The sequence below is a fragment of the Leiobunum rupestre genome, chromosome 4 (genome assembly GCF_980474605.1).
Source record: "Leiobunum rupestre chromosome 4, qqLeiRupe1.1.hap1, whole genome shotgun sequence".
Taxonomy (NCBI): domain Eukaryota; kingdom Metazoa; phylum Arthropoda; class Arachnida; order Opiliones; family Sclerosomatidae; genus Leiobunum; species Leiobunum rupestre.
Window position 1 is genome coordinate 60,739,770 of NC_143387.1, and position 101,428 is coordinate 60,841,197.

Here is a 101,428-nt window from a genome sequence, read left to right on the forward strand (position 1 = left end):
ATTCGTCTGCTTTCCCATTCAAGTTTGCTATATGGTATGACCTTGAATGCGCCTTAAATGCAGACGAACTTTCTCCACAAAAGCTGCGAGGATGGTACCAAGGACAGTAGATACAGGGACGAGAAAGCAGGAAAAAAAATTCGATATTAAACGTCTTCATATTCACGGGGAGTTAGATGTAAACAAACCGTGGCCATTGTTAAGACGTGGTTCACCATGGACAGTTTTATTATAGTTAGTTTTTACCATTTTGATGTTAAATTAAAAATAAAACTACTAGCGTAAATAAAAAAATGCCCATTTGTTTTGAACACTTAAGCCTCGTCAAGAACCGCTAAAATTAGGTGACCGCCATTTTTTTGTTTACAACTAACTCTCCTTGCGTTTAGGTCGTTTTAGCTGATATATTCCAACAGAGGCCGCCAATACACTTTCTCGTCCCTGTATCTACTGTCCTTGATGGTACCAGGGGTTAATGCTATGCTGAAATATTCTTAGTAACTTCAATACATTGTTGATAGTATTTAATTAATTTTTTAAATGTATATCCACTTTTAGATTATTATTGTCATTATTCTGGATACAAAACAGAAACAGGTCTGGTTGTTTCTAAATAAGACTTGGTCTCAGGTTGAGCAAAATTGATTCGGAGGGTATTTTTTCGAAACAGTCTTCAACAATTAAATTTATTTCCTAGACGATAAATTAATCGCATTTTTTAATGAAAACCAGTTAAAATGAGTAATATAATACACGCAGGCTGCAATAAAATTTAATAAATCAATTTATAATTTTGGCTTCCAGCTTGGTCTAAGGACGCTATTTTATTTTTGGTACTACTTTTTTTCCTTCAAAATACGTCATAATACTAAGAACCAATGGAAAGCGCCCACGGTTTCTGGACTGTCGCAGAATGATCTATCATCAAAATGGGTTCAATGAGAAATGGAATACATTCCCCGAAGGTATTTATTATGAACTTCTGGTATTATGCATATTTTGTAACGTGGAAAACTTTAATCTATAAAAAAATAAATAAAGATGGTTTTCTATTCGTTAATTATTCCATCAGCTTCAAAACCTCTCCGACGAAACGCTCGCGTGCGTTTATAACTGGCGCGAACACCAACCCGGTGTGACACCGCTAATAATGAAAAGCGGCCGCGACGGGGATCGTGCGCAATCTTTGAAATATAATTCGCCCCCCCCCCGCCTTTATCAAACTAATTCAACTTTGGTTATATATCTCCTTCGAGAATCTTTATCGAGTATAGGATAGGGGACGGGGGGGGGGGGTGAACCTAATAAAAATCCGCGAGACTGTATACAAGAAAGGGAGGAGCCAGGGAAGGGGAAAGGTTGCGCGAGGGGGGAAGAGCGAGTGGCAGCCATCCCCCATACCCTTTCGCGACGACGTCACAATGACGTCAAACGGTCCCCGCTTCCAGTTCGCAACCGCACCGTGCGGGTAATCGATAGAGAATGTAAACTCAGGGGTTTCCAGCCTCTCTGGTATTCTCGCAGCGACGCCCGACCGAAGGAACGACAGAAAGGAACGCACGGAGAGAGAAGGTAGCGATCAAGCCAGTCAGCCGCTCACGAGCGGACCAGACACCAGCGATAGACTCCAATCCGCCAACGGCACGAATATGCTTAGTTTCATAATAAACTTATATCTCGACTAGTCAACCCTATCACTATAGTTAATTGAACCCGTAAATTAAAAGCTCTTTGTTTTCACTCAACGAACGACTCGTTAGGTAGATCGTACGCGGTATCACCGCCAGCAGCTTAGGCCAAGTCTCTCTCTTTCCCGGCGCCACGACATGCTCGTCCGACTCCTGCGATGGGAAATCCCGTTACTCCTCTGCTTCTTATGGCTTCGAATCTCCAGCCAGAACAGCCCCGCGGAAGTCTTCACCAATTCCTTCTACGTGCGGCTCAACGCCGATCACGGAAAACAAGTAGCCGACCAGGTCGCCAACAGGAACGGCTTCGTCAATCTGGGGCCCGTAAGTATTTCTACTTTCAAATCGAACTCTCCACTTTTTTCTAATTCTTCACTATGACGCGCTCCTAACTCTGCATTTCGCAGTCACGTTGAACCGCTATGTTATTCGAAGATTTATCGCGCGGGTGGGTGGGTCGGGAGAGGGAGGGTTTGATAATTTTGAACAGCCTATACGCGGTTTTCGCGTGTTTGCTCGTGATTAGAATATTAGCGGAGGGAACGAAACTGCTCGCTGTTGAATTTTGATTGCTCTTTTTCCCGTTTGTTCGTGCAGAGAGAGGCACTGATCATAAATCCTGATGGTACTTTGAAATTGGGTTTTTAAATTTAATGCTCTGATTAGACCCCGCATATGATGGTTGTCCTTTACATTGATTACGAACTAGATCCTTTTTCTCTACGCGTAAAAGTTTATTATTGCTCCGCTTAAAAATGGTTCGAAATGGCAAAGTCTATCAATAAAATGAAAGTTTATTCTCTCTTTTCCTCTGACGAAACTATTCCTTGTTTATGTTGGGCGTAAAATTTCAAACAATTTTCGACATAACGAAGTGGAAACGTCATCTTAGATTTATTAAAATTTAAAATTAAACACTTGTAGCATTAGGTACAGGTGAAAAGTTTCCATTATTTCAACAAGCACTATATAAACAGTAACTTGCGAGTCCTGGGTGTCGGAGAAATTACTTCTCGGCGATTTCCTCGAAGATGTTTTATTTAAAATTGTTCTTGAATTTAACAAAATATTTTTTAATAGCAGTACTATTTTAAATGCGATAAAAGACACCACTTTTATTTAAATGAGAAGTTAATATCTTACTAGCTTGTAAAAATGCACCGCGTAATCTTTGAGGCTCGGGGCAGATTTCAATGGTCGCAAATTTGCGTGTATTACTCCGTCTATGTAAAATGGTAAGATTGTACTTCCTATTAATATTTTGTCATTTATAAATCATATTTTATTCTGTTATAGTTTTAATAGTGGTTTATCGACCATTTTTTATTCCTGTAATATAGCTTTAATAAGTTAGTATACATCATTAGCAATATTTTTCTTACAAAACGTGTATTGAAAAATCAGCGGGAACCCGCGAAGGACCATGTTTCAAACTAATAATATTACCAATTCCGGGAGAGGAATATTTATAAAGTAAGAGGTTAATCACAACCTTCTGCTTAAACATATATAGAGTAATTTCCATGACGTCACCGTTGAATTTATCCTTGGCAAATAAAAGTTGGAAAATAACCCTTATATAAATTATTGATCAATACGGGGCGTTTTATAAGGACTTTTAATATATTGGAAAGCGAGAAATTAGAGGACTATAAAACTCTAAAATGAGACTCTTCCAATCTCTGGGGTACACGTTTTCCCGCTTATGTCAGGCACGCAATCTCGGTCATTCTCAGTAGCGGACATTAAAAGCCTTTTAGTAAGTAAGCGAAGGCGGGGGCTTTTAAGGCCCCGACCGTAAAGTGCAGCTACAACCGCATAGTGCCCTCCCCCCGAATTAAACTAATTCGAAAACTGGCAGTTTCCTCTTTGCTCGAAATTGCCGCTTTCAACGTTGAAAATCCCGGCAGCACAGTTTCCACGAAACTCTTAACACTTTTAAGAGCGCGGACTATTTTGGGACTTGGAATGATTCGCTAGACTTACTCCAAAATTGTTACTAAGTGCAAAAATGTGCAAAAAAAGCTTGACCAAAATAAAGCACGCGAGATAAAATATTCCCCATTTGTCGAACTTTTTAATTATGTTATTTGAGACCATTACGGGGTACTTTGTCATCGAGTAAAATATTTAGGATCGGAAGATTGAATTGTTGCCACGGAAGAAACAAGTTCTCCAAGAAGGCGATAATATTATTTCGTGCCCATATTCCATTTAAGCAGGTATAATAAAATCACGAATTTAGTTATTAACCTTAAATTTAAGTGAAATATTACTTCTTGGCCATATACGGCTTCGATAAGTAAGTGCCACCCTTATTTATTACTTCTGGCCATACACGGCTTCGATGAAATATAATCCCCCCTCCCTCCTCTCACGGCTTCGATAAGTAAGTGTCACACTTATTTATATATAATAATATAAAAACCAACCATATATGACCAATATTTGCAGTTTTTGCGTTAAAGCTGAGTGAAGTGAGGGGATCGGAAATTAGGATAAATCCTTTACACTTTACAGGAAAAATAAGATTTTAGAAATGCTGAAATCTCAAAAATTTATAAATAATTAAAAAAAAAACATAAATCCAGGCGAAGTTCATAATTTAAAATCTCCAAATCAGTTTCGAATTTTCTGAAACCATCTCCAGACTCACAATTCACAAAATTACGCCCAACTTCTTTCTCGTAGTGAAGTGTTTTAACGCGATCTTCCATAGGTTTTAGCAAAACTTGTTAGTTGTTTGTTTAACTATTTAAAATAAATAAATAAACCGATTTTACTATTTCTTGAATCTAATTTGGAAGCACTGCCTTCTGACGTTCCCATTTAAACCTTTAGTTGTCAGTTGATTTCACATGACTATCTCTTCAATTGAATTTGGAAGCACGGCCTTCTGACGTTCCCGTTTAAGCCTTTAGCTTGTTTCACTCAACCTCACTATCTAATAACTCTGTATCAAAAACACCCAAAATAAGCATAGACCGGGGCCGTTTATTCAGGGCTACGGGATTTTTGGCAAACCTCATACGTTTCGTATATCTCGGCAGTATTATGATAGTAGGCCATGTAACAATTATATCTAACCTACCTGGAGGTCACCGCAAAACAACCAGATGACGCCTTGATTTCGTGTTATCCGGCTTGTAACGGAAGAAAGCCCGATCACTAGATGACACGTTAACAAAAACGAACAATTTTTCCGGGAGAAGGGTCTGATGTCAGTCCGCAAGCGACAATGGCGGCCGCCATATTGACGCGTTCCGAGTGAAAGGCATATCGCGTTTCTTGCCAATTATCGCGGCGCGAAGAAAATTACTTTTGGGGAAACACGAGCTATCCAGAGAGTACGAGTCTGCATGGCGAAATATTATTCTCAAGGGGTTAAGACGCTTATTGACGCGGTGGTGGACGCTGAACTTGTTAAAATCCCGCGAAGTAACGGCAAAAAGAAAACGGCGAAGCAAAGAGAGTAAATAGACTCGTTAATTAGATTTTAGTTTCGGCGAATCTCCTCCCGGTTTTGGTAAAATGCGGCAATTTCTGTCTCGCGGCAAGCAAACGGAACACATTTATTTGTTCTCTTTCGTGCCTGCAATTAAATAGTTTGTTCGACAATTCCCCCCGATTTTCGTATTTCGAGACTCATTTCATTAATTTGTAAAGACGTTAAAAGGCGCAACCCCTCCATTGGAATTCCGCATTTTGGGGGAACTATGGAAATGACACGCCGATGGACGGATTACGCAAACGGAATCCAACAAAGAGAAATCGACTCGACGGAAAATAAAAGCCTGCTAACCACGATTATAATACATACCTTCGAGTTCGGAAATTTCGTGCTGTATCGCTTAATCGGATCTTTCGCGCAAATTTATATCATGCGAAAGACTACTCTCTACCATTAATCTATAATTATAGCATACATTTTAAAATTCAATTCCATTTTAAAAATATAATTATATTATATCCCGAAAATGTGAAGGTTAATTGAACTAATTACTTATATATCCGCGATGCGTAGTGACGTAGTATTGACGACTTACTCGAAAAGTCAAGTACCTCTAGCGAGAAAAATAACTAACTTATTTACGCCTCGGCATTGAAACGATGAGCACCTCTAGCGAGAAAAATAAGTAACTTACGCATCGGCACTTTAACGATGACTCGATGAGCCCCTCTAGCGAGAAAAATAAGGAACTTATTTACGCCTCGGCATTGAAATGATGAGCACATCTAGCGAGAAAAATAAGTAACTTACGCATCGGCACTTTAATGATGAGCCCCTCTAGCGAGAAAAATAAGGAACTTATTTAGGCCTCGGCATTGAAATGATGAGCACATCTAGCGAGAAAAATAAGCAACTTACGCATCGGCACTTAAACGATTAGCCCCTCTAGCGATAAAAATAAGGAACTTATTTACGCCTCGGCATTGAAATGATGAGCACCTCTAGCGAGAAAAATAAGCAACTTACGCATCGGCACTTAAACGATGAGCCCCTCTAGCGAGAAAAATAAGGAACTTATTTACGCCTCGGCATTGAAATGATGAGCACCTCTAGCGAGAAAAATAAGTAACTTACGCATCGGCACTTTAATGATGAGCCCCTCTAGCGAGAAAAATAAGGAACTTATTTACGCCTCGGCATTGAAACGATGAGCACCTCTAGCGAGAAAAATAAGTAACTTACGCATCGGCACTTTAACGATGACTCGATGAGCCCCTCTAGCGAGAAAAATAAGGAACTTATTTACGCCTTGGCATTGAAATGATGAGCACCTCTAGCGAGAAAAATAAGCAACTTACGCATCGGCACTTAAACGATGAGCCCCTCTAGCGAGAAAAATAAGGAACTTATTTACGCCTCGGCATTGAAATGATGAGCACCTCTAGCGAGAAAAATAAGTAACTTACGCATCGGCACTTAAACGATGAGCCCCTCTAGCGAGAAAAATAAGGAACTTATTTACGCCTCGGCATTGAAATGATGAGCACATCCAGCGAGAAAAATAAGCAACTTACGCATCGGCACTTTAACGATGAGCCCCTCTAGCGAGAAAAATAAACAACTTACGCTTCGCCACTGAAACGTATCAACGGTTCCCAACCTTATGTTGTTTCTTTTCCGTGGTTTTTAAAAATAGGCCTATTTTCTGGGTGTTTTGCTTTATTTATGTTAGGTTAAGGTAAGGGTTACTTCATATGGTTTATTTTTAGCTTAAAAAAATCAGGGTTGGCACAATTTTACCAAGGGTGGAAAATAACTAGATTTTTCCGCGGTTTTTCCCACATATTGTTTTCCTGTTAAAAACCGTGTGGTAAATCGTACTTCCATGGTTTTTTCCACCTCTAGTGGCAAAATTCAATAAAAAATAAATAATAAAAGCAGTATATTCTTCTATTCTATTCACTCTTCTTCTGGCCTTTTTTCATCTCTCCTATTCGCAATGACCAAATTAGTCACTTAATAGATATATCAATGATTAATTTAGCATGAAAAGAGTTTTTTCCGGTTTTTTCCATTTTTTCCGGTTTTTACCAGTTTTCCCCACATGTCCCGCCAAAAACCTGTTTTTGCCAACCCTGAAAAAAATACTTTGGTATGTGCTCTGACCAATGAAAATTTATAATGGGAACCTTTGCTAGTATTGCTACGTTAAGTCACCTGGCACCTTGTACTTACACACTAGGGGCGAACATTTCGAATTTTGCGTACGGGATTTTGAACCTCAAAGTTATTTCAAAAATTGAAAATGGATTTTCAGATTTCAGAGTAAGATTTTCTCGTGTATTCCTAGTTTTATAGGCTGATTTCGAAGTTTTGGAAATAATTTTGGTCCTGATCTCGTTATTTTCAAGTTGATTTAAATTTTTTTATGAATGTCACTCCCCTAGAAATAAACACACCGAAGATTGGGAACTTTAACACTTATGTGAAACGTAATAAAACATTTAAGTCACAAGCAACCATCGTCAGTTATTGGTACCTGGCCGCCAACGATTTGAAATTCATGTATGATTTACTTTGGAAGTATATTTTCAGGTTGAGGTAAAGGTAATGACTTAGAAATGACCGTGTTATAAATTAAACGCTCTTCCATCAGCCTTAGTATATTAGGGAGGCATTATCTGTTCAAAAGACAATTTAAGAAAACCAAAATTAGTCCTGTGTTTGAGAGATCTCCATGGATTCAAATGAAATGAAAAAGGGTTTTGTTTGTACTTCCGTAGCACTGGTGCTATACCACCACTTGTGAGTTGCTTCCAAAATCTGACAATCTAAGAGAACGTGCTAATTCAGCGAAATAACGTCAAATAGTAGTTGATTTTGGACCAGCTTGGTGTCGCTGCATTCGATATCCTACTGCTTAGCGATGCGATGGTTGAACGGAATACGTAAAGCGCTTATTGACTAGATCTGAAGCGGCTAACGAACAGAAGCAAGCCTTAGATACTTGGAGTTTAGTCTCATAGAATGTTGAAACAAACTGAGTTCCACATTGAGCTTTCTAAACTAACCCTCTGCCTGGAATTTTGTATCTTGAAAATTTTAATTTCTAGTTCAAAAGAATTAATTTATCATTTTTCGTTCAAAAGATATCAATTCCAATTTCTAGAACAAAAGATAGCAATTCCAATTTCTAGAACAAAAGATAGCAATTCCAATTTCTAGAACAAAAGATAGCAATTCCAATTTCTAGAACAAAAGATAGCAATTCCAATTTCTAGAACAAAAGATAGCAATTCCAATTTCTAGAACAAAAGATAGCAATTCCAATTTCTAGAACAAAAGATAGCAATTCCAATTTCTAGAACAAAAGATAGCAATTCCAATTTCTAGAACAAAAGATAGCAATTCCAATTTCTAGAACAAAAGATAGCAATTCCAATTTCTAGAACAAAAGATAGCAATTCCAATTTCTAGAACAAAAGATAGCAATTCTAAATTTTCTTTCAAAAGATATAAATTATAATTTTTCATTCAAAAGATATCAATTCGAATTCCTTAAGCCGTTATCGATTGTAATATCTATATTGTATAATTTAGCAAAAACTGAAAAAAGGATTCCACGAATTCCAATTCGTTGACGAATAACCGACCCCGCCGCATCCATTTTTCCCATCATAAATCAACAAAAATACCCCTCAAACCTTGAAAATAAGATAAAAATGTACAGTGTAACATTTCCTATAAATATGAAATAACATTGATCAATTTGGTGGACGTCAAGATTGAGTAAAGCCATCCTCGTTTCCTTCAAAAACAGAAATAACAAAATAATGTTTTCACGATCAGCGCATACGCTGTAGAGATAAGAAGGTTCTGGCCTCGTTTGGGGGACCTACAGCCCATCATCTATAGCCCGTGCAGAAGGATGAAAACTTTTGTTATTTCTCATCTCGCGCGGCACGTACAGAAATATCAAAGTTATCGCAATTTATTCCATAAGCAGGAAATGATTCAAATCGACATCAACAATACTAGAAGTATATGTAACCTAGGAGCAACAAACACAGCACCCTACACAAGAAGAACGCAACCTGTCAAAAGTCGTGCATTTTATTGTGTACACTTTTCATTGGTTAGACGCTTTAGCGCCTGCTGCCTTCGGAAGGGGAAATTCGGAAATTGTCTTCCCTCCGCCAGTAAAACCTTCAGTAAAGGCTCGTCCAATGAAATTTGTACACAACCCTGCGTTAGCGTGTTTAAAGGCTAGCTGCGTTCTCCTTGTGTTTGTTGCTCCTAGGTGTAACATAATTACTCAAAAGTATGCCACTAGCTCTATTTCTTCACTAACGGTTTGTTTCACAGATATTGCGTCATCCGTACCCTACGTAATATTTGACGTCATCGAATCTCAAATGCCGATTATGCCGTCGCGCAATTAGCTCTACGTCTGATAAACCGACGGCCATTAAACGAACCGGTTTGAACAACCAAGGCTTAGGAGCTAAAATGAACTACAATATACTGTCAAGTGCTGTTATTGCAATTAATATGCAAATTAATGAAGTTTTCGGAGACTTAGGTTCTAAAATAAATTTGCATTGTCAAATAAAAGAAGCAGATTTATTGGAAAAAGTAGTTGAAATTCAGGTTGAGCTTTTCTGGGGCATCTACAAGGTTGGAGTCTTTGCAGATTCTTTTGAGCCTAGGCCTAACTCTTCTAGGCTTGATATGGGTTTTGATAACGATGGTGGAATATCCCACTTCGACGACTTGTTCCATTTTCGGAAAGCGATCACTGAACCGACCCGTATTGGTCATTTTCCCTAACCTTTTCTTTTTCTAAACTACTCATTATTTAACTTCATCCGCACAAACCGAGCGAGTTTATAAATTTCAATAAAGCTACATTGGGCTGACTAAAATTCCGACACCAAAGATTCCTTCTCAATTTAGAGGTTTTCCATTGGCTGAAATAAATATGTTAGTAGCCAATAGTGTGACTCCCAAAATTACTAGGATGAATAAAAAGGTTAAAATCTAACGTAGTCCACCTTTTTACTGGTTCGTGGTGAAACAAACCGCTAGTGAAGATTATTGAATGGAATAAAGGTACAGTGGCATACTTATGAGTAATTATGTTACGTGGCATGCAGGGCTGGCCACCACCCTCCTACGCATTGTAACCCTGCCACCTGAATTATTGGCTTCAAAAGTCGCTTGATGACTTAGGCCTAAGGTGGTGCCTTGGGTACTAGCCTAGCTGATTATTATAATTATTATTATTATTATTATGCTAGAAGTATATAGTTTATCATTTACGTTAGAAGTACGCATCTAGGCCCCAAACCGCGGCATCCCTCCTTAAATCAACCGCGTGTATTACTCCGCCTCACAATGTGAACTGTAAAAAAATATACTATCTAGGGATATTTAGTTATTTATAAAACTATATTTTACCGCGTAATTGAATATTAGAATTGCTTCCGAAAACGAATTTTGGGAAAATAATCCGGATCCGGCAAAGGTATACGTTTCCAAAAGAGAATCCTATTTGCAGTATAGAGAGACTGATACTTGTCTCGTAAGACATACATTATAAACTGATGATAATACTTATCTTCAAATGCGAAGCCTCTTTCGAGAGAGCTTTACTGTACTATTATAATAGTTTAAAAGTTTCCTTTTGACCGTGAGATATAAAAACCTTTTCTTTTCTCGCATCCGATAAGGAAATCGATTTCGCTCTACTCGAAACTCATCCCCCTCTTTCGCCTGCCCCCTCTCACGGGAGACAAAAGTATTCAAATTTTATGTTAATGACCATGTTTTATTCCTCCTATTTCCACTTCAGTCCCAACTTTTTCCCAGATACATTTTTTCCATAGTAACGAGAAAACTAACTATAGAAAGTTTTCGACTTTTTCCACCGAGGGAACTGTATGGGTTTTTTCGGGCTGTTATCGAATTGTGTATACTCTATATTATCCGATTACCTTTGGCTACCTCCCAAAAACCTACGGCTCATTTCGAGGTACGCTTTTGGCTGAAAGATGGCAGTGTTGTACCTGATAAATATACCAAAAATGTTGTTATTTCTACTTAGGGAAAATTGCCTAGTTGAGTCGATTTTTAGCGTTGCTAACAATCGAAGAGTAAGCTCCTTCTTCCCGAAAAAGATACATTGGTTCCCTAAAACCAGGAACTCTATTATTCCTAATTCACCAATCCCTTCTCGTAATGGGGCTAAATTATACTTAGATGCCGACGGATAGCCCATGTTATTTCTCATCGCAATTTATTCCATAAGAAGGAAATGGTTCAAATCGATATCAACAATACTAGAAGCATATGTAACCTAATTACTAGCTCTATTTCTTCACTAACGGTTTGTTTCACAGATATTGCGTCATCCGTACCCTACGTAATATTTGACGTCATCGAATTTCAAATGCCGATTATACCGCCACGCATTTAGCTCTACGTCTGATAAACCGACGGCCATTAAACGAACCGGTTTGAACAACCAAGGCTTAGGAGCTAAAATGAACTACAATATACTGTCAAGTGCTGTTATTGCAATTAATATGCAAATTAATGAAGTTTTCGGAGACTCAGGTTCAATATGATCAAACATAATATACCCTTGATACCCTCAGGGCTGTAGCTAGGCAGGGGCGGGCGGGGCAGACGGATTGGGCGCCACTGGCGTAAGGGTCTAGGGGCACCAAAATATAATTTTTCTATAAGCGATTTAAGCCTATTGGGGGGTGCTAAATTTTCACTCAGCCCGGGCGTAATTTTTGCTAGCTACGGTCCTGGATACCCTAGATTCGAAATAAAAGCTTCGCGGGTAGTCAATAGCGTTTACCCACTTCCTGCTGGAACTCCGAAAACATTAGATAAGACTACGGCCAACTTTGATGACGCGCTGTTCACGCAACAGCGATTCATCAAAGTTGGCCGTGATAGAACTAATACAGCGACCGATGGAGAACGATTTTTCGGAGGTCACGTGCCGGAAGTGCGTAAACGCTTCGTTACAAAACTGCCAATCGGAAAGCTCTCAGAATTCGAATCAAGGATACGGAGCTCTATATTATCTTGGCTTTGATCATTATCCCTAAATATAAACAAATACATACTTGTATAATTGACTGTATTTTTAGACATATGATCAAAGCTGGTAATAACTTTCTAAATTTTCTAATTATATTTTTGAAAATAATGTACATGCCTAGAGCTTAGGAATTTATCAATCCCATTTCAAAAAGATCCCCTGAAAAAAAAGGATTAATAGTAATGAGGTTAAATCCGTTCTAAAAAACGAGTAGGGATAAAGTTATCTTTATTTTCCACAGCCTACAGCAGTCCCTTTTGAAAATATAGACATTCGAAATAGCTTTCACGATCTGATATCAACAAAACAATTATGGCTGCGTTCAACAACTACCGTAAAATAATCCGATACTTCTGATGCGTTACCGTTCGATTGCTTATCGTGACGTAAATGGTTGTTGAACGCAAAAACGCTCAAAACTGGTTTAAAATGAATCAATCAAAATGGCGGCAAGCAGAAATCTTCTACGCGCGTGTGACCTTCATGATACCTATCAGAAAAACCTGCTCGTAGAACAGGTTTAGGGCTCGGGGATTGGTAAACCTTTATCCATAAATAAAATTTTCCAGTTTTTTCCGATAAATTATTATTTGAATAAAGCTGTTCTTCGTATTATTCGATTAATTTTATCCGAATAAATTAACCACTTCATATTTTGATTAATTTTATCACCGTTTATTTATCGTTTAATACTTTTGTTTATCTAAGGAATTCTAAACTCGTAATTAAAATTATTTATGTCAATCTTTTTTTTACAGTTAATTTTTCAACCAAATGAAAACTAATGTGTAAACTTATTTTATTTCGTAAATTTAATTAACTGTTTTATGATTTTCGGTCAAGTTCTTTATTTAGATAATATAGCTATTTTTCGATAAAGAGAAACGGCAATCGTACACAAATTATATAAATTAGCTATTGTCGGAAAAAAGGACTTTTGAACTTTTGTTTCTTATAACCTTTCGAAAATCCGAAATTCGAACAATTTAACTACATTTGTCAAACGCTAGAATTATTTAGTTTTTGGCAGTTAACTGCGCGTTACGATGGCGGAAGCTTCGGTACAAGATATAGATAGAGCTACCGAGGAAGTAGGCCCCAACCTGGTTTCTTCAACCGGTACAAGTACCACCTGGTTTCTTCAATCGGTACAAGTACCACCTGGTTTCTTCAATCGGTACAAGTACCACCTGGTTTCTTCAACCGGTACAAGTACCACCTGGTTTCTTCAACCGGTACAAGTACCACCTGGTTTCTTCAACCGGTACAAGTACCACCTGGTTTCTTCAACCGGTACAAGTACCACCTGGTTTCTTCAACCGGTACAAGTACCACCTGGTTTCTTCAACCGGTACAAGTACCACCTGGTTTCTTCAACCGGTACAAGTACCACTTGGTTTCTTCAACCGGTACAAGTACCACCTGGTTTCTTCAACCGGTTCAAGTACCACCTGGTTTCTTCAACCGTTACAAGTACCACCTGGTTTCTTCAACCGTTACAAGTACCACCTGGTTTCTTCAACCGGTACAAGTACCACCTGGTTTCTTCAACCGGTACAAGTACCACCTGGTTTCTTCAATCGGTACAAGTACCACTTGGTTTCTTCAACCGGTACAAGTACCACTTGGTTTCTTCAACCGGTACAAGTACCACCTGGTTTCTTCAACCGGTTCAAGTACCACTTGGTTTCTTCAACCGGTACAAGTACCACCTGGTTTCTTCAACCGTTACAAGTACCACCTGGTTTCTTCAACCGGTACAAGTACCACCTGGTTTCTTCAACCGTTACAAGTACCACCTGGTTTCTTCAATCGGTACAAAGTACCACCTGGTTTCTTCAATCGGTACAAGTACGGATGCCCACCCTCTCGGGACATTTATCTTTGACTCCAGGCACTAGGCTATGATAGGGCCTCTAATTTTCTGGTCTGCAGATCTTCAAGACCAGTTCAGCCACTTTAGCGCGACACCTGCTTTATTAATTTGGTGGGTGTTCAGTATTTAAAACTTTAGAAAGTTCTAATGTCTCCAAAGACTTTGTTTTCATAACCCAATATTTAAGGGGAATGTGTCAAAGTACTTACATCTTATTTCATTTCTAGCCTTTCTTATTGGAATTTAAGTCTATGTTTGAGCCGAAGAATATTGAATTTAGATCTAGCATTATTACCCGACTTAAACGATATATTTGAAATATATTTAGTCGAGTAATACAGAATTTGGAAAATTACATATGTTTTGTTGTTCGTTTAAAATAGCATTCTTTCTATTTGATTTGAAAAATATTTTTGATTAATTAATGACGGTAAAATTGTTCAAAAAGACGATGTTTACTTTTCTCTAAAATATTTTCAATTTCTTTCTATTACGAACCTATAATCTGTTTGGTTATTTCTAAATATTAAATAACAGTTACAAAATTTAATAGCTAAAGCTCTTCGTCGTTTTTCGGGTAAAATATATTTTCGAAAACATAGGCAATGATAAACTTATTATGTTTAAAAAACCAGTTATGTTTATATACATAAAAACGTAATCAGCTAAACAATATGAAATTTATTTGAACTAAAATGTCATCGGAGAAACGTGCGAGAGATTTATTCGGAAAATTATCTGTAAATTGTACGATTATTTATAGTTCACTGAATTTTTCGATCGAAATGATCAGAAAACCCCGAGCCCTAAACAGGTTAATTTGATAGCTTACCGATACCCATCGTACCATCACAACCGGATGCAGCAAATATCGGTCAACAACTGTTACTTTTTTTCTGATACATAATCTGGAAGGAATCAGAAGGTTGTTGAACTCAGCTTAGGTTTACACGTAATCCTTGTGGATCAAGCATTACTGCACCGCATTCGACGATATAACACCATTAGTGATTCTATGAGAATGCCTCCTATACAGCGTTTTGAAATTGAATTTTTGCTGACAAAGATAAATATCAATAAAATGTATCTCGATTCTAAGAGTAGAATTCACTGACACCAGAGGATCATCATGGAATTTCTGCGAATTATTTTTGCCAATGCATTTGTAATGTTTTTTGTCAGACTCTAAAATTAAGTTAGCCTCTATTGGACAAAATTGATATAAAGTGCATAGACACGCGCAATTTCAGTTACTTGGTACCTCGATATATAGTTATAATTAAGTAAAAAATTTCATTTAAAACGGTTAATCAATAATCTGCTATAATGATGTTAAAGGTCGTTCCCGACATGGTGCGTTGGGTTAGAGAATATCTAATTATTATTATAATCGTAAGTCTATGACATTGTTCGATAAGTGCTTCCAAACAATTCTCAGATAACAGATGCGTTTCTGAACCAAGGAAATAATTAATATAGCTGAGATATCAGATTATCAATCTTAACGCTCAGATATTATCAGATGCGTTTATATTGGTCAAAATACAAACCAGATAGTTTAAGCCAAAAACATATCTTATTTTTTTGTAAATCGACAGAGCGGAAGGTTCCCAGTTTTCAGATACCTCACAGTTATCGATTTTTATTTATCGATTAAATACCTTTAAACATTAATAACTGTTTATTTTAATTGGCATCTGAAAATATTATATATCTACAGTCTACTAAGTACTAAACGTGTAGGTCAGATAACTGTTGAGAAAACTGAATCTGTTGATATGAATGGTATCGGATCAATTTAGATCGGCTACTTGCAAAAATGTATAAAATATATACTTTTTGAGTAATTTTTACTATTATATTTAAAATTTCCAAATTTTAGTCGATGATAATAATACGATAGCTTCGCTTCAATAACTGTAAATTACAATTTATTGATATTTAATTTTGTCACCAAAAGTTGATTTGAAAACACCGAGCAACACGACAAGTTAACGCCCAGAAAATAATGGATTTCAACCTTCACGTCGAGCTATCGGAGTTTTTAGATGTCAGGGAACGTATAACTTTGCTCTGTACTCTTGGCTCCGCGCCAAAAACGAGGCATCAAAATCCTCCCCGAAGGACGAAAATGGCTAATCCTGACAAAGTAGAACAAGAAGAAATAAAAATGTAACTAAAAAAAAGAGAAGGCGCGGAAAAAGATTGGGGAGCCCTTTGCTGGGAATAACACGGGTGTCTTAAGATATTCCTTTCGCTCTGATGCCCTTCTTCCGTGGATCTGTCATCCGGGCAGCCTCGGGATCTGTCCTAATGGAACGCGGACCAAAGACAGAGCCGTAAGGAACCAGAGTTTCCATTTCGAGTCTAGACGCGATTCCTCGAAATATTCGGCGTCCTGGGAAAAGGGAAAAAGTACGCGACTGTCATTTAAAATGCGAATTTTTACGCCCCCCTTCTCCCCCCTCTGTCCTTCGTAGTCGCAACTTACACATAAGAAATTGTTGGCGTCGACATTTTACATTTATTCGAGAGCGTCGACGCAAAATTAGAATATATCCTAATAAGCGCTTAAATAAAACATCCTTCAAGGAAATCGCTAAGAAGTAATATTTCCGAGAGCCAGGACCTGCAAGTTACTGTTTATATAGTGCTTGTGCCTGTAAATAGAACGTCGTGTTTTTTCCAAGCCTTAATCCGTCAAAAAAAGCTACCTGGTTAAAAGGAAACACTTACTACGTACCGTACAGGTGAAAAGTTTCATTATTTGAACAAGCACTATATAAACAGTGACTTGCAGGTCCTGGCTCTCGGAAATATTACTTCTTGGCGATTTCCTTGAAGAGGTTTTATTGAAGCATCTATTTTCGCATCTTTATTTGTGCATCCGGCTTTAGCATAAAGATCGCGAGCGAATTTGCGCGTGCATTCGTCGTTTCAAAAACCAAGTTCGAGCACGAGCAAGCGAAGAGTGTGCGGTAATTAGGATTTTTTCTAATTTCATGTCGCTAGCTTAGCTTCTCATGTGTGCAGCCAGCTTGGTCTAACGGGGATTTTTTGCGTGAACGCTCACAGCTGCGACGGTTTTGCCAAGTGAAACCAGCATTAACGGAAATCTTAAGAGATGGCGCCATAGATATAGGAAACGTATATAAAGGTCTAGATAAAATATTTCAAAGGGAGTGAATACGGAGGTGACAGCAAGCAGAAACGCGTAATTTCTGCAGGCTATCCTTATAAGACGCTATCTATCGGTAAGAAAGCTCGTGCTATCGTCGCGAGAGCCATTGTCTCCTGCTTAAAAATTATACTAAAAGTCACCAACAGATGGTGTTTAAAGACTACGGGCTGCGTAAAGGTCAAGCACTTAGTACTAAAATGCTAAGAGAGCTCGCGCTCTTGGTCACGTGCCTTCCTCGGTGTCTGCTAGGTGTCAATTCCGTATTTTATGTTAGGCTTAGACGCCCCGAAATTTATCTAGACCTTTATATACATTTCTTATATCTATGGATGGCGCTCACCATCATGGGGTTTTCTCCTTAGTGAGAACCTGCCCTTAATAGCTTAATTTCCAATAGCGTGCGTCATAATGTATTTTTCAAAGTTGAGATTAACGCCGATACACATAAGGGCTGGTTTTCACCAGGGCAAAAATGCCACGACGGCCAGAAAATAACCGTTAGGTCTAATACAATAGTTTTTGCGTCGACGATCGCCATCGTAGCTTTTTTTGCCCTAGTGCAGACCAGTGTGAACACAGTTTATTATCTTGGCGCTCGGCATCGCGGCGTTTTTCCCCTTTTGTAAACTAGCCCTTATTTTTGGCACCATTTTAAGCCCAACCGTCATGGACGAAATTAAGAGTACCTCGATGAATCACATTCGATTGTTTTATCAGAGCCTTCCTGTGGATGGGGGCGCCACTGGTACAACCGTTTGGTTTGAGGTACAACACCTAGTGACTTCACAGAGATAAGAGCACTACGGTTCATTAACTTTGTAATGATATTTTCGGCAACAGTGCAACACGGTTGTTTCGATTATTAGAGATGTTAAGCAATCGATGTTTCGAACGTCAAATCCTTCCACTGTGTTTGGTAGACTTGTTGTCAAGGTATCGTGGCAATACTGTAAAAGCGTCCTTAAGTTTCAAAGTACTTTGCTTAAATTCTCTAATGAGAGAGAGCGTGCTGAAAAATCTCCCACACAAGTCGTGTAGCTTGTTATTCTTTTGGAGGCGCCCTGGTTCAGCGGGAGGGCAGGGGAGGGGTGACTAGGGGAAGACTTACTTTTTGATTATGCCTCTTTGATTAGAAAAGGCAAACTTTCTGGAGTCCGAAACTTTCCCAAGGTTAGATAGAGCGCAACCTCTAGCGTTGACGGGCTTTTCAATTCCCTCGTTTGTTTGTTCTTAGCTAGTTTTATTATGGACAAACAACGAAATATATTTTTCCCGCGTTTCCCTTTAACCGTGTACTATTTTGAGAGAGAACAACAGAGTGGTCATAGCTCGTTAAGTGAGGCTTCGGCCGACGTCTAGTGTGTAAATAAACGGTTGTTTATAAACGCGACTGTACGCGTTCCCAGCGGTGAGTCGCGCATTTACGACGCGATAGTACTTTTCTCAAAGCTAGTTTCGGGAAATAAACAATAAATAGAATCTATTCTTCTACCAGGAGACTATTTCGGGCAAAGTTTGATCGCCCTTATAGCTGAAACGTCTACGGATGAAGTTGGCCTGTGTTGTATCATAAAACCCTCCTCTGTCGGGAATCGGCGTAACATAGCCAAAGATTAATGGCCAAGTTTTGCAGACGATAAAAAAATATACTTTGTATCGACTTTGGTTCCCAGGGTATTCTCTTTGTCTAAAATACTCATTGGTTAAAGCTAGTGGCTGTAGGAACGTGGATAGAATCGCTAATATCAAAATCGATTTATTTAAAAAGCTAACATCCAGCCTTGATCGAAACCCTAGCTGCCTTATATCCTTTTGATAACTCAATGAAAAACGTTAATGGATCAGTGTTCGTTGTACTGGTTTTTCTTTTTGATCTATGGAGCCTCCTCTGTCGCGCAATTCGAACCTGTATGGACAGAAATCGATAACCGTACTTGGAATGACCATCTACCCGTATCCTCTGAGTTAATAGACAGTTTCAGCGCCTCACTAAAATGTACGAAAGGGAATCTCAGAGTCAAACGGCCTTACAGTCGTCCCGATTTTGGGACTGAAACGCTAGAATTAAAATCACGAACGACTTTTACTTTGTATATTTCCTATAGACACTTGATTTGTACAACCAAATTTATCGAAACTTCCATGCGTTCCCATTTCGTGGGTGATAAAACTGTTTATTTTGTCAGGGAATTTAAATTACGTAAAACTACGTGACGTTGAATTTTTAACTTTTGAATGGCTGTTAAAAGATTTTCGATTTCGTCCAGCCGGGGCGACTGCCGACAATAAAATGGATTATGTTAGCTCGGAAGATGATCACAACATAAAATGGATTTAAGAAACAAAATGAATCATGTTAGCTCGGAAGGTGATCACAACCTAAAATGGATTTAAGAAATCTAATGGATCATGTTAGCTCGGAAGGTGATCACAACCTAAAATGGATTTAAGAAACCCAATGGATCATGTTAGCTCGGAAAGGGATCACAACTTAAAATGGATTTAAGAAACCTAATGGATCATGTTAGCTCGGAAGGTGATCACAACCTAAAATGGATTTAAGAAATCTAATGGATCATGTTAGCTCGGAAGGTGATCACAACCTAAAATGGATTTAAGAAACCCAATGGATCATGTTAGCTCGGAAAGGGATCACAACTTAAAATGGATTTAAGAAACCTAATGGATCATGTTAGCTCGGAAAGGGATCACAACTTAAAATGGATTTAAGAAACCTAATGGATCATGTTAGCTCGGAAAGGGATCACAACTTAAAATGGATTTAAGAAACCTAATGGATCATGTTAGCTCGGAAAGGGATCACAACTTAAAATGGATTTAAGAAACCTAATGGATCATGTTAGCTCGGAAAGGGATCACAACTTAAAATGGATTTAAGAAACCTAATGGATCATGTTAGCTCGGAAAGGGATCACAACTTAAAATGGATTTAAGAAACCTAATGGATCATGTTAGCTCGGAAAGGGATCACAACTTAAAATGGATTTAAGAAACCTAATGGATCATGTTAGCTCGGAAAGGGATCACAACTTAAAATGGATTTAAGAAACCCAATGGATCATGTTAGCTCGGAAAGGGATCACAACTTAAAATGGATTTAAGAAACCTAATGGATCATGTTAGCTCGGAAAGGGATCACAACTTAAAATGGATTTAAGAAACCTAATGGATCATGTTAGCTCGGAAAGGGATCACAACTTAAAATGGATTTAAGAAACCTAATGGATCATGTTAGCTCGGAAAGGGATCACAACTTAAAATGGATTTAAGAAACCTAATGGATCATGTTAGCTCGGAAAGGGATCACAACTTAAAATGGATTTAAGAAACCTAATGGATCATGTTAGCTCGGAAAGGGATCACAACTTAAAATGGATTTAAGAAACCCAATGGATCATGTTAGCTCGGAAGGTGATCACAACCTAAAATGGATTTAAGAAACCCAATGGATCATGTTAACTCGGAAGGTGATCATGGCATAAAATGGATTTAAGAAACCATAATTCGTTTTCTCGCCGAAGAAAAGAGATAATGGAGTACTTAAGCCAAGGCTTAAGACTATCGTTCTCAAATCGGACGCAAAAACGAGCCCTACCCACAAAGTTCCGCCACGATAGCATCGAAAGTAAAACCAAGTACCAATTCCAAGTAGCGTTATTAATTCTTGGTATAGACAATAACAGCAAAATGTGAACGTTGTTTAATATATGAATAGTGTTTGTATTTTAGTTTTATTAAACAAAAAGTAAAATAAGCGTAAGTTTCGTCATTTTATTATACACCATAGAAACTTCTTTAGCCTGATCAGAATCTGTTGCCTGAATTTAATGTATATTAATAAGTACTACTAATAACTCAGTATATTCGTCATTGAAAAATCTTCTGATAACACTCGCTACGACTTGTTTTTCGCTTAACTATAGTAATATAATATACTCCCTTTAAGAAAAGGTAATTTTTTCCAATATGTGCAAACACTGCTTTATGTTGAAGTAGATTTAATTGGAAAGTAATTTTGTCATAGCCAAAATAAAAAATAGAAACCTACGCGTATTAGGAAATCTCGTTAAAATCTGATTTAGCAATTGATTTCCATTGGATTGCACACATTAGAAAACTTTTGATATAACCAGAAGTTTATAATAATCCCCCTTGGGAAGAAATTATTCCGCCTATGCTAGAAACGTGTAATATGGTTCTTTCGGTATTGACTTAAGAAATCACTGACCTTAAAAACGCGGATCCTAGAATTGATTACGCGCTGAAAAAAAAACCAGAAAACACGAGACCCTAACTCAAAATTTTAAATTTTAGTAAAAATAGATTTAAATATTAAGAAAAAGTATTGAACGATGATTTTTTTTAAAATGATAAAAATCGATAAATTTGAAAATATAGCGGCACAATTTTAAATATTTTTTGTAAAAATACATAGGTTGAAATGTTTTTTTCGAACAACTAAAAAAAAAGCAAATTTGCGTAAGTCGAGTTACCTAGTTTCGGAACTAATGTATCGATTTGTCATTTCATTATATTTAATCGTTTTCCGATATTTTCAAACGTACACGTCCGCCAGAGAGAGAGTGAAAATCAAAAGAACGAAACAAGTAAAACGTATAGTTATACTTTTTCCCTTTCCGAAAGGATTTTTTTATAAACTTCTGTTAATACTTTATATTTAATTTTTTTTTATATCTGTGGGTAGAAATCTCATAGGAGGTACAAATTATATATGAAATATCTATCTCATTAAATATTCCCAAAAGGATTCAACCCTGAAATCCAGTTCAATTTAAAGGTCAAAAGGTCATTCATACCCTTACAATACCAATGCCGCGGGTAAAGACGGCGGTAACGTCAACAAGGAAAAGTCTTTTAATATAATTTAACTTCTCAGCCTCGTAAATGTGGATAAACTCTTAGTACGTGTGTATCGGACATTTTAGCCATATCGCGTCCTTCGTAATTATTTCACCAAATTTAATTACTTGTCGATAGAAGCCGCTACTGTCTGTCTCGTATTATATTCTAGAGTGAGAGTGAGCGAGGACCAATGAGAACGCGACCCAATTAAGAAGTAGCTTAATGAAGGCTTCTGCAAAAATAAACGCTATTGGATTTTCAATTAATGCGTCGTCGCGACCAGCCGCCACTAGGGGGAGCCCTTCTTTCTTTCGAGTCATTTTTTTCCCACTGTCCATTCGGTATCTGTATAGAGATTGCTATCCGGGGTGAGAAGGGAGGGCCAGACGAGTAGACGAAGCCGGAGAAGATTGCGTGTAGAGGGCGTTAATTAACTACGCTGTATACTCCAAACTCATTGGCGAAATAAGCTTTCATCCTTCAGCGCCATCTACGGAGATACAAGTATTCCTCGAGTCTTTTGAAATTCCTCAACGCGTCCGTATTTGCTGCATTGGGCGTTCCGAAATTGAGCCTCGAGGGGTTTCCAATTCGTATACACGACGCGCGTTCTCTCTACGCGACTCTAGCATCCAATCGCCTCCTCGATCCCCCGTTTGTCCGTACCACGAGACTTCGTAACGTTTAGGCGCCGGGAACTGGAAGGTTTGAAAGGACAAGTTTTCGGAGTGGAATGGAACGTCTGGCTGATCATCCGAATTGTATTGAGACTTTTTGAAAGACGAGAATGTAGGTTTCGCGGTTCCCAAAAGTGAATTAATCATTTTTAATGTTATTACATTTCTATAGAGGAATTTTCGTTATTAAATTTAATAGAATCAGGAACGTATAACCGGAAGATACAAGGGTACTTAGACTTTAAAAGTTAATTGAATAATGTTAAGGGCTTAGGGGCAAATTATAAGATCTTCCGATTTTATCTTAGTACCAAAGGCATCTTACCTTAGCCCCAAGTTATCTAGCGATGTTTAATGCCTTTAAATCAGAAAATAATGATTTACCTTTCTATACACGAAATCAATGTTACCTGAGACAGCTAAAGCAGTCAGCATTAAATATTTATAAACATCCATTTTTTAAGGGGGAAGACTACAGTGGCCATTGTCTACTTTCGCGCTATTTCAAGCTGAACTCTTTTAATTTTGTATTTAATATTAATATTTAAGTGTAGAACAGCCTCTTGTTTAGTGACTAAAATAATTTTGATAAATTTAAATTTAAAAGTAATTAAGTTATAACGTTTTAATTCAGACCCCCGGAGCTAAACAAGTTGGGCAAGTGCCCAAACTACCCTTTAGTTAGGAACTTATATCTCGTTAACTATTACTATTAGAATTCTCAAAATTATTTTAAGCACTAGAGGAAGTTTCAGCCTAATAAGAAAAATATAATTCAATTGTGTAATTGTTAAAACAGAAACGTTCAGCTAGAACGAAAAAGAGGCTTTTACTGTATTCTTAACCCTTAAACGCGCAATTTTCAAATAGGTGCACCCACAGATAATCTCGCAACATACAGACTTTGCACTCAAGCTCGCGATGATGGTGGTTTAGGTACGTTAAATTAAATTTTTAAGTAGGAAAATATTTTAAAGAAAATACTAATTATTTTACAAGCCCTTTCAAGCTTTTACTTCGTGTTAGTGGCAGACAATAAATTTCACCGAACTCAAATCTAATAATATTTATCATAGATCACTTTATTTAGCGGACTATATTTTCGGCGGAGGCAGAAAAATCCCCGCCTTTGGTAGTGGTCGAAGGTAACATTGACTTCGAGTATAATATTCGCTTTCTGAATTTTCTTTGCTATTACAATTGCAGTCTTCATTTTAATGATCGAAATTGCAGATATCGTTATTAATAACTTTCCGCCCGAACAAAATTAATGATAACATTTCATAGCCATTATTTCAGAACAGATGGACAAATTATTTTCGTCGGCTGTTCTCATTGAAAAATATGTGGATGACGTTATATCAGAAGCTTATAATATATTTTCTGACGAGTGAAGCATCCATCTTTGCCGTTAAAAAGAAACATGTATCCTTGCATGTTCGTAAGTAAATAAATTACACAGTGTAATGATATTACTTTTAATAAACCATATTTTATCTATGTAATAGTTTTATATTTAGAAAACCATATGATGTATTTGGTGTTTGCATTATTTTTTCTTTCGAAACATATTTGAAAAATTCAGTGGGAAGGTAAATGCCAGGTTGGTTTATATCTACAAAGGTTAGAGTTTACGGGCTTTGTGGTTGTTTACTACTGGTACGAGAAATAAAAAAAATCGCGAACTTAGTGATTTTGGCTCCACCTACAATTAATTTGTCAAAACAATGGACAATTACATTGACTTTATTATTTATAACCGAAGCTTTTGAAACGCCTTGCCTTATAAATTTTAACAAATTTCTCCTTCAAAAAATAAAATATGCAACTAAATTTTTAAAAAGCTTTAGTAATTATCCTTTTAAAACAAACGTTAGGCGTGCTCATGTATTTCAACGTGGGGAATCACTACCTGTTCTACACTTACCCTGGACTATAATCTTTTTAGCTACAACAACCTTGGTAAATTTTTCAAAAGAATCACTTATAGCTGTATAGATAAAATTTATGGTACGATATATTGAGGTTACATTAAGGTAAGATTTATGGTACGTTATATTGAGGTTACAATAAGGTAATATTTATGGTACGTTATATTGAGGTTACATTAAATATTAAATAATTAGAAAAAAATTCAATCCCTTACATACTCTTGATTATATAATGTTGGGCAAATCTCATTAGTATTGAAAGCTACCTGATCGCGAAATCGGCAAAATCTTTCTAAATTTAATGATTAAAAATGGTCAGTTGGTAGACGAATTCGGTGACATTAATCCTCGCATATACTTTCTAAATCCGTTTACCCGAAAAAAACAAATTCCTACAGTAAAGAAATTTTTATTCCAAAGAAAGAAAAAATTGCGAAACTTTCTAAAATCAATTAATATTTTGGGCAAACAAGCGGTAAATCCTTTACGCGGATACGGGTACCCACGCCTCGCGGAGGGATATCTCCCCGGGCAGGTAAACACTGGGGTAAACATCTCGAAATATTCCAATCTAAAGGTCTTTCCGCTTGTGCCCGTGTCTCCCACGTCCGCCTTTTCCACCAAATAGCGTTCTCCTTAGAGTTTGTTTTGCCCGTAGAACAACTTTGAAATTGAAAAGAGTTGGCCATTCGCTCGTTCGGGTCCAATTCCATTTCTATGGCGTGCCTTCCATCTAGGAGCAACAAACACAGCACTCCACACAAGGAGAACGCAGCTAGCCTTTAAACACGCTAAGGCAGTGTAGCGTACAAATTTCATTGGACGAGCCTTTACGCTGAACGTTTTACGGAAAGGGGAAAGACAATTTCCGAATTTTCCCGTTCCGACGGCAGCAGGCGCTACAGCGTCTAACCAATGAAAATTGTACGCGAGAAAATGCACGACTTTTGCCGGGTTGCGTTCTTTTTGTGTGGGGTGCTGTGTTTGTGGCTCCTAGCTTCCATAGAAACCGCCTCAGCGAGAGGGAGTAAAGAATGCGAAGACTACATAATATTTACGATCAAATGATTGGCCGAAATTTAGATGTTACGGACATTGTAGCAATTTGTTTCTCCCGAAATACGGGGAATTTTATTCGCTTGAATCATATTTACCTTCGCGGGTTCCCGTTTCATTCTCAAAATTCATTTTGGAAGAAAATAATTTATTGGACGAAATACATCGCAGTGTGTTTTTCTAAAGGAATTATGGTTTATATATCAGTTATTTTTTTCCGTAGTATAATTTTTACATTTTACTGAGGGAGTAGTCATTTAAGTAATCATATGTACAAATTGAAAGTAATCTCCGGTTAATCGCAAAAGAAAATCACTGGAAATCACTGAGAAATCGCAAAAGAAATCACTGGAAATCACAGAGAAATTGTAAGAAATCAATGGAAATCATAAAGAAATTTTAAGAAATCAAAGGGAATCACAGAGAAATTGTAAAAATCAATGGAAATCACAGATACATTTTAAGAAATCAATGGAAATCACAGATAAATTGTAAGAAATCAATGGAAATCACAGCTAAATTTTAAGAAATCAAAGGACATCACAGAGAAATTGTAAAAATCAATGGAAATCACAGATAAATTTTAAGAAATCAATGGAAATCACAGAGACATTGTAAGAAATCAATGTGAATCGCAGCTAAATTTTAAGAAATCAAAGGAAATCACAGATAAATTGTAAGAAATCAAAGAAAATCATAGAGAAATTGTAAAAATCAGTGGAAATCACAGTGAAATTGTAAGAAATCAATTGAAATCCTTAGAAAACTAGTAAAATCACCGAATGTTTTTCGCCTCGCATTTTAACTAGAATCGGAGAATTACACGTGGTTTTGAGTCGGGTTAATCTCATTTTGAATCGGATCGAACTCATGTTGAGTTGGGTAGGGCTCATTTTTAATCGGATTGAACTCATGTTGAGTCGGATCGGGCTCATTTTGAATCGGGTTGGGCTCATTTTTAATCGGATCCAGCTCATTTAGAATTATTTTTATTTTATTAAAAGTTGAGCTCATTTAGAATCATTTTTGTTTTATTCAAAATAGTCGGGCCTTATGGGGTCGAGGTCATTTTGAATCGGGTTCAACTGACCATACCGACCCGAACCGAGCCGATAAGATATTTTCTAATAAAAAGTAAAAAGTTTTAACTTATATAAAAGCATTTTCCACCTAACCTTTGACCGATAGTCATTCAAGGTCGACAGACTCTAATGTGGTCGTGACTCAAACTTCGCTTCCTTTCGTTTTATTATTGACTTTCGTCCTTTGACGTCAGACTTGTCCCGTGTTTAGATTTCGAAACTTTCGGTTGAAGCTTTGCGCGTTGAATCTCGGAGTTTTGGATTCTATCAAGGCTTAGACCCTTTTCTCCCGAAGGATAGTGGTTTTATTTCAGATGGGACTGAGTACGGGATTTTTATCAAAATAGTTGAACCGTTGAGTCCTTAAATCTCCGGTTCGCCGAAAAATTTACGCCCATTGGAAAAAATGCGATTGGTCAAAAATTCTCTAAGAACAAAAAGTAATGTTTAAAGCAGTGGTTCTCAACCTTTGTAACTTACAAGGAGACGACTCGTTGTGTAACACACCGATTTTATTCAAACTCACGGAATTGGCATACCTTCATGTACCTTGTAAAACTCTAAAGCGATATGTCTCCATAGGCAACCGTTTTGCCATGAGAACCAAAAATGTTTTTGACAACACAAAATGGAAATTTTCCCATTGAAAATAACATGGGAATATTTTTGGTTGCCATGGCAAAACGGTTGTCTATGGAGACATTCCCCCTTAGGGTTTTTCAAGTAACACGAAGGTCTACCAAACACCCGAGTTTGAACGAAATCGGTGTGTTACACCTCGGGTCGTCTCCTTGTTAGTGGAACCCCATTTCAGTTTCAAATTTATCGTGGAACCCACGCGTGAGAAAAGGTTCGGTATTTATTTTTTTTTCTGCCGAAACTAATTCTATCATAACACAGCTCAATATATTGTGGAGCTCCTGGAGTTTTAAATGGAACCCCATTTGAGAATCACTGGCTTAAAGGAAAAGACAAACGATATGAATTAGTTTTTAGTAACCTAATTTAATCTATCCTATCTTAAAAATAACAGGTCCTTAATCTAACCTACTCTAAACCTTAATATAACCTACTCTAAACCTTAATATAACCTAACCTTAATATAATGTGCCCTTAATATAATCTAACCTAAATCTAACCTACCAAAAATCTACCTAACCTAAATTTAACCTATACACTATATTTAATCTAACCTTAATATAACCTAACCTTAATGTAACGTGACCTAAATCTAACCTACTCTAAACCTTAATATAACCTAACCTTATTATAACCTAACCTTAATATAATGTGCCCTTAATATAATCTAACCTAAATCTAACCTACCAAAAATCTACCTAACCTAAATTTAACCTATACACTATATTTAATCTAACCTTAATATAACCTAACCTTAATGTAAAGTGACCAAAATCTAACCTACCCTAAATCTAACCTACCCTAAATCTAACCTGACCTAAATCTAACTTACCCTAAATATAACCTACTATAAATCTACCTACCCTAAATTTAATCTAACCTTAATATAACTTACCTTAAATATAACGTACCATAAATCTTACCTTAATGTAACCTCAATATAACGTACCATAAATCTTACCTTAATGTAACCCCAATATAACGTACCATAAATCTTACCTTAATGTAACCTCAATATAACGTACCATAAATCTTACCTTAATGTAACCTTAATCTTACCTTAATCTTACCTTAATCTAACCTAACCTATAAATAAATTAACCCCAAAAGAACAAATAAACCTAGAACTCATAAATTAATTCTCGAATTATCGCACGGAGAACTTTACCCGATGACGCTATCCTCATCCAATAGTTCTTTTTATAAACTAACGTGGACTTCTTGTTAAAATGTTGCTCTTACGTCACAGTCTCTTACTTTCACAAGCCTACTAGCGCGCGCTACAGTCGCGAGGAATATAGGTTTTTTTAGCGCGCGTGAAAATCGCTCGTGCGCAAAATATACTAATAAAGCCGTGTCTTGTGACGTAAGAGCAACATTTTAACAAGTTGGGCAAGACCACTTTTTATTTTATAAAATCAACTATTGGGAACCGTTGCTAGCATATCTCTTTCATGGCCTAGACGGAATCTTATCTAATACGAGAGATTATGTACTTCAGTCTGTACATTGAAGCTATACGAGTCAAATATTTCATTCCCAAATGACATTTACATTCTAATACCCAAGCTATTATATATATATATATATATATATATATATATATATATATATATATATATATATATATCGAAACAAGATGGGGGCTGTTCACAAATTACGTAACGTGGTAGGGGGGGGGGGGGTTGGCAAGCGTTACGAATTGTTACGTGGGGGGGGGGGTTCACTAAAATGTTACGTAACACATCTTATTTTTAATATCGTAAAATAAAATTTTCTCCATTTTCAGAAACAGTCACAATTATTAAAAACATTTGTATTTTCATTGGTTTACTCACGTTTAAAAGAATTTCATACCCATTGGTATAAAGTGTTGCGTAAAAATACAGTTGTAATTTCAAATGATAATTACACACAATAAAATTTAGTACCTGATCTTATTGTACTTTATTACCAGCATATTAGTTGTTACGTACTATATTAATTTAAGGGGGGGGGGTTCGATATTTGTTACGTAATTTAAGAAGAGGGGTCTTTCCATTTGTTACTCTTTGTTACGAGGGGGAGGGGGGAGTCCAAAAAGTGGTTTTTCTGCGTTACGTAATTTGTGAACAGCCCCATGGTGCAGCAAAAAGAAGGGATTTCATTATTTTAGAAATAGGTTAAATTATGTTGTTCTAGCATATATATATATATATATATATATATATATATATATATATATATATATATATTTCGTTCTTTGATAATAATAACGACTACAGGCCATTCCAGGGGCATATTCTATTAAGAAAAATATTCTTCCCCGCAATACCGGTCTCGAATTCTGCCGGGACTTCGGACCGGGATGAGAAAAACTGCATCGTCGCTATTGCGGAAGAAACATTACCGCGATAAAGATTACAAATAATACGAGCGGCCAGAAAATACTGACTCTGTTCCACTAGCAATCTCGCGATGCTATATTGCAAGGCCGGGGGGGGGGGGGGGGGGGGCTGCCCCTGCGGCTCCTAAGTGTTATTGCTCGCCTAACTGTTCCTAATGGAAAACTCTCATTTTCTTCCTCTCCCGTGTCCTCCCTTTCCATCACGGATGTGTAACAAATAAGATCACGCTCCCAATTTCACTGGCTCCAGCCCTCCTATTTTCTGAGACAATGTTTAGCTTCGTTAATACTTTGCCATCCCGGGGGAAAACGTGGTTCACGTTTTACCCGGTTATTTTTCAAAAGATAGTTCGTTATAATTAAATCTTTGCCACTTTTAATTACCTTTATACGTAAGATAATATTGGCTGGTTTTTTATTGGCGGAGCGATGGGGAGTTACTAGATCTAGGGTACCACGTTATCTGACGTATAGTTTTAGTCGGGATATTTTATGGTGACAACAATTGGGTGTATAGGAATTATCGCCAGAGAAGGATGCGGCAATTGGAGAATGTGTCCTACAGTCATAAAGATAGCTTGAAATTGACTTTTCGCTACCCTAGACTTTGGACAATGTGTCCTTTAGTCATAAAGCTAGTTGGATACACTAAATATTTTAGAATGTGTCTTTTAGCTGTATTAGATTTTGGAGAATGTGCATTTTGGAAATTAAGTTTTTTAGCTACACTACATTTTGGAAATTGTGACTTTTAGCTACACTAAATTTTGGAAAATGTGTTTTTTAGCTTCAATAAATTTTGGAAAATGTGTCTTTTAGCTACACTTAATTTTGGAAAATGTGTCTTTTAGCTACACTAAATTTTGGAAAATGTGTCTTTTAGCTACACTAAATTTTGGAAAATGTGTCTTTTCGCTACCCTAGATTTTGGAGAATGTGTCCTTTAGTCATAAAGCTAGTTGGATACACTAAATATTTTAGAATGTGTCTTTTAGCTGTATTAGATTTTGGAGAATGTGCAATTTAGATACACTACATTTTGGAAATTGTGTCTTTTAGCTACACTACATTTTGGATAATGTGTCTTTTAGCTACACTAAATTTTTAGAATGTGTCTTTTAGCTACACTAAATTTTTAGAATGTGTCTTTTAGCTACACTAAATTTTTAGAATGTGTCTTTTAGTTGCACTATATTTTGGAGAATTTGTCTTTTAGCTACTCTAATTTTTTTAGAATGTGTCTTTTAGCTACACTACATTTCGGAAATTGTGTCTTTTAGCTACTCTACATTTTGGATAATGTGTCTTTTATTAACACTTTATTTTGGAGAATCTGTTTTTCATAGAGACCACTATTTGGAGAATGAACCTTTTGGGTGAAAGATATATCGTCGAAAACCGCATTAAGTTGTTCATTTATGTGTGCGTCCTTTCGATGAATAAAGCATTAGGGTAGAAATCAACTATACCCTACATATGGTATTCACCGTAAAATAGTCATAATGTTTCCGACGATGTTCTGTATATAGATGTTTGGATCTAATGCGCTTTAATTTAAATCATATTTACCAATTGCATAATTCATTTTGCTAGTCAAAATATCTCTTTGTGTTATGTTTACAGTTCAGGTCAATAACCTTGTTATAACAAAACATACACAGTTAGTGTTGCGAGTGCAATTAAATTTTGCGAACGCTCAATTTCAAAAGGTTGGCTAATGTTTATGTTATTCCGTGATTATTCTGCTAAAATTTCTCGATTTCACTAATTGATAAAATAAATTGTGAAACGATTTTTCAGATCATCCAGCAACTTATACGGATTCCACTAAAAAGTAATATCACAAGTAAAATAATAGACATAAGTATGAGACGCTTTTTTCTAACAAATTGTAATCCGGAAGTTTAGTAGTCTTTGAGGTTTTTTCTATTGGTGCGGCAAAGTCATCCGATAACTGATGACGGTAATTAATTAATTACGTGTTTTAGGCGAAAAAAAGTACCTTAAGAAATGAACCAATCTGATAATCAATTTAGTGTTCTAATTTATAAATGAATAATTATTTGGCCAAATTGAACGTTATTTTCCATATTTTTGCCCACGCTTTGCTGCTGTAACCGGCGTAGAATAGTTTCACGAAGTCCTACTTGGTGGCGCTATTCCGAATATTATTACCGTTATTATGAATAATTAACTAAGAAATAAATTTAATCTAGCTTGCTAATTTTTCTAATTACGTTATTTATGGTACTATTGCCGTCCATTCGTAATTCTACGTTGTGAGAAGGTCTAGACGATCGAGTAGAATCTTCTTAATGCGTAACTGAATTTGAAGTATGGTCGATTTACCTTAATATTATCTTAATTAACATCAAAGTTGAAATCAAGTTTTCCACACTTTTGAAAGAAAAAGGTTTTTATTTATAATAATGGACTAATTAACGTGAAAGGATGTACAATAGGCCAAAAAGCAAGAGCCTTCTCCACCTAACGGCGTCTTGTCGCGTCGGAAATCCGGTGCCTCAGTAAAAAGGGGGGAGAAGTGGGAGGGTACCAACTAAAATATGAAACGGCAAGACGACCGTTAATTAATCCACGTTTGTGTTGTAAAAATGAATGCTAACGCAACCGGAGGATGGGTATTTGCGAGATCTCAAAGCAACCAGCGTCGACTCGCAAAGTTTCGAATAGGCGATAAGAAAGAACAATTTATCAGACACCGTCTGTAAGAAGCAAATATTCCGAACCCCTCCGGGCTCAAAGAGAGAGAGAGAGAGAGAGAGAGAGAGAAGCGTACTTATCGACATTTCTGCAGAACGCGCTAATTGGCAAGAGAGTTATTAAGCAAATTGGATTGGCACAAAGCCATATCGGTCATCGGCCAAAGCGGAGAGAAGATTACGGATGAAAGAGCGCCCTAATTTACACTAGTGGAAATAATTGCCAACTAATGAAAATTCCCGAGGATTAAACATTATCTTATATTCTCCTAAAATCAGGTTCCCCTCCTCCTTCGCGGAGGATAAGGCTGACTCAAATTATCCCTTTAATAAGATTCGAACTTGAAAATCGAAAAGAGACTTTTATCAGATTAAAAATTAATCCAACTTAATAAAAATGTCATTTTTTTTCTCTTTCTAATTACGAACGGAAAATTAGTTTAAAATGGGACGAGTGAATGCGAAACGAAAATGCATATCTTTAAAGTGTTGGTTGCACGAAAAATCGATAGTAATAAAACGAATAAATGCGGGCTTGTTTTGAAGCCCAGGACGTTCTCTTTCCAAAAATGTCATTGTCGAAACAAATTTCCAAGCCTAAGGGTATTAACTTTGAGTCCGAAACTGACCTTTTTCGCTCCTCAAAATCCTGAAATTTTCGGCGAATTTCTCTTCTCCGTAGCACGAGCAATTTGGGGCAAATCAAAGCTGTAGTTTTATTCCTAAAATAGAGAGATTCTGTTTACTTGTAGAAGTTTTCAAACCAGAGGTTTTTAATCATAATATTAGGCTTATTATCGAAATAAAAAAAAAAATTTACGCGCTCGCTACGGTTTCATATCGTTTTTCTACTACTTAGGCTTGATGTGTATGCCTATTTCAATTACTACTGCGTAGGACTTTTTCCTGGGTGTTAAATCAACCTGCTTTTAATCCCAGATGTAAAGAAATGTATTACAGACAATTAGCCAATGATACGCTTCGCATTTTCTGACGTCATGGGTGCCGAGAAAGTCTGCAAATTCGCCGAAAAACTCGATTTCCACCATTTCGACTTCTTTTTATAATAATTCAAAGACCACTTAACCGATTTTGATGAAATTTTCTGTACTTGCTATAAAATATTTGTTCTTTCTAATGAATCATTAATTAGCCAACCAACACTTTAAGATGATAATTCGGTTTAAATAATTCAATTAGACCGTCCATTCGCTCTGTATCAATTAATATTTATTTTCCCACTCTAGCTTGAAAAACTCTCAGGATTATTTAATTTTGCATTCAATTAGCATAAGTATTAAAAATAAAAATAATTTCCAAATACATGTACAAAATATATATCCAAGCCTCGAGAGTGGACTTATTGCGAATGTAGTTTGTGGTAGTGCTCGGCAGTCGATTAATTTTTATCGATGAATAAAATAAGCTCGGCTATATTTAAATAATATTTATTTCAATAACCAATATTTGAATAAAAATTGTAAAATTTTTAAATAATCGAAAGTGAATAAGCCTATTATTTAAATAAAACAAACAATTATTTAAATAAATACCACTTTTATTCAAATAAATGCTTGGTTCCGTAAAAAAACATAATTAAATAAGTTAAAATGATATTCTTTTTACCAACGTTTTTTAAATAAATCGGAAAATTCCGAACACTAGTTTGTGGTCTGGTCGTAGTCCAGAACTAACCAGGCAGGGAGAAAACATCTGAAAGTATTTTACTCATCCGAAATGAGCTCACCATCACCTGAAGCAGTAGTGGATTACCAAGACCATTTGAGTAAATGCGTTCGGAGAGACGTTCTGTGGAAACGTACAGCTTCAAACTAGGATTCTTTGTCTTCCCAAATCTTTTGAGCCACCGCCAACGAGTTAGTAGACGAGCTGTAGGTGCTTATTCCACAATGCTCATGAAGCAATTAAAGGTGCTGGTTCCACTAGGAAACTAACTTTTTCAGTGGAACGTAGTCGAATAGTCAGTCGCTTTGTTTATTTGGTAGGAAGACCAAGCAAGCTACTCTACATTGATGGCCACCTTCGACTGGTGTTCAGGGTTAAGTTAATTAACAGGCATTTCGACTTATAGCGCCATCTCAAAGAAAATGGTTAACACACGTTACAGTAGAATTTTATAATATTAATATTAATCTTAATTTTCTTATGGCATTGGATTTTTGCCCACAACAATTTTGTATTTAAAAATCTGAGTTATAATAATAAACTGAACTGAATATTAGGAATTTCTAAATTGGCAAACCTCTTCCAAATTAAGGGTTTACTGCCTTAAAATCCCTTCCATATTAAGTGTTTACTTCCTTAAGATCACTTCTAGATTAAGTGTTTATTGCCTTAAAATCACTTCCAGATTAAATGTTTACTGCCTTAAAATCCCTTCCAGATTAAATGTTTACTGCCTTAAAATCCCTTCCATATTAAGTATTTACTGCCTTAAAATAACTTCCATATTAAGTGTTTTCTGCCTTCAAATCCCTTCTATATTAAGTGTTTATTGCCTTAAAATAACTTCCAGATTAAGTGTTTACTGCCTTAAAATCTCTTCCAGATTAAGTGTTTATTGCCTTAAAATAACTTCCAGATTAAGTGTTTACTGCCTTAAGATCACTTCTAGATTAAGTGTTTATTGCCTTAAAATAACTTCCAGATTAAGTGTTTATTACCTTAAAATAAATCCCAGATTAAGTGTTTACTGCCTCAAAATCACTACAATAATTTCCTCGTATACGAACATTTCGCGTAAAACAGACGGTTGTCCTAAGAGACCAATTTGTCCCGTAGGATTTGTTAGGCGGATTAAAGTAGGGCCTACACTTGGAATGACGTGTTAGATTAAAGCAAAAAAAAGCAACCGGATTAGGTGCCCACATCCTACACGATCAAATCAGATTCAATAAAAACCATTCGACACCCACGCAGCGTCCATCAATCCGAGCAGCTGGTGAAAATCCAAAGTTCCAAACGGCGAAATATACAAAGTGACGGATGAATATAGGCTATAAACCGGCGGCGATAAAATGACGGAAATGGCTAGGTTTTAATGGTTCAACATCCTCCAAGTATAACGACGTCCCCACCACCATTCCCCTTCGAATTTCCTATCAACATCGTCGGCGCTGTACGCTTCCTCAAAACCGTCACGTCCAGGCTGGCCGCCGCTGCTAGGGAGCTACGAAATCTTGGCAAGACGTTTCCAAACGATAGCGTCTTGGATACTTAAAACCCTCGTCACCAGGGGGCCGCTAGTGAGCAACGGACGTTATATAAAATTGCATTTGCTATCTCCCTCCCTCCTACGGGAGGCGTGCGAGCCAAATATATTTCAAGTGGCCAGCAATTACCGAAGGCGCCTTAGTCGTATACTTTTCCTGGCGCGTGCCCGATCGTCCCAACGCGGACAGTGTTCATTTTGTATTCTCCTCCGAGCTTTTCCGTAGGAGGGTTTCTCTAAAAGTGAACGCTACCGGAGGCACTCTTTTCGTATTACTACGGAAGGCTGGCGTCCGGTGTTACCAGATGAAGCGTTGGTTTTTGGGGCAAGCGTGTAATGACGTCAAGAGAATGCTCCTTTTATATATTTATTCGCTTTTTTTTTTGGTCTTGGCCGTCTTGACCGTTTTGGGAGTGCATGGGTGGGGCTGCGCTTCTGGGATGACCCAAATATAAAGACTTGGAGGCTTCCTCCGGCGTGCATTAAAGATGGATAAGAATTTATGGAGCGCGGGGCGAGTTGATAAAGTGAGCGTTGCGGGCTGATACAGCCGGAGCGTATTGTTCAAAAGCAAAGGCTTACTGAGATGAATTACGTTAACTGGGCGGAACTCGCTTTGTCGACGATGTACGATCGTTTGGTCGGGGTCAAAAGGTTATTCAACCTTCTATACGATTTGTTTAAGTAACGCCTTATTGCGCTGTGTATTATAGACTCTTTTCAGGTGTTGCGTAGTTAAGACAACGGCGGTGTTTTGAGTACTATTATTTATACACGGATTCTTGTAAAATTTAGTTTCTTTTAATTTACAATGAAAGGCTTATCAGCAACAATTTGTATTTCGTATGAGGTTAACCACAATCATTTTTAATATAGCTCAAAGATAATGGTTGTATAAGATTTAAATACTAACACCATGAAATTGTTTCACACATGTATATTCGATTATACCATTAGAAATTTGGTTTTTAATTATACGTTAACAGCCAACCACGGTGTTTTACGTTCCAATTTAATATTTATGGGTGAAATAAAATCATGATAAAACTAAAAGTATGTAAAAATCGTTTAAAGATGAAAAGGTTCTTTTTACCTTAATAACAATTACACTCTTTTGGAACAGAGCGACTTCTGGTGGTGTTCAACAGCATTTTACTATGAATAAGCAAATCAATGCTAATAGGACCGTCAAATTTAATGAGAAAAAAACGCAGTGCTTCGACAGAATATGCCTTCTATACGGTTATTCAATGTATAAAACAATTTATTAGTGATATTGCTTAGATACAATTTACATGTTACATACATTTTACGAGGCTATGTAGTAGTTAATAATATACCAATTTTATCTATTATCTAGCCATTTAAAATAAAATTCTAAATCTAGGTTCTTCAGTTAAAGGGGAACGGTCAAGCATTAACCAGTTAGGTAGTCCTATAGCCCGTTAAAAACTAAAATTTATGGCGAAAACCGCGTCAAAAAATATTGAGTGGTTAATTTTTAATAAAATAAAGAAATTTCGGGAAATCGAAAAGCGCGCGTCCGCCGCGACACCTGGTGAGAAGTCAGTGAGACAGAAAAACAACGTAAAAGCGCGCGCTGGTGAAGACGCGAAAAATGTTTTGCACGCGCGGCGCTTTCCAGTTATAAGAGACCTAAGCCTAAATTGAGCGATTTCAAAAGTTACGCTAGTTGGCAAATCGCTCATACGGGGTTAGGGGCGCTGGCGGCAGCCCCTAAGATGGCGGCGAAAATTGAAACCCAAACACCTGGCGTTATTTTCCGTTTCAAAATTTGGGCCAAAAGCTATTTTTTCAAGACAAAAAAAGGTACGTGTTAGTATATTGAACGTCTTGTTAATCTTTTGATACGGAAATACGGCCATATTTGGAAAAGCTTGGCCGTTCCCCTTTAATATTAACCGCGTTTCGTCAAAACTATCAGGTTCTGAAATATTTGGTGAACTCGATCCGTGTATTCTAATTTCCATCTCCTTGGTAACTTGAAACTTTCTAAAACTAGCGGTCCTAGCGAAGAGCGTTTAAACGAAAACGACTTGGACCTTGAGCTTGCTTTCTTTACCTTTTAATAAACTTTTTTAAAAGATTATTTTAAAAAGCCTATTCGAGATAACGCTACTTCGAAACAAAACCTCCGTCATTGAATATACAAAGAGACTGGAACGTACGTGCATTTTCAATCGCTTGATGGATTTCCACGTAAAAGAAGTCACCAAATTTATTCTAGCCGCCTGTTTAAATTCCTTCTTTTGAAAAGATTGATTATTATTTTTTATAAGACCACATTTTGTGAAACTAACCTTATGGAAATTTCCTTTTGGCTAACTAATCTCGGTCCTATTAAATCTTCGAGATAGGATGTCGACCCGTTCACTGAAAAATCGGCCTCATTATTATGAACTTTCAGTCCCACTTTGTTTTGACTAAAGACAGATCAGTTGGCCAAGGCGTAATTTCAATTAGTCGCTACGCTTTGACGTAGGTCTTATATAAAGTTCTTTCTAGAAATCAGCCTCTTAATGTATTATTCATATTCTAATCCCCACGAAGCGAGACTTTAAAGAATTTCCAAATCCTTTCGGAACTGGACCTTAAAACTCACGATCCCTCGACAAAGCTCGAGGCTCTTTTAAGATAAAACGTCTCATGCCACGCCTCCCCACCTTCGTTAAAAATAAACGGATTTTAAACAAATAAAAAGTTTAGTTTAAGTTTTTTTCTATCTAAAAACCTTTAATGAAGTCAACTTTAGCCTCTGTTTCCAAGATTCCCGGAGACAATCTCCGCCTATACGAAGAGAGATATCCCGCGATCCTACCAGACTGCATTCCCTTCTTACACAGGGAAAGGCGGAGGGGCGTGGTTTTTCTTCCGGAATTCATAACAAGAACAGCGTGCTGTTGAAAACATAACAACAGTAAACAATAAACAAAAATTTAGTAATTTAGGAAATATTTTTGCGCTGAAGAAATTATTTATGATATAATTTAACACAAAATCTATTAGACGTGGCTTGAGTTAAACACCTTGAAAAAATACCGAAACCATAGTTGATTTTTAATGTGTCTAATTTACATTGTTCTTAATAAATATAATGGTTTTTATAGTAATTTTATTAATTTATCATGACTTTTAACTCCATAAAAATTATTTTAATTAAAAGGAAATATATAGTTAAAAAAACTAAGTCAAAGAATCCGTAGAAGACGTTTTTAATACCTAATAGGCTAATAATACAGAAATTTAATACTGATCATAACTCCCAAATAGAGCTTCGCTGTCCAAAAATACGTCTGGGGGGGATTATTAAATTTCCATATAATAAGAAGGTTGGTTAGCCATGGGTGACGTTTGTTGTCGACCTTATAGAAGACGAGGATAAAAAAAATCTTCAATGTCCCAGAGTCCCCTGGAGAAATCTTCGTTGGACGTCTCAGTGGCTCCCCCTGGTGTCTCTGGAATGACCAGGGGGATTTTCATTTCATCCTAAATTGAAAGGGATTTGGGGGACTCCAGCCTTAAATTCGATCTTTGCTACGATTCTACTCTCTTTATTTTTACAACAATTGAATTTGAGGAGAGAAAAAAAAGGAGTATTTTTACCCGTCTCTCTCGCTCTCTTTTCTATTGTTTCAGCGCTGGATTTGAGCCTTTATTTCGAGCCCCCGGAGCGACGGCCACGATTGTTTATCGCCAACCCTAAATCCCGGAGATCTCCGAATTTAAATCACCAGCCGAGGCCTGCATCTGAAGGGAACGAAATGTCCTCCGCTAAAAATACCCTTTTTATTCGAGTTGATTTATATTTTAATAAAAAAAGAATTTTTTTTTCGCCATCCGGGTTTTCAAAGACAGGAGTCGCGAGCAAAAGGGACCATACTTAAGCCCTTCATGTTATAAGCTGACAGCCTTTGAAAGACGGGAAAGATATTTTTTAAGAAAGTTGGTTTTTTTTAAAATAAAATCAGATTATTTTATATTAAAACGTATGGTTACGACTTACGATATTTAATTTTGAAAAGTTTGGAGTTAGTATCGTTTCTAGGAGGAAATTAAAAATATCGCGGCCAATTTGCCGTATTTTATACATTAATAATTAATTAATTAGCCCAATAGGGACACCTATAACCTAGGTTAAAGTTATAATCAAAATAATTTGGTATCGGCTATAAAATGTATAGTTTCAAATATCTTGAACCTTTCCTGTCAATGTTAATTCAATGTTTTGAACGTTTAATAAAAACGCTAACTCGATGCTTTGAACGTTTGGATAACTCGATTTTATTAACGTTTAGATAACTTTATTTTTTAACATTTAGACAACTATATTTTTTGAACATTTAGATAACTCTATTTTTTAACGTTTAGACAACTATATTTTTTAACGTTTATTTAAATCTATTTTTTTAACGTTTATTTAAATCTATTTTTTAACATTTAGATAAATATATTTTTTAACGTTTAGATAACTCTATTTCTTTAATGTTTAGATAACTCTATTTTTTAACGTTTATTTAACTCTATTTCTTTAACGTTTAAGTAGCTATATTTCTTTAACGTTTAAGTAGCTATATTTCTTTAACGTTTAGATAATTTTTTTAACGTTTATTTAACTCTATTTTTTTAACGTTTAGATAACTTTTTTTAACGTTTAGATATCTATATTTTTTAATGTTTAGAAAACTCTATTTGGTATTGTTTTGTTTTAACACTATTGTTGAACGTTAAGATACCTATATTTTTTAACGTTTAGATAACTAATTTTTGAATGTTTAGTTAACTCTATTTATTAACGTTTAGATAATTATATTTTTTTGAATGTTTAGATAACTAAATTTTTGAACGTTTAGATAACTCTATTTTTGAACGTTTAGATAACTATATTTTTTAATGTTTAGATTTTTCTATTTTTTAATGTTTAGGTAGCACTATTTTTAACGATAAGATAACTGTATTTTTTACCGTTGGTAAAACTCTATTGTATTAAAGTTTAGATAACTGTATTTTTGACCGTTTAGATAACTCGATATTTTGAACCCTTCGAAAATCGTTTTTAATAATCCCTAACAAAAAGCAACTCGGCTTTTTGAATATTTTATAAAATCCAAGTTTCTTTTATAACATTTATAAAACTATAACAAAATCTGAGAAGAAATATCGTTCTTAAAAGGCCACACCGTCTTTTGAATTTTACTACTTTCCCGCGCGAGCTCAGGAAATAGGGTTGGAAAAATCCCAGCTTATGATTGGCCGGATCCTCTCTTTAAAGGGGAACGGCCAAGCTTTTCCAAATATGGCCTTATTTCCGTATCAAAAGATTAACAAGACGTTCAATATACTAACACGTACTTTTTTTGTCTTGAAAAAATAGCTTTTGGCCCAAAAAGTTGAAACGAAAAATAACGCCAGGTGTTTGGGTTTGAATTTTCGCCGCCATCTTAGGGGCTGCCGCCAGCGCCCCTAACCCCGTATGAGCCATTTGCGAACTATCCTAACTTTTAAAATCGCGCAATTTAGGCTTAGGTCTCTTATAACTGGAACGCGCCGCGCGTGCAAAACATATTTTTCGCGTCTTCACCAGCGCGCGCCTTTACGTTGTTTTTCTGTCTCACCGACTTCTCACCAGGTGTCGCGGCGGACGCGCGCTTTTCGATTTCCCGAAATTTCTTTATTTTATTAAAAATTAACCACTCAATATTTTTTGATGCGGTTTTCGCCATCAATTTTAGTTTTTAATGGGCTATAGGGTTATCTAACTGGTTAAAGCTTGACCGTTCCCCTTTAAGCGTAGGAGTGCCATATATTTTCGTTAGATATTAGATACTCGTAGACCGAGCTACCGTCATAAAAAAGAATGGGCGGGCAAATTATCCGGATAACTGTAGAGTTTAGATCCATTAAACCATTTATTACCTCTAAAGTAGGGCAATTCCAAGCCGTAAATAGTCGGCACTATATATAAAAAGGGCCATCATTCCCAGTTAAGGACATTATTAAAGATGACAACTCGCAATCTCTTCCTCTATAACACTCCGCGGCCCGACCTACAGCTTCTCATATTCGACACAGATAATATTAAAAAAAAATCCCCAGGGGGCGTGGACGTGGATACACTTGTAGTATAGGTCGGGGGGGGGGGATACCAGGTTCCCTCAACGAGAAATATAAAGCCTTTAAGATATAAAACATCAAAACTTATCTCGACGGTTGACGGCCTTGATTTTTATTTACGATTTCGGATATAGAGCGCTAGGTGGCGCGTTCTGTTGCCTTTCTTCTTTTTTAGGCTTGGCTGAACGTAAATACCTTGTCGAAGTGATATCTCGGGGTTTTGCGTGCCAAATCCGCTCCCTGGCTGAAGGTTAAAGCTCTACGTCGGGGATTTTTACGCGTTAAGCGTACATTTACATTAAGGGCGTGGTGTAATGATGAGAATCACGGCAGATGTTACTACGCGAGTATAAAGGTCGTTAATTTTGCCCGGATTAAGAATGGATTTATAATTATGGTTATTTTTCACTCTTTTTTATTCGTTTTTTCCCATAGACTTCGAATGCGGACAATATAGCGCCATCTGTTGAAATGTTTTAAAATTAAATCTGAATTAATAGCAGACAGTTATTGTATATATATTATTTTAATTGAGCAGATGACTCTCTTAAATTTAATTTCACGTTTTTAGTCTTGGGCTGCGTTCAGTAACTCACAACGAAGTAGTGTTGTAAGTTGGAAAATGACCTTGGCCTTTTTTCCGGAAAATTTTCCGTATTTTTCCGCAAAAAATTAAAAAAGTTTTCATTCCATGATTAGTCTAATATATTGTTTGCAAATTGAAATAAAGCGGCATTTCGCCTCATTTTTTCGAATCTAAAAGTAAAACTAAACCTCTAGACTAGTTTAAACTGATTAACAATGTAACACTATTAATGTTTTGTAGTATTTTTACTCTTATTAGACATTTTTATCGATAAAAAGTTAAAAACATTAAAAACCCTTAAAAAGTAATTAATTTATGTTTCAATTTTTTATTTTTCCGATGTGCGGAAAATTTTCAGCATTTTATTTTCCCGGAAAATTAACAACACTACAACGAAGTATCTGAAAAATTATTTTCGTTGAGACCGTTGCTAACGATTTTTACGCTTGTTGTAAATTTTGTAAAATATCGTCTGTTACGTCGTCTGCTGCTAGCTTTACTCCGTTTTGCGACGTCACGTGACCGTTGAGCAACGAAAAAGCTTCCTCTTACACCGATGACTTCGTTGTTCAACGGACGGGCAACGTGACGTCAAAACCGGAAGTCAAAAAACGAGTTCAGTAAAAAACCTCTGACCGTTGAGGTAAGCGCTGAGCCGACTATTGATAACTGTTTCGGGTCGTCCGTGATTTCAAGAAGTGCCCCAGCCATCAAATACAAATTTTGCCTCTAGAAGTACTATATTCCCAACTCAATGGTCCCAACACAATCATTATCTCTAAGTAGAAATAAATATATTTTTGGTTCAACATTATGGATCAATTTCAAACTATAATATAATTTTTTTTTATAATATTATTATTTTAATTACCTTTTTTGAGTACAAAAAGAACTCAAAACAAAACACATGAATTCACGGCAACGAGAAAAGACAATCTTCGAGAAAAGTACCAGGAGGAAAAGTGTTCATCACCGAAGCCGATTGCGATTCTTTGGATCAAATATAATTTAACACTGTTTTGTTATTTTTTGATGCAAACTCTAGACCACGTTGTAGGAAATTTTGTCAAATCACTGAAAACCAAAGTTTAAAACTCATTAAACGGAAACTTATGAAAATATATTATTTTTCTTTGGAGTTACTCGCTTCATTATTACAAAAACGCAACAAAATAAAATGTCTATTTTTTGTCTACTAACGCCTGTAGAACGGTTCAGCTTGCACTACCCCGGGGGTCAGGGAGAAGTAAATTTATGGGGTTTCAGACATTAGCGCCATCTCAAAGTAGCGCCGGTAAAAGAGTATAAGAGCTCTTTCTAGCGTTCTTTAATTTCATCGATTTTGTGTAAAAATGGGTTGTCTAATAACTCTGCGTGCCTTCTTAAAATTATGCCGACCTAAAATTAATTAAAAAAATAAAATGATAACGTATATTCTAGTACTCAAGAATATTTATTTAAAACCCCCACTAGTTTCGGCTAAGTCATCATTCCTTCATCAGATATCTACGCGCCATTTACATAGAATACAATTATTCCTATTTATTTAGAAATTAAAAAGTATACACTTGTTCATATAATTACTTAATAATTTTAAAATTACAAATAATTTTTATAACTACGTAATCGTAATAATTTTTGTAATTACGTAATAATTTTTATAACTACGTAATCGTAATAATTTTATAACTACGTAATCGTAATAATTTTATAACTACGTAATCGTAATAATTTTTGTAATTACGTAATAATTATTATAGCTACGCAATAATTTTTATAATAACGCAATAATTTTTATAATAACGTGTTGATTTTTATAATAACGTGTTGATTTTTATAATAACGTAATGATTTTTATAATAACGTAATGATTTTTATAATGACGTAATAATATTTTTAATAACGTATTGATTTTTATAATAACGTAATGATTTTTATAATATCGTAATAATTTTTGTAATTACGTAATAATTATTATAGCTACGCAATAATTTTTATAGCTACGCAATAATTTTTATAATAACGCAATAATTTTTATAATAACGTAATGATTTTTATAATAACGTAATGATTTTTATAATAACGTAATGATTTTTATAATGACGTAATAATATTTATAATAACGTATTGATTTTTATAATAACGTAATGATTTTTATAATTACGTAATAGCTTACGTCATAGTTAAAATTGCCCATATTTTCAACTTTAAAGCAATTACTAAATGTAAAAAGTATGACCCAATAACGTAAAGTTCAGTTACAATAATACGTTTATAGAATGCCATTAGGATAAAGGCTGACGTATTCACGACCTACAGGGATTAGAATACAAAACACTCGCCAGTATTTAAGATGTATAAATAACTTTGATCTTCGGAGAAACAAAGCGTAGCGTGACGACGAAGGAGTGTTGCCATGACAACGAATATCACGTTAAGCCCTCGCAAATGGGGTTCCCGGATACAACTGTCAGAATGCTAAAACCTTCGAATAATTTATTTAAAAACTCAGAGATATTTCAGCGGGAACAAGCTTTTCACCATCGAATGTAAATTTTTGAAACCCTAAAAGGATATCCCAATTTATTATTTAAATTTCGAAAACACCCTTATATAAGATATTCCTTATATTTTGGTGGGTGAAATTGATTCTGGCTTATTTTATATTTATTCCACCTGACACCAATTCCCCGGAAAAATCCCAGCTCAAACAGACTCGAAGGCGTATATTAGTCACACTGTGTTACTGCGGGGTACAATAAATTAATGACTATTTCCCGTCTCATTTTCAAAGAGGAACATTAGTCACTGCACCTCCTTTTCGTAATTCCCCCAGAGCCGAAGCCCAAAGCTCGCAAATTGACAATTTAGCTTTGACTATGATAGTTCTAATAGTAAGGAAATTCTCGCTTTACCCCTAAACATGGACGCGCCCAGAATGATTTCGCGTGAAAGTGTGAATAAGGGTTTTTCTCTCGGGATGAAATCTTGCTGTAAAGGCTGGGCGTGCGCGTTAAGGAACCGTCGCGAACGTCTCCCTGTAGCCGGGGTGTATTCTCTTATAAATTATCGGTAAAGCCCGAAGCTTTAATGAATGAATGACGTAAAGCGGAAAATGAACTAAATTGGCGCTGGAAAAAATAAGATTAAGCGATACTTGTCTATGTCCAAAGGAACTACGTCGTTATACTGATTTGAGATATCTATAAATAAATACTTATATATCCGACAAACGTTTTAAATAATTCACACGTAAAACCGTAAGTCAATAATACATAAGTAAGGCAGTTGCTATTCTTTACAAAACAATTTAATGAAAGCTACTCACAACAAAGACGGGCTTTATTGCCATTTTGTTCCCACGCCTCCCTAGAGGGTATTTTTTTTCCTATCAATGGTAAAATTAATACTGTACGTTGTCCAATTATATTTCTAATGGTAAAACTAGTACTCTACGTTATTTAATAATAATTAGCTATAGGCTAATACCCAAGGTACCACCTTATAGAAGCGAGTCATTTACCGACTTTTGTTGCCATTAATTCAGGTGGCCGGGTTACAATGCGTAGGAGGGTGGTGGAAAACCCTCATACCAACAGCTTACTTACTTACTATTACCGTTAACCTGAACAAGTATTTATGGAAAGGGGAACCTGAAGAAATCGGGGGAAGTCCCCTTTAAACAGTGGGGAGAGAACCTGCAAACTCAATGAGGAAGGAGTAGCTCCTAGTTTTCACCCAGTGTCACAATCTGGGATCGAACCCGGCTCCTCTTGCAGCGTGGCGAAAGGGCGGACCAGATGTTAAAACTAACACTGTTCGCTGTCCCATAGTATTTCCAATTCGCCTATTGCCTATATTTATACTTCCAAATTCGCCTATTGCCTATATTTATACTTCCAAATTAACCTATTGCCTATATTTATACTCCCAAATTAGCCTATTGCCTAAATTTATACTTCAAAATTCGCCTATTGCCTATATTTATACTTCCAAATTAGCCTATTGCCTATATTTATACTTCCAAATTCGCCTATTGCCTATATTTATACTTCCAAATTAGCCTATTGCCTATATTTATACTTCCAAATTAGCCTATTGCCTAAATTTATACTTCAAAATTCGCCTATTGCCTAAATTTACACTTCTAAATTCGCCTATTGACTAAGCTTATTTATTCCAGCACCGATTACCTTAGTTTTCTAAGCCCTTTGGCGGGGGAGGGGCGGAGTTTCACCCGTGCTTTCGAAAGATTAGCCCGCTCATTAATTTTAGCGATAAATTTGGGATTAGAGTGTCGGGGCCTTAAGATCTTCTTCGTACGAAATATATTTTCTACGAAATAAGACTGGAAGTGAAAAAATCTTTCTACGTTCTAAGAATAGCTTTGAAGGTTAGCCTAAATCTGTATCGCGTAAAATTAAGTTTATCTTAAAGGAATACTTCTTAACTTGCCCCCCCCCCACCTACCCCTCCTTAGTGGTAGGAAAAGCCAACGAGGGAAAAAGACCAAATGCGTCCCCCGTCAAAATTAATTGGGAACTGTATGCCTCAGCGAAATCCGAGGAGTCACAAGCGATTATACAAACTTGCTTAGGTACGAAATTCTTTATAAATACGAAAACAGTTTTTTTTAATGAAAAAGTATGTATAATACGTACCGAACAGTGAGTCAAAAGTATAGCAGCAACTTCATTTTAATTATGTCAGAAACTGCGGATGACAGGAAAATTGGATTTTCTTCCTAAAACATTTTCTATTTTTAGTAGAGATTTTCCATTTTATCGATAGATTTTTTTTAACAAACTTACGAAGTTGGGCGTTTTTATGTTACTCTTCTTTCCAAATTATAAAGATATTTTAAGTGGTTTTTTAGCGTTAACTTTAAATAATTAATATGTAGGTTGCTATATAGTGAAAATTGACAATCGATAAAGCTTAGTTTACCACTTATCGAAAAATTGACAATTATCAAATGGTAATTTACAATTTATCGAAAAACTTGTCAATCGATAAAGTGTAGTTTACAATTTATCGAAAAAATTGACAATCGATAGTGTATTTTAAATATAGAAAATATTGACAATCGATAGTGTATTTTAAATATTGACAAAATTGACAATCGATAGTGTATTTTAAATATAGAAAATATTGACAATCGATAGTGTATTTTAAATATTGACAAAATTGACAATCGATAGCGTATTTTAAATATTGACAAAATTGACAATCAATAGTGTATTTTAAATATTGACAAAATTGACAATCGATAGCGTATTTTAAATATTGAAAAGTCTTACAATCGATAGTATTTAGTTGACAAAATCAAAAGCAACTGAAAATCAATTACATGTAGTTTGCAATATCGAAAAATCTAACATTCAATAATAGTTAATATACAATACCCAAAAAAATTAAGTAAAAATATCGAAAAAACTGGCAATCAATAATATTTAATATACAGTATCCAAAAAAACTAACGATATTATGCAATATCAAAAAAATACACGATAATATTTAGTTTCAAATATCGCAAAAAAAAAAACAGAAAGTAGATAATATGAAGTTTACAATATCGAAAATTCAACGTTTTATCTTTGAACCGGCCGCTACAAAACAGTTTAATGACCTTTTTGGAATGTAAAAAAATTTGTAATTATCTATTTTAGATCATTTTAACCAAATTTCTCTCGGGGATTACGAAACCCTCGCCAGGGTACTTTTCAGTGACGGCTTAAAAAAATTCCGTCGGGAGAACTTTGTATCTCTACAGCGTTAACAGAACGAAAGAGGACTCTTTACTGAGTTCGAGTTTTATCCATGCCTCTAAATCATCAACCGCTGACTAAAGTTCCTTCACCAGACCATGGGGAAAGCTCTTTCTCGGTAAAGGGAAAACTCGTTTCTCTAAAACTAAACGAAACCTCCCCCGCTGCGGATAAATGACTTCCTTCAACCGTCGGAGAGATTGGGAGGCTTCGCCATCATCGCAGATTGCCCACTGTTTCCCAGAAAGCGACTCCTGGCGAGTAGAGTCGGCGAAAGTGCCGTTTTTAACACATCGCTGGGCTTTCTTATCGAAAATATAAAACGTACGTTTTTTCTCTCTCGGCTGAAAAATATAAATAACCAAACCTTAAAGATAAAACTAAACTTTTTTTCAAAGTAGTGAAGCATCAAATGAACAGAATTTGTATCTTAAAATATTGAAAATATACAGGGTGTTTCAAAATGCTGTGCAAAAATTAGAAGGAGTTGTAGGGGATGAGTTGAGAAGTATGCCTGTTTTTTCCCCATTTTCCTTCGATGAGTTAAAAGAGCGCCAGAGAGCTTCAAAGTGTGGCCTAATAGCCCCTGGAAGTAGCCTGCTACAAGCGCAAAACCATGCAGCAGGGAAATTCGAACATTAAGGTTTGGGTTCGTGTGATAGGTAAAAAAGGACTTTGTAAACAAATCGAGGTAACCAGCGTAAAAAAGTAAATTTGAACAGTATTTAAAGTCCCTGCTGCTTGGTTTTGGGCTTGTTGCAGCCTACTACCAGGGGCTATTAGGCCACACTTTGAAGCTCTCTGGCCCTCTTTTAACTCATCGTAGGAAAATCGGAAAAAAACAGGCATACTTCTCAACTCACCCCTACAACTCATTAAAATATTTGCATAACCTTTTGAAATACACTGTATAGATACTGGTTGTTTGTTAAATAACCGTGACATTGAAACTATACGATAAATTGTGTTGATAACGTAGGTTAAATTGTATATATTCAAATTTTTAACTCGAACTATCGGTAAAGCTTAATTAAAAATTTAAAATGAAAATATCTTAAAATAGTGGAAAATAAGACTTTTGAAGTTGTCGTTTATTAAATTGGGGAAGTGTAATGTCAATACGGCAGCGACGAATACACTGTACGCGATTTCAGTACATAGAAAAATGCATTTATCCAGTCATTGTTTCTACTAGCTTTGGTAGGTGAAATCGTGTTCAAGGACAAGCCAACTACCAGGGAGGCCAGGCTTGCTGTACCCAGCCCTCGACATTCTCAGACTAAAAGTGGGGGAATTAAAACGTTAATCTATTTACGTCATTAGGATTAACACATACACGGGTTAAGCCAGTGACGTCAATGCCATTGCGCGCGGCCACCATACAGGGGAAGCGAATGCCTCTGATAAATATCGCGTAATTATAACAACCCTTTGGGGGAGGGAATAAATTTATTAGTTTTATATAGCATCGCCTTAATAAGTAAAGGAGGAAAAACAAAACCTGATAGGGTGGTTAAAAAAAGGCCCGCTAGAGGGCGAAACCCCCGACTGGGCGCTACAGAGTCCCGTTCATTGGATCGCTGTTTATTCGAAACCCACGGGATAATAGCTTATTTCCAAAGGCATCTACTTCTAAGACGAGGTCGGAACTAGTTTACCGTACGGTGAAAGGCGATACACGAGGGTAAAGCCTACGTTATTCGGCTTTAGAATTAGATTGCCAATTGAGACTGGTCTCGTAGGCTGACCACCCGCGGGCGCCTATATGACAGAATCCTTTAGAATTAAGATTATTTCCCGCGGCACCCCCTGGCGGACTCCCTACGGACTAAAATGAAGGCACCCGATAAAAAGGAAACGTCTCTCAAGCATTCTCCTGACAGGGTTTTTAGACGTGCCCGGATTGAGATGCAATCCGATATACAGCGATATTATTGATTAAGCGTCCCGTTTTCCGTATAAACTGCCTTACATTTACGTTTCAGAAACGCATTATCGACCATTTTTGACTTTTTGAGTTTGAATGCTCCTTTTACTAATTTTAGGTTTCTGATTCTAAATTTGAAGTCCGTTTTTTCTATCTGATCTAGTTTTCGAGATGTGAAAATGCAAAAACGCAAAAACGCATTTAAATCGAAATTTTTGGAAAATTCTCCGCATTCCCAGGGTAACTTAGTATTATTATACCACATAATGCGTTTCTGCCAAGAGTTTTAACCAAATATAAACGTACAAAACGCATTATGTCAAATTATTATGAGATTTACTTAATTTTGGCGATAGTCGTTGTCATATTTAGATTACGGACTAAATAAACCCCTAACAACTAGTTTTCAGTTACCTAAATACTTTAGTACGGTTATTTTTCATAAGAATGAAAAAAAATCGATTTATAAATGTTGAAAGATATTTTAGGATCCATGGAAACTAATAATTTAAAAAAAATTGAACGGAGGAAACAAATGGATGTAAAACTTGTTTTATTTCAAAACTAAGGATACAAAATTAATCAATTAATTGATTGGTCTTTCTTACGGGATACAATAAATTCCTGTATCCCGTAAGAAAGACCAATCAATGATTGTGTCGCTTTGCTAACTATATCTACCCTGTTTGGTATATATATGTATTATTATTAATTTTGTTTCCTTAGTTTTGACAAAGACCCTCGGGTCGAAAGCTCAAGCTGTGAATGAGTTAGTTTTAATTTTTAATGGTTTAAAAATTTGTTAAAAATTGAAATAAAACAAGTTTTACATCCAAGTGTTTCCTCCGTTCAAAAAATTTTTAAATCGATTTATCTCGAAATGCCATTTTTTTGAGGTAATGCGTTTCTGAAGCGTAGGGCAGTAACGTCGCGGAGAGTTTTTACCCTATTTGGAAAAGTCCTGGATCAACTTTATAATTTGGATTTTTGGTCGTGTTTTTGTCGTCAACTCCAACGATATAAATATTGGATAAGACCAGATTGAATTACGAGCGCAGCGAGCGCTTGGCTTTTTCGACACATTTATTTTCGATATTATCGGGGCCTTTTGGGAATGACTCTAAATTGACAGAGCATCACTGGTTAGAAAATCGATTTTGGGTAAATACGGAAACGTGCCTAATAAAATTTGAATTCAAGTTTCACCGAATGATACTTGACGTACAGCGAGCGAAGTATTTTGGCGTTGAAATTTTCAACATAGTTTTTGAACAAGACGGGAAACTTGAAATTTGCTATTAATTTGCGGATTTCCCGTGAAGATTTGGTGTAGTAATAACTGCGGTAGTTTTAATCACTCGACCTTAATATAGATGCATCGCGGATTCAACTATATTCTAGTAATTTTAAATATTATTAAGTCAAATATAATTATAAGTAATAATCAGTTAGACGAGGAAACTATATAGGTATACACTTGGAATGTCTAAGGAAGATTTTTACGGCCGGGTCTTAAAGCGGGAAATCTCGCGGGAAAACTCACGAGAAAAACTCTCGCGCCTCGCTACCCTCATTCGACGAAAACTCGTCAATAAGCCTAGTCATGATTATTATATTATTAATACCTGAAATTAGGTATCAGTACACTTCTTTCGCGAAGAACATTATAATTACTTAAAAATATTAAGTACGATAACAAATTGACGGATTTTGAAATGACGTTTTAGCGCGCGACACTACAGGTACATGTCTTGGGCACACAGCCTTCTTTGCGTGCTTTTTTGACCATAACATGTAAAGGTATATTCACGCGCAAAATGAATTTTAAAAGCCGTCAATTGAGCTTTTTAAATCCATTGTTTTATAAGCCAATTTTTTTGCGCGGGAAGATCGTCTATTTGTTACCATGACGACGCATTCTTTTCGCGTCAAACCTCTAGCCAATGAATTTGAAATGTCGTGTTACGTCTTACACTTGACGTAGTAAGCCCCGCCTTTTCTCGACGCGCTTTCGTATCACCGTCCCAATGGAACCTTAGACAATCCAAGGGTATACCTCTATAGTTTCCTGGTTAGACTAATAACCAAGGCACCACCACACCAAGGACGGCCACGTGCATTTTACGAAGAGGGGGTATAAGGAGGTTAACTATTTACCTTTAGCTCTGTAAAGGGACGACGGCGGCCACCAATGAATATGCTCGTTAGAAAATTACGAATTACGTATCTTTCATTATTTCTCGAACAATATGCAAATCAACGATAAACACAGAACGTTAGAAAACAAATAATATTGTATGTACGTACACATGATTCTGATTAACCTTAAACAAGTTTCAGCTCTATTCTATGGAAGTTGTAGAATAATATTCGTATTATTTCTTTAATTATGAAAAATAAACGTTTTTAAAAAGTTATTAATTAATTAGTAAATTATAGTACTTTAAATTCTTATTAAAAATATATAATTTTTGTAATTTAAATTAACAATTAATATTAACAGTAGTTAACACTCTCCGCCATAGATGGCGCTATAATACAATTTTAAACTATCCAATCAGGGAAGAGAATTTTGTATTTTAAATCTCGACAAAACCGTTCTCCACTAAAAACTGAAAACTTTCAACCAATCGTTGAAAATCAAATTTATGACGTCATGTTGCTATCAGAGCGCCATCTACTAACAAATAACGCCATCACCACGTTACCTCGTATGAATTTTACCCCTTTAAAGTCGTCTTTGCCCGTTAAAAATTGAAAATCGGTCTATTCGGAATTTATTCCACAGAAGTAAGCCATACGGTACAAATCGAATCCATCTTCCTTTAGGCATAAGCTCCTGTCACGTAACTTGAATCATAACATCCAATTAGCATAGACTAATTAAAAATCGCACCTCAGATAAAATATTTAATCTAATCTTAGAAGTATATAATGTATATCTTACGAGAGAAGAATTCATCTACCTATCGAGCGAATGGTATTCGGTGGAAACATGTACCCGAGCACTGCGAGCAGGCTCCGCTTAATTTATTAAAATACGTTTCTGAAAACCAAATAGAGCGGAACGAAGACCGTCATCTACTGGTTTTTACACTAAGGGATTTGTTTACACAAGTACTAAAATCACGTACAGTGTAGCTGCCGCCAAATCTTAAGTAACTCATCAACAATTAGGTCTAGAAGTGTCAATGATTTGTCGATCAGCAGAAAATATCAGATCCAATATTCATTTTGGCGCTAGGGGGCCCACAAGTTGGTCATTTGCCCATTTTAGTGATTTTTGGCGATTTTAAACTTTAATTCTACATACTTTTTTTACTTTACGACTGACTTGGTTTAAAATTATATTTTTAGTTAGTGCTGATCATTTTGGAACTACGATTATACTGTTTCATTGGGAAATTTTCATTTTAAGTGATATTTCTGGCCAATTCGCGGGACCCCACAACCCGTGCCATCTAACTCATTCGCGTTTCGCTACCTTATTTCCAAAACCAGGTAACTTGAAAAATTCGGTTTGTCTAAAAATCAGTTCAAATTAACGCGTTCGCGTTTCGCTACCTTATTTCCAAAACCAGGTAACTCGAAAAATTCATTTTCGATAAAATTCCTCTTGGGTTTATTAAGTTAATGTACAAGATGATTGAAAATTGGTTCAAATTTAAATTAAAAATATATTTAATACATCGGGGGGATTGTGTGTACTTAAATGTCCGTGTCATCTTGTTATTACTATCTCATCGGAATAATATTTGATATCGATAGGTAAATATCACTACGTAGTGGAATAGGCGAAACTATAAAGTAAATTTGTTCTTAATCAACTTGTTAAAATGGGAAAACAAAATCACGTGACTACTATATCACAGTCAACTTCGATTCGGTAACTCGTTTTCATAGTCGGCCGTGCGACGGCAAAGAAAAAAATTATTCCTTCCAGATACTGCAGACAGCTAATTAACTTACACTTTTCTAGTACAAGAAGTTTAAAATAATAATAATCATTAGATAATTTAGATGAATCGATCAAAATGTAAACCACCATTAGCAAAAGAAAATGAAAAATAGTTCGTATTTCTTAGGATAGATGGCGCTGCAGTTCTCCACAAAGTCACGTGACTACCATCTTTTCAACCCCCCTGGACTTTATAGTTTATCCGCGATTTGGCGGGAAATTAGTGCCCAATGAAATCTGTGTCGAGCCTGCGAAGGTATATGTTTCATTTTTATGACCTAGTGGTTTTCCAGCTTTATTTTCCTCTATTTTGTTTCGCTATCAGAAACAAAATCGGCGGAACCTCTGACATTTTAGGAATGAAATAATATACCGGGGGTTGGTGGCCAACGAGGCAAAGCCCCCAGAGTTTGGAAAACCAATTTTTTAAAGCAAATCGCCTAAGATTACAAATATATGATTTTTTTATTTATAAAAAAATAAATTATTATTTAAAAAATAAATAATTATTTAAAAAATAAATAATTATTTAAAAAATAAATAATTATTTAAAAAATAAATAATTATTTAAAAAATAAATAATTATTTAAAAAATAAATTATTATTTAAAAAATAAATAATTATTTAAAAAATAAATTATTATTTAAAAAATAAATTATTATTTAAAAAATAAATTATTATTTAAAAAATAAATTATTATTTAAAAAATAAATTATTATTTAAAAAATAAATTATTATTTAAAAAATAAATTATTATTTAAAAAATAAATTATTATTTAAAAAATAAATTATTATTTAAAAAATAAATTATTATTTAAAAAATAAATTATTATTTAAAAAATAAATTATTATTTAAAAAATAAATTATTATTTAAAAAATAAATTATTATTTAAAAAATAAATTATTATTTAAAAAATAAATTATTATTTAAAAAATAAATTATTATTTAAAAAATAAATTATTACTAAAACAATTATTATTTATAGTAATAATATTTAAAATTATTTATAAACAAAACTGCAGAATTATCAATTTATTAATCAAAACCCTCGTCAAAACCACACAAATATGAAGTAGAAGGGGCTAGATTATAAATTTGCTATTTGGGTTTTTAACGTTTTTTATATTTTTTGAAATGTTTCCGCGGTACACGGGTTAAAAACCACAGGCCAAGATGGATACTTCTCTCGAAAGATAGATATTATATACTTCTGCTAATAAATATTTCCCAAAGTTGGTGCCTGTCTGTCTGCTTCGCTATAGCCATCCTCACCCTTTGCCCTCGAACTCGCAAACTTTGTTAAATTGTACTCAATGTACAAAGTCCACTCTCCCAATCTGAGGTTACATGGGTCTCCATGGTTTTGGTCCCGGACTCCTAAGGTTTTCATTTATAATCATAGATAAAATAAATTAAATTAAATTAAATTAAACACTTGAAATTGGTAATCATTGATCTCTATAATAGGTTTTGAAATCGAATATGTGGATTTCACTATTTTCTTTTACGCGTCCCAGTATCTTAAATATTTGTTTCCGGATCGTGCCTTACACAAAATGGGGCCCAGACGAAAGACTGGCTACCCATGCAGCTAGTATTAAATATGACTCGAAAGAGTGGGTTAACCAGAGTTTCTAATTCACTATTTTTCAGGAAAGGGCGCCAAAACAAATTCTGGTGACCTTTTATGGCATATCAAAATTATAAATAAATAGAGCTCGGGAAAACAGATAAATTAACCGCCAAAATTTCAATTAATCATAAAAAATTCAATTAACTGTTTATTTATGGATATTATTCACGACTATTATACGATTTAATATGCAACAAATAAGTTTTTATTCGGAATATATATAAAAGAAATGAACGGAAAATTTATTATCCGAACGCTGAGCCCTATTTATAAATTATTATTATTATAACTTTAATCCCTTTTTTTTTTCAAAAATGCCACAATTTCGCAGAGACTAGCGGGAAAATACGTCGCAACGCGATTTTACGAGGGCATTTTTCTGGCGAAAACCAGCCTTCAGCCATTTCTGGGAAACTGAAAAACATTTTGATATTAAAAGCTTATATGATATTATCCGGATATTATAAATAATAGCACATTCTTCGAATTTATATTAGTTTTTCCCCTAAAAGCGAGCTTATCCTGTAACCAAGGGATAAAAATGACGCCAAAACCACTAAACTTTGATATTTTTTTCCTTGACAGGTTTTAAACTCGAAAAAAGAATTTGTGTTCGTAAACCACGCTGTGCCGCACGTCAGGCGGAAGCGGAGCATCCCGCATTACAGGAAGCTCAAGTCCGACCCTTTGGTAAGTCCTCTCTTTGCTCAGATTTCATTACGAAAGTGTTCATTTCTGCAAGGAATATCAAACTGTATTGGTAGTTTTCTGTCAATCTCGGAGATGGGTGGGGCTTCGTTGTTATGACGTAACTGGTCACGCGCCGCGGATCGACAACCGTTGTGATCAGGGTTGGATATGAGGCACTGACTACTAAAATTAATCGAAATCTGGGGGCTCCCTAGTCAATTTGACTAGTGCAAAATTTACCTAAATATTTATAAATAATGGCGAATATGGCGTGTCATAAATTCATCATTCATCAATCCCATTTTATTTAAAAAAAAAATTGTGATTGGCCAAAGTCACGTAACTCAAGTGATAATAAATTCCTATTTTAATTCTGACGGGTAAAGCAAAATGTTGGCTGTCCTTCTTGTTTTTATACCCCCAATAGTCAGGGACTACTAAAGTAAATTAAGATAGGAGGCTGACTACTAATAAAAATATCCTTATGTCGAACCTTGGTTGTGATGGGGACCAATTTCAAAATTGGCCAAGGCCTGGGGGCAAATTTTATTTTGTAAGGTTTTAAGTTTTAATAGAGCCATATGCATTTGACAAGGGAGAAGATCCTTTCCCGGGGTAACGCCTTTAGAGTGCGATTTTTAAATACCCAAAGTATTACTCTGTGGCGCCAACAGTCTGAAACTTAGAAATTTTAAATGCAAATTTTCGTTTAATGCCAACCTTTTTCTAAGTTCATTTTTCACCAAGAACCGTTTCACGCAAGAAAGAACCTGGGACTGTATGGTATAGCTTCGGTGATATGCTTTTATACCGACCTATTTCAGGGTCCATCTTTACCTTCACTATGCAACTGTGGTTTTTCTCGTTTTTATTATAATCTTAATAATTTATCTTTAAAAATGCTTGCATACATTTATCGTAGACAACCATCTAAGTAGTATCTCTGAATAAAAATTAGTTAATGGTTCAAATTCGCAACTTTTCGGATTGTCCCGTATGAAAATTACTCGGTTCAATGTCCAAATTTGGATCCCACACATCCAATTCTCTTTGAATCGAATAATTTTGATCAGATCGGAATTATTTTAATCAAAATTTCTGTCCAATTTCGAATAAAATTTGTCAATCAAATTTGATCAACAATTTTCGTAATTTTTATAACTCATAAGTTCAATATATTTATAAGTTTTAACGGAAATGTGCATTATCAAAGCTTTGATTCAATCTGTTAATTATATTTAAAGTAGGTTAAACTAGGTGTATTTTTCATAATCCCACAATTTGGGTTTTTTTAAGATTATCGGAACTCGTTTACCGTTTTTGGAGGAATTATCGGTTTACAGCTGCTGTTGCGAACGTGGTTCGAACGTGTTTTGTGGTTTCTGACTTTAGGCAATATGGCGAGCTCTAATTAGTTAACTTAAAATATTACGGAAAAAATATTTCGTGAAGTTAGAGTTGAGCATATTCACGCTGTAGCTCCGTGCCATTCTCATCACACCATGACTTTGATAGGATTGGGCCACAGCCGACAATCTTGACCTAATTTATCTCAAAACCTTGTTATACCGGTTAATGCTTTTCCCCTTAAACCAGTCCGTGCATTATCGTAAAGGGGGATAAAACTGGGAGACTAATACCAGGAGCCAGTGGCTCGTTTAGTTAATATACGGTTACAGTGTATTCCCCAAACTTACAACGTCCCAGCGTATTAATGGGAAGCGCTGGCAGGTCCAAGGGGACTACGCGACATCCTGTATAGCGTTTATGGTAATAAGTATCGGCGTGAAGGCATTAGGAAGGGGACTAATACTCGAAAAGTTACTATCTTCTAAGTCTACTTATTCAAATTTCGTCGTTCAGGTGTCGCACGCCGTGCAACAGACCGGCTTCAAACGCGTCAAACGAGGATACGCCAGCCTGAGGATCGGTCCCGAAGACTTGCCACTTAATAAAGAGCCTACGGATCCCTACTTTCCATTCCAATGGTATCTGGTAAGAGATCAGCATCTTCAATACCGTGTACTTGGTAGACCTGTTACCCCGTCTCTTGACATTTGAGGGTTTGCAAAATTTACGTCTCACGTTTAATAATCCTCAAGTTAGGATTAGGATTAGTAGGACGAGGAACCGTTCCCTAAATTAGAGCGGATATTGCTAAATAATCTACTAGCGTTCTTCATTAATGATTATTAAATGAAGGTATTTAGTTTAAATTTCCTTAAAACTAATACCAAACTTTTCTTCTGCATAACTTTAAATTTCTTTCCAAAATAAAACAATGCGTATAAACATAAGTCTATAATCATATACGTTAAAATGTTTTGTTACAATGGTTGAATTTCCAATTATAATGAGTATTAAAAGCACGACTGATACTTCATGGTATTTTTATTAAAATCTTTAAAATTTAAAATGTTTACAATTTTTACATATTACCGGAGCTTTCGGGTTTGAGACCCCTCGCCAAGCGGTGTTTGTTAAATCATACAAGAAGAACACCGCTTGACGAGGGGTCTCGAACCCGAAAGCTCCGGTAATATGTAAAAATTGTAAACATTTTAAATTTTAAAGATTTTAATAAAAATACCATGAAGTATCAGTCGTGCTTTTAATACTCATTATAATAAGTCTATAATGTTGTTCCAATATTAATTTAACAATATTATACACTTAGGGTATAAATCATTTGTATTTGTTGACTTTGGGAAGTCATATACCATTATAATTTCTTTTGCTCATGAAAATTTTATCGAAATTGGTCTATTTGTTTTCAAGATATTTGAAATTTCATACTTAACGGTGCAGCGGCCATTTTCCAAGATGGCGGTGAAAACCTACATCCTACACTTCAGAATTTTTGGGAGAGCAAATAAGACCATAACTTCGATACTGAAATTTCCATCGAAATCGGTTTTATAGTTTTGTAAATATTGAAACTTTCGGCGACAAACTCCGACACCGGTGGTTTGGGGACTTTTGGAAGGTTATATAGTATCGTATCTCTCCTCGATCCTGAAATTTTCAGCTGGTACATATATTTCGTTCCATTAAAAATTATTTTCTCTGTACTGAACTAGTATGGTACAAATAAAAACGAACTTTAATACCTTACATAATGGCATATTTAAGTCTCCAAAAAATGGTTAAATGAGAAACCGACTAAGAAACTCCCACTCGTACTTTGTTCGAGAATATTTGTGATTATTTTTAACATGAAATTTATCTCTATTTTGTAATAACTAAATGTAGAAAAACGTGGGTCAAAATGGTGGGAAAGTCAAGTTGGATTTGAATGTCGAATCGGCTTGGGCTCAAGGTTACACCGGCAAAAATGTCACCACGGCCATCATGGACGACGGTAAAAATAATTCCACCCAATTATCGTTATTTAAATTTAGTGTTGTTAATTTTTCGGAAAAATAAAATGCGGAAAAATTTCCTGAATATTTTCCGGAAAATATTCCGCAAATCGGAAAAATAAAACATTTACACATAAATTACTTTTTAGGGTTTTTTTAATATTTTTAACTTTTTATCGATATAAAGTGTCTAATATCAGTAAACATATTACAAAACATTAATAGTGTTACATTGTTAATCAGTTTAAACTAGTCAAGGGGTTTAGTTTTACTTTCAGATTCGAAAAAATGAGGCGAAAATTCTGCTTTATTTAAATTTGCAAACAATATATTAGAATAATCATGGAATAAAAACTTTTTTATTTTTTCGGAAAAATACGGAAAATTTTCCGGAAAAAAGGCCTCGGTCATTTTCCGCGAAACATTTTCCGACTCACAACACTATTTAAATTTAAAACGTCATTAAAATTTTGGTTCGAATTGTTTTGCTTAGGCGTGGACTACATGCACCCCGATTTAAAGGACAATTATGTAAGTCACTTCGCCATTTTAAACGCAATAGTAACAACAGGAAATCATAAATGTATACACTTGGAATGTCTTAGGATCTATTTCCAGCACCTCGAGAAACGGGTGGGGCTTAAACTACGTGAAATGTAAGACCTGAGTATTTTCAATTAATTGGCTGGACGCCGTCGCAAATGAAGTTCTTGGAGGATTTAAAATGTTCTTCACGAAACTATTCTAATTCGTATATTAATCAAATATACGATTAATTGAAGTTTTGGCGGTTAATTTATCTGTTTCCTCGAGCTCTAGGGAAAGGCTTTGAAAATTTTATAGGAAAAAAAGAATTTTAGAGGGAAATTATAGGACATAAAATAGTCGAAATATAGGAAAATATAGGAAACTAAATACGCGAATTATAGGAAAATATAGGAAAAATAATACGGTAATTATTGCATATTGGTATACTTTGACTCGAATCACCTAGAATATTGATATTTTTTTGTACACTGCTTTCTTGCATTATTGGATCACTTAGCGGATTAACAAACCCGTACATTTAAAGGTTTTGTTCGAAAGTGGCAATGGTTTCACTAGATGTTCTATGACACGTACAAAAAAGTTCTTTCATTTTCAAAAGACCGTGAATTTATAGGAAAATAGGTTAAAAGAAAGGAATGTATAGGAATGCATTAAAATATAGGAAAAAGATAGGAAATATAGGAAGTCTGGTCACCCTGATTGTGAAATATAATTCTAAATAAGGGTTAGTATGGAATCGGTGATGGATTTAACGTAACACGGTGCGAAAAGAAATCTCGGGTATAAACCACAGCCGTAGCTATGAGAGTCATCCAGGCTACCATTGTCATCCTTAGGCATTCCAAGTGTATATAATTTCCTGGTAACAACTATCTAAATAGCGTATCAACGAATTAATGATTTCAGAATGCCAAAGCCAGCTACGATTTCAGTAGCAACGATCCTTTTCCGTATCCGAGATACACCGATGACTGGTTTAACAGGTAAAGACAGAGCCGATCGCGGCAAATTTTTTTCAATTGGTAATTAATCCAACGAACGTTGACGCAGTCACGGCACGAGGTGCGCCGGTGAAGTGGCGGCCAAACGGGACAACGACGTCTGCGGAGTTGGAGTGGCTTACGATTCCAAAGTGGCCGGTGAGGATAATATCCCTTCAGTTTCGGGGATTGAACCGTCGTAATATCTGATCTGATTAATCTCGTTAATCGTAACAGGGATCAGGATGCTGGATCAACCTTACATGACTGACTTAATAGAAGCCAATTCGATGGGGCACGAGCCCAACCTAATCGACATCTACAGTGCCAGTTGGGGTCCGACCGACGATGGCAAGACGGTGGACGGCCCGCGCAACGCTACCATGCGGGCGATCGTCAAGGGCGTCAACGAGGGGCGCCGGGGGCTGGGCAACATTTACGTCTGGGCCTCGGGCGACGGCGGCGAAGACGACGACTGCAACTGTGACGGGTACGCTGCCAGCATGTGGACCATCTCCATCAATTCGGCCATCAACAACGGCGAAAACGCCCATTACGACGAATCTTGCTCCTCCACCCTCGCTTCCACCTTCAGCAACGGAGCCAAAGATCCACACACGGGCGTCGTAAGTATTTTCATTAGAGCCCGTTCTAGAGAACATATAGGAGTGTAGACTGTACGCACGTAGTGTTGGCTTGCACTAGAGAAAAAAATACCGCGACACGAAGATCTTCTATTACTAAATTCGACGCAGTGCTCGATTTAAAAAATTGGTTGGACCAGTGTTAAGTCCCAACTTATTGAGCAGGAGACCGAGTCCCGGTGAAACCCCTCCTTTGTATTATGAGGCAACTAAAAAGGAGACTACCCGAGGTGGTTATCACCGATTTTGTTGAAACTCGGGGGTTAAGTAGACTTTATGGTAGTATGAAAATTTCCAAAGGGAAAAGTTGCAATGGGCTTTTGTTTCCCTATGGCAACTGAAAATGTTTTGACCCATCCATTTAAAAAAGCATGGGATTTTTTCGGTTACCCAAATTTTGTTAAAATTTAATCAAAATTGATCAATTTTACCCAAAATCCTTGATCAATTTTACCCAAAATCCTTGATCAATTTTACCGATAATAGGTCAAATTTATCTTTTTGGGCAAGTTTTGAAAATTTAATTTTTTAAGTAAGTAAGTACCCTGTGAAACCGAGAAAATCCAATGCTTTTTTAAATGGAGATTTTTTTTGTTTTGAGAGATCAAAAACATTTTCGGTTGCCATGAGAAAACTAAAGCTCATTGCAACTTTTCACTTGGGCAATTTTCATACTACCATAAGGTCTACCTAACCCCCGAGTTTCAACAAAAATCGGTGATAACCACCTCGGGTAGTCTCCTTGTAAGACCCAGTGGCGTAGCCAGGGGGGGGCACAGGGGGCACATGCCCCCCCCCGAAACGTATGGTCGTACGTACAAATATTTTTATTTTTTTACTTAAACAAAATCCTGGCTACGCTCTTAGCACATCTGACACTGGCATTATGTCTTAGTTTTATAAGCTGCTTTTCACTAGTCCAAAAACTACGAGCGTTACCGCGAAAAATAATGGGGTTCAGTTTAGTTTTTACTAGCGCACGTTGTAAAGAATTTTTCTTTAAGCGAATAAAAACGTTTGTACGTCTCAATAGGAAACTAAACCTAAGGGAAATGATTTCGTCAACGCAAGCCTTTAATCTACAGGGCTTAACCTTTTTAATTACGTCAATAGCAGTGGTCAGGAATCCATACCTCTACTTGGAATGCTTAAACGGTAGATTTTCGTCTCGATGTGGCTGACGGTTTTTTGACGTCACTATGTTAACTTAACAAACAACAACGCGAGAGGGGAGCGCGCGCAGAGGGGATTTTTTTATCGTAGGCGGGGCTAAAGCCGTCAGAATGATCTTACCATACGCGATACGGAAGGATAAGCAATCCATGTAGAGGTATGGATTCCTGCAGTGGTGTACGCCTGCTCGTAAATGTGTACACGAACCCGTGACCCTTCACAGTCTTCAATAAAGGTACTCAAATGGTTCTCAAAGCCATCTGGGATAAACAAGTACCGGCTCCAATATACCACTGGCCGATAGAGAGACGAGGACGCTTTTCCGGTATCCCGCGAAATCGAGAGAATGTCCATTTCGAGCTAGCGGCACTTGATTATAATGACAATAGACCTTAAAGCGATTATAGTTTTCGTAGGCAATAACGCTGACTGTTGTCTTTCCTCCCTTTAGGCAACGACGGATCTATACGGCAAGTGTACCAAGACGCATTCGGGAACATCCGCCGCTGCCCCCGAGGCGGCTGGAGTTTTCGCGTTGGCTCTGGAAGCCAAGTAAATATTGAAGCGTCGTTATCGACCTCTCTATCTTCCTCTAATCGATCCAATTGAACTCTCTCGTTCCCAGTCCTACGTTGACCTGGCGCGACATTCAACATCTGAGCGTATTGACGTCGAAACGAAACTCCCTGTACGACTCCAAGGGCAGGTTCCACTGGAACATGAACGGCGTGGGCTTGGAGTTCAACCATCTTTTCGGTTTCGGCGTTCTGGACGCCGGGGCCATGACGGCTCTGGCCAAAACTTGGAAAACCGTTCCGGCTCGCTATCATTGCGAGGCTGGCAACATCAACTCTATCAGGCAATATACGACGTCCTTAGCAATAAGCCGATTCCATTCTGTCACGGAGACTAACAAGAATCCCAAGATTCATTGCTGAATCATTAATTAGCAAACCTCGCCGGATTATAGAATATGTCGTCTGCTAAATAATGGTTTGACAACGAATCTAGAGATGACGGTAGATGACTAGAAAATGTCGTCTGCTATGCCAAAATGTTTTACAGTATGTTGAGTCTTGAATATATTTACCAACCTAGAATGGGATCTGTTTATTAAAAATGGTCAAATTGTAACAAAGCGTGAATTTCCGTCTCACCCCGCAGGCCATTCACCAACAACCAGACTTTAATACTTCACATTGACACCGATTCTTGCGCCGGAACCGAGACCGAAGTCAAGTACATAGAGCACGTTCAAGCCGTCATCACGCTGAATGCCACTCGCAGAGGCGAAGTTACCCTATTCCTCATATCACCCATGTCTACCAGGTACGGATACTCGCCGTCGTCTTCGTGAGCCATCGATAACTTAATTTTGGTTTCCTCGAAGGTCGATGATTCTTTCCCGACGCCCGAACGACGACGACACTCACGATGGGTTCACGAAGTGGCCCTTCATGACGACGCACACGTGGGGGGAGAGTCCCAAAGGGCGCTGGCAGCTGGAAGTCCGCTTCGACAGCGAGCACCACCAGACCGGATTCCTCAAGGAATGGACGCTGATGATCCACGGCACCCGAGACGCTCCCTACAGAGACCTGCCCGTCGTCGACGAAAATTCCAAACTGGCCATTGTGAAAAAAGCCCACGAAACCGGCTACAGGATTAAGTGAAGAGATTAGCTTCCTTTTAGGTTACCACTAGCCGTTTCTCGTTAGCTAACGTATTCTTTTAATCAGCCAATCGAAACTCTCCTTTGATTCCAAAACTAAATTAATCCCGAAATACTAGGTTAATTATTATTATTATTTCTACGTGATCTCATTTAAAAACTACCATCAGCTTAAAAATCAGAGCTTAACTCGATAGAGGTTTAGTACGCGTCCAAACCGTGTACGCGTACGGGTATAAAGCTTTAGCTAAGACTCGCACGCGTACACGGACACATTTGTGGGTGCGTGCTCGAGCTCCCAAAAATCAAATGGGCGTCACGCCAACGATGTAAATAATTTAATTAAATTTAACGTTACAAACTGAACAGCTGGATCTCGTGGCTTCTCGGTCACACGTTCTGGCATTGGCCAAATTGTTGCATTTTTATTTACATTCCTACACTAAGGCTTTATTTATTCATTTTAAATTTAAATTGTATTATATTTTAAAAACTTAACTTATATTGATTTGAAGGTAGATGTAGAAAATAAAACGCAAAAACTATGTAAAATTTTGGGGTGGGGTAAAAATCTTGAAAAAAAAGTTTTTAAAACAAGTAAATATATCAAAAAATTAATAGTTATAACATTGTTTTAATGTGTTTTATCCCGATTGTATTTTAATAAAAGTTCCTTATCAAATAAATTAGTAAAAAAAACATTATCCCTTGATAGGAAGTTTTCCATATGTTCAAAAGATTGATGAAAATAAAACTGAAATGTATGTCAAAAAATAATAATACATTGTATAAAGAAAATAAATAATAAAATATTGTCGCATAAACAAAATCGGAATAAAATTGTGTACGAAAAAAATATAAAAATACTGTTAAAACATAAATTAGTTTTTAAAAGGGTTGGAATATTTTTGGTGACAGAAGATCATGTGTTTTTCCAATTTAAAAGTTTATATTTTTACTACAAAATAAATTTAAAACGAAACAAAAAATTTGGTACGGTACGAAAATAATTAAAAATAAAATAAATTAAAAATATTTCTTAATTTCATTAATTTACGCGTTTAAATTAAGTTTTAATAATGAGAGGTTAAAAAAAATTAAAATCTCAGTTAAGAGAGAGAGAGAGAGAGAGCAAAAAATGTATAAAAATATTTTAAAAGGATGATATTGGAATAATACTAAAAATTTCCATTGACGAAAACAATTAATTATAATTTACTATATTGTAGCTTATTGAAAGTAAATAAAACTACAATATAGTACGTCTGTCTATTTTCAGTTACTTCAAAAAGAAAAATGAAACGCAAAGTTTACGATTAAATAGTTGGATCAAATAAAATTGTAATTTTCTTAATGGCCGATTTCCTTCATTTTATGATCCTTCTTTCTAAAGATTACGCCCTTACCAATACAACCTTAAACATAAATGGCATTGTACTATGGATCAAGTATCTAGAGGAGACTCGCTTTTCTATTACACCATGAGACCTAGGAGCAACAAACACAGCACCCCACACAAGGATAACGCAACCAGTCAAAAGTCGTGAATTTTCTTGCGTACAGATTTCCTTGGTTAGACGCTTTAGCGCCTGCTGCCGTCAGAAGGGGAAAATTCGGAAATTGTCTTCCCTCTTTCCGTAAAACGCTCAGCGTAAAGGCTCGTCCAATGAAATTTGTACACAGCACTGCGTTAGCGTGTTTAAAGGCTAGCTGCGTTCTCCTTGTGTTTGTTTCTCCTAGATGAGACTAGCAAGCGTTTTCCTTTGTGCCGCTCCGAAACTGCTTTCAAATCCCTTTCGAATCAAGTCCATTTTACGTCATCGTTCCGTTAGAGCAGTGGTTCTCAACCTTTGCCACCTGGTGGAATCTCATTTCAGTTTCAAATATATCGTGCAGCCCTCGCTTAAAAAAAGTTCGGTATATAATTTTTTTCTGCCGAAACTAATTCTATCATAGCATGGCTCAAAATCTCGTGGAGCCCCTAGAAATTTAAATGGAGTCCTGGGGTTCCATGGAGCACCAATTGAGAGAGTATTCGCTAGTAGATGGTTTCTTTTCGCTTGTTCCGGGATTTCGGAGTAGGGTAAGAAGAGAAAGGCTATGACGTCATTTTACTGCGATTCTGTGGTGGCGAATAATTTGAGTCGGAATAAAAACAGGTTTACAGGTTTACAGGTTTACAGGTTTACAGGTTTATTTATTGCCGTATATAATACACTCCTTTATAACAGAGCGGCTCCTTGTGGAGCTTAGCAAAGAAATGTCTAAATACAGAATCCAAACATAACGTATACTATTAACTAGATGAAAGAAACTATAGTTTAAATTAAGAACTATACCACCGAACGTGAAAACCAATGTATTCACGATATAAAAATAAAATGCCTTGAATAACAAAAATTAAAATTAAAAATTAACAATGTTAAAAAAACAAACTGAGAAAGTGAACACTGAGAAAACTATGCAACTCTGAAGGAAACTGGGAGAAGACTGGGGGAAACCAATAAATTGAGAAATCGAGAAATCGAGAAACTGAGGGGGATACAATCTATAAACGTTGGCATTTAAAGGTTTTCTCTACGCCAAGCGATTTTCTGCGTCTGCCAAGAACTGAGAATATGAATAATCATACCATGATCCCATGCCTCATTACTTAAACCCAACAGTTCCACCAGAGGTTTATCCTTGTTAACGAACCTCCATACGCTTATGCTTACATCAACCTCGGTTGTTGGACACTCTAGCAAAACGTGGTAGATATCTTCCCCAGTCGCACCACACAGCCTACATTCCGGAGAGTAAGGACCCAACTCAGATTGTCTGATCCCGGTTAGAAGTGACCCAGCTCTTGCCTGAAACAGTAACACACTACTGTAACTACCATCATAACAGCTGTCCTGTTGTGGTTGCTGTTTCGCCGAATAGATAATCAAGCTCCGTTTATTACCCACCTGACTTCGCCACAGGGAGGTTGCAGAGTCTCTCATTTCCCCATTTACACAGTTAAGCCACTCTCTATATGACCTTGAAGTCCCTCTTGTTGTACCCACTCCGAACGCTCTATCAAGCTGGGCCACCCAATTCGTCCACCCTGTTTCGTATCCATTACTTCGTATTAAATAGTAAACGTGTTTGACTGACCTATCCTGATCCATAAAGCGTAATCTACCCAAATAATCATCGTGGACCAGCCCATTTCCCCCTGGACAGCCGCATTAGCCGCAAAAGGTCCAGCATTCAGCAGGGCCTTACCTAGATCTCTCTGGGCTCGATCAAGGCAATCAACAACATTGGTACTGTAGCTGAGGATTTCATTTCCATATGTTAGAGCAGGTACCGCTACGGCCTTCCATAGAGTCCACCCAACTTAATACTTGTTATATGAGTGGGTAGCTAAATTATTGACCGCCCAACGTAATTTTGTACTTTTGGCTTTTAAGTTACGCTCCATGGAACCCAAAAAGGACTGCCGGACTCAATTAGAATACGTAAATACGCATAGCTATGTACAACTGCCATAGGTTGGTGGTTCAGGGTAAAGGGCCCTAACGACGCTAGAACAGAACAACCATCGGGAATGCTATGGGACATCACCATTATATTGGACTTTTCCATACTAAAAGACAAACCTTTAGACTTTGCAAAATAGGAGCAAACATCCAGGATTTTTTGCATATCATGGGCTGAGTTGGTTAGGAGAACTACGTCATCAGCGTAAAATAGGCACGATATCCTCAGCTCATTCACCGGCTAGTGTCTACCATCTAAAGCTGCCCCGACATTCAGTTTCTCAATTTCACCAGCTAAGTTATCAATGAATATTATAAACAAAATGGGGGAAAGAGGGCATCCCTGACGGAGTCCAACACGGCTCGGTACCGCAGCTGAAGGGACGCCTCCCAGATTATACACATAGCGACAATTAACATATAAACTAAATAATTGGTTAACAAATTCATCCGGTACACCCTTGTCTCTCAGGGTTAACCACAGTTTATCACGATGTACACTGTCGTAGGCCTTTTTAAAGTCCAAGAAAGCCAGATAGAGCACTACGCCCATTTTTTTTGAAAGTTCGATAAAGCTCGTTAGAATAAATAAATTATCTGCAATCCTTCTGTCAGTCCTAAAACCACATTGGACTTCACTCAAGAGACTGTTCTTTTCTAGGAAGTCAGTTAGACGGCGTTTGAGTAACAGTGCGTATAATTTGTATAGAACCGAAGTCACCGCGATTGGTCGATAAGACTCCAACTCTGCCTCCTCCTTCCCTTTACCTTCAAACAGAAGAGTCACCCGAGTATCTGACCACGAACTAGGGGCAGAAGCACTCCTACGAATTTGGTTAAAGATGTTTAACAACGTCTGTTTGGCCATGGGACCAAGGGCACGAAGACATTCCCCATAAACACCGTCTAGGCCTGCCGATTTTCATTGATCAATATTTCTCAAAGCTGTCTGGAGATCAGCCAACGACTGAATGTAGAAGGCGCTTTCTTTCCTAAGATCCTGGCCTATATCATTTTATCAAATAGTTGTTGAATTCTTCTTGTAAACCGTCTAATTTGCAGTTCTTATTCTGTTATATGGGAATTTGGTCGAATGATAGGTAAGACTCGTTAATGTCGTAATTACTTAAATTATGAGCAAAAATATAATTAGCCGATGACTATATTATTGAAAAAAAAAGGAACTGCATTTTAGACTAATAAGCGACGAACTTAAATTCTAAAAAGTGTATTACTTCATGTTAACGTAACTTACCTTAGTTAAGTTTATTATGACTATTGAATTTATCCTAGTTTGCTCGTTTCAAAAACATTTTTGCAAAAGAAATTGTGCAAAAACGAAAATATTTTTTTTTTGGCATTTACAGATTATTTATTTTTGAAACTTGCTATTCATTAGATTGTCATTTCTAAGTACAAAAATCTAATGGAAGAATACAAATAACGTTCTTTTCAGTTCTAATTACTTTTTATACGATAAATTTATTTTTAAAAGTTTATCTCTCCAAAACTATCTTTCCAATTCTTATTTGAGGAATATCTGATATAAATTATCAATTGGAAAAAATAACAGGTAAACATCAGTTAACGATTATCTTTTCTTCGTCGTTTTCCAATAATTTATCTGACCCGCTTAATTTCTTAGCTTACTTGCAAATAAAATATATTTTGTATCAGTGATTAAACAATATATATAATTTTTTTTAAGATTTAAAGTTATTTTATCGGATTTCATTTGTTTTTTGACTTTTCTGAATTGAATTATCTTTACAATTAACTAGAAGTAGAAAAACGGATAAAAATAACTGATTTTAGTGGTTATTTGAAAAATAACCGAAATTTCCTCGGATAATGGATGGATAATGCCGACCACTATAAAAATGGCAGCTAATATTCTAATAAGTTTACTTGATGCTGAAGAAAATAAACATTATGATATTTTTGTGGATGAAAATTAATTTCAGAGAATATAGAATGGTTAGTTAATTTCCTATGAAACCTTTCCTTTTAAATTATTAATAAAATCTTTTCTTCCTTCATATATCGCAGGGCCGGCGTTAGGGGGGGGGGGTAAGCGGGGCAAAAGTACCCCGGGCCCGGGCCTCCGAAAGGGGCAGCCGGAACGGGTGCCTAACTAAAACTATCTGACTATTTCCAAAAAAACAAATTTTGGAGTAAAAATTACCTGGGGCCCGAAAATCCTAGCGCCAGCCCTGATATATTGTCGTGATAAATATATTTATTGTCAAAGGCTTAGTTTACTACGTTCGTGGGATTATCGTAAGCCGCCATCTTTAGAAGAAGCTTTTTACATTTGACGCATTTTAGCGGGTTCTCACGGGGAGAAACATTCTCACGAAGAACTCTTCTCAAGAGAAGAATTCCTTCTCAGAATTTTGACGCGGCCCAGGCGCCGCAGCGGAGTTTGACTTGCAAAAAATACACGGGAGCTCTAACTAGCAGACAACCGGCAGTTTTTCCGTATTCCTGTGGTACTCCGTGTAAAGCGCCACCTAACGCTTAAGAATATTTATCGGGTTTAAAATCAGACGCAAAAACTTTAGCGGTGAATTTGAAAAACGAGTAGTACGTTTATGACTTAGGTAACATGTTCTATAATTAAATACCCAAGTTTTTGCGATTTTTTTATTTAAAAAGAAGTAATTAAAGTGTTTTCTACTGAAAATCTGTTTTTATTTGGTAAAAATGGTTAAAATTTGTGCTTTTACGCATTGCAATAACCGTTAGATAAGTAAAACAATACCGGAAAATGTTTCATTCCATAAGTAGGATTAAATTATAATATTGTTTAGATAAATATTCATTCTTATTTAAAATCTTTATATAACTATAGGTTTCCCTTATCAAAACCTACAATACTTTCTTCACAATGGGTAATTGCTGTAAATCGCGAAAATTGGACACCTTCAAATCATGATTTCATTTGTAAATGGCAAAAGGTGTCTCTCGCAAAAGCCATTCCAACTCAGGTTTTGTTTCCATAAAATTAAAACAAGTAAAAATAGTCTAAATAATTTTTTTCATTTAATGTAAAGAAATTACATCCACTTGAAATTGAAATAGAAAAAACCGGTGATGCTAACCTCTCACAGCCGAAATATTCGTGAATCACGTCAGAGTACCTAAAATATTACAAACACGCCGGTGGTCTGCTCGGCGTCACTTCCGTATTAACCGCCCGTAAAATCTTGTGTCTATTTCTTTATTATATCTATGCCAAGTACTAATTCGTCCATGGAGAGAGGGATACCATACATTCCGGAGACCGACATTTCTGTTTCCATTGTTAACATTACATGTATTCTTATTTATTTTGGTTATCTTTACATACTTTTAGTTTTTATAGAAAGGAGGTTTCCCTTTGTAAATAGAAATAATAAATAGAACAATATACAGGGTGTTAACTAAAAATGGCCAAAAACAAGAAGGTCGTTAAGTTGATAACGTGTGGAAGATGAGTTTTGGGAGCTGAAATTTTCAAACAAGAGTGCTTTTAAAGTAATCAGTTGAACATCGTCTTTAACACGTTATCAACTTAACGGCCTTCTTGATTTTGGCCTAATATTGCTCAACTTCCTATTTCGCAAATCAGATCGAGTCAAAGCTAGTTAACCATAGAATGTGACGGGGAACAACTTTCTAATTGGAACCTACTTCGTAGAACTTACGGTTCTCAAGTTAATTTTCGAATGACCTTGAAGACATTGTTCAAGGTCATTGACATTTTCATAGTTGGTTGACCCCCTGAGCACTCTATAACAACCTAAAATTTCAAAATCGTAGCTAAAACACATTTTGAGATATTCGCCCTGGTCCATTTTTTAGTTATATATGCAATAAATTGAGCTTTTTAATAAACTTAACTAGGGTAAGTTACGTTAACATGAAGTAATACACTTTTTAGAATTTAAGTTCGTCGCTTATTAGTCTAAAATGCAGTTCCTTTTTTTTTTTCAATAATATAGTCATCGGCTAATTATATTTTTGCTCATAATTTAAGTAATTACGACATTAACGAGTCTTACCAGAAGAAAATAGGGGGAAGTACGCTTCTAGTCAGCTTTGGAAAGGCGTCACTTTTCACGAATTTTCGCACCAAAACGGTTTGGCGGGAAATCGCGGATGAATACATCGTTTAAAAAATCAATTTTTCTTAAATAGAACAATTGTAACATAATGTCCTTCTCATTCTCTGCTAATTGAGCTAAGGCGTATTTGCTTTCGTCGTTTATAGCCGAGTTGAATCAAAACAAAAGTGGAACTACTTTTTCAGTTTGGTTTATTATGCGTAAAAAGGCATTTTCGTGGGTCACACGACGACTTCTATGGCTCAAAGCTACAGATACGTACTTCCCCTATTTTCTTCTGGTCTTACCTATCATTCGACCAAATTCCCATATAACAGAATAAGAACTGCAAATTAGACGGTTTACAAGAAGAATTCAACAACTATTTGATAAAATGATATAGGCCAGGATCTTAGGAAAGAAAACGCCTTCTACATTCAGTCGTATAACATCATAGTATTGCATTCACATTTTCAAACTCGGCCAGTAGGCGGCGACACTTCTGCCTAAAAATTTCTCTAAGCACGGGTCTATACTTAAAATTCTTAAAAATTATCCTTTAATCAAAGTATAAGTTGTTTTACCGTTAAAGGTAGGTCAGTTTAACCATTTTAACATCACCTTAAGCAATTTAATCTTATCCAACACAGCATACTTCTCATAACCAAACTTTACCCCCTAACCTCAAATAACCTAGACAAGATTTATAGAATCTCTCAATATATGCTGAATTAAAAATAGTATAGTAAAAATTTCCAATATCCAATTTTTAGTTCCTTTATTTTGAACGCTACTTGTTGGTCATATATCTGAAATTTATAACGTGTATTATTTTCATTAGGAATATTAAATTATTTTCATTTTCGCAACTAACGAATTCTGGAGGTGATTCAAACTATGATCTTCCTTGACGCCATGAAGCTTCTTTAGATCTTTAGTTCTTTAGTTCGATTAAAGCCCGACAAAGGGTTAAAAACCCATCACGTCGAGACTTGGAGGTGTGCTAATCGTACAGGACCTAGTTCGTAGCAAGGGCCTTCCGGAACTGAACACGGCCGGAAATGTCCTTTGGGTAATCCGGAAAGGAATTCCACTCCTGTATGGAGGAGGGGAGAAATGAATGTTTGCGGACGGCAAGTCTGAAGCCCGGATGGATCAAAGAGGCGACCCGATTCCCTCTTGGGGGGTGATGCCAGTCGGACAGGACCACCGAGAGGGGGGGGGGCGAGGGCACCACAGGAGCGATGAACCACGCTATTTGTGATCATGGGACGCTTAAGACGGCACCGCAAAGCTAAGGTGTCCCATTTGTTGTTCTTGAGCACGTTTGTCATCGACGTACTCCACGTGAATCCAACGCTGGTCACGAAGCGAAGGGTACGCCGCTGGATACTGTCAACCGCGTGGACGCCACTTGCAGTTGATGGGGACCAGACGGCCAGACAGTACTCCAGGATCGGAAGAACATAGGTTTTAACTCCTAACAACTTCGTCGCGAAGGAGCAGCGGGACAAGTGTCGGCGGATGAAACCCAAGGCCCTAGCTGCTTGAGCAATGACACGGTTGATGTGGGTTGACCTCTCCAGGGTGTCTGTTAAGGTCACTCCGAGACATTTTTGAGAGGAGACTGTGCACGGGTCAGCGCCTTGAATTACGTATTTCACTGAGTGAACTGGCTGACCAACTCTTCGAAGAGAGAGAACTGAGCACTTTGCAGAGTTTAGCGGTAGCAGCCACTGCTCACTCAACTTGCCGATAGCGTCGAGGTCGGATTGAAGAGCAACGCAGTCCTGTGTTGAGAAGATCGGCCTGGAGAGTGCAATGTCATCAGCGAGGATGTAAAGTTAAGAGACGTTGTTGTCTATGATGGCGTTGATGTAGATGATGAAGAAGAGAGGCCCCAGGACCGATCCTTGCGGTACGCCAGAGGAAGCAGGGAGCCAGTCGAAGGTGGTACCGGGGAGTACTACTCGAAACTTCCTGCTCTCGAGGTAAGCTGATAGCCAGTTCAGGGTCCTACCCCTGACCCCGCAGGAGTAAAGTTTGGCCTTGAGAAGCTCATACGGAACCGAATCAAAGGCTTTTCGAAAGTCAAGGAAAATGATATCCACTCGACCGGCTTGCTCCAGCCCAGAAGTCCAGGCGTCAACGCAGCAAAATAGCTGGGTTTCAGTGCTGAAGCCACTACGGAAACCGTGCTGAGACGGACTCATGAGGTTTTTCTGGATGAAGTGAGCCGAGATGGTGGACGCACTGACATGCTCGTCGGCTTTGAGGACCTGCGACAGGAGTGCAATCGGATGGTACTCCGTTGGGTCAGACTTGTCTCCACCCTTAGGGATCGGCGTGACGTTGGCCCGACGACAGTCATCCGGGATTTCTCCCGTGTCGTAGGAAAGCTGGAAAATGACAGTCACAGGAGTGGCTTAGACATCAGCACACCTGCGAAGGAGCCAGCATCGATTCCGTCTGGGCCCTGAGCTTTTTTTTTGGTTTGACCTTTGTGAGCATCTGGTGAATGCCTTTGACCGAGTAGTTTATATCGAACATTGGTGGGGAACGTGGTTCCAGGAGAGGAACGGTGTTTACATGGAAAAGAACGCCAGAAGGTGGAAGCCAGGAGATTGGCTTTGGCGGCTGAGAGAGGAGCCGACTCACGGGAGATTATGTCGAGAGGAGAGCCTCTTCATCGGAACATGGGCAGCGATCGCCTGTGTGATGGTAGTAGTGAGTGCGCTCCACACCTCTGCAATAGAAGTGGTGGCTATCAGGTTAACAGTTTCCAGTGACCTCTCCTTAGAAACTAAATCGGCCTTGTTGAAGTCAGGGACGGAACGAGGGAGGGCTCTGGGCGGGGGGCGAACCACTCGGATTCAGAGAAGGAGAATGTCGTGATCGCTGACTCCAGGTAGATGGGGGATTGTTGTCAGAGACAAGCACAAAGTCAAGAATATTGGTGGCCACGTCCTTGACCCTGGTAGGCTCGGTGACTCGCTGGGTAAAATAAGAGACCAACAGCGTATGAAGAAAGCTTTAAGCCACTGACGAGTGACTCGTGAGCGTAACCCAGTCAATAGTGGGAAAGTTGAGATCACCGATTATGATGAAGGAATGCACTCTAATTGTTAATGTAGTTAATCGTTTTTATCGAATATTTTTTAGTTTTAACGTTTCAATATAATAAGATAATCATTAAAGACACAGTAATTAAAATGCCTTGTTATCCTTAATATTCAGAATTTGGTAGAAATATAATGCATTTTCCAATTCAAAAGAAACACGGGTGAACTATTTTTAATATAAACTTGGATATTTTATAATTTGGTTGGATACCGAAACGAGTAACGAAGGCGCTCAGTTCCGAATAATGTTAATATAAAACTCTAAGGAGTCCTAAATAGGTTGGCTTAACGCCCAATGCAGATTTTCAGCAGTTGGCGAAAGGAAGCGAAGTCAAAGTGTGACCATAAGTATAGAGCTGCATTAGGTAGTCTGTCATCAGTTACGAAAAAGGAAAAGTATAAATCTTATAGAGTGTTGTCGTCTGATACGATTTTGAAAACTTGTAACGTCACAGCTGTAGTGTTAATAGTGGCCGCCATGACAGTTACCGTTTTTTATCAATAGGCAAATTACTATGGTGACGTCACAGGGTTTCAGACGACAACACTCTATTATGTTCCCTTACTCGTTATGCCAAAACGTAGATTCTTTTTATATATTTGGAAAGTTTTATAATAATTTTATGATGTAAGAAATAAACCAGTTGGCAAGCCAAAATATACCTCTCCTCGGAAGAATGATCCCTAGTGGTATTAATTTCTCGACACGACCCCCAAAGATATCTCCGCAATTCAGAGTTATTTACGAAAAACGTATTCTCGGTTCAAACCCTGCCCGGTATAAAATTTTAATTTTAGTTTTAAATAATTGAGACGAAACAATCGAGTTTAATTTATTCAGAATATTATAAATTAAGTAGTTACAACAGCGAGTTAGACTTACTAAAACAATGCACAATTGAATTTAACCCTTTTGACAGTACATGTTTATCAGTTGAATATAATACTAAGCAAATTTTAATGAAAGAAATATCTACAGATGGTAATTGTATTTTTCTCGCTTACGAAATACTTGCCGCATCTTTAACGCTAATTTTATTTCAACACTCGTAGACTTCCAGTTGACGTTGTGACACATACCGCATGAAAAAGACCAATGCCGTCCAATTTCCAATATCATATAATGACTCACACACACAGGAAATCATTGACTGCGTTAGAAATCGTGGATATCCAAAAATCCACACCAAATATATTTACTAACTAACCGCCAGCTCTTAAAGCAATAAACGTTAAATTATCTTATTTGAATTAACACAACTATATATAGGTCGTTAATAATACCCGTAAATAAATAACAAAAAACTAACCAAGTGGACCACCCACAGGGTCTACCCTTTAACCCTCTTATCTCGTCTGACTGCGCTAAAACAAGATTTAACCTTTAAAATTTCATTCGTAAAAAAACAGATTAGGCCTTCATAAATTCATTCATAAAAAAAGACTATTACCTATTATGGTTTAGATGAGTGTCTTAATTTCAGTGAACCTTAGCAGCTATCGGTGTTTCTGTGGTAGAGCGCCCGACTGCCAAGCCGAAAGGCCTGGGTTCGAAACCTGGGTGACGCATTTGTTTTTAATCAATAGAGAAACGCTAAATTATAATTTCTTCGATGCAATAATTTCAATTTCAATTCTATTTCAATTGAACCAAAATTTCGTACTCTATTAAATACGCTTCCGATAAAGCTGAAGGTCTAATTTTCAATGAAGCGTAACAAGTGTCGGTGGTTCTGTGGTAGAACGTCCGCCTGTCAAACAGGCGATCGCAAATTGATACTAAGACGAATACCGTGTACAACTGGTGGAAACCCTGCCATTGGACGTTGAGAGGTAGCATTACACTCAGCACTCGGTCCGTCCCAAAGTCATTAAGAAGAAGTTGGAGAGTAAACGCCCATACAAACACAACCGACTCAACATGCACAACCATCAGAACACAAACACAGCAAACTCAACACTCACAACATACGCATACATTACAAAAACGTAATACACCAAACCGTCACGACGGCGAGCGAAAAAACACCAACCAAACCCAACTGCAAATGAATCCGTTAACGCTCACCGTCACACGATGGTTTTGCCAACCCTTCGAGAAACTGCGAACGCAGTGATTACACTTTGCACCGAAAATGCGAACGCGTTCGCAGTCCTGACAGACAGACCCACAGACAGACAGACAGACAGACCCACAGACAGACACGGTGATTTTATAACCCCTCCTAGGGGACATAGTCCCCTCGGAGAGGTAAAAATGCCAATATTCCGATAAAATATTAATGTTTCTAGTGGTCGGCATTATCCATCCATTATCCGAGAAAATGTTGTATAAGTTTAAAAATTTATACTCCGGGGTATTACATAAAAGGATAATTTTCGGTCGGTTAATGATATATTTTAGAGAAAAAATTAACCGAATATAAATTATTTATTTTATTTTAAAAAGTAATAATTTTATTAGATAAGCAAAGCAATTTAATTATTTTTCGTAATCGATTTACGGCAAATATTATTTTTCTAATACGTTTTTTTTCGAATAATTATATTTCATGAAAAATTATATTTAAAAAAAACGAACAATCTTCAGCGATTAGCTGCTCTTTAAATTAATCGTACCAAAAATATAAAAATATATTCTTTGAAAATATCTTTTTTTACTAGAAAGTGGTTAATTGATAAGACGGATAAAGAATGTTTTTTATTCATTAACGGAAATAATCGATAATGTTTATTTTTCAAATATCTTTGTTACGAAAGAACATTTGTGGTATACAAAAAATTTATTCTTTGACAGATTTATCTATACGGATAATAATAGTTATCAGTTAACCGTACTAAATTGTTTATCCGAATAAAATAACTGAAACAAATAAGGTGATAGACTTCGGATAATTATTCATTATTCAAATCGCCGAGTACTACATTTTTATTTGTAATTTGACCGAGTGAGAATGCTCGGAGGCATTCTCACTCTTCTCAAGAGAGCTCGTGAAAAGAGATGACGTCACCTCCTGTGAGAAGGACCGTCAAAAATTTGAGAAGTGAGAATTCTCACTATCAAGAGAAGAATTCTTAGAATTTTGACGTGCCCCTGCCGGGAGTAGTGGCATACTCCTCTGCCTCTTTGAAGCAGAGTTTGTGGATGGCCGCGTGAGGACGACCACAAATCCCCCAATGGATGGTCGAAATACTTCCACCACGGTTGTCTCCACCCCTGTCCCCACGTATCCCTTCGTTGGCGTGGCCTTTACACATATCTCACCCCTGATTAATCAGATGGTCGAGCGGACTGAATTTTCTCGCACGTCACAATCACTCATAACGAGCTTTCAAAAAAAAACTTCGCCTAAGGTGTCTATTTCTTTATTATGTCTATGGTCCATGGTAAAGACACCAAACTGTAAAGTTAAAAAAAATACCGTCTGCTTCACCCATGGTTAGTAAATTTTAGGCTATAGAGTAGTGTCAGTGCTACATCACGCAACGTCACCCATGCTTTTTCCTATAGAGAAAAAAACGCGCCTAAAATGGCGGCCATGCTTCGATACGCTGTGGTTGGCAAGGGCTAAGGTTGGTAACTTCGTTGCCAACGAACATCGTGACGTCACTGAGATGAGATCCTATTGAAAACCAATGGGATCTCATCTGGGTGACATCAGCAACAGACGAATTTTTGAGGCAATCCAAAAAATTCTTTCAAACCGTTTCTCGATCGAGACCCCGTTGTGCTTCATTATGGGCATAGAGGAATAGCCCTGGAGTGGTATTGATAGTTCTGATTGTTCTAAGCACTGACTTTCCTCTTCAGAAATCGCGTAAAGGGGGATGTAGAAACGGGGGGGGGGTATGTCGAGGTAGACTTTTATCTATTCATACATTCCAACACAGGCAGCGCGATCTACCGGTTAGGGTTTGAATTCTTCAGAAAGTCTACCTCGACTTCCCCCCCCCTTTTTTTTCCCCGCCTCGAACTGACACTACGCTGTCGTATTTAGCGCCTTCTTTCCTTTCCCCTCCTCTACTATCCCTCCATGACCATGGGCCAATAAATGCTTCACCACCATTGAATTGAGAATAGTACCGCTAGAATGCCAATTTCAATCTGCCTTCTGCTCATCCTCCATGCTTCTGCGAAACAATTTTTGCAAAATTGAGAACTCTATCATTTGCTGGTGTTGCCATCCGCTGTTAGCGGTGGGAATTATATCCGATACAATTGAATTAATAGTACTAGTGTACTTTGAAAGTGATAGATGGCGCCACCCGTATAATGGTAGAGTCGACGGCTGAATGCTCACCGACTCGAAATTTCAGAATTTGTTTTGCGAAACCACGGCTCCCGAACGCGCCTTTGACATTCTAGCGGTACTATTCCCAATTCAATGTTCACCACCACTTAGGACTGGTGTCAACAAAGATTATATATACCCTTCGCTAAATAGACTGGCGTGTTCAATGTCTCAACTGGCATACGATAGCAGACGCTGGCTAAAATTTTCCCCGCGCTTCAGCAGTGCTACTAGTGGCGCCTCTAACGGCTGGTCAAAGGCTTCTCCCGTGTTTCGAAATTGTTAACAGGTTTTTTTGTATGGAGACGCCTGTCTAGTAAGCGAAGCGTATAGTCTTTGACTCTTTGGGTGTCAACAATTTGAAGAGGTTTAAACTTTCAACTTGAAGAGGTTTTAAACGTTTTGTCAATGCCCTTTTATTGGTGTTTTAATGGTAGTTCATTGCAAATATGAAATACGTGTAAGGAACCTAACATATGGTAAATTTTCTTTATATTTACATTTTAATGGTGTTTTTGTAATGAAGTTTGCCAAGTTGCATTTTACAAATCTAATCTATATTGAGACTGAAACTTCACACTTATGTAAAAGACATAATGGAAGGGGATTCGAATAAGGAACGGCAAGAAAATGAGCTGGAAATTTTACAAGCCATTTTCATTGATGATGTTGAAGATCTTCGTAAAGCCTCCGCATGGAAGGTAACTAAATTACTTCTTTATAAATTAATAAACTCATAATTCAAAGGTTTATCTGAAATCTGATAATAGGTCTGGAGACCTCTTGATATTGTCATTAAATTGCATCCGCAACAAAGCATGTCAGAAAATAAAGAAATTAATGTAACAGCTGATCTGCATATCAAATGTTCCGAAGATTATCCAAATGTGTAAGGGTTTCCTAAAGGTCCTTGTCCTCCTGGGCGGCACCCCTGATTTTAATTTGATTTATCCTTTTATTTACTTTTAGTATACCATCTATAATCATCAAAAATGGAAAGGGTTTGTCAAATGCCCAAATGCAAGAACTGAGAAAACAGTTAATGGAGATGGCTAATAATCTCAAAGGAGAAGTATGTACCATCTGTTTAATTCTCCATTTTTTAATTAAAGTTAACTATGTATACCTCCTTTTCATTAGGTTATGATACTTGATCTTACTCAACATGCCCAAAAATTCCTTCACGATCACAATAAACCTGTTTTTCAGTCATTCTACGAAGAAATGGTGCAAAATAAAAAGAAACAAGAGGAGCAAATTGCAGAAGCTGAGAGGAAACGTATAGAGTCGGAAAATAAACTGTTGGAGCAGCAGGTTTTCACTTTTTCTATTCTGAATTCATCTTGATACAAAAAATACAATATTTATATTTCAGCAAAAAGTCATTGAAGAAGAAATCAATCGAAAGCAAGAAGAATTAAAAGAGGAGTTGAGGAAAAGGCGGGTCTCATCATCATTGGTAGAAAAATTATTATTATTAAAAATAATCCTATAAAATTTACTAGTTTTTTTTTCTAATTTAAGAGTGAAAGTAGCAATGGTAGCTACTCAAGTGATAAACCAGAAAGAAATTCTCGAAATAAAAGTAGCCCAAGTCCTCAGAAAGAAAGAAAAAGGTGACTACTAATGGTGATATTAAAGTCTAACTCCAGTATTTGTAATTTCCATTGGCTATTTCAGTGTAAAGAATGTTTGCCATCATTCCGGAGTTGCAATTTTATCATATAAAAGTACTTCTAAAAGAACCGTGCAAAGGGGAGAATGTTTATCGCATAGCCCTAGGGGAAGCGCAACTATGATTGGAATGGATGTAGACAGTGGAAAAATGGTTGTGATTATAGAATGGGTTATTTCCCACTCTTTCAAAACTAGTAAACATTCCAGTGACATTCATAAACAAGTGTGAAATACGCAATTTTATTTAATGTTATTTGTATGCTCTTTTTTAACATAGTTTTAATTTTGGTGATAGATAGCTAGTATAGAACAAGAGTTTGCTGTGATTTCTAAAAATAGCCATGAAGGCTTAATTCCTTACCATGCGATTAACCACGAAATTGAACGTGATAGAGTTTTTATTTATGTGAGTAAAATTATTCATTTTGTTTTTTTTTTTAATTTACTAAGAATGATGTTTATTTTAGCTTTTTCAAGAATATGTGAAAGGATCAACTTTATCCAGTTACCTTTCACAAAATATTTCTCTAGAACCAAATTTATTGAGACACTTTAGCAAACTCATTGTGGAAATTTTAACTTTCATGCATGACAATGATGTTGTGCATCGGGATTTGAGAGTACATTTAAAAAATTATTTGTTTGAATGAACTTTTTAAAAGAAAACTTGCTTTTTAGGCTACTAGTATTTTTATTGACGATCACGGGTGTGTCAAAATTTGTGATTTTACACTTGATAAGAGGTTTGTTCTTTTTAGAAAAACAGTGCAACTTTATAGTTTGGGTAATTGTTTTTTTTCTATATTTACATTTTAGATTGTTTGACTTGTACAATAGCTATTTATTGGAACCTGTACCTGATCCATATCCTCCGACATTAGGCCGTGGAAGTAAAAAAGGAGATGTTTATAGATTTGTTAGTAGAATATTTACTATTTAACCTATTACTTTGAGTTTCTGACTTATATTTTAAAATCCAGGGGGTGATTGCATTATCATTAAGCGTTGGCGAATTAGTTACAGATGTAGCTCCCAAAGTTCCTACTTCTCTGTCCCCTGATTTACAAGATTTTCTTAAAAAGTAAATCAAGTAACCGCAAATTTGGTTTATGGTTTTTTAATAAGGGTTGTTGATTTTCGTAGCTGTCTTCATCCTAATGAAAGAGAACGTTGGACATTTTCCCAACTTTTAAATCATCCGTTTTTAAAACATAACCCTTCTAACCTGTCGCTTATTGACAAACAAAGTGCCAATGATTCCAAAAACTTTCAATTAGATGGAGCCGAATCCGATACGTTGCTACAAGTTCCTAATTTAAACATTGATGTGGGCAATCAATCACGATTGTACAGTGAATTTGAGATACTCATGTTTCTTGGCAGTGGTGGTTTTGGAGATGTTCTCAAGGTTAAAGGCTTCATTATTATTTGATTAAATTTTACTATGATTAATTAATTTAAAATTTAGGTCAGGAATCGGTTAGATGGAAGGGTGTATGCAATCAAAAGAATATCGCTGGATCCCTCTAGGCAACAGCTAAACAGAAAAATTATGAGGGAAGTTAAACTTCTCTCGCGACTGAATCATGAGAATATAGTTCGTTACTATAATTCCTGGATAGAAACAAGTCAAACCGCCGAAAATGTAGACGTTTCCTCAACAAGTCAGAGTGAAAATTCAGTCGAAGTAAAGATAAATACTTTCAAGAAAGTTCCTATTTCAAATAAAACATTTTTAGAAGACGATTTAGAGAAGTTTGCCCCTCCACAAGTAAGTTCATTGCGTTTTTCAGTTTCCTATTTATTTTTTAGCGTAATATTTGTTACAGATTGATAATTCTGTAGAATGGAGCGTTTCTTATGAACCAGTTGTAGATGTAATTTCATCATCATCATCTGATGAGGACGACGAGGAAGATGACATTTATGGATCTTCTTTGATGTAAGAGTGTTCCATTCAGGCTCGGAAATAAGAAAGTACTGACCCTCCCTAATGCTGACATATTAAATATCCAAGTTAATAGTACAATAGTAATTTTTTTATAAGTTCCTGTAATCTCCGGTATACATGCTGGGGCTTATATGGTACTAATAGTTTAAAAATTGAGGTTGCGACTGACCTACTGAATTTTTTAAATCAATTTCTGTGTGCTGGCTATTAGAAAGTAAACCTTCGCCATCTTATGGTGACGATCATAGTTCCTGTGTGTCGCCAATGGGGAAACTTATTAATGACATCAGTTTTTTTCCAAGTGTGGTCTCCATAGAGCCCTTATTTTTTGTCTATTTTTGGTATTAAACTGCTTTCTTAAATCCGAGAGTGGTTCCAATGGGGGTTTTAAGTGATGTTTAACATATATTTATCATTTACAGACAACGAACAGATTCCTCTGAAAGTGTCATTTTTGAAGCGGCTTCCAATAATAATAACGAAAAATCTAGGGTAATTTACAACTCTCGATTGGTCAACACTATTTAATTTCATGTAGGTTAACCAAAAACTTAAATAATAGGAAACAAGTAAACAAGATAGTGTTTCCACTGGCGAAAGTGCCAACGAGACTAAGCCAAAACCTAAATGTTTGCAGTTTATGTATATTCAGGTACTGACTGAAATACGATAATTTGATCCCAGAGTTTTAACGTTCTAGTTTTTTAGATGGAATTTTGTGAAAAGAGCACTCTGAGAATGTTAATAGATTGTAAACTGTACGAAGACACTCTGTTGGTTTGGAGACTGTTTAGAGAAATTATTGAAGGGCTCGTTCATATCCATCAACAGGGCATGATACATCGCGATTTGAAGCCTGTTAATATATTTTTAGATTCAAACAATCATATCAAAATTGGTGACTTTGGTTTGGCAACCACCGATATTATTTCCAAAGTTAGTTCTGCAAATAAATGTCTATATTTCTGTTTAATAATAATTGAGCCCCTTATTCAGGCATCATTGGCTGATGTTTCGGGTAATTTGGGCACAAATAGTTTTTGCTCTCCAAATATTTCAATGGAAAAGTCCCAACTGGATCTTTTGGGAAATGAAAACATGACTGGAAGGGTAGGAACAGCTCTATATGTTGCTCCCGAGCTTCTACTGGGCAATAATAAAATTGCTTACAATCAGGTATTTTTATGAAAATTTCTTTTCACTGCCGGCTTTTAATAATAATTTTTAATATTTTTTGTAGAAAGTTGATATCTATAGTTTAGGTATAATATTCTTTGAAATGTGTTACCCGGCACCTTCTACGGGTATGGAGCGTATTACTTTACTGACAAAACTCCGATTACCTGATATTACAATGCCAAATGACGCTGAAGAAATGATGGACTCTCGTCAAGTAAATATTTTCATGTTAATGTAAAATTTCATTTTTTTATCATTATTGTTTTCAGATATATTTGATTAAATGGTTGCTTCAACACGATCTGAGTAAAAGACCAAGTTCCGAAGAACTGCTGGCATCAGATGTACTTCCACCTCCGCAACTAGAGGAAGCTGAATTGGATGAAATGTTAAGGCATACAGTTTCAAATCCTCAAAGCAAAAGCTTCAAGAGAATGGTTGGAGCTCTATTCAGACAGAAAACATCACCAGCCGCTGATTTTACTTATGACTTGGATGCCTCTAAAGGAACAGGTTCTATGAAATATTTCAACGTTTTAAACTCGACTGTAGAGAGTGTGGAGAAAATACTAAAAAAGCATGGTGCTATTAAAATAACCGTACCAACAATGATGCCTAAGAATTATTTGACTGAAAGAAGTGAAACTAACGTGCATCTAATGGATCACGGGGGTGGAATCGTTACTTTGCCAAGTAATCTTCGGGTAAATTTTTTACTTTTCTGTTTACACAAAACATATATAAACATTTTTCTACATTGCACTAGATTTCATTCGCTCGTTATGTAGCCAGAAGGGACATAACTCAACTGAAAAGATATGCTATAGAGAAAATTTTCTTGGAAAGGAAGGTATATGGCTGTCATCCAAGGGAAATGTACCAGTGTGTATTTGATATTGTAACTCCAGTTTCCGATACGTAAGCACTTACACTTTAATTCATTTTTCATTATACCATAAGTGGATAAGAAACATAAGTATGGCACAGAGTTAAATTGGTTAATGATAAGTCTGTTGTGGAGTGATTGTGATATAGGAAGTTTCCGAACAAGAAACTCGTCCCTTCCTACTCTTTCCATTGCCAAAATAGTTGGATGGCAAGAAATAAGAGCGTACACAGGTTTTGGTTTGAAATTAGAATAAAAACTAACTTGTGAAATGGAGCCAGTGTTTATAATAGTTATTTTTAACTTCCGATTCCATAATTCATCACTATTTTCCAAAAGTAAGCGTTATTTACACTTTTGAAAGCATTTCAATTTTCAATAGGCCTTGGCTGGTCCGTTGAAAAGCCTGCCGGCAGACTGTCAGCGATTAAGGGCTTCCTACAAATACTAGGAGCAATTCGCGGAAAGTTGTCAGTCTGTCGGTACGTAATGGTTTATATTGTCATTGGCGAAACAGACAATCATTAAAAAGTTGCATTGGGTGAATAGGAAGTGTCATACTTATGTTTCTTATCCACTTATGACTATACTGATTAATTTTATCATAATCTTTAGACTTCTTCCCGATGCTGAAATCCTAGCTGTAGCTAGTGAAATTTTGTCAGAATTTCCTAGTCTTCTTGCAAGAGGTTACTATGTTCGTCTCAACCATTTAAACCTACTTAAAGCCATTCTGTTAAGTTCGGGAATTGCTGAAGAAAAACACAAGGACATCTTGCAGATTCTTTCTGACATAAAGGTGGTGTTCCCCCTTGCTCGCAACACTATTTTAAAACTTTACAATTTAAAAATGTTTTTACAGGCAAAATCTGTCTGTAAAGATAAGTTACACGATGAGCTATCCAAAATAAAAATCAGTGAGCAAGCAATCTCATCCTTATTTCGATATATTGAAGTTGAAGACTCTTTAACCAGAGTGGATCAAATGCTGAGAGCTGTGACGAAACGAAAAGGTCAAGCTGCTGCCATGGCAAGTCAAAGCTTACATGAAATCCAAAACCTCCTGAAATATACAGAAATGCTTGGATTAAAGATACCTGTAAGGTTTTTGTTCTGAGAACTTAACAATTACAAAAAACTTTGAATAACCTTTCCCAGGTTGTAGTTTCTCCTGGATTCGTCTTTGGTGCTCCTTTATACTCTGGCATTGTTTTTCAAATAGTTTGCGAATTGAACAAGAAAGATGGCAAAGGAAAAATTGATGTTATTGCTGTCGGTGGTCGATTTGATAAACTGGTAACATTTATTTTAAAGACTTGGAAACTATTTCCCGTTAAAAAAGTGCAAACAGATATTTTACAAATTAAAATATATTGCCAAGCATGATCAAAGAAGCAAAATTGTGATGTCCTTTAACATATTTTTTTTGGGATAACAAGTGTTTCTTTTATAGATTTCGAGTTTTCGTATGAATCCATCTAAGGATAATCAGTTTGCTGTTGGATTCAGCATTGATTTGGAAAAAATTATCAATTGTCAACTGGATAATCAAGAAGTACCGTATTTTCAAATATTTTTTTTAAAATTTAGTATGAAAGCAATACATAATAATTATATAAATCCTTTTCTTTAGATTCCGTCATTGTATGATGCGGTTCTTTGTTCAGTTGGACAAAAACAAATGATTAAGGAGAAGTGTTCAGTTTTGAAAAATTTGTGGGCTTGTGGAATATACACGCATGTCATCTATGATTCTTCTATAGTGGGCTTTTCTTATTTTTCTGGCCTTTATTTTACCTCCGTTGGTTTTAATAACAATATTTTCAACACCTTTAAGAGTTTAGAAGAAGTTGGAGTATTTTGCAAAGAAAACAATGTGTTGCTGTTATTAATACTTAAAGAAAATGATCTGTCAAATATTAAAGTTCGTTTGTATGAGAAAGACCGTTTCACAGAGAAAAAATTTCCTCTAACAGATATTTTATGGGACTACATAGTGAAACTTGTGAGTCAAAAAAGGTAAATTCCTTGTTGTTTACAACCCCTAAATGTAAAATTAATATTCATTTGGTGCACTTTTAGTGAGCAAATAGAGGGTCAACAAAGCATAAGAAATGAACTGATTCGAACAAGCAGCTCATCTGACACATCAGAGAAAGTCTGGACGTCTCAAACGCCTCTGATAAAAATTACTTTTGTTCCTATTGACAAGTCCCTAACTTTAACCAAAAAGAAAAGGCTAGAAGGAATTGTATGAGTTGCACAATAATTTATTTTATCTATTTAAATTTCATGTAATATATCTTTCTAGATCTTAACAAATCTTAGCCAAAGTCCCTGTATGCAGCTAATATCTGGCAAAACGTGTGTGGAGCTAATTGTCATTGATTTAGTGTCACCCATAATTAAAACCATAGCATCTTATATTGAAGTAAGAATTAAATTTATATTAAAAACATTGTTATATTTATTCTTATTTGAAATTAGATCGACTTTGATGAAAACGCTTTTCAAGAGAGTCTAAGCACTATAATTGAAAAGTAATTGAATTTAATATCTTTCTAATTTCTATTAAGCAGGTGTAATAACTTAGTTTGTTTATAGGCATCATAGCTATAGGAAATATCTAACCAAGGTGTTTGATATTATTTATGAATTAAAGTTTGAAAAAAAGTAAGATTTAGATAAAATTTTGTAGGTTTAAAAAGGATTTCTCTAATAATGCTTTCTTTCAGCTGTTCTGTTATAGCTCTGTTCAGCTCTATAGACTATGTTTATAAATTATTACTTTGATGAAATTAATGTAAATAATTTGTAAATAATGTTTTTTTTTAAATTTCTTAAAATACGTTTTGTAATTGGTGTGAATGTGCGAAACAATGAATCTTTGCTATCGTTAAAATAGGCACAAATCCCTCGCTAGATGGCACCAAAGATAATATTATCGTTTAGGTAAACGAGGTCTATTATCTTAGATGGCACGGATTTAAATTAAGTCCGACGCAGCGTTTACCAAACTTCCTATAATTATAATACTATTTGATAATTTTTAGCTAATTTTTTGGTCGTATTATAATTTCGCTATTATAATTTCGACTGCGTACCGTTTTTTGATAATTCGCTATTGGCATACTATTGCAAGAGCAAGTGGGTTGTAGGGGTACAGATTCAATAAGAAATATAAGTTATACTTGGGATTGTACAGGCTTTTATTATTAGAAAACCATCTTTAATATGTACAAATGAAAAAGTAAATAGGGGGAGAAAGTCTATCACTGCCTTCAGATTTTACCTTCCACCATGCTTGACGCCCTTTTTAAAGAGCTAGTGATCACGTGAGATTTCTAACCAATAAGGATAGCACATTACGCGTGAAGTAGTGTATTTTTTTATTTTTTTTAGAAGCTCGTTATGAGCGATTGTAACGGGTGGGACAATTCAGTCCGCTCGTCCATTTGATTAATCAGGTGCGAGATATGTGTTACGGCCACGCCAACAGGGGGATACTTGGGGATAGGGTTGGGACACCCGTGGCGGAAGTATGACAACCACCCGTTGGGGGATTAGTGGTCGTCCTCACACGGCCATCCACAAACTCTGCCTCCCGGACGCCTGGGATTACAGGAGTGAGCCACTACTCCCGGCAAGTAGTGTATTTGTGTTATTCCGGTCCGCGCTCAAGATGAAATTTTTTAATTTTATTCCCTGGCAACCATGTCACCACCTCGCGATTTCAAATAGTCTCTCTGTCAAATGCTGACCATTATTTCCTTCGATAACGGTTGATTTTAATTAATAATTACTATATCAATTGTAAAATAACCAAAAAAAGCTCGTAGCTATAGCTATTATTTCAGTTAAACTTGCAAATTGTTAGGCCTTAACATCGTAGATTTACCAATAAGTCCCGTTTTCTGCTCTTAGATGGCGCCACGCTCTCCACGATTTAAGTGAGCGTTATTCTAGCATGGACTGTATTTAGCTATAATACAGTCCATGATTCTAGTTACGGTTTATTTCTTTTCAAAAGTCGTGTTATTATTTTTAAAATGTCGCATTTTAGTTTCTATCATATATCTACTTTATTTTGGAACTAAATTAACCAAATTATTGAAAGTTTAATATTCACGTATTTTATAGAGAACTATTTTTCATCGTGGCGGAGTACAACCGATACCTTTGTGTTCCTGTAAAGAGGCGAGGGGGAAGTCATTTCCGAAGCCCCAAAATTTTACCCCTCAAATAAGACGTCGTGCGGTTTATTTAGAAAGGAACTTTGCCAACCAAGCCGAATCCGGCTTATGCGCAGGCATTGACAGAAAGAAACAGTATAGTAAATTACCAATAAAGTAACAAAATAAAAAAATAAAATACATACAATAAGCCTTTTCAGTTTACATAGAGCCACGTAGTGGCAAATGCTAGAAGCTCATGAACTGCTGGATTTTCGTCTGCTAAGCAGATAATTTTTCAATAAAGCGTCTGCTTAGCAGACGAAAATCCAGCAGCTTATGAGCTTCTTGCATTTGCCACTACGTGGCTCTATGTAAACTGAAAAGGCTAATTATATAAAAAATGAAATAATTAAAAAAAAAATACAGGTACGTTAGACATACAGACTAGGGATGGGATGCGAGGTGGTCTGTTACAGCAGTTCTAAATTTATGATAGTCGTTTATTGCAACAATATCCTGCGGGAGCTTATTCCAATCGTTAATTACTGAGTGGGCAAAACAATTAAGGCGTAAAGCCGTGTTGGCACGAGGTTTCTTAAGTTTAAGGGAATGACCTCTAGTGCGGTTATCTGTGTCTAGCGAAAAATAATCAGAGAAACCTAGATCTCCCTATTTACTTTTGCTGTTACCCGATCTTGCGAAAATTTACGAAAAACTGGCACTCGCCCGCCTAGTGTGGTCATAGAGAATTTATTCTCTATGGTGTGGTTCCTGGAGATTAATAACGTCCTACCGCCGGAGCAATCGGGGTTCCGCTAGGGTAGTGTTGAAGATAAGAAACGTTATCGGCTTTTCCAGTTTCGTTTTTTTAACAGATTAAAATGTTAAATGTAAATAAGATATTCTTTTTAATTTTGCTAATCTTTGTTTACTATTTTTTAACCTAGTATATATATATATATATATATATATATATATATATATATCCGCTTATAGCGTTTATTATCGTGTCATTATATTCTGTCATTCCATCTTGTACAGTATTCACTATTAATATATTTTAATTAATATATTATGACTTCTTACTAGTTCGTAAGTTTAGTGTAGTGTAGGCTTTGCTGTTATCATTGGTGTTTAAAAACTCCAATAGGTTATGGGCCCAGGACGCTTCCACTACGCCACAACAACACTTATGGACTAGTCTACTGCCTGCTGTATCCGGTATCCTGCTCCCAGTTACTACACCGTATTCTGGTCAATAGTTCCCGAAAGCAACCATGGATAGTCTACTTCGCACCAGCATTGGGGGTCTGATTGCAGCAAACGGTCTCGTTGCTTGCTCATCATCTGAAGCAGCATGGTACTTTGACTCGGGTGCTACACAGCATATCACGAACGACGCCACAAAGTTCCTAAATTTCCGCAAGTTCGCTACTCCAGCGACTCTTCAGATTGGAAACAAGACGCAGATGACAGCGGATGGTGAAGGAGACATAAGGATTCAGTTCCGGATCGGAAAGAAACTCTATCAAGAGGTCGTCCACAATGTCTGGCACATCCGTGACTTTGCCTGCAACGTTTTCTCGCTGAAAAGCACAATGAAGAGAAACAAGAATCTGGAGTTCAAGGTCACAGCAAATTCTTGCGGTCTCTATGAAGTTGTTGGAGGCAAAAGGAAACTTTGTGTACCTGGCAAGGTCGAGAGTCTGTATCGTCTGGATATCAAAGTCGAGCAGCCATCATGATCCGCTCACATCGCAGCAGATCCGAGAAATGACCGGAAATCAAATCTCCAAGTCTGGTATGAACGCATGGGTCATCAGGATAAACGGCATGTAGCAGCGACGTTACGGAGACTCGGATACGAAGTTCTAAACCAGACATCTGAAAAGCTCTGTGAGGGGTGCATCTACGGCAAGATGACTAGGCACAGTTTCGGCACTCGTTTGGAGAAGGCTACGAAACCAGGTGAAAGGATCCATTCAGATCTCTGGGGACCATCACCGACACCGTCCATGAAGGGGAAGAAATACTACCTCCTATTCAAAGACGAGTATTCCAGTGTTCGAGCCGTATATTTCCTAACGAAGAAATCCAAAGTCGTCAACTGTTTCAAAGATTTCTTTGCCTTTTGCCGAATCCGCAATCACACAGTACAAGAGCTGGTCACGGACAATGGAACTGAATATGTCAATGAAGAGTTCCGTCAATGGACGTCTCAAGAAGGGTTACATCACCGCAAGTCCATGCCATACACGCCCGAACAGAATGGGGTCGCTGAACGAGAAAATCGTACGATCATGGAGTCTGTAATGTTGTGTTACTCGTTAGGCAAAGAACACTACATTCTTAGGTTACGATAAAAGCCTAAAAGACTTATTAACTGAGATAAATAGTTCGTCGTGATTACAAATGAAAGTGATGAGAGAGAGTGCCAGTTTATGCTTTGATACATTGTATTTATACGGAATCTAAAAAACATATTTATTTAATAGAGATAAGATAATCGATGATAAGAAAGTCTACTTTATCTATTATACAACATGTAAGGGCCATGTTTACATTCCAGATCGGACCTACCACCGAAAACTCTGGGCTGAAGCGGTGAACATGGCCGTCTATATCTTGAACCGAACAGCACCTACATGCATTGCTGGGAAGACACCGTTCGAATTGTGGACAGGGAAGACAAACCCATCGATCCAGCATCTGCGGGGCTTTGGCACTGAGTGCTTTGTCCACATACCAAAAGAGAAACGAAAAAAGCTGTCTCGGAAGGCGTATAGAGGTTTCTTGGTTGGCTATGAAGACAATGCAGACGGATATCGAGTTTTTGTTCCAGAGCTGAACGATGTCCTAAGATCTCGAGATGTTAAATTCAATCCCGAGACGTGCGTTCCTGATTCCTGGATTCGTGTCTCTGAGGAGTTGTCCAGCCAGGGCCAGCAGTTGACAGACGATTTGGTTTGCCAAGACCGGCCAACCAGAGCCACTAACGCACCAACAGACTGGCCAACCAGAGCCACCAACTCATCAAAAGACGGACCAACCAGAGCCGCTAATGCACCATCAGGCATGCCAACCAGAGCTGCTGACTACTCAAAAGACGAGACAACCAAGTCCGTCGAAGCGTCGGAAGACGTGGCTACCGGACACAATGAGGCAACAGTCTCTGACGAAATGTCAGACAACCGCTGTGAGAAGAGTGGTCCGGTACTCAGAGATCGCTCAACGCTCAAGAGAGTTCAGCCATGCCATACCTGTCATCCAGGAAATAAAGCGTTCCTGATCTGTGATACATTACCACAGACTGCAAGAGAAGCACGTTCAAGCAGCGAATCCATAGAATGGCAGAAAGCAATGTCAGATGAGCTTTCCGCAATGAAGAAACACGATGTCTACGAGATGGTCGATCCCTCGCCTGGTCGGAAAATCGTCGGAAATCGTTGGATTTTTCGTGCGAAGAATAATGAAGATAGGACTGTCATCAAATGTAAAGCCCGGCTCGTAACAAAAGACTACACGCAACGAGAAGGTATCGACTACGACGAGACTTTCGCACCAGTTGCTCGTTTCGGGACGCTACGAATTTTTCTCAGTCTGGTCACCAAGGAAAATCTTATTCTAAGACAATTTGACGTAAAGACTGCATTTCTTCATGGAAAACTATTCGAAGAAATCTACCTGCGCCAACCCGAAGGTTTCGACGACGGTAGCGGACGAGTCTGGAAGTTACGGAAAAGTCTTTACGGTCTCAAGCAATCTCAACGATGCTGGAACGAGCGAATCGACAAGTTCCTACGTAACCATTTATTCAAAAGCGCTGACGACGTTTTCTTGGTCCTCATCCTCTACGTTGATGATGGTCTGATCGCTGGAAGTACAATCGAAGCGGTTGACGACTTCCTCCTAAACTTCAGTGACGAATTCGAAATCCTCACGGGAAGAGCATCAACCTACCTTGGCCTGAAAATCGATACGTTGAAAGACTGATCCATATTTCTACACCAGAGCGCCTATGTCGAAAATGTCTTAGAGAGGTTCAACATGCAAGACTCCAAACCAGTAAAAACTCCCAACGGCAGTCCAGACACGACCGATCAGAGTCAAGAGAGCTTTGAGTCAACAACCATGTACGCCTCAACCATTGGAAGTCTCAGATACGCAGCCACAGGAACACGACCTGACATAGAATACGCTGTCAATCGAGCATCTCAAGCCATGGCCAATCCCACAGTCGCTGACTGGAACTGGGTTAAAAGAATCTTTCGATATCTCAGAGGGACCACAACACTTGGTCGCCTATTCAAGGCAGGCGACTCCATGACGACAAACCCTTACAGCGACGCTGACTATGCTGGCTGCGAAAAGACGAGACGTTCAACGTCTGGAGTTGTATGCTTAATTGGTACAACTCCCGTCATTTGGGCGAGCAGGAAGCAACAATCCGTTGCCCTATCAACCACAGAGGCCGAGCTGGTAGCTGCCACTAAAGCTGTGAAGGATGTCGTCTGGCTTGAACGGGTTAAGTCATTCCTGGGTGTCATAGACGATAATTTCCCGACACTTCGAGTCGACAACGCAGGAGCCATCAAACTCATAAAAATTCCAGAGTTTCACCGCCGAACGAAATATATCAGTATTCGTCAATACTACGTTCGTGAACTGGTTGAAGAGGGCATCATCAACGTCATGTATGTCCCAAGTGAAGAACAACTAGCGGACATATTCACCAAGTCTCTGTCCGCAGAAGTCTTCATTCGTCTTCGTCAAAAACTCAACCTCCGTTACCTTGAAAACAGGGGCGGCTCCAGACAAATATTTTTGGGGGGGGGGGGGCACCGTCGTAGATTTTTTTCAAGACATAAAAACAGACACTTGGGGATTTGTTTACCCATGCACCGTAATACAGTACTAGAAAAGTGGTGTAGGGGAAAGAGGAATACTGGGCCTTGATTTAGGTCAAGAGAGTCCACCCATGGCACTGTAGGTATTAGTGCACCATAGGCATTGTATAAAACCATAAAACTCAATAAAGCTTTTTAGACATTAATAGAATATTTTTATAAGAAAGCACTTTTTAATGATTTTATATTCTAAAGTTCCCATAAAACTTATCGTTTGTCCCTTATATAGGCCTACTACTACTTGGTTTAGTTACGACGAAAATTACGACGCCATCGTTGAACGGTTGCACTACAACCGTAATTTCATAAATAGGCTTACTAAAATAATTTTATCACTAAGATACTTGTGACTTACCATAATCGCATACGTGCACCCAAACAAGTTGAAGTAGCGACAAAAACGAGGTTTTTGTGTAGTTATAAATTGTAATTATAAATAACAATAACATTTCCTGAAGTTTAATAAAAAAACACAATGTATAGTACATTTTCCATTGGCCTGGATCGCGCCCTTGCCTCCTCTAGAAGAAGGAATGGGAACGGCCGACAACGCCTCGCCGTTAAGCGCTGCAGCCGCCGCGGCCTTGAAATTTATCTCCAAATACGGGTCTCGATTTTCCAGAAGTGAGTCAGTGACTCGGCCTGCAGCTGCAAAAACTTTAGCCTACAGGTGACGGTCGAAGCCATAGATATATGAAACGTATATAAAGGTCTAGATAAATTATTTCAAAGGGAGTCAATACGAAGGTGACAAGTAGCAGAAAAGCGTAATTTCTGCAGGCTATCCTTATAAGGCGATATCTATCGGTAAGAAAGCTCGTGCTATCGTCGCGAGAGCCATTGTCTCCTGCTTTAAAATTATACTAAAAGTCACCAACAGATGGTGTCTAAAGACTACGGCCTGCGGAAAGGTCAAGCACTTAGTAAGTTAGTAGTAAAATGCAAAGAGAGCTAGCGCTCTTGGTCACGTGCCTTCCTCGGCGTCTGCTAGGTGTCAATTCCGTATTTTATGTTAGGCTTAGACGCCCCGAAATTTATCTAGACCTTTATATACATTTCTTATATCTATGGTCGAAGCAAAGATAATATAACCATGGCCGAATCAACTAACGTCGTCCATGATATAACTACGTACCCTATATTCGAAATCACGGCGTTTCTCGATAGCGCGTTTTCTGTTGAGCCTCTTACTGAGTTCGCGCCGGAATTTCGGAAAAATCGGGCTCCATAGCAGGGTGGGAAATATGGAATTTCAAGAGATAACCCAAGATTATATTACTCACCTTTAGTTTTCTTTCGTTTAGAAACATTTTTAGAGCTACAGGCATGATCCATTATTGTTTTAAAACCATATAACGCAAAAATATCTGGTATCTTGAAAACCGCCAGTCAAAAACAACGGCGCAATTTTCACTAAAACTTTACGTTTTAACTATATGTCGGTAGCCCTGCCAGCTCCATGGAGGCCATTTTTTCCGACTTCCGCCGGGAACTCAGTAAGAGCCTGCGTTACGTTCAAGGAGCTTGATTTCCAATCTAGGGTACGTAGTTATATTATCTTTGCCTTTATGCATCAGCCATTGGATACAGGGGGTTTAAAGGGGTACAGGGGGGTTTGGTACGACTGCGAGTTTGAGGGGAGTACTACGTAAATTCTCGCATGGAGAAAGTCGGAGAGGGTACCACGGTAATTATCACATGGGAAAAACGGAGAGGGGGTACCACGGTAATTATCACATGGGGAAAAGGGGAAGGTGGGTACCACGGTAATTATCACATGGGGAAAGGGGGAGGAAGGGCCTTACTGGGGGTACCCCGGTAATTATAACATGGGGGAAAAGGGGAGGTAGGGCCTTACTGGGGTGGTTCTACTTTGGGGAAAAGGGTACCATGGAAATTATCGCATGGGAAAAGGGGGAGGGGGCCTTACGGGGGGAGGTCGACTAAGGGGTTAAGGGTACCATGGAAATTATCGCATGGGAAAAAAGGGAGTGGGCCTTACTGCGGTGGTTCGACTATGGGGAAAAGGTTACCACGGTAATTATCACATGGGAAAAAGGGGGAAGGTGGGTACCACGGTAATTATCACATGGGAAAAAGGGGAAGGTGTGTACCACGGTAATTATCACATGGGAAAAATGGGGAAGGGGTACCCCGGTAACTATCACATGGGGAAAAGGGGGAAGAATTAGGGCCTTACTGGGGGTACCCCGGTAATTATCACATGGGGAAAAAGGGGAGAAAGGGCCTTACTGGGGTGGTTCTACTTTGGGGAAAAGGGTACCATGGAAATAATCACCCTTCCCGCACACGCACACGCACACGCATCCGCAATAGTCACACACCCACCCACCCTACCCGAGCCCCAATGTCTGTCTACGCCACTGAAGTAGTTGCGACTTTTTTAAAAGTTATCTTGGTTCTTATTTTAGGTTCTGGCAATAACGATGGACAACGCGTCCAGGAGCTCGAAAAACAGAGTAGCGATATTGGAAACAGATACAGTTCAAACACTCGCATCCGATGCTTTGCCCATATTTTGAATCTTTCGGTGCAAAAGTTACTCAAACAGCTTAAGTCGCAACCAAGTTGTGACACGGAAGAGCAATACTTAAAAAGGTCCGAAGATAGTGCTCCCACAGATAGCAACGTTGGTAACGCAGTTACAAAGGTAATTAAATCGATTGGGGTTGAGTATGACCAAGAATGTATTTATTTATACTCAGGGAGAATGAATATGTCGAGATTATTTTTAGCGTTTCTCCAATTCCACCCGTTGGGGTCCCCGGTATGCTCCTCCGCTTTAATAAAATCAAATAATACGATATAATACCATAGACTAAAAAAAGATCCAGAAAGGCGACAATAAATAGTCTTTTATGTGGTCGATCTCGAGTCGAGCATTCATTAAACCTTTAGCATACGAAAGTACAGGGATTGTCACACTTTTGGTAATTATGTCACTTTTTCTTACACGTATATTTTACGTTTCGTGAGCGTTCTAATAATTTTAAACTTTGTATTTTATATTTCTCATTTTGTTGCTTTGGTAATTTAATAACGTTTTGGGTCTAAAGTTGGTTTTTTGTTCTATTGATATTGTAAATTTGTTTAATATAATAACATTTGTAATATTTATAATTAAAATAAAAAATAATCTGCTGGTTGGGATAGCGGCTTTTGATGGCAAAATATCATTGAGTACCGTGTCCGTAGTTAATACACCCTAGCCTAGTCCCTAGGGCAAATTCTTCCGAGGAGAGGTATATTTTGGCAAGCTTGCCAACTTGTTTATTAATTAATATCTCGACCATTAACTAAGTAAATGAAGTAAAATAGCTACATGTATGGTTATCTTTAGAAGGGCTGAAAGTATAAAATGCAAAACTAAAGTGAATTCTAGAGCGATTCTAGTATGCAAAACGGTAACCAAATTCACCGCTTATAATTTTAATTAATTTAAAAAATGAAACACATCATTAAAAATCTAATTATTTTTAATTTTTTTTATTTATTTATTTTGTTTATTTATTTGTATTGTGCAAAGCAGCATGCATTTTAAACGTTTTACATTTTTAATACCCAATATCTCCCCCTAGATAAGCTCTGAAACCTGGTTTGATTTATCGAAATAAAGCAACCCTCAATTTTCTATCTTATACCAAAAATATATATAATTTTTGCTTATACCTTTTTTTTTGGTTGTCCGTAAAAATAAATTTGCAAAAATTTCGTTTTTGAGCGCTGCGCCCAATGGGCGCCGCCCATGCATGATTCTGATTTATTTTGTAAATAACCAAAGGGTTATATTTTAGTTCACGTTTCAGAAAACATAACGACTCTACCTTAATTCAAACACCTATAAAATGGATTATAAAATGACAAAATAAATTAATAAACCTTATTATACAATTAATATACAATATTTTATTAATTACTCCCCATTATAACCCAAAATTGTTCCCCCAATTGTCATTTCTTCCAATCCCATTTCACCCATTTTTTTTGTTTATTATGGCGGCTTCAAATAAATGTTAGGCTAAAGATAATATAGACCTCGTACCCTAGATTCTATATCACCAAGGAGGATCCTCCTTGATCACTGCCTTGTGCGTAGTCAATTCTCGACCGAAATGGGTCTAGGTGGTTCAACGGGGCCTGGTAGCGCTCATGTGTATTATAATAGCTACCTATCTTAGTTCATCAACAATTATTAGAGGGCGTAGCTATAGGTTTCGGTCATGAATAGTGTTTACCCACTTTCTGCTGGAAATATCACTAACTTCCGTTTCCCATCAGTAAAGTTGATGACGCGTATTTCGTCACGGATTTGTAAGTGACGTAATTTACGTCATATCCCGTGAACAAGGTTTCATTAAAGAAAATGCTTTATGGCATACTTATGAGTAATTATGTTACATATGGTAAAAGCCACGAAACTTGTCTCTGGTTTACATAATCTGCCCTACCCGATCTCCTCAAGCGCATTAACCTTCTGTCCTTTGAAGATAGGCACTACGACATTGCCGCTGTACAGTTTTTCGCCATCAGATGGACTGGGCGCAATTCCCCGCCATAGTCAAGAAAAGAGGCTTTAGTGCGGTTCGACGTGCCTTCTTCACCCAAACGGTGGTTAGCATTTGGAACGATCTTCCCTCAGATATAAAAGCCAAATCATCTGTGTCTGCCTTTAAGGCCCGTTAAGATAACTATCGTCGTTGGCGCTATAGTTTGTTTATCACCATGTAAATATTTCTTTTCTTTTTGTGCCCATTACCAGTATGTCAAACCAATCTTATTTATTTGTTCCGCTAATAGGAATTTGGCCTACCAAGCCGAAACGGCTTTTGCGCACGCACTTACAGAAAAGAATCACTCGCATGAAGCGAATATACAAAGTACAAAAGAAATAATATTAATAATAATACAAAAAAAACATCGACATACCGTTGAAAAGGCAAGAATAATTAAGGAGAAAGAACAGCTCAGTGTAGGAATTACGGGGTGACAATTAAGTTTTCAGTTACAGAGGAGCGGAATTTATGATAGTCCTTTATCAAAACAATAGACTGCGGAAGTTTATTCCAATCGTTAATAACAGAATGGGAAATATAATTGAGTCTCTGTGCCGTGTTGGCACGTGGTTTGCTGAGCTTAAGGGTGTGGCCTCTAGTTCAGTTCCCCGAGTCTAGGGCAAAGTAGTAGATCTAATTTGTTACTGAAAAATTTGTGGAGTAAGCACAGGTTCTATTTTTAGGGCTTTTAGCCGGGCAGGAGCGGGCCGTACTGAAAATTTGGAAGCAAGCTTTGTAAACTGGTTCTGAGCTTTTTCGAGTGCCTGTTGGTCTGTCTTCGCGTGTGGGGTCCAAATTGGTGAGCAGTAGTCAAAAATGGGAAGGATCAGAGAGTTGTAAAGCGATTTGATCAACAGAGGTGACCGGAAGTAGAGATTCCTCCGCACTAGACCAGTGACCGCGCGAACTCGTTTGGCAAACTTGTTGGTGTGGCTAGAGAACTTCAAGGAGGAGTCAAGTTGTACACCCAGATTTCGCTCCGAGAGAGTAGTTTTGAGGGGCGTACCGTTTAAAGTGTAAACAAAATTGTAGTTTTTGTGGCCCAGGTGGAGGACAGAGCACTTTGAGTCATTAAAGGATAGACCGCGCGATTTGGCCCACCGTGCAGCCCTATCCAAGTCAGATTGAAGATCATGACAATCAGAGAGAGTTTTGAGACGGTGAAAGAGCTTAGAGTCGTCGGAAAGGAGGAGTATAAGCACAACGAATATGGCGTCGGGCAAAGAATTGATGAGAACATTGAAGAGAAGGGGTCCTAGGACAGAACCCTGTGGAACTCCCTTACCAATATCACCCCAACCGGACGCCACGCCATTGAGCACCACCCTTTGCCTCCTACCGCGCAAATAGTCCTCAATCCAGGCGAGGGCATCGCCAACAATGCCCGCAGCTTCTAGTGAATCAAGGAGACAGGAGTGGGGTATCGAGTCAAACGCCTTGGCCAAATCTAGGTAAATTACATCTACATTGTACCCCTCGTCCAGCCACTGGGACCACAAATTCGTTGCTTCTAGTAGGTTAGTCAGACAGGATCGCCTGGCGGGAAAACCGTGCTGGTAACGGGAGAAAAGGTTGGTGGCAGTTAGTTGGGCGGTAGTTTGGCTATGAACCAATTGTTCGATCAATTTGGGGGTTTGGTTAAAGTTACTTATTGGGCGGTATTTGGTGCGGTCAACTCGGGAGCCCAATTTGTGGACTGGGGTTATGTTGGCCTCTTTCCAGGACAAGGGAAGCTGACATTCAGAGAAGGAGCGGTAAATGAGCAAGTACAGTGGGAAAGAAAGAGCAATAGAAAGGGATTTTAACAGAAACGGGTGAACACCATCAGGGCCCGGGGATTTTGAAATATTTAATTTAGATATTAGCCCTTTAACGGTTGTAGGATCACATGTGAAACCCGTCAAGTTGGCCTGGGGAGTGGGCCTGGAGGAGGATATAGGGATTGAGAGAGGAGGTGACGGTGGCGGGGAAGCGACCGGTGTTTGTAGGGTGACTGTACTAGTAAAGTGGCTCTCTTGAAAACCCTGATTGCAAAGCCTCCTCGTGGCGAGAGCCGGGCAACGTATGGC

At 37.1% G+C, this 101,428-nt stretch overlaps 2 protein-coding genes across 4 annotated transcripts; both read left to right on the forward strand.

Annotated features, from left to right (window-relative positions):
- The first annotated feature begins 1,508 nt into the window (after window positions 1-1,508).
- On the forward strand, window positions 1,509-66,227 carry amon (prohormone processing protease amontillado). 2 transcript variants are annotated; one of them, XM_090173647.1, is made up of 12 exons: window positions 1,509-2,012; window positions 56,515-56,619; window positions 58,483-58,614; window positions 59,872-59,980; window positions 60,475-60,512; window positions 61,437-61,513; window positions 61,581-61,669; window positions 61,748-62,136; window positions 63,779-63,879; window positions 63,953-64,179; window positions 64,485-64,656; window positions 64,718-66,227. In XM_090173647.1, exons 1-12 carry the CDS (start codon window positions 1,827-1,829, stop codon window positions 64,998-65,000), a joined length of 1,908 nt encoding a protein of 635 aa, XP_090029773.1. In that variant the 5' UTR covers window positions 1,509-1,826; the 3' UTR covers window positions 65,001-66,227. The 2 variants fall into 2 exon arrangements, with proteins under 2 accessions (XP_090029773.1, XP_090029772.1); XM_090173646.1 differs by having other exon boundaries at window positions 63,953-64,186; window positions 64,492-64,656; window positions 64,718-66,225.
- Window positions 66,228-80,383: 14,156 nt separating this feature from the next.
- Window positions 80,384-88,575, forward strand: Gcn2 (eukaryotic translation initiation factor 2 alpha kinase Gcn2). Of its 2 annotated transcripts, none has more exons than XM_090173649.1 (34): window positions 80,384-80,470; window positions 80,537-80,711; window positions 80,781-80,899; window positions 80,980-81,082; window positions 81,151-81,324; window positions 81,386-81,469; window positions 81,535-81,626; window positions 81,691-81,910; window positions 81,983-82,093; window positions 82,155-82,307; window positions 82,366-82,430; window positions 82,504-82,603; window positions 82,668-82,768; window positions 82,831-83,095; window positions 83,156-83,458; window positions 83,517-83,629; window positions 84,061-84,130; window positions 84,201-84,290; window positions 84,347-84,574; window positions 84,635-84,814; window positions 84,879-85,031; window positions 85,087-85,521; window positions 85,584-85,735; window positions 86,319-86,502; window positions 86,566-86,802; window positions 86,862-86,999; window positions 87,157-87,258; window positions 87,337-87,465; window positions 87,541-87,722; window positions 87,786-87,954; window positions 88,015-88,134; window positions 88,191-88,243; window positions 88,308-88,376; window positions 88,439-88,575. In XM_090173649.1, the coding sequence occupies exons 2-34, from the start codon at window positions 80,607-80,609 to the stop codon at window positions 88,494-88,496; spliced, it is 4,857 nt and encodes a 1,618-aa protein (XP_090029775.1). In that variant the 5' UTR covers window positions 80,384-80,470; window positions 80,537-80,606; the 3' UTR covers window positions 88,497-88,575. The 2 variants fall into 2 exon arrangements, with proteins under 2 accessions (XP_090029775.1, XP_090029776.1); XM_090173650.1 differs by having other exon boundaries at window positions 80,390-80,489; window positions 80,576-80,711.
- The last annotated feature ends 12,853 nt before the right edge of the window (window positions 88,576-101,428 follow it).

Coding starts and splice junctions, on each gene's coding strand:
- amon (XM_090173647.1), top strand. CDS start 1,827: ATGCTCGTCCGACTCCTGCGATGGGAAATCCCGTTACTCCTCTGCTTC. Junction 56,620..58,482: donor AGCTCAAGTCCGACCCTTTG/GTAAGTCCTCTC, acceptor TTCGTCGTTCAG/GTGTCGCACGCCGTGCAACA. Junction 59,981..60,474: donor CACGGCCATCATGGACGACG/GTAAAAATAATT, acceptor TGTTTTGCTTAG/GCGTGGACTACATGCACCCC.
- Gcn2 (XM_090173649.1), top strand. CDS start 80,607: ATGGAAGGGGATTCGAATAAGGAACGGCAAGAAAATGAGCTGGAAATT. Junction 84,575..84,634: donor CCACCGATATTATTTCCAAA/GTTAGTTCTGCA, acceptor CCCCTTATTCAG/GCATCATTGGCTGATGTTTC. Junction 84,815..84,878: donor ATAAAATTGCTTACAATCAG/GTATTTTTATGA, acceptor TATTTTTTGTAG/AAAGTTGATATCTATAGTTT.